The sequence below is a fragment of the Saccostrea echinata genome, unplaced genomic scaffold (assembly GCF_033153115.1).
Source record: "Saccostrea echinata isolate AGI-Se365-2 ecotype Australia unplaced genomic scaffold, CSIRO_AGI_Sech_v1 ptg000023l, whole genome shotgun sequence".
Taxonomy (NCBI): Eukaryota; Metazoa; Mollusca; class Bivalvia; order Ostreida; family Ostreidae; genus Saccostrea; species Saccostrea echinata.
Window position 1 is genome coordinate 15520572 of NW_026889772.1, and position 121896 is coordinate 15642467.

General features: G+C 32.3%; 7 protein-coding genes and 1 long non-coding RNA gene across 9 annotated transcripts; 6 read left to right on the forward strand and 2 right to left on the reverse strand.

Annotated features, from left to right (window-relative positions):
* The first annotated feature begins 2382 nt into the window (after positions 1-2382).
* Positions 2383-121404, forward strand: LOC133191255 (protein ILRUN-like). The gene is made up of 6 exons (XM_061327010.1): positions 2383-2392; positions 113871-114043; positions 116988-117148; positions 117267-117464; positions 119146-119513; positions 120066-121404. Exons 2-6 carry the CDS (start codon positions 113886-113888, stop codon positions 120123-120125), a joined length of 945 nt encoding a protein of 314 aa, XP_061182994.1. The 5' UTR covers positions 2383-2392; positions 113871-113885; the 3' UTR covers positions 120126-121404.
* On the forward strand, positions 50109-54722 carry LOC133191535 (probable peptidyl-tRNA hydrolase 2). The gene is made up of 6 exons (XM_061327281.1): positions 50109-50205; positions 51257-51479; positions 52740-52832; positions 53046-53257; positions 53648-53762; positions 53939-54722. Exons 2-6 carry the CDS (start codon positions 51387-51389, stop codon positions 54023-54025), a joined length of 600 nt encoding a protein of 199 aa, XP_061183265.1. The 5' UTR covers positions 50109-50205; positions 51257-51386; the 3' UTR covers positions 54026-54722.
* On the forward strand, positions 57486-61788 carry LOC133191536 (DNA damage-induced apoptosis suppressor protein-like). Of its 2 annotated transcripts, XM_061327282.1 has the most exons (4): positions 57492-57541; positions 57900-58017; positions 58724-58885; positions 60032-61788. In XM_061327282.1, exons 2-4 carry the CDS (start codon positions 57902-57904, stop codon positions 61422-61424), a joined length of 1671 nt encoding a protein of 556 aa, XP_061183266.1. In that variant the 5' UTR covers positions 57492-57541; positions 57900-57901; the 3' UTR covers positions 61425-61788. The 2 variants fall into 2 exon arrangements, with proteins under 2 accessions (XP_061183267.1, XP_061183266.1); XM_061327283.1 differs by lacking the exon at positions 57900-58017 and having other exon boundaries at positions 57486-57541.
* On the forward strand, positions 62469-65428 carry LOC133191537 (uncharacterized). The gene is made up of 3 exons (XM_061327284.1): positions 62469-62672; positions 64727-64778; positions 64879-65428. The coding sequence occupies exons 1-3, from the start codon at positions 62629-62631 to the stop codon at positions 65191-65193; spliced, it is 411 nt and encodes a 136-aa protein (XP_061183268.1). The 5' UTR covers positions 62469-62628; the 3' UTR covers positions 65194-65428.
* On the reverse strand, positions 68157-75745 carry LOC133191257 (transmembrane protein 263-like). The gene is made up of 4 exons (XM_061327012.1): positions 75669-75745; positions 75434-75556; positions 71571-71703; positions 68157-70397 (listed from the first exon to the last, which is right to left on the reverse strand). Exons 2-4 carry the CDS (start codon positions 75473-75475, stop codon positions 70204-70206), a joined length of 369 nt encoding a protein of 122 aa, XP_061182996.1. The 5' UTR covers positions 75476-75556; positions 75669-75745; the 3' UTR covers positions 68157-70203.
* Positions 80313-86707, forward strand: LOC133191538 (adenosine deaminase AGSA-like). Its single transcript, XM_061327285.1, has 9 exons — positions 80313-80684; positions 83165-83314; positions 83422-83488; positions 83915-84125; positions 84425-84555; positions 85081-85286; positions 85525-85682; positions 85853-86055; positions 86247-86707. The coding sequence occupies exons 1-9, from the start codon at positions 80324-80326 to the stop codon at positions 86377-86379; spliced, it is 1620 nt and encodes a 539-aa protein (XP_061183269.1). The 5' UTR covers positions 80313-80323; the 3' UTR covers positions 86380-86707.
* LOC133191252 (adenosine deaminase AGSA-like) lies at positions 91148-100624 on the forward strand. The gene is made up of 9 exons (XM_061327007.1): positions 91148-91560; positions 93904-94053; positions 97202-97268; positions 97680-97890; positions 98198-98328; positions 99000-99205; positions 99444-99601; positions 99770-99972; positions 100163-100624. Exons 1-9 carry the CDS (start codon positions 91200-91202, stop codon positions 100293-100295), a joined length of 1620 nt encoding a protein of 539 aa, XP_061182991.1. The 5' UTR covers positions 91148-91199; the 3' UTR covers positions 100296-100624.
* LOC133191253 (uncharacterized) lies at positions 94087-97006 on the reverse strand. Its single transcript, XR_009721669.1, has 3 exons — positions 96638-97006; positions 95588-95719; positions 94087-94265 (listed from the first exon to the last, which is right to left on the reverse strand). It is a non-coding gene; the product is annotated as an uncharacterized LOC133191253 (long non-coding RNA).
* Positions 121405-121896: the final 492 nt, after the last annotated feature.

Consider the following 121896-nt stretch of genomic DNA (forward strand, 5'->3'; position numbering starts at 1 on the left):
AAGCAAACAAAATGGTAAGGGTGGTACGGGTTAGTCGACATTCGTGATTTTATATTTGAGGACATGCATTCATTTTAAATCCTTTGTTTACTGTCAGCCTAACATTGTGCAAACTTTTGCCAAAGACAAAAGATGCATAATGCATTTAGAACAATTGTGTGAAATTAGGAAATTTGCACAACATTAGGCTTGTAGTAAAAATATTTTTAAAATGTATGAAAAGTTTGATGTGTTTCCTATAGCAAACGAGAGATCTTTACCTATGAGACCTATATTGAACCCACGTGTGGAATAAATTATTTTAAATAGTCACGTGAGTTCTACCCAAGTAAACATTCCTCAAAGTTGCTCATTGTAAACACAGCCACGTTTTATATCGTTCGGCAAAGCCGCCGCTTTAGAGATGATTATATGCATTTACTTTTATGAAAGAACGGGGGGATTAAGAGAGATTTATAGTGTCAATATACATAAAAATATCAAACATTTCTAACATTCATAAGATACAAAAAAAATTGTAGAGTTATAACTGAATACAATAAATTACATGCATGTGCATATATTTGATATCAATTTAACTCATTAAAACTTCAAAGCTTGTTTCCAGTGGGGTTCTTAAAAATACAAATAAAAAAAATAAATAATGAAATATGTGGAGAAAACGAACAGTATTCGAGCTCAAAAGTCCATTTAACATTACAAAATAGGAGCAGGGCAAACACGGACCTCTTAGACATCAGACGTGGGATCAAGTGCCATGGAGGAGTGAGCATCCCCTGCCGACCAGTCACACCCGCCGCGTGCTCTTTGTCATGATCGGGAAATAACGGAAAAATCCGTCGACAATTCAGTGTGTAAATAATGGCCTAACAATTACTATGAAAAACGTCAGTCAGCATTTGACTTAATGATAGATTGTATTTGCTGACAAGGTCATTGTATCGACCATAGAACTTACGAAATGATGACTTTAAACGAGACTGTTGATATCCTTGTTTCATCAACTTGTTTGTCAATAACTTACCTTGTTTTAGAAATTGTTCGTACGTAGAGCATGCTCTTGCATCAACTGACTCTCGAATCAACTGATGAGAGATATAAGCCCCGTATGCAGCTGATAAGGGTATATTGCTGCACAGGTAAGGGAAGTTGAGGATTGAAAAGTTAAAGTCATCACGTTTATCATAAAGCCTTGTTGTTAGATTACCATTAACGTATATTTCTAATAAAATATCCAAATTTGAAACAGTTGTATCAGACTCTGTGGTATCTTTTATCTCAAGCACACAGGGATATATCGTGTAGACATAAGAATGGAAATAGCCATTGTTAATTGACAATACGTCGTCGATATATCTAAATGTCGAGTTGAAGGCCAAAGCAAGTGTTTTCTCATAAAAGATTTTGAACAAATTCTGCTTCATATAAATACAAAAATAGGTCTGCTAATAACGGGGTGCAATTGGTACCCATGGGAATTCCAATAGATTGTTAGAAGACCTGATCTCCAAAAACCACATAGATATTGTCAATCAGAAACTCGAGTATCTTTTTAATGTCAACTTCAAAGTACTTATGTGTACAATCCCATTGTTTTTAACAAAGTAATTTTGCAATTGACCAATGACAAGGTAAGTAAAATTGCGAGTTCCATTTTTATTGAAAAAGCAGCTGTCAACGATGTCAGAAAGTCTGGACTTAAATTTATCGTGGGGAATAGTTGTATATATAGTTGAAAAGTCGTACGTTTTTATGTTGTTTATTTTGGTAAATTTTTTTTATTTCAAATGTTCCAAAAGTTCCTAGGAATTTTTTAGTATCCACATCTGATTTACACTACTTCTCGAATATATTGTTGCACAGTACTCTTGAAGTTTCTCCATCACTACTGATAGTATATTATCTTAATCCACAATTATTTCAAGTTAATTATTACAACACTAAATGAAAATGATTTGCACAAACATTTTGACATTAATCGATCTAAAAAAAAAAAAAAAAAAAAAAACACAAACAATACAAATATGTGAACAGACCGCTGGGAATTCCAAGGGTGGGATCAGCTGCCTGGGGGGGGGGGGGGAGAAAACATCCCTTGTCGACTGGTCACACCCGCCATGAGCCTTATGCAATTATCAGGTAGACGGAATATTACGTAGTCACTTAGTATAAAAACAAAGGCCTAACAATATTGACTGAGGCGAATAATAAGCCATATTCACCATCGAAAGAGTCCATAACTGTTTTATTATATAGTCCGGATTTAAATTGATAAGACATTGAAGGTTGCATGAAGACACTTTATTCATTAACGAATTTCTATAAGTCATAAGTCTCAATGTCTTATTCGTTAAATTCAGACTATGTAATAGAACAATTATTGACTCTTTTGGTGGTGGACATGGTTTTTATTTACCAGAAAATATCAATATTGATATTGAATTGAAATAAAGTGCAAGATATTTGAATGATATTAAATGCACTTAAAATATTCTTCAAATTATATTATATTTTCATCGCTATTTTTGTTATAATTATATATTTTAAAAAGTAAAATTCCTGGTAAAATGACCTATCTTCTGTTGTCTTTTCCTGTTTTTACCCAGCTCAACTTTGTGTTTTCGGCATTTATTATGTACCCAACTGTTTGTCACTCAGTTTTACTGTTGAATTCATGCAATTACGTGACGGTGTGATCCGACGTTCCGGATCACCACACTGTGGTTTTCTAAATCCATATCACCCATCTCTGAAACTGATTACGTAGTACACAGATAAATGACGTTTTTATTCTCGGGCATCAAAAAGTTCCTTGACAAAATAGTTTGTTTAATGGATAAAAGTAATGAAATTGATCCAAAAAGTTTCCTTTCATTATATTTTGCTAGTTGCAAAGGGCTATATAATAAATTTATCATTATAACAGTTACTTGATCCGAAGAGTCGTATCACGTCTCGTTGACAGACGCGGATCATCAGATCAAACTCGCGTCTCGTTTGATCTGATGATCTGCGCCTGTCAACTTGGCGTGATACGGCTCTTCGGATCAAGATACTATTATAATAATATATATATAGAACAATGCAAAACAGTAGAGTCAATAGTACATTCAAGATCCATATAAAATAAGCTGAATTTGAATAAATGGAGATAACGAACAGTATTCAAGCTCAAAAGTCCATTAAACAATACAAAATAGGAGCAGAGCAAACACGGACCTCTAAACATCAGAGGTGGGATCAGGTGCCATGGAGGAGTGAGCATCCCCTGCCGACCGGTCACACCCGCCGTGTGCTCTTTGTCATGATCGGGAAATAACGGAAAAATCCGTCGACAATTCAGTGTGTAAATAATGGCCTAACAATTAGCATGAAAAACGTCAGTCAGCATTTGACTCAATGATAAATTGTATTTGCTGACAAGGTCATTGTATCGACCATAGAACTTACGAAATGATGACTTTAAACGAGACAGCTGATATTCTTGTTTCATCAACTTGTTTTAGAAATTGTTCATACGTAGAGCATGCTCTTGCGTATCGAATCAACTGAGAGATATATACCCCGTATGCCGGTGATGAAGGTATATTGCTGCATAAGTAAGGGAAGTTGACGATAGAAAAGTTAAAGTCATCACGTTTATCATAAAGCTTGGTTGTTAGATTACCATTAACGTCTTTTTCAAGTAAAATATCCAAATATGAAACAGATGTGTCAGACTCTGTGGTATCTTTTATCTCAAGCTCACCAGGATATATCGTGTAGACATAAGAATGGAATTAGCCATTGTTAATTGACAATACATTGTCGATATATCTAAATGTCGAGTTGAAGGCCACAGCAAGTGTTTTCTTCTTTTCACGTACATGATTTTGGACAAATTCTGCTTCATATGAATACAAAAAAGGTCTGCTAATAACGGGGTGCAATTGGTACCCATGGGAATTCCAATAGATTGTTGGAAGACCTGGTCTCCAAAAACAACATAGATATTGCCAATCAGAAACTCAAGCATCTCTTTAATGTCAACTTCAGAGTACTTGTGTGTACAATCAGAATGTTTTTTAACAAAATAATTTTGCAAACGACCAATGACAAGGTAAGTATATTTACGAGTTCCATTTTTATTGAAAAAGCAGCTGTCAATTATATCAAAAAGCCTGAACTTTAATTTATCGTGGGGAATGGTTGTGTATAAAGTAGAAAAGTCATACGTTTTTAAGCTTTTGATTTTGGTAAAATCTTGCGATTTCAAATTGTTCAAAAGTTCCTTGGAATTTTTAAGTATCCACATCTGATTTACACCACTTCTCGAATATATTGTTGCACAGTACTCTTGAAGTTTCTCCTTCACCACTTTTAATATCTTAGTGAGGAGTAAAAAAGAGGCTTGGTTGAACATTTACTTGAACCCGCTATGTATCTTTGTTTGTAAGGAATTTTATGAAGTTTCGGAATCCAATATAAATATGGTAATTCAAATTCATTTTGGTTGTTTGGAATATTCAAAATATTCAAAACAGACATATGACTTTGAAGAATTTCTTCCTTAGAAAGGGAACTACGAGTATAAGTTGGATTACCACTTGTAGAATTAAATCCAAGTTCCTCTAAAATAAATTTAATATAATGAGACTTACAAACAAAGACAATGTTGTTACCTGCTTTGTCAGCAGGGACCAGTACGTACTGATCATGTAATCTATCTAATTCTTTTTTCACTTCTGGATTATTGAATACAGAAGGATAGATGGTTCTCATATTGCCCCTCAATCTTTTAATGCGTGATTTTAACATACATCTGATACATTTAATCCATTCTGACAAAGTGTCAAGGTCTTCTTTTTCATGTCTGGCCCATCGCCTGGCGTAGTCCTCTACAGAATCCATAATATTTATGAAATTCCGACGCCATTTGAAGGATCGGGGTTCCCTAAATTTAGGACCTTTTAAAATTAGTGATCTAAGGTCCTCATTATTAACTATATTAACGTCACCAGTAATAACGTGTCCAGCAGGACTATAGTTATAGGGCGAAGAAGAACATGAACACGATGGAGGATTATGTTTCAGATATTCGATATCCAGGCCCTGTAAAGTTTTCTTGTAATTAAAAAGTTTGGAAGCAATAGTCGATGTATATTTGTAGGAAATACAAGGTGTAGTCTTTAACTTGAAATATGGTGGAATACAAGACTGGACTCTTTTGTGATTAAGAATATTACTTATATTAACCGCGTCAATTCCTTTGTTGGCATATTGAAGTTTAAGGGAAAAACGGATTGTTTTAGCTGCATTTTCTTCAGTAAAATCTTCGGTATAAAAAGCCTATGATTTGCAATATCCATAATCACAGATCCGAACCTATATTCTGGTGTCGAGGAATCAAAAAATGGACTTTCCTTGACCTTTTCAAGAAGACTACTTAAAAGTTTCAAAGGGACAGAGTAAAGTTTGGTGCGAATATGATGTAGACCTAACTGTTGATTTACGTAAGGTAGTAATGAATCAAAAGAGACATCGTGTATTAAAGGTTTATTGTAAGACCGATGCCCATGACTACGCTTACGTCTCTGTGTATGGTTAAAAAGTCCCATCACATTTACATTGCTACACTGTGGACTGGAAAGATTTCCAACACTATCGACATTGTCATTACATCCATAGGGAAAGGCTGTCCCTAGCTTTCTAATCCAAAATTCTTCTCGTTGTCTACTCAATGATGGACTGTTTGTGTGGTGGTAAATCTTTTCTAGAATTCTAACTTTCATGGACAAAATTGAATGATCAGGTAAATTAAAATGTTTGTATAAAAGTTGCTGACCCCCGTTATTTATCTGAAATCTATGACCTGATGTTCTTTTATTGAGTGATCCCTTAGTTTCACCAACATAAACAAGTCCACAAAGATAACATTCTATTCCGTAGACAACATTAGAAGATTTGCAGTTCAGATTTTCCCAAGTTTTGGTACAGAAGCTCTGTCCAGTAAGATTACTGGTGAAAGAAGTGTTAGTTATCAAAATGTCACAGGTTTTACAGTTTTTCGCAGAACATTTTGAAATAGAAGACATGGGATCGGAAAAGGAGTCTTCGAATATATCTCTAATAGAAACTTTACATTCTTTCAATTTTTTGTATGAACTATTGGTTTTATACCAAAACTGGGAATCTGAAGACTGTACATAAGACGTATGTTTAATATCCCTGAGGATAATCCAAGGGGCACCGAATGAATTCCTCGAGTCAGTGTCCCTTATAGACTCAAAAGAGTGACGCCTTTTTATACTGGGCGACGCGTCTGCCAGTATCATTTCGTTATTCTGTGTACTCATGAATGAATAGGTACCGAACGACAAGTATCCTCGGGGACAGACTGTCCACCAGCAGAGATACATGTTACATTTAGAGCAGGCGCTGCATGGAAGTTAGAACTCGAATGACCATTTTCTACTTATTATGTCATTGTATTTAACACCAAATTATGGATTTAAAAGCGAAAATACTTGTAATTTTGTTTACATTAGCAGCTTGTAAAGACTGCTTATTTTTTCCAGTTATAAGAGAGTACTTATCAGGAGCGATGGATCTGACTGCCAGTATTTGACTTTATTTACATAGTTGATCACTGTAAGTGGAAATTACAAGACATTTTTAATTTAAGGGTTCTTTTTTGAAAGACATTAAAAGAGAAAGTAGTTAACAGTTTCCCGTTACTAGGAGTTTAAAAACTATGGTGGCATATTTCTGCCCCCTATATGCAAGATAAAGTATGATAACATGCAACATAATTATGTGAACATGCGACTTATTTATGTCAACATGCAAATAATTATGTTGACATGCAAGTCATTATTCTCTTTAGAGAATATAATTTTAATGTTGGTATAGGTAAACTTACTTTCTAACGCCATTATATGACATCATACTCGCAAGATGTAACATAATGATGTTGACTTACGACTTATTTATGTTAACATGCAAGATAATTATGTAGACATGCAACTTATTTATGTCAACATGCAAGATAATTATGTTAACATGCGAGTAAATTATGACAACATACGAGATATCGACGCTGTGGAATTGAAAGGTCGTATGTGGAATTTTCGTACTTTACAGGAGGCGATAAAAACTGTTTTTCAAAGAATATATAAAATGACTGTGGACATAAAGTTGAAGGGTGTTTTATTTTTGTTTTTAGGGTATCAGAAAACATATTTTTAATCCAATTAACACATGAAAATTATTAATACAAGCAGATTTTTTGCAGATACGACCTTTCAGTAATTATTATATCAGATATGAATTGTCGTAACTGCCACTTACGACGTTATAGCTGAAAGATTACGCAATAAAACAACTAGTTTTAGGTCGTAAGTGGCACTTCCGACGTTTCAAAATCTTGTGAAATTAGATGTTTATAGTTTAAAGTAGAGATACCCATGGGTAATTACTCTAAAACGTTACATTAGAAATGAAAATTTTGAGAAACCATTTGGGATTCCAATTTTATTTGGTTGAAACAAGTCGGAAACTATTAAATGTAAAGATATATTTATACCTTTAACATGCATTACACTGAAAGAAACTATATACCTAAAGAACATAAAAACAATCACTCTCCAAACTGAATATAATAGAAATGTACCAATTAAATCATTGTACTGTGGAATATTTATATTGTTAACTTATCCGTTTCGAATTTGGTTGTAAGAGAGCGTTGTCTCTGACTTAATATGAGAGACCAGGGTAAAGGGTTTGATACTTTCAATTAATGGTATGAGTGCACGTAAATCTTTTCATATGTTACTTTTCTCGAGAAAAATCAAACTGGGATCCGAGACCTTTTGAGGAACTTCGTCTCTTAGTCCATTGAAGTATATGTGTCACGTGTGATGGCTTTTTCGTGTTACAATGAAAGTATCTTGTTCCAGAATGCAGTCTCTTAATCAAATTTCTTTTTTAGCTTTTGAATATATTCATTGAAGGTAAAAATCAAAATTATAATGTTTTATTACCAAAAGCCATATTTTGGATGTTGTCTACCTAGAAGTCTTAATTACCACAATTAATCATCAGCACTATATATTTTGAAGCTTTTTGTGGCATTCCCTTTTGTCCCTTTCCATTTGCAAATATCCTCTCTTGAAATAATTACGAGGTGTATGATGCTGATTTGAAAGTTTGTTACAAAATACTGCATTCACTACAAAATGCAAATTTCTTTGTTGTCGGGCGCAGTAAATTTAAATAATACATGCATATAACTTCATCCATTCTTTTGTACTTAAAACAAGTTTCCCCACAGCCATGTTTTTTTTCAGTTTCGTTTCATTCAAAGCACTGAAAATACTTTGTATCATTATTATTTTTTAAAATTTAAAGTGAACAACCTCTTGCTGAAGTAGGCAACACTGACAAATATTTTTGCTGTTATCAGGATATTTTTATAAATCATAATGTGAAAATTTTACTTTTTATTTAGCTATGGACCTCCCTTTGTTCCGGTTGTGTTGCTACATCGTTTTCTTTCTCGTCTTTTTCTTAGTGGGACAATTTATAAATGCGTCAGAATATGCAGACCTGCTTTTCTGGACGATCAAAATCAAAGATGTTTTCTTTAGAGAATATATTGACATACAGCTCAAATTTAAACTTTGATTCATATGCCTTCTAACATAGATTGTACGGATTCTTAATGAATGTGTTCTTCGAGAAACAGTTTAATCTATCTTTCTTGGCAGTGCAATGATGTGACTATAGTTAAAGAAAAGAATAATTGGTGCAATTTGGCTGCTTTCCTCTATATGTCATTTTACTGGATTCAATATCCTTTTTTTGTGATGTCAAGGTCATAGAGCAACAGGTCTGTATGATCAGACGGTGTAGATACGGTTTCCTTTTTTGTTCGTTTTAAAGTTTGGTGAAATAAGCTTGCATCATTCAAATCTGGTTTAACATCAAAATGTTACTGCATATACTTACAATATATTGGAATCGACCTATTTTCAAAAATAACAGTATCATCATCATCTAGATTGAACAGTCTATCACCATTCATATAAGAAAGGATGTCTTCATTTTCAATTCTACCGTAAGTGATTTTATTCCCCACCGCCGAGTTCTACCTTTGAATAAACTTCATTCCAGACATCTTCAAATTGTATGTCTTCAATTGAAGAGCCACCATGCACATTTTCCAGTTCGTTTTGAATAGCAAATTTGATCAAATTGCATAACTCTGAATTTTCCTTTGCTTGTGTTACATCATTTTTATTTTTTCATTTTCCGTTGTTATCAATTTCTAGATGTTTTATTCCTGAAAGTTGAGTCCAAAAAAATGAAGAGGGATTTTTTCACTCTTTCTATATTCATATTGTAGTTTTTCTTTCCTTATTTAAAGGTGTTTTTCTTTAATGGAGATTTTTTTTTTCATTGTATTTTTTCCTTGAAAATTTTACGATATCATACTATTATCGTCTTTACAATTTTTTGCTGGCTGATAATTTTTTTTTCGGGTTAAGAAATGACAGTTATATCTGCATTGACTATTTTTGAAAATTAATACGGTCTTAACCGTTCAGCAAATGACATATTCACAGGTTGTAACTACTATAGAGTCATCACTTTATAGGACATCAGAGTTTATTTGTTCCAGTTGAAGTCTCTTATAATCTTTAAGTTATATTTTTTTTTTCATTTGGGTGCAGATATCGCAAAGAAATGTCAGCAAAAAAGGCTGTAAATACCGCATATCATTTTACTTTGAATATGATAAATTTTGCATATTTTTAAATACTGTAAATGTATTATTTGGCTGTTTGTTTTATTTAGTGATTTTGACAAACTGGAGCTCCTGCCAAATAAAGTACATTGGTAAATGTCTTTTTTGCACATTCAGATCTACAAACAATTTCTGTCAAGAATCCTACAGGCAGATATAATACATTTAAAATAAAAATTCCACATTGAGGCTGCATTGAGGCTGAAATATTTTAATATCAGATTCTTAAAAACAAATTCCTTTTGAAAAAATTATTTTTAATTAGTATATATTTCATATAAAAACCATCTGTTCATTTTTTTCTTTATTTTATGCATACAACCATCAGCAAATAATGTTTACAAATAGTACCGGAAGTTTAAATTAAAGGTCGGATCTGCCACATACGACCATTCAGATTCAATCGCAGAGTAACTGATAATGTCGTATGTGCCACTTACAACCTTTCATATCTAAGGGTTGTAGATACGACAAAATAATAATTTGTGTTACCATGGTAACTATACGGAATCTAACCATGAACTTTTTATAGAAGATGTATTTTACTGTTCACATATTGAAGATCTAAAAATCTTAATAAGGTCGTAAGTGGCACTTACGACCTTACAATTCCACAGCGTCGATATGTATGTTGACATGCAACTTATTATCTTGCATGTTGACATCAATATCTTGCATGTTAAAGAATAACTCGCATGTTGACATAAATAAGTCACATGTTGACATAAATAAGTCACATGTTAACATACATAAGTTGCATGTTAACATAAATAAGTTGCATGTTAATATACATTGTAAATAAGTTGCATGTTAACATAATTATCTTGCATGTTGACATAAATAAGTCGCATGTCTACATAATTATTTTGCATGTTTACATAAATAAATCGCATGTTGACATAAATATCTTGCATGTTGACATAAATAAGTCACATGTCAACATAATTCTGTTATATCTTGCTTGTATGATGTCATATACCGGATTTAGTAAGTATGTTTACCAACATTAAAATTAGGTTCTCTAAAACGATTGGTAACCTGCATGTCAACATAATTATTATGCATGTAGACATAATTATCTTGCATGCTGACATACTTTTCTCGCATGTTTAGATAATTTATCTTGTATTTAAGGGGCAGAAATATGCCACCATAAAAAAAAACAATGTCTTTTGAGGTAAGAATATGAGTAATGAGACCTACCAGCAATGAAATGAACGCCAAAAATAAAATGATATATGATTCTTTTAATAAACATTATTATATGAAGCAAAAGTTGTTTTATCAATATAGGTTTCCTTCTTCCTGCCTATTTTCATCCTTTTCCCTTTATTTATTTCACTGAAAAATCGTAAGACCACTTTAAAAATAAACACATTGAAATCAATATAAAGAGCAAAGTAAGCATCTACACATTTAAAAGAAAGATGGTTAAATTCATGAAATCTTTAGAAATATGCAGTGCTCTTTTGTGCAATTTTTCATGGTTTTACCATATACGAGGGGTGATCAAAAAGTTTGCGAACTAATTGAATTACTTTGTTAAAAGAAATAATATGAGGTTTCAGTGTTCATTATTTTTTAAAGTAGTCCTCTCCGATCTTAATGCATATCTGCCGTTGCTTTGCCCATGCGCGAATCACGTGATCCTGGCGGTCACGAGACATGCTTCGTAGCGGTCTGTTCACAGAAGCAAAGAGATTTTTCCGAGTCTTGTATTTCTTACCATGCAAGTAATTTTTTATAACAAGAACAGTCCATCTGTCAAAAACGGCTTAATCTCGGCAACAGGATGGGTGGATAAGGATATCCCTTCCCAAAATTAGCATGGTGACCATCACAACCCGAGTCATCTGTCTCGGGGGCGTCGTTTATCCAGTGTGGAAAAAGTATGGGCGCCTTCTTTTTTCATATCTCATATGTTTAAATTCTAAAGTGAAAACGATATTTTGGGGATTTAATAATTATATTATTGCCTAGATATTCAACTATTTTTCTACTGTAACTTGGCGATCTTTCAAAACAAATTGCTCAACTAAGGACACATCTTGTTAACGGCTTGCCTTCGCTGGGCAACAGAACAAACATCATTTTTAACCATCTCCCAGCCTTCATTAAAACATTCAATCCAATTAATGATTGAACTTCTGGTAAGTCTTTTGTCTTCATAAACCTTGAACAAATTATCATATTCTACTGCAAAGGCTTTTCCGAGATATACGTTAAACTTTACAGTCGTTCGTTGCTCGAGTACGACTGAGTCAACCATTTTTTGTCACAAGTGACCTACATACTGACGTCATTTTCACATTGTGACGTCACAAACACGGAACAAAACATTATTTAACATATGCTATTTATAGAACATTTGTATGACTATACGTGTGCCAAATTTCATTCTGATCTGAATTGGGTTTTTTTAAATATAGAGATAGTTTGTGAACTTTTTGATCACCCCTCGTACATGCTCTTTATACGCAAGTCTCAAGCAGTCTAGTTGAAATTCTAATTTCTTCAAATCATAAATATACCAGTCTTTTTTAAAAATATGTTCAGAAAGAACAGGAACTAATCATATTGGTTTGCAAACATCTAAGGAAATGTTGGTTGACGATCAAAGTTTTACAAGGGAATATGTAGAAGATTAGAACAAATCTTCGCAGTACAGTTAAGGTGCACAATGGAAATATCGGCATTTTTTGTGATTAAAAAGATATTCTTAATCAGGATGGCGATTCTTTTCAGTACTTTATTGATTTCCGACAAATGTAATTATGGTTAATAACTACATATTGAAGACGATAAGATTTTATATTTAGACCTGTCACGTGATGCGGCAGTCACTTGATATAACACATATACTGGCAATATTGAGGTCACCTATAAATTTCACTAGTGCAAGGGCATAATCAAGTTAAAATTCTAAATTTAGAGTATAAATATTTTCAACACATATCGAAGTTTCTGAAAAGTGCTGCGATCCTCTATAGATTCTGCTATTTCATTGTTAAAATCATATTTTTTTTTTTTTTTTTTTTTTTTTATTGCCCCAGCGATATATAAGATTCGATGGATGGCGCCAAGGTTGGGGAGCCCTGGACTCACCAAACTTACAAGCATGAAATATAGCCAATAGTAATGATGACAGTCACATGGCACTATAGTAAATAAACTACTACATATAATGTACTACTAATATAAACACTGTATATTTTAATATTCAACCAGGACAATTTTTCATTGGAAAAAAAAAATATGTAAACAAATCCTTTCACACCCCATGCATCCAATATGTGTATGTATTTACCAGAAAAGTTATCAAAATAATGAATAACATAATGGTTTTAAACAAGTACAATTTTAACCAACATTAGAAAACAGTGAAGAAAAAAGACCCCATCTCTTTTCAAATAAAGCCAATTCATTATTCTTTTTATATATAAAGAAGATGGGTGAACAAGGCGGGCGAAGTGCCTATAGTGCGACAAACATGAAGTGAAAAATAAAATCTCAATTATATAAAAATTTTCTTTGGTATTTCATCTAACATTAAAGTATGTTTTATGCTAAATCTCTACAATTTACAAAAATCTCACATAGACTGAAATTATTTGCCTACGAAATAGCATACACACACTTAAGAGGACAAAAAGGATCATTTTCTCACACTTTAACAAAATTTTTCGATATGAGTGGGTCTTCGCTCCATTTTTTTGAAAGTTGATCCTAAAAGTTTGCATAAAAATATACATTTTTGGTTTACAAAAACATGGAGCAAAGACCCACTATACCTTAAAAGTACACTTTTATGACAAAGCATTCGCATCTTTCCGAGAAATACTTGAAGTCCATTAAGTCAAGGGTCATATCACAAACATGATTTAAATGCCACTCTTCGTCAGGAGCTGCGTGGCGTAGTGGTTAGCGTGTTAGTCTCAAAACAATATGATACTCCGGATTTTTATTGTTAGGGGTTCGAATCCCACGAATACATTTTATTTTTTTTAATAAAAGAAATTTTTTTCCGAGATCTTTTTTCTCAGAAAAGTTTTGTTGATCATAATTTAATAAATTTCAATAATGAGAACTTTATTTTAAAGACTTAATTCATAAATTGAATATGATTTTATTAATATCGGAAGCTATAGGCATTCTGCACGCCTTGTTCACCCATCTTCTTTTTCAATTTTATAATAATGATTGATTTCCTTTTTTGCTCCTTCTATGGTTGGTAGTGACTTACAAATTCTTTTCTTATAAATATGCCTTTTTACTATACATATTAAAAGATTCAAAATAATATGATATTTACCTTCTCTACCAAATATAACATCTATTATGTTTATTTCAGTATTGTGCTCTGTTTTATAATTGATCCATTCTACTAGTTTACTCCATAATATATCAACATATAAACATTCCCAAAACAAGTGGGTTATAGACTCAGGATGCGTACCACAAAAAGTACACAGATCGGAATGCACGATTCCTAATTTATTTAAATAAACATTAGTACTCATAATTCTATGTACAATTCGATAATGAAACCATCTAAGTTGTACATCTTCAGTGATATTAAAAATCAGTTTATTATGGGTTTTCCACCACAACTGGTTTACATTCAAATCTAGTACATTTTCCCATTTACTTTCATATTTGGGTTTATCCCATTTAGATGAAATTAAAATGTCATAAAAATCTCTTGATCCCTTTTGACTCTTAAAAATTATTCGGAAGAAATTGGGATAATAAGGAGAATTATAAAAAGCATCCTTTTCAGTATAAATTAAATTCAATTTTCTGACACTTTGTAAGACACCGTGAAATAATGTAAAAGGGGTTGACAAATTATACACATCACAAAATTCTTCAAAACTCATAGGCTGGCCATCAGGAAGAAACAAATCTTTTATGTATTTTACACCTTTATCAGCCCAATGTTTATAGTATATAAAATTATTTGATATCTTAATATTGTCATTATACCAAAGAGGATCAAACATAGACAAACTGTCAGTCTCTATAATCATTCTTAATTCATATAGGGCATTAAAAACATCTTTCCAAAAATGGTTTGAAATTCTTTTGGAAATAACCCTTGTAAAACTATTACCAAAACAAGGAAGAAATTCCACTTCTGGAATTATACTATAAAACAGAGTCTTCCATGCAGACACATTAATATTGCTAAAAAGTCTGCGAATCCATGTAATTTTTAAACCCTTACAAAAATCTTTAACACTTATCATTCTTAAGCCACCGTTTTCATGACTCTGTATAATACAATTCTTTGCTACCTTAGGTGGTTTATTGCTCCAAATAAAATTGAAAAACATTTTTTCAAGATCTTGAATAAATTTAAGTGGAGGACTCGGCAAAGAAATTAACAGGTGGGTTATTTTTGGAAAAATGATTGACTTAACTACTGTGATTCTGCCGGCAGTTGTCAACAATCTTTTTGACCAAGAGCCAATTATTTTTTTTCATTTCAACAAGTTTAGATTGGAAATTGAGTTCGTTCATAGTATTAGGGTTCAAATCTACAGAATAGGTTATACCTAATACAGTAAATGGTTCCTGAGACCAATGAAGATTAAAATCTAAACAGATATCAACATTTTCTTGAGACAAGGAGCCTATTTTTATACAACGAGTTTTTTCATAGTTTGGTTAAAGACCAGAATATTTAGAAAACTGATCGACAAGTGATAGAGCACATGTAAGAGAGGATTTTGTACCATCTAAAAGGATGACTGTATCATCTGCATACTGCAATAGTCTATATTCATTTCTTTTAATAAAAATTCCTTTGATTCCAGGATTGTTTCTGATCATAATACCCATGATTTCAGCACAGAGTACAAATAAATAGGGCGAAATAGGGTCCCCCTGTCTACATCCTCTTCCGATATCAAAAAATTCTGAAAATAGGCCATGCTGAATTACACACAATTTTGCGTTTGAAAACAACAATCTAACCCAGCTTATGAACTTTTCGCCAAAACCAAAGTAATGTAGAACTTTAAAAATAAATCTCCATGAAACAGAGTCAAATGCCTTTTCAAAATCTATAAGAAGAACAAATCCTGGGATCTTTTCCTCATTACAATAATGAATAACATCGTAAAGTAGTCTAGAATTTTCACCAATGTATCTATTTTTAAGAAATCCCTTTTGATTTTCATGAATAAGTGTGGAGAGAACATTTTTAATTCTGTCGGCTAAAACACTGGACAGCAACTTATAAGTAACATTGAGAAGAGAGATAGGTCTCCAATTTTTCAAATATTCTCTTGGTTTATTTCCCTTTGGAATTACAGAAATTATGCCCTGAGTTTGAGTCATTGATAGACATCCTTTATTATAACTACAGGTAAATGAATTTATCAAAAATTTGCATAAATCAGACCAAAAAATTTTTAAAAACTCTGTAGTGAATCCGTCTGTTCCAGGAGTTTTGTTATTTTTCATATTTTTTAAAGAGTTTAAAATTTCAGACTGGGAGATATCATTATCTAAAAGAGATTTTGTATCATTGCTAAGTTTGGGAACTTCGCAATCCACTAGAACATTGTTTAGGTTAACATCAATTAGTGAATCATCTAGATTTCTATATAAAGATTGATAGAAGTATTTAAGGTTATCTAAAATTTCTTTCTGATTAACAATTGAATTTACGGAAGCCCGTTGAGGCCAGTTCAGAGAAAGAAATATTTTTTATTGCGTTTAAACGCAATAATTATTGCGTTCAAACGCAAAACATTGCGTTTAATCGCAATAATTATTGCGTTTAAACGCAAAAGATTGCGATTAATCGCAATGTATATTGCGTTTAAACGCAAAACACTTTGCGTTTAAACGCAAAAGATTGCGATTAAACGCAATCTTTTGCGTTTAAACGCAATACTTTTGCGATTAAACGCAATACTTTTTGCGTTTAAACGCAATAATATTTTTGCGTTTAAACGCAATATTTTTTGCGTTTAAGCGCAATAATTTTTGCGTTTAAACGCAATAATTTTTGCGATTAAACGCAATACTTTTCCGATTAAACGCAATAGTATTGCGATTAAACGCAATAGTATTGCGATTAAACGCAATAGTATTGCGATTAAACGCAATAATTTTGCGATTAAACGCAATAATCTTTGCGTTTAAACGCAATAATCCTTCCTTATAAGGATTTGTTTTGCATTTAAACACAATGATACTGTAGTTTCAAAATCAAACATGAATTAGTCAAAGCTTATAATTACATGTACTAGGACCCGACACTTCAACTTTGAGAAGATCCGATTTGTTCTGTGTCTTTTTGCAAAATTTTCCAGTTTTTGAAAATTGTAATAAAACAATGGCATCCTAACAACCTGAATGTCTTAAATGTATTAGAACCCAAAACTCTTAATGAAGTCTCTGATCAATTGCTTACGTGTATCACAACTTATAGAGAAAGTTTCAGTGGTATTCATAGCACTTGTCAATTTGATACATGTAGTACACAAATGTTTTCATTTGATTTTGATTTTGACCTCATATAAATCCATCATATATGTTCTTGTGTTTACTGTATGCAACCATAGGAAGGGTTATGAATGTACATTGAAGTCTAAATACTTCATCATGTTGTACGTAATTCCAACATTTCCTCAGTCCTTTCCAAAAATCCCTTTATACATGATTTAAACTTGTGACTGCAACGGAAATCCAGTTTTTTTAGCAGAACAACTGACGGAAACTTCATTTAAAATGTATAGAATAAGCTTAAGACATGTCTCGTTCTTAGGATTCCTTTGTTTTTACAATCCGACATTTTTTTCTCCTCTATAAATTCTTATTAGTGATTTACCTTTCAGAGAGTGTTTGCTCGGAGAAATCTGATTCTATAAAGACAACACACAATTTCCTAATAAGTAAAAAGAGAAAGAAATAAAAGATATAAGTATGCCTGGGTCCATTTTTCTCTGCAAGGTTTGATACAAATGACTGCCTTTAAACACAAAGATTATTGCCTTTGAACGCAAAGATTATTGCGTTTAAACGCAAAAAGTATTGCGTTTAAACGCAAAATTATTGCGTTTAAACGCAAAAATTATTGCGATTAAACGCAAAAGTATTGCGTTTAATCGCAAAAAGTATTGCGATTAAACGCAAAAATTATTGCGTTTAATCGCAAAAGTATTGCGTTTAAACGCAAAAGATTGCGTTTAATCGCAATCTTTTGCGATTAAACGCAAAGTGTTTTGCGTTTAAACGCAATATACATTGCGATTAAACGCAATCTTTTGCGTTTAAACGCAATGATTATTGCGATTAAACGCAATCTTTTGCGATTAAACGCAATAATTATTGCGTTTAAACGCAATAAAAAATATTTCTTTCTCTGAATTGGCCTCAACGGGCTTCCGTATGAATTACCTCTACTGTCAATGATTTTTGTTATATTTTTATTTACATAGTTTCTTTTTTCCAGAGCACAAAAATATTTTGTTGGTTTTTCACCGTCCTCGATCCATTTACTATGTGTTCGTATCAGTAGTCCTTCAAGCTCATATTTTCTGATATTTTCAAGTTCAACCTGAAGATCATTCAGTAAATTTCCATAAATTTGAAGATGGTGCATGTTAAACATCTCATGCATAAATTTAATTTGTTTTTGAAGAAGTTCTTTCTTTTTTTTTCTCTCACAGGATTTTTTACTGGAAAAATAAATTGCAAACTCTCTAATTTTCATTAAGATAATTTCTAATAATAAATTGTCATCAATTGCTGGTGATCTATATTCACCTACCAAGTATTCTACCTCAGTATCAGAAATAATTTGTTTGACCTTCTTAACAAAGTCAAGATCTTTCAACAGAGAATTATTAAAGCGCCAAAAACCTCTTCCTTTTGAAAAATTGTCAAATCTTAGTTGAAGTTCAATATCATTATTCATGTTAAAATCATATTTATATGACCGCATTCTGTATTTTTTGCTGGTCAACGGCATTAAATATAGATATAATTAATTCATTTTCTAAGATTTCATCAGGATCGCAGCACTTTTCAGATACCTTAATACTTCTAGAGTTTATATGTAAAAGCTTACTGTGATCCATTGAGTGTATGCCCTTGCACTAGATCGATTTATTAAGACCCTTACATAACCCTCCGATGTACTTGCATACAAATATACGGTAGTATCAATTAAATAGGAAATATACGGAATATATATAAATAAAATCATAAAGAAGACATCGCATCCAAGTTAATGGCCTCTTAAATATCTTTAAATAATATTTTATTTAATTATAGGATACATTTTTAGGTGTTAAAATATCTCTTGATCCGCCTCTCACTGCATACAAACTGCGTCAGGTTTTACGAAATGACGTCACATCGACAAGTGCATCGCGATCAGTGACTTGTTTATACCTTGCTATGTGGAATTTAACTCAAGACAAAACAGCATGTTATAGTAAGTTTAGATGTAGTTTGATGGTTTCCTATAGTTAAAAATAGCAAGTCATTTCATTTTCTAGTATTTTTAAGAATTGTTGGTTTTGTATGATGTCATAGTTAACTTTTCCCGTACAAATTAGGCTCCACCCCCTTTTTGTAGCCTTAACTGTGCTGCGTTAAAAATATTCTTCTCAAGAACAGTAGGGTCATGATTAGTTATAATGATATACAAGCACCCTCGGGCTATGCAGATTCATTCTTCTCCCATAATGTCGCACCTGAGGGTAAATTAATGCCACAATAGGCGTTCCAGATTTTATATGTAAATTGATAGATTCTTTCTGAAGAGTAGCAGGGCTGGAATTAATCATATTGTTATGTGCAAACATTCTTCCCGGGGTTAATCAGGAATAAAAATTTTGCATAATATACGTACAGGAAAAAAATAAACAATAAAATCACCTCCGTAGCAGCAAGATCACGTAAGACATGTTGATATTACAGCATCCTTAGTTTTTCATTTAATTGAAGTTCGATAATATCATGTCCCCTTGAGACTGGTAATATGAGGTCATAAATTTTCAGGGGAATAAAAAGAGAAATATATCTAGAAAGATCTTGGGAACAGGAAGACCAACATGCCTCAGGTGAGTGTTGTTGCCAATGGACCTTTTTGTTTCGCTTCTTGGTGGTAGAATCGAGGATTTCCGTTATATAATGGACTGGAGTTCATTTTAATTCATTATCAGCTTTTTAAAGCACTACTTGATCATCATACCAAAGATCCATGACAAATTCAAGACCCAGAAATACATTCTCATCTGTCTTCATATAAGTGCAACAAACCGCATATCTAAGTTCAACTTTCCATCTGATTGATTCATGAAAAAAAAACCTTCATATTTAAAACCATCCTTCAGTTTTAATCCATTTATTTAAATCTAATGAGAGAAGCAAATTATAAATTAATGATGAAGCTTAATTAATTATTCTTTATCTTTTGAAAACTGCACCTGTAATATTCGAAACAGAATTTTTTATATCTAAAAAGCTCCGCTTTAGGTTGATGGGTGATATAACTTAGTTTCAAATAGCTTTACAAGAATACACACGACTTTTTCTGTACTTTTTATATAAGGATATTTTTTCAGACATTTACTAAGTAAAATTTAACAATGTCAATCATTACAGAAAAAAAACATTATGTATGTCCGCCCAGAGCGGTAATAAACAATATCTTATTAAAAGAATGCTTAAAAGAGGGAGGGGATGAAAATTATTCTTTATCTTTTGAAAACTGCACCTGTAATATTCTAAACGTATTTTTTATATCTAAAAAGCTCCGCTTTAGGTTGATGGGTGATAAAACTTAGTTTCAAATAGCTTAATAAAAAAAATTATGCTCGATAAAATGACCTTGTAAGCAAATACATTCTCTCGTTAAGTCGAATTTAAACTGAATTTTTCATAAAACTGTTTGGCCATTATTTTCAAACTGAATTGTCTTCAGATGTTTTTTCGTTTTCCTGATCATTAAAAAGAGCATCAGCTGACAGGGGATGCTTACTTCACCATAACATCTTATCCCACCTCTGATGTTTTCAGGGGTCCGTGTTTGCTCTGCCCCCAATTTGTATTGTTCCAATGGACTTTAAACTTGATAAATGTTCATTATCTTAATATTTCTTCAATAACTTTCATAGTGCATGATTTAAATTTCATCCTTTAAAAAGTGCACTAAATTGTTCACAATCTATAATATCAAAATTGTCTCTAATTATTGTTCAAAAGAAAGAATGAAAACATGAAAAAAAAATCTCAAAATTTTTATTTTTATGGGAGAAGTTTTGTAGGCATCATTTTAGAATTTACATATTTTCAAAATGTCTTTTAATGAAAAAGGAGAGCAAAAGGAACAGTGATCGATCTCAAAAAATCTATAAACAATACAATTTTGTGAACAGGTCATAAAACACTGACCCCCGGAAATTCCACAGGTGGGATCAGGTGCCTAGAAGGAGTAAGTATCTCTTTTTGACCGGTTACACCCGCTTTAGCCTCATGTAGTGATCAGGTAAACAGAACATTTTTTAATCTAATTTATCACTTGATAAATGGAAGAGTCATCATTTACAAGGATTTCAACGACCCCATTTAAAGTTAGCTTTTTGCAAATTCTACGGTCAATATGATGACCTTGTTTGTAAATACAACCTATCGTTGGGTCGTATTTTGTCCGACACATTTCATACCATTTGTAAGGTAATCGCTTTAAATTTGAATACGTAGTACTTCGTCTATCTGATCAATACATAGAGCTCACGGTAGGTGTAACTGGTCGACAGGGGATACTTACTCCTAAATACCTGATACTACCTCTGGTACTTACAGGGTCTATGTTTTTGCCCTGTCCATGATTTGTTTTGTCCACTTTATTTTTGAGTTTGATAACTGTTCGTTCTCTTCACCTTTTACATTTCATAAATTTGAAAAAAGTATACATGTGTATATTCTAAATTTTAAGCTTTGGATATAATTTTCAGAGTGGAAAATTTATTTAAAATATTGGAAATGATAGATGTTAGATACAGCTTAAATTTTTGGGCTTGGCCGTAACTTCCTTTGTAAAAAGGGCCCCGGGTTTACCTTAGCCGATAAAAGTACAATAGAAACACAATGGAAAATTAAAAAAAAAAAAAAAAGCAAATAAACATTTTACCACGGGTAAAATGTCTCGAGAAATCTTTTACCATTTGAGTTAGTAATTTCAGGGGGATGAAGAGAAGAACCAAACAGAAATCCCTGTACACGCTAAAAAATCACCTGACGTTATACTAGTATTTGGGCACAACCAAAAGTTAGCTGAGGTTATTTTTTGTATGAAATGTGAAGATAATGAAAAGTAATTAAGCCTGTAGAATGATATATATGGTGAATTTTAGGGGGTGCACGCCCCTCTCCATAGGTTCCCACAGGCCAGGTAATTAAATTGATTTTAATGAATATCAATTCAATTCAATTCAATTTATTCTCTCAAAACCATGTAAATGGTACATGAGGTACATAAACATATAAAAACATATATACATATAATATAGTGGGTCAGACAAAAAACTTTGGATTATATCGCATTTTTCTCGCAATGAAATTTTAGAGTGGGATGGGGTTTTTTTTTCATGTTGAAATGTTCCTTCCTTTGCCTTCCCCGTTAAAAAATCTTTCTGGAATCCGACATTCATTTTTAGATTTATAAAATTGTTGCTTTCATAATTTTTTTAGTGATGCATATTTAATATAATTATCTATAATTAATGGCTATGAGCAGTTGACAGTAAAACAGTTGACTGTCTTATATGGAATTCTATAGATTAAAGGCAATTTTATACTATAACCACGACTCAAAAAAGTTTTGTTTAACACACTTAGCTGTGCTATAAATGATGTACAGTATATATTCCCGTAAATATGTTATATTAATTTGTTTTTCAGTTTTGTTTGCAATTAAAAAATATTCATATTCTTTATTAGCATCTCAACACTCAGCAAATATATTCATAATTAAAATTCATATTAAAAATTCAGTTATTTACATGTAAAAGATAACACACAATTAAGGAAAGTCCAAACCAAAACAAAATTCAAGGAAAATCCAACGGTTTCCCATATCATGTTATGAAATTATTTTTGAATTTTGTTACTTGTATTTTTGCGGGAAACCTGATATCTTTAGCTCACATTTTGTGTAAAATGGTAATTTTAATCATGTTTCCCAAATGGAAAGAAAAGTAGGGGAAATTTTGGAATTTAGACAATGTATAGATGCTGTAATGATTTTTAAGAATCAACAAAGCTATAATTTAAAATACACTAGTGAAAAGGATACAGAAACGAATGCTTTATTGACTGTGTATATTTGATTTATTGTGATGTTTTGCATATCGAAAGAAGATGGATAATATTAAAGGTTTGTTTAGAATATATAGACTATATTTCGATGGGCACAACGTATAACCATAATTTTTAAATCATTGGGTGAACACTTTTAATGTCTTTTTCAATTTGATATGTTTTATTTCTTACTTTATTTTGTCTGAACTAATTGAACATGTCTTTTTGATTTAAAAGTCAAACATGAAAATAAGAAGTAAATCTAACACTTTAGATTTAAACAATACTTTTTAAAAACTCCTCTAATGCTTTAAATATCATAACCTAAAAGTCACATGCAGTCTTCCTTTCATTGAGTAAATTATAGATCTTGCAGTTATTTTTATTACACTGCAATGCTGTCTGAAGAAAATAGCTTTATGCTTAAGAAATAGGTACTTAATTGGCATACGCCTTTATTGATAACATAAGGAACGGTTTATGAAAATTATTTCTCTTTTACGTGAAAAATAATATCAACCACTTATCACACCATCCCTATTACATACTCACCATAAACCTAAGCAAGGTTTAAATTTGCTGTGGAAAACAAGCGAAAGTAAAAAAGAATAAGGAAAAGGTTGTGTGAAGTTTGAAACTAATTATTACATACACTGTATTAGATGCATCATTATATATGTATAAAGATGGCGTGTTCTTTAAATAAATCATTGAAGAGGAAATAATCAATTACAAACTGCAGATAAAATTACCATCATGAAATTTCTTTCATATAGTTATAAATCAATCTGGATTAAATTTCAAGTCCAATAAAATAAGCATCAAAACTTGATTATTGACATTTACATGTAATTGTAAGTTTGTTGTGTACAAACTGCCATATCATCTATTGGTTAATAACATCAAAGCCATTTAATCAATCCAAAAAAAATGTTTTGATAAACTTTTTAAAGTATATGTTGTTGTTGTTTTCCATATTATAAGGCGAAAATTGCTTCCACGTTAGATTTCTGGGTTTAAAATGACACCTCGAGTCTTTAGCAGTTTGGAAAAGGAAATTCTTATATGTATATTTCTTGCACATAAAGTGATAAAGATTCAGCCCTTTAATGGATTTTTGTTTTTTCGACGATCTCAGAACCGAACTTATTTTAAACTTCAATGCACATAACTGAATTTACATGCATACAGCTGGGATTATGGATAATTTTTTTAACAACTAATTGGCAACATTTGTTCAAAGCTTAAGTCTTTTTAAAGACATGTAATACAATATGTAGAACAGCATAGAAATAAAAGTTTTATGCATTATGCATAGAATATAGAGAATGTTTTATCATAAATATGGGAAAAGGATATTTTATTGATTGTTTGCAAATTGGTAGACAATAATTTGGCTTGATATAGAACTTTAATAAACATACAACTGATTTTTTAATGTTATATTTTATGATCACTGATGATATGAACTTAGATAAAATAATTCCTAATTATACTTGCTCTTATAAAATTTCTTTTAACTAATTTAAAGTAAATAGAAAAATAAAAACTCGCATAATTTCTTTTTTAATGTCGAGTTTTCTCAATAAGTGAAAGCTTTCATATTTATATGAATTTGATTATGACAGGATTTCCTTTATCCTTTTATTTAAACCTTCGAATAAGAATTAGTCCTAAGTTAAAACTTTATTTTCTGTTACACATTGTTAACCAATTTTTCATCTAGTATATTATCTTTTGTACACTTGAATCTGAAAATGGGTCACTGTGTTCAAATTTTGCAGATTACTTTTGAAAAAAATAATTCTAACATTAAGGCTAGAACATAACTCAATGTGTTTTATAGATAAAAAAAGGTTTAGATAACTAACGGTGATCAATTTCAATAATCCTTTAAACAATACATTTCTAAAACAGGGCAAAAACGCGACCCAGAAATCACCAGAGGTGGGATCAGGTACCTATGGCCAGTATACATGCCCTGTCGATCGGTCACACTCTCTGTGTTGGTCTGGAAAACTTAATAATCTGTAAGGAAAATTAGAGTAAATGCAATGTCCTAATAACTTGTATGGAACATGTCATTTAGAATAATATCATTTATCTTTTAAACTTATAAAATATTGATGATTCTTTATGCTTTATGATTTAAATTTTTATATAATGTATTTTATCAAATTTGACTTTGGAATGAAATATTGCTGTGTAATTTTTTTTTTGTCAGTGATTAAGCAAAACATGATTTCATTCAATGTTCTTTTTTTTTATCATGTGAAATATTACCCACGGGACTGTTTTCCTTCTCAGATGTACTATAGTTAGTATTACAAGCCTGAAGATGATCAAAATACTTGATTATGTTAATCCTAAAGGTTAAATACAATGAACACAAGGCGTGTGTGACCGGTCAGTAAGGGATGATTACTCCTCATGGCACCTGATCCCACCTCTAATGTTTTTCAGAGGTCTGTGTTTGCTCTGCTCCCGATTTGTATTGTGTACTCGTAAATGGACTTTTGGGCTTGATTACTGTACGTTATCTCAATATTTCATACTTGAATTTCGGGCAAAGAAGTGGTTGTTTTTAATGAGTATTATTTCAAAATACTTATGATTATAATTGGTATAAATGTACAATGTACACACATATTTATGAGTTATTGACCGAATATCTTACGCGGTAAAGCGAACCGATCTTACAAGGTCCGATTCCGCGCAAAAACCAGGGTTTTAAAACAATTACATGATTTGCTTTCCAAACACAAAACTGAAGGACATGTAGGGGCAGATAAGTTTAGGTCAACAGCTGGGATAAGGTAAGACGACGTGCAGAAATTCGAAAATTGTTAATGTTGCTAAATGTACATTTGTTTGTACTGACTCTTACACCGCGACAACAGTTGTATATTCAATAGTCGAAATATATCGAGCCTTGGTGTAATAATTGATTTGTAGGATCATAATGTCTGATCAAACATTTACTAAAAATCTCTATTAAAGTTTTCTTTATCCTCAAACACCTTTCTTGCAACCAAAATTAAAATCATTACTGTGTAAAACAAAAAATCTGGTAAATCAAAATCTGAAAAACTTTTGAGGAAAAAATCTTCTCAAAAACTGAAGTTACACTTAAGAAAGGAGTTTCTATAGGTTCATAGGTTGGCATGGTAGACTTTCAACTAAGAGAAGATGCTTGTGGATGTGCTGAAAAAAATCTATCGATAGAAAAGGTTGAAGAAATGCAAACTTTAACTTCTATACGTGCAAGTCATAGACATACTTTTTAAATGTCTTTAAGGAGGAATGCCACACCAGAATTCTATTTAATAGATCTTTAAGACATCCATTTTAAACTATGGTTTCAGCATTAAAAGACCGATATTAGCTCTTTTATACGATTTTTTGGGCATTTTTTTTTTCAGCGAAAATGAAAAAAAATGTTTTATTTGCAAATAAAATGCTTTATGGTTTAAAATTGCTGTTAATAAATGCATAATATGAATGTCTAATAAAATACGTAAAGAAATGCTGGATATACATTTTAATTTTTTAGATAAATTATTTATGAAAATAAAACACATTATTTGTGAATATGTTTTTTAAATCTATGGATAAAATCTTCTTAAACTAGTCACAACTAGCGAGAACATGTTAGTCAATCATATTTTTAAAAGAAATTGAAATGAAATTGCGAAATTTTAGGGAAAATAATTATTTTAATATTTGGACCAATCCCGACCAAAGTTTAACTGATCCCGAACAAAATTAAAACAAAATATATAAAAAAATAATTTATTGCCTACTTTATGTATTCACCACTTAGAAATCTATTTGCATCTACTTGTAATATCAAATCCAATTCTTTTAAACGTTTTATTTTAACAATTTATCTGATAAGCACCCAGAATGTTCCTTGTTACGTGGCACAGACAACAATAGGCCACTACGCTTACTTGAGTCATCTTCGCTCTGCTGTTCTTTTTCTTTTTTAAATTTTTTTTAAATTCTTATCCCGAAATATGGCTGAAATATTGCCGACTCGGCGTAAAACAACAATAATCAATCAATTTTTATCCCCCCCCCCAAAAAAAAAAAATGACCACATATTGAAGCCCGACCTAAACCCCATGGAACATGGCATTTCTGTTCTTAAGAAGAAGATTTTTAAAGATTTATTTTTTCCCTTTTACATATGTATTAAGTAAAATTTGATAACAGATTTAACATCCACCCCCACCCCCACCATCATCCAAGAATCCATAATTTGATAAACAATACCTGAATCTACACAACTTTGGAATATTTTCATATAAATATGATTAAGTAAGGTCCTACTTCTTTTGATTTTTTTTAAAATTTCAATTTCAAAATTTGATCCCTAATATGAGTACAACCAACACCTTGGAGCATGATTTGAGCAAACTTGAAACTGCACTATATGAGAATGAAGCATATATTTTAGTTTGATTGATCTTGGCCGCGCTGTTTTGAGAGGACGATTTAAAAACTTTTCTCCTATATTTACCAAGTCAAACTTTGATCCTCTATTACCCTTCCCCCGGGGACATGATTTGAACAAAATTGAATCTAAGCTTTGTCAGAAAGCTTTTACCTAACTTTTTTGGCTAAGTAGTTATTGAAAAGATTTTTTTTTAAGTTAACCACACAATTTTTTTATTCCATGTTTATTCATGTGAAGAAAATTGAATCCCCTATACTCAAGAATGTTTTGGCAGGTTCGGATATTATTGGTTTAGTGCTTTTGTAAATGAAGTCAAAAATGCAAAAAGTTTACAGACGAACGGACGCAGGGCAAAATGTGATAAGAAAAGCAGCTAAAATGAGCTAAAATCTTGCTAGGTGTGCATTTGTAAGCTCGAGTGCTTGTATGACCTTTTAGTTGTGTGTTTTCTATCCTCCTTCTGAATATGAACTTATTGAGAACTTACAGTCTTTGTTTGTACAAGATGAAAGGATTTCTATATCATAATAATAATATTTTTACAGGATAAAAGATAATGTAAACACCAATCCACGCTGACTTCCAATGTTGCAAAAAAAATCTGCTGTTTAAATGTAATACATGTACGTATTTAAGATTGGTAAAAACAAATTTAAAAAGCATGTATTTGCATTCTTTGATGGAAAATAATCCATCAAAGCTTTCGTCTTATGTACACGTTCATTTCGAAATCACTTGTTGCACCTTTTTTATGATTCCGTTTCGCTGGTGATATATGTTTAGACAATAAAGGTTCAAATCTAACAAGGGGAAAACTATTAAAAGCTTCTTTGAAGATCAGCAGGACCATAATTGGCTGTGTTAAGCAAGCATTTTCAGAAAGTACAGATTCTAGTTTGTGGTAATTGTAGCCCCAAGGATATGGTGGGGCTACAATAGAGTTTGAAAGATTAGCATGGGGATATCAAGGAACAAATCTTTAAAAATTTTCTCATAATTTGCTCAAAAGACTTCTTCAACTACATATTTACGCATTTGTTGCGATAACACATGACGCGGTTGATCACCTGACGGTCAATTATAATTTTTTCAAGGTTGCGCATAAATCTCATCGGCGCAAGTGATTAAATCAATTATCACATACATATTGTTACATATAGAATTGTATCCTAGTGTACCTGAAAAGTGCGTCGGACAAACCATAATATTAGTAGCTAGTGTACAAAAAATTTCATAGGAATTTCAAATTACCACAACACATTTGAGATATTTTTCACTCATCATTGTAATTTATATCAAAGTGAAGCGATTGCACATCTATCCCAAGCTAGATTCCTTTACAGAACATTTTCCTCCGATATACTTTCATAAAGCATCTAATGGTAATCTTTATTAATCTCTTACATCCTTTTCCTATATACAAACATGATAACCTCTAAGGTCACTTGACGGTCTTAACAACATTCTGATTAAACACACAAGTACTCCGAAGCTGATATTAAAAATGCTTGGGTTTCTGATTGACAATATCTATGTAATTTTAGAGATCAGGTCTTCCAACATTCTGTCGGTATTCTCATGGGTACCAATACGTTCTATTTCCATTAGTGAACTCTTCAAAATTAGAGGCGCGTTTGGTCGTCTGACTGGGACAGCATGGCGTTGCTGATAATACAAAACATGCCAATCTCAATCCTATTTTAAATGTTAAATGTATTTGTCATTCCAGTTAAAGAATAGAAGAACTAAAGGACATATATGAGAGAGCGAGAACCCTAAATTTATCATCCATTAATAAAAATACGACATTTCCGAGGCATATGTATTGTATTTAGATGTACCATACGATAAATAGATACATACGATCAACAATAGATATAAATTGATATCGTTGTCATTCCTACTCTTGATGTATAAAAAGTCCACAACAATAAAATACTTCATTTGCATTTTCATAGGAATTGTTCATCGACATTCAACATATTGTTAACATGTTTATTTACGTCCCAGAAATCCCGCGAGATTTGTACATTTTCCAACTTTTTCACAAAAGAGCGCACTAAGAAAAACTCTTCCATTGTGGAAATAGAACGTATTGCGACCCTTTATAAGCAGACTTCATTTTATATTCATATAAAGCAGAATTTACTCAAAAACTTACACATGATAAGAAGAGACTTGCTGTGGCCTTAAACTCGACATTTAGATATATCGACGACGTATTATTTATCAACAATAGTTATTTCTATTCATATGTCGAGTTGATATTCATATACCAGTGAACCTGAAATAAAAGATACCACAGATTCTGAAACATTTGTTTCATATTTGGATATTTTACTAGAAAAAGACATTAATGGAAACCTAACAACAAAACTTTTGATAAACGGGATGACTTCAACTTTTCTATCGCCAACTTCCCTTGATACAGCAATATACCCTTATCACCTCCATATGGGGTTTATGTCTCCTGTTGATTCGATACGCAAGAACATGCTCCACGTACGAACAAATTCTAAAACGAGACAAGCTATAGACAAACAAGTTGATGAAACATGGATATTAACAGTCTCGATTAAAGTCATCATTTTCCCAGTTCTATGGTCGATACAAGGACCTTTTCAGCAAATACAATCTATCATTAAGTCGAATGCTGCTGACGTTTTTCATACCAATTGTTAGGCCACTATTTAAACACTGAATTGTCTATGGATTTTTCTGTTTGCCCGATCCTGACAATGAGCACACGGCAGGTGTGACCGGTCGACAGGGGATGCTTACTTCTCCATGGTACCTGATCCCACTTCTGATGTCTTTTAAGGGTACGTATTTGCTCTTCCCCCGATTTGTATTGCTTAAATGAACTTTTTAGCTTGAATTGTGTTCGTTATCTCCATATTTCTACCATTCAGTTTAAAATGACGTGTAAAGTTGGTGACATTTTTCCCGTCATAACAGCTCAAGTTTGCAGTGAATTGACATCATATTCCACTTTGAACGTCATATCTGCATAGGATGTGCAATGATATATTTCGGAAATTGTTAACCTATCCGCGTTTGTTCAAATCGTGGACTTTTGGGATAAGGTGGGGCCACAATAGGGATCAACGTCTCACATGGGAATATATATCAACGAGTCTTTAAAAATATTTTCTCAAGAACAGTAGGGTCATTATTACTCATGTAAATTCGCAAACATTCTCACGTAGTTCATATTCATTTTTATTCATATCATGACTCCGGGGAAAGAGTGTGGTCACAACAGGGATCAAAATTTTACATAGAAATTTATTAAGATTTGAGAATTTCTGTTATAAAGTTGACTGGAGCATCAATTTGTCCATTTCGTAGTATTATTACATTTTCAACAGTGAAATACTGTAATTTATTAGCTTATTTATATATTTAAAGCATGTTTTGTTCATTATACAGATTCATGAAAAAATCCCAAAGATTCAGAAATCCATTCTCATTTATCTTCATTAAAGTGCAACAAAGAGCATACTTTAGATTCGAAGGTCGAGTTCAGGGTTATCATTCAACTGATTTATAATTACAAATCTGTCCTATCATGATAAAAATAAAAACCCTTCAGCTAAATCTAATTATTCAAATTTATTAAAGGAAACAAATTACAAATGATAAGGCTTTATTAGTTATTCTGAACATATTTTGAACACTGCACCTGTAACATTCTGAATGATCTGTTTAAGGACATACGCAACGTACATGCACACGTACTCTACAGTGTACCTTTCCCACTCATAATTTTCCAATATATTTTTAGTTTAAAATCATAGTAGCATCAGCATATACATTATCAGGAGTTGAGAACAGATATCAAATGATGAAAATCCTTGTGTTTTTTATTTAAAGAAAATTAATCAAAATAAAGTTTTTGCTGGTATATTTCCTCAAAATTTGATTCAGGGGAGGTGTACAGCATTACTAGGCATCATAAAATCACACAGAGGTCTTTCAATTATTGGAACTCTTAAACTGTACAAGCAATAAGAAATTTAAGCTCATAACTACGTTGCGTATGTTCTAAAGTTGATAAGTGGCATGAAAACTAGTTTCAGTTTTGCAAGATAAAGACTTTAACTGTATTCTATTAATCTAATACTTTTCTGACATTGACTATGTCGCTATTCCGAACGTTCTTTTTTCAGGTGCTTCGCTTCTGGGGATATCTTGAACTCTTCAGGTTCAATTCAAACTCACAGGGATTGGGGGGGGGGGGGGGGGATTGAGATTAGTTTTGTACGTTTGCATTAGTTATCCAAGAATTTTCTGTTTATTAAATGAACGTTGATTTGGGGTGTTATTTTTTAAACATATTTCATTATATAAATACATAAGACAGAGATCATTGAAATATAAGCTTTCTATTTACGTTGATTCAGAGAGATTATAGAATGAAACTAATAAATTTGTTTAAAAAAAAAAAAAGAAAGAATATTGAAAATTATAAAATCCAAAAAAAATTTAAAGAACGAGTGCACTTATGGGCCTCGGTAAAATGTGAAAAAATGAAGAATCAAATTAAGCATAATTTTTCATCTCAGATAATTAATTGATATCTAAACCATAAGATTCAACAAATTTTATCGCTAAAATTCATGAATATACAAAGAGCAAAGCCATACAATGTGGTAGGGGTCAGCCAACATTCGTGATTTTCTATAGTAAATTGAGGACGGTCATTCATTTCAAAGCTTTTGTTTGCTGTCAGCCTAACGTTGTGCAAACTTGTGCGAATGACAAAAAACGCATTATACATTTATAAAACTTGTGTGAAAGTAGGAAATTTGTACAAGATTAGGCTTGTACTTGAAAAATAAAAAATGTATGAAAAGTTCAATGTTTTTCCTATAGCAAGCGAGAGCTATTTACCTGTATGACCTATGTTGAACCCACCCGTGGAATAAATTATTTAAAATACCGGTAGTCACGTGAGTTCTACCCAGGTAAACATTCCTCAAAGGTGCTCACTGTCAAAGATAGCCACGTTTTGTATCATTATATCGAAGTCGTGCCGCATAGAGAAGTTTGTATGTATTTGGTTTTAGGAACACGGGAGGGTTAGGAGAGTTTAGTGTCGTTAAAATGTCATCATACATAAAAGCGTCAAACATTTTTAATATTCATGCAAGACAATGATGCCGGTATTGAAAGCCACCTAAATAAACTTTTTTCATTTAAAAATTTAAAGGAACTAATGTTAATACTTATTGTATTATTTCAAATGCAAGCGTGCAAATTTCTTAGTTTGATCACTATGGCTGCAGGCATCTACAACTTCATTCGATTTTTTTTTCTCAGGTAAAATAGCGCAAGAAGTATCATTTGGCAAACGCGCCCGTCAATGATCCACCATCAGACTGTTCAAGCGCCCGATTTAAATGTCTCCTCCCCTTGATTTAAATAAACGAAACTCAAAATAGGTTCGGTACGACTTTTCCGGATTTGGGGTATCTATAGGCATTTAAAAATCTTCATTTGTTTCAAATCCGTGCTGATTTAGGTGATGTTTTAACGTGATTTTAATTAGAAATATCCACTTGTGTTTAACTATTACCAAAAGAGAACAATTTGGTAATATATTCTAAAGGAATATGGCAATGAAAAGGGCCCATTTAGCATTGCTTAAGTGCACTTGTCCTTTAAATTTAATCTTTTATGTAATAAGGCATTTCTTATTAAACTACATGTCGAGGAAAACCGCTAAGAATTGAATTTTTGTAAATGGTAAGAGAACAATTCCAATATTTCTTAGTGGTTTCTACTGAAATTAATGAATGTCTTATAGCAACAAGAAATATTTAAAAATGTCCTTTGTTCAAAATTTTTCAGTGACCTAAGGAGCAGGGGCTCGTTTCTCAAAAAGTCGTAGATTTGGGCCTAAGTTAGTCCGACTAAGTAAGTTACGCCAAAATTTAGACGGGCCTAAATCGCGTTTCAGAAAGCGGCGTAAGACTAGGCCTAAGACTAAGACCTCTCCGCTAAGTACTAAGCATGCGCAGATCGTATTTTATTTGGTTTAGAGACTACAATTTAATGTGGCGGATCAAATTAATATCAAACTTAAACTTAATTGCAGAAGTAAGGAACGAAAAGCATGAGCGCGCGTGTATGTTTTCTCTCTTCACCATCTTTCAAACAGATATATTACGCAAACTTATCTGTATTTTCAAGGTCAAAGCATTAAAATTAAATAAATATTTTTGTATGCTCAGATAAATTTTAAAAAATCTATATAGGTACAACTTGAAAAACATAAACGTGCATGTACTCGATTGGGATATTTCGATATACAATCGTACATTAAAACCCAAACGATGTACATACATGTAGCATTTGTATTTGCAAAAAATTGGAATACATTAAGCACGAAGAATTTTACTGAAGTAATTTTCCTTTGAAAATAGGCCATATTGTCTTTTCACTTATGTTTTACATTAAAATAAATACACATAAGGCAGTGGTAAAGGCCTGGAACAGGTTCGTAGCAACGGTTTCAAAATTGAGGGGGACACCACCACCCCCAAAAATCTGAAAAGCCAAAAATAAAACTAAACTACCAAAATGTGGGGGATGCGGGGGGGGGGGGGGGGGGGGGAACTTCCCAAATTAATTTTAATGTGTCCAAAAAAAACTTCATTAACTGTCCAAGTCAAAAACCTAATCAACTGTCCAAGTCATGGAATTTGCCAAGTCAAACAGCTATAATCAACTGTCCAAATCATGGAATTATGAAATTTGCCAGTGCTCGACCTTACAGCGACAAAAAGTGTGCAGGGGGGGGGGGGGGTGGAATGCGGGGGGCTACCAGCATCTGAAGGAAAATTTAATATAGCAAAATACTATATACCACATTTCCATTAGCACACGCATTCTCAATTAAGGTTTGCAAAATCTTCATTAGTATTAATAAATTTCTTGTAATCCATATTACAGGCAAGCAATCTAGTATTTTTTTTATAAATTTCTTTCATTATATATATATCCAGTCGGGATCAGATTTATTTAGATCGGGAAAGGTATAAATTTCAAAATCACCATCTTTTTTCTTTTAAATCTCGTAATTCCGTTTCAGTTTCTATTAAGAATATGATCATATAATATTTCTTTTATAGATGCTGAATGTTTCTTGAAGATTTTATCTAAATTTAAAGATATAAACAAGTCATGATTTTCATATTCATAAGTACTTGTGGATAAGCAAAATTTCTTCTTCTTGATATGTTTTATGAGTATAATGCAATAAATGACAGCAAATTTGAAACTCTGTTTCTCATTTTCAATAAAAACATTTTTAACACCTTATTGACCGCTTTCTTTTCAAATGCATGTAATATAAAGCGTTTATCTGATACATCGATCAAAAGACACTCTCAAACAAAATTCGTCCGAGAAAAGTACGATAGATTGTAAATTAATTAAAAACAAATACCTATTTTAAAAAAAATACATAGATCCATCTGCACATCTTAAACGCCGTGACAGTTAATACTTTGAAATAGAAAAAAAAACAGTATTACGGACAAGATAATTAATTATACTAGAACATTTTACAAATTCATATTTTTCTATTCTATAAATTTTATATTTAACTAAAGGGGAAATTAAGGTAAAAGGTGCATTAACTTAATAGATGGCATAATTACCGAATATTTCTTATTATCGAAAATATATTAAAGGTATATTTACGGAAGCGCATTCGTGCCACTTGGACACTTTTTTATTTTTCATTTTCCACACTTTAATCTGTAAATTTTACACTTTAATCTGTAAAATTTACACTTAAATCTGTAAATTTTACACATTAATCTGTAAATTTTACACTTTAATCTGTAAATTTTACACATTAAAGTGTAAAATTTACACTTTAATCTGTAAATTTTACACATTAAAGTGTAAAATTTACACTTTAATCTGTATAATTTAACTTTTATCTGTTTAATTAACATAATCAATTTGGCAAGTTCATACATCTTAAGTAACACGCTATAAAGCCAACAGACCATGACTCCTGCATGATAAAATTTAATTTTGATTTCTTATTAACATGATAAATGTGGAAAATAATTACTTATCAATTATTATATAAATTATACGTATATAAAACAAATAATAAGCAATCTAGTAAGACTGATATAAGTGAAGACTTTCATAGAATATTTGAAAGAATTATGAATTCAGTGGAAGTGAAGAACTAATCAAACACATATCAATCAATGATTTTGATTATCATATCATTATACGCAAATCATTTGATGCACTCATATATATCAATCTGAACTGCCAATGAAAAGACATAAATATTCGAGATATATATTTTTAACTGTTCGTCGCTCTTTACTACAGTACTAAATAAATATACTGGATTGAAAGCAGATTCCCGATATTTTGCTGGGGGAAAATTAAGAGGCCCATGAACAAATCGCCAATCCTTACTTATCATATATACATGTATAAACTTTTATACAAACACTTGTGAACATCTCAGTTTTATACTAATGTCATAGGTTTAACACCATGCAACGACCGTTCGATTATTACAGATTACAGTATAACTTTTTCAGATAAAAGTGTAAAATTTACAGATTAAAGTGTAAAATTTACACTTTCAAGTGTAAATTTTACAGATTAAAGAGTAAAATTTATACTTTAATGTGTAAATTTTATACATTAAAGTGTATAATTTACACATTAAAGTGTAAATTTTACAGATCAAAGTGTAAAATTTACAGATTTAAGTGTAAATTTTTCAGATTAAAGTGTACATTTTACAGATTAAAGTATAAATTTTACACATCAAAGTGTAAAATTTACACATTAATGTGTAAATTTTACAGATTAAAGTGTAAAATTTACGGATTAATGTGTAAAATTTACACTTTAATGTGTAAAATTTACAGATTAAAGTGTAAAATTTATACTTTAATGTGCAAATTTTACACATTAAAGTGTATAATTTACACATCAAAGTGCAAATTTTACAGATCAAAGTGTAAAATTTACAGATTAAAGTGTAAATTTTTCAGATTAAAGTGTAAATTTTACACATTAAAGTGTAAATTTTACACATTAAAGTGTAGAAATTAAAAAATAAAAAGTGTCAAAATGGCACTAATACGCTTCCGTATATATTGTTTGAGAAGTTTTTTTTTCAAAAACGATATCCATTTCAAAAATTAAAAATTATAAGGAACCCACTGTGTTTGGACAGATGGGGAAGTGGGTAGGTAATTGAGTAACCAAAATATTCAGCAAACTTTGACAGTACAAGATAACAAATACTGAAAGTGTAGGTCAGCCTAAATTACAACTAAATTTTTAACAGACAACACCATTACTGAAAAAGCGGGAGGTTTGCAGCCTCCCCCCCCCCCCCCAACTACGCATGTCTGCTTTTTTTTTAACGCGGATACTTCTTAATATCTTACCCAGTTTCACAATTCAGAATTCTTACTTACAAATTTCTAGCTCATCAAACCTTTATAGGCAAAAAAAAGTTTGCATCCTCGCTCGATTTTTACTACCTTTCTTTTTACCTACATAATAATTGTACATTTCACGATTTTTCGCATATCATATATGTACATAAATAGGTACATGTATTATATCGTATACGTACAAAATAGTTATTCTTTTATCTCTTTATTATCAAAACACTTGCCACTTTTTTCAAGTTGTGTACAGACTAAGAACTTACGCCTACTCATGAGCAGGAGTAGATTTAAGCTTAACTTTAGTCTCGACTAAGTCTGCGCCTTTTTGTGAAACGCTACTTAGTCCGATTTTTGGGTTTAGTCACTGACTTAGTCCGGACTAAGCTTACGCCTGGTCGTAGACCTTTTTGAGAAACGAGCCCCAGAGGTAGATCCACAGACTGTTGTTGTGTTTTTGTCGTCGTCGTCACCGTTGGTTGGTTATTGTTGTTGTTGATGTTAATGGTGTTATTATTGTTGGGTTGTTTGGTTGGTAAGTTGTTGTAGTTTGTTGTTGTTTTGGTGGTTTGGTTTGGTTTTGTTCTGTTTTTTGTTTTTTGGTTTTTTTTTTTTTTTGGTTTTCTTTTTGTTGTTGTTTTTTTTTTTTTTTTTGTTTTGTTTTGTTTTTTTTTTTTTTTTTTGTTTGTTTTGTTTTGTTTTGTTTTTTATTTGATAGGGTTTGTTTTTATGGAATTCCATATACGACAGCCAACTGCTCACTGCTTACTGCCAACTGCTCACTGCTTACTGCCAACTGCCACACATATTTGAATAAATTTCCATATTTATATTGATATTATGTGAATTTTTATAAAATCAGGCGCGGATCCAGGAATTTTTTCCAGGATGGGTCCTGCTCAGTAAAAAAAAAATACAACCCAGAAATTTCCTTACAAGAAAAAGAAACACGTAAGCTCCTTTCCAAAAAGTGAAAAAACCTATTTATAAAAATATATGGGTGGTGGGGGGGGGGGTGACTTCTTATGCTTCCTATCTTCACATCTATGACTTTTCATACCAATTTAACACGGATCCGCGTTTTCTAGGGGGTCCAAGGTCACTTTTAGTTGGTTTAGTATATACATTAAATAACTCTACAAATTCCAGGGGGGGGGGGTCCGGACCCCACTGCCCCCCCCCCCTCCCCCTCTAGATCCGCGCATGTAAAACATAACTTATTTGGAAAAACAAAGAGATTAAGTATTTAATTACAGAAAAATTTTCACCATAGAAATTAACGGATAAATGGAAATTGATTTTCAAAACATCTTCCCCCGCGAAACAACAAATCCTTTTTTTCAGTTTTTATGAATTGAAAACGTCATTTAACAAATTCATTCCAAAGGTTTTGTTGTCTCGGGGAGGGGGGGCGGTCACGTGTTTAAAGATTAAAAACAGGAAAATAGTAATTACCAATTTCAAATGAGATAACAAATAAAAAATGTTCTTTATCACTTTATCAATCTCATATGTTGAATTTTACATAAGTTAAACATACGGTGAGATTTAAGAGTCATTTATCCATTTCCATGAGTACTTGAAAATCTGGTAATGTTTACGTTTTCAGCCTGATTTCAATTGATAAAATTTTCTACCCCTTATGAAAGGAGTTGTAAATAAGAGTAATTAACTTTTTGTCACTGGTTTTTAAAATTAGTACTAATAATAATACAAAAAATATTTTGGTAGCTTTTTTGACGCGGGAAAAGGGGGAAAGGGGGGGGGGGGGGGGTCACATACGACAAAAGAACAAACTTGAGTAACATTTGTTGGTATATGTATTTGTACTAGAAATATTACTGAAAATTATAATGACATAACTTTTGCCTAGTGTAAAATATCTAGCAATATCTTTCGGTGTTTCTTAGGAAAAGTACCTCTATTTGGGAATTTTTATATGTGTCTTATGTAAATCGGTTTGATTGCTAATGTTTGATCTGTAAAAACATTCGTGGTGGTGATGATGGGGGGGGGGGGGAGGAGGAGGCGTACCCACTAAATTTCCAACATATACTATACAGTAGTGCTCCCTCAATAAAGACGCCTGTGACTTATTTTATTCCTTGTCAAGGGAATTATGTTGGGTTGCCCCCCCCCCCCCCCCGCACTGAAATTGCTTTTCCTTGCCTGAGATCAACTGTTTTTACATAGAGTAAAACGCCTTTATGATTTTTATATTAGTATTTCTGGTATAAATGCATATACCAACAAATATTACTCAAGATCCTACTAAAAGTTTGCCCCTCCCCCCCCTCCCCATTCATTTTTTTCTGACGTATATAAGCCTTTAATATCAACACCCCCCCCCCCCCCCGTAAAAAAATCTATTGAATTATTTGCCTGCAAGGAAATATGGGAATTAAATGTTTTGTATTTAAGATGAAAACTCTTTCCTCCTATATTATTCCTTCCTTGCCTTCACTGTTAAAAAATACCTGAATCCGCCAATTTTTGTAATTAATATCATTGTAATCTACCACAGAGTTTATTCAATTAAGCATGCGTATTAAAGATATTAAAGATAACAAAACAGGCAATATCATCTATGAGCAGTGGCAGTTGTCAGTAAGCAGTGAGCAGTTTGGCAGTAAGCAGTGAGCAGTTGTCAGTAAGCAGTTGGCTCTCGTATATGGAATTCCGTAGTTTTTTGTTAGTTTTATTTTATTTTATTTTGTTCTGGGTTTTTTTTTTTAAATGAATTTTATTTTCACACTTTTTTTTGTAATGTACTTAATCTTTAATGATTGTTTATACGTACTCTACTTTGGGTTCGTTGTCATGTTTATTCACTCAAAGACTGCTTGAGAAAACAGATATGATGAAGCATATTGCACAACACACGGATTCATTAAATTTTCATTTGAATACTTCTTTTACGTCAAAGCATATAAATTAATATAAAGTGTCATAAATTACAAACTTGAGGCACATATATAAAATGTAAACGTTAAAACCTGATCTTTATTTTTAAATTTAACACCTCACAGCTTTAATCGATTTTGGTGAATGATTTTGTAATCATGTATCTGACAGGAACCTGATTTGTAAAAGAATTAAGAGTTAATTTTACGCCTAACATGTATATTATATTTCTTTGAATTAATATTAGATTTATTTGGTCAGTGTTCGCAAATAAAAATGAAGAAAATTTGAGAATCGATTTCCTACATTGAAAATTAAAGCCGAAAATCAATTTTAAATCATTTTTTTAAATCAATCACTCACTTAAATGAGCAAAAATGACGTAAAACTCTTTTTAAAAAAAATTAAATATGATTATTTGGTCGGTTTGGCAAATTTTGATTTTCTTCCAGACGAGCATTTCTTCAATTGTCATTATTTCCTTATGTTGTATTATTCAATGACATTAATTATCGTTTAAAAAACAAACAATATTTACATAATCTATTGTTTGAATTTCAAATTTCCTGTTTCATAAATCATGAATTTTAATTAATATTTATTCCAAATAACTCGCCCTATTATAGCAAATATATAAAAACTCCGTATAGAGTCTATAAATGAAGCTTAGGTGACAGTTTATATGATTTCCAAGCAGGCAATCATTTACTTTTTGCTATGTAAACGAACCATCTGTTTAATTATTTCTTAGTAAAAACCAAAACATTTATTATTTTTTTTATCTAAAACAAATTGACAGGGATCTCAAACACTGGATGCTATAAACTAAAATTGATTGATTGATTGTATGTTGTTTTACGTCCTATTCGAGAATTTTTCACTCATATAGAGACGTCACCATATACCGGTGAAGGGCTTCAAATTTTGACCTTTACTCGGCACTTAGGGCCATTGTGCAGTGAGGGATCTTTATCGTGCCAACGCCTGTCGTGACACGGGGCCTCGGTTTTTAAGGTCTCATCCGAAGGACCCGCAACTTTCACTTCAAAGTGTCGAACGCATGGCGAAGGAACAGTTGCTACCCATTTTTTTATTGACTTAGGTCAGTCGCGTCCGAGATTCGAACTCACGACCTCCCGATCAGGGAGCGAGCGCTCTACCGACTGAGCTACCGAGAACGGTCTTACTAAAATTAATATACGGAATTTCAAGCAGTACCCGCTTTATACACTATATTAGAAGCCATGTTTTTTCTGCATAAGTCCTGTTGTATTATTTTAATGCATAAGTGTAAAAATCTTAACATATTCACAAAGTAAAAAAATAATGTATTTATTTTATTAAAATCTCCTACAATACAATGAACTGTTTTGCATGTAGAAAGAAACTTTTTTTTTTTCATTTATTTATACCACTGCTGAGAATAATTCACATGATTTAGTGCCTTTGAACGCATTCTCTCGTGTTAAATGGAATAAAGCCACAAAAAGAAGACATTTATACTGTATTTTTGATTATCTAGTTTTGACGTGTCAGTAGAGACATAGAACTGTTGACTATATGAAATTATTAATGACCCATAATGCTGTAGGAGCTAAATTTACACTGTACAACACCTTAAATCTGTAGTAAGTCATATTATAAATACATCTGTACATGAATTCATTTCAAATTTTGATATTTTCAACGGCCAAGTAATCCTTAGAACTCTTTTTAAAAGATCAAATACACATGAATGCAAGATAAACTCTAGCCATATATGAAATAAAGATGTTTTCTGTGATTTTTGATCATTCATCTGACAAGAATCTATGAAGGATATGAAAAATTAACATTTTCACGTTTTGACGTCTTAAATGCAGATTTCACTTTTGAAAAATTGTAAATTTTTTTTAATGTGAAATGAATATTGGGTTTAGCTAGTTATAGTGTAATGAAATCACATTAAAAGAAATTTGAGGTAGATTTCCAACATGAACAATTGAAGCCAAACGCCATTTTCAAACCAATCAATTGCTCAGATGAACAAAAATGACGGAAAACTCCCTTTATTTATACTAATGTTTGGGTGATTAGTAAATGTTTCTATTTCCGCCCAGACAGGCATATTTTCAAGTGCCCTATTTTTTAAAGTTGTGTTACTTATGTCATAAATTATTTAAACTAAACGTTTGATAAACAAAAGTAAATTAACATAATGCTAATTTATTGAATTTAAAAAAAAAATCTTGTTCGTTACAGTATTTCATCGGAAATTATTCAAATTAACTTGCCTTATTATATCAAATAATTAAGATTTCACAAGTAGTATACAAGTGGCACTTAGTTGACCATTAAAATGTCCTCAAAACAATGTTTGGTTTGGTTTTGCTATGTAAAAGAATAAACTGATTATTTGATAATTAAAATAAAACCGTAACATTTCCTTTCTTTATAGCTCATTAACTTGAATTGCATAATTCAAAAACACAAAATTGGTTGTAAACTTAAAGATGAAAATCCACATAGTACGAACAATATATAAGGTACTAATTTTTTTGTAAGTCTTGATCTATTGTGAAAAAAATAGTTATAATATATTCACCAGGTAAAAATTATGCATCTATTTTGTTTCCTTATTGTTTTTTTTTTTTTTTACTTATTTATTTATTTAAAAGGAACCGAAAAATCACAAATAAACAAAATAAATGCTGAGAAAGAATATAATTCCCTTGCTTTATCGCTTATGGAAGTATTCTCTTTATCTGAATTTTTAAAAAAAAACTGTTACACAAAATAACTTGCTCTGTATGATTTTGACGTGTCTCTAGAGAAATAACTGTAAACTGTTGACGATATGAAACATTTAAAGTGTGGTTTATGAAGCAGTTAGCATAACAAGCATTTCTTTCGTATAACTCTTGGCAAATAGATTTATAAAGAGCTAGGTTCACTTCATGCTTAAAATGGCCCTGTAGCTATACCAATTCATTGACTAACATTCTATGTTCCATTTCAAACATCGAGATAAAGAAGAGACTTAGTGCTTTCAATTCCTATTAAAAATTTTCTCCAGAAAGTTCAGGTTTTGGAAAACAGGCTTTATAAAATTTCAATGTTTGTGAATTTTATGGAAAACAGCTATATTTGAGTACTTTCAGAGAAGAAAAATAATATGAGCGCACTTATTGATCTAAAAAATAAATCATGTTTTATAATCCTCAGAAACAGTTCTATCATTTTATAATTGCATATTTTAGATCAGAGGTTGTGCTCTATATAAAATATCGAAAAGTAGCTTCAAAGATTGGCCATTTTTGTAGATTTTTTCAGGATATGATGAAAATGACGCAATTCATGACGTCATAATGCATCCACTAGCCAGAATATCACGTCATTTTTGATAGATACACAATCACCAATGGTCTAAATGATAATTAATGCATTGTCAACTTAATCTAAGCAGTTTCACTTTTTCAGAAATTCACAGGGCCAAAAAAGGCCCTAAGTGAACCTTGTTCTTTAAAAGAATAAATATGGTTTTTAACAAAACTTATTGTTTCAGCCAATAACATGTAAATCTACTGCATATAAATGCTTAAACTTAATTTAATTTCACAAGTAAAGCTCTAATGTTTTCAAGGAAATATGTACGTATATTCCTATGAAACTCTTTAAACTTTTATTGAGGTTCAACTGATACACAGGGGTAATAATTTTAAAAAAAAAAAGAAAAAAGAAACAGGAACAGCAAATGAGGATGCTTGAGAATCAATAATAATAATAAAAGTAACTTTTTGGGGGCTGTTTGTAGCCACACTGCATGATCTGAACTTACACAATATGTTTCACTGTATGATTCTGTTACCTTAATTCTTCATGGAGCTATCTACTTCACTTCAGACTTTTGCAAGTGTAACGGTATCATCATTCGTTGTTATTGTGTGGATATGTAGTCCAGCTTTACTTAGTTCTATTCTTATGGATGCATAATTATCTGGTTTAATCGCTATTCATCGAGTAAATAGTGATCACTGAAACAAAACAATTATAAGAATATCTGAAAAAGTTTACTTTTTATAATTATTTAGGACTCCGATGTTTTATTGCGTTTCAACAATCTGTTAAGTATTCCAAGCATCTAGAAAATCTATTAGAAAACATAATGTAGATATTATTAATCTAAAGACACATTTTAGAAAATATAAATATAAATGTAATGGATTCATACTTTTTCTCTGAAATGTAATTTATATCTGCCCAACATTTTCAGCCATCTTGTTCCTTTCGAGGTTTCTCTTATTTTTCTGCGATGTCGGAAAGTCTGTAATGCTGATTTCTTGTAACATTTTGCACTTATTTCCCCGTTTTAACAAAAAGTACCTTTCAAATGATATGCATTTAGCTATGGAAATACTGCTTTGTGTTTTGTTGTTGATTTTTTTTATTAATTCCAACTTTGCAATACATGTATTTTTTCTTGCCAATTAAGCCACTTCTATGTGTACAGCTTATTTCTTGTAACATATTACACTCATTTCCCTGTTTTGGAGACAATTAATGCTGCCTGATCATTTAAATAATATAAATGTTAATATCTGTATTTATCTATAGAAATACTGCGAATACGTATGTGCTTTATTGAGTCCAATTTTGACATTGCAATATTTTTTCTTGTCAATTTAGCCACTTTAATGTGTACATATTACAGAATAAGGACATTGAAAATGGCTTCTTTTTGTTATATATGAAATGGTTCAAAAAATTCTAACAATAATGTTTTAGTTCATCTTTGATTTTTAGTTTTAGTTTATCTCTGATTGGCTTTAAAAAAGAGGCTATTTGTCCTTCCTTTGTTCAAATAATTGGAAGTTCAATTGTGTGTCGAGTGATATAATACTCGTGAGTGTTATAATACTTTCCCCTTAGAAGCAGTTCAACAATGTAATGATTAGCTGTGATTAAGTACTTTGTATGTAAAAGGAAATACACAAACAAACATAAAATCTTTTCAAATTATTTGATTATCATCATTTTAAAAATCATTAAAAAAAAATAAATAACCCGATTACTTGGCAATTATGATTCACATGAATAAATTTATTTTAAAGATAAAAATAAATTACCTACGTATACATACCGGTATATTAATTTTCTTCTGGTATACTGGTATGGCAACAACATCTCCCCAAAAAAGTAACTGGAGGAAAACTTGCTATAGAAAGATTATGTCCACCTCTATTTTAATTAATTTCTTTAAATGATCTGTATATATTTTGTGCGATTTACCTATTCTTCATTAGTCTTGGGTCCATGTTCATCAAATGACAAATTGCACTTTAGCTGTTTTTCCTTTCTCTTTTGCTTGCATTTTAATGAAATTCCACCCAAAAGTTTTTGTCGGTCATATTATCTTTTTTCGCTCTATACATGGTATAAAACGTTTTTAAAAAATATGTTAATTTTATCAGTACTATTGGATTGAGAGCAAACTTTGTAGACGCTGATAATTTCTTTTTCAAAATCTTTCTTCTTATAATTTTGTCTGATTTTAGTAAAGCTTTTACGCAGTCTACACAAATTCTCTACATTATTTTTTTTTATTTCAACGAACAATGTCAGCCACTGTTACTACAATGAAATATGAAGATAACGAACAGTATTCAATCTCGAAAGTCCAATGAAACAATACAAATTTGGAGCAGAGCAAACACGGACCTCAAAATTTAGAGGTGGGATCAGGTGCCATGGAGGAGTGAGCATGCCCTGCCTATCGGTCACACCCGCCGTGTGCTCCTTGAAATACAAATAGAGGTAGAGCAGCTCTTCCAAGAGTTTTTGTTTGACAATAAAACTTCGTATATAAGTTCACTTTATTAAGATACATAATTCAATTTTTCAGGTTTTGGTTTTGGTTTTAACAAATAGTGCTGCCACGGTAACTAAAAATTCTGTTTTTCATATTGAAGTTTTCATCTAATTTCAATCAACTTCGTACAAAAGAAGACTGGTTTACAAACACCTTGACTATCGTTTTCCATATTAGATGAAGATTGTTGCCATATTCTGTAAACTTGCATCAAAGTGTTTTGTGATAAAATCAAAATTTTGAACGAATAACCGATGATTAGAATTACATTGTATTTGTCCTGACTTAGTATACTAATGCACCACGTTTTACTGAAATCAGACTACTACTGTAAAACGTGTAGCATTTTGAAAAAGTTAATTATCACACATATTTCTATCAATATTTTTGCTTACCACTGTAACATTGTTCATCAAAATTTTAATGTGTACCAGGGTGATGTTTAAAGTGTTTCAAGTTTTATTGAAATTAGAACAATCTGCTGAAAGAAAAGCATATTCTGGGGGAAATGATAATTCTGTAAATGTAAAACTTAAAGTGTTTTAAGTCTAGGTGCTACTTTTCTTCCTTTCATATAGACCTTGAGGTTTTCTTTATTCATTATGCACTGGACAAGAAATGGCCTGGGCATAAAGTGTTCTTCATTTTCTTCCGTCATTCTGTCATTCCATCATAGTTTTCCGGACTTTTTTTTGTGCTGTTGATAATGAGCTAATTTTGGGTTCGGGTATGCCTATTTATGCATGAATTTATATAGGTCAAGTTCGAGGTTGATGGCTAAAAATCATTTTTTTTAAGAATATGTATAGGGCCTATTGCCCTACTACTAAATAGAAAATACCTGAATGAAGATACATCAGCAGGAGTTACTGCCCTTAGCAACATTCTTTAAGGATTAAATAATTGATTAAAAAAGGAAAATATTTAATGTTTTAACTCTTTTACTTTACAATATTTTTCATTACACCCACTGAAAAACATTCTTTTGAAAGATATTTTTCTATTGGGTATGATTTTAAATTAATAACAGTTTTTGCTAAAACCTATGACATCACAGGAGGGTGGAATTTCCTTAATTTGATTTATACTCTCCGTGTGAATAGTACGGAAGCGTATTAGTGCCATTTTGACTCTTTTTATTTTTTAATTTCTACACTTTAATCTGTAAAATTTATACATTAATGTGTAAAATTTACACTTTAATGGGTAAAATTTACTCTTTAATCTGTAAATTTTACACTTTAATATGTAAAATTTACACTTAAATCCGTAAATTTTACAGATTAAAGTGTAAAATTGACACATTAATCTGTAAAAATTACACTTAAGTGTATAAAATTTACACTTTAATCTGTTTAATTTAACATTAATCTGTAAATTTTACACTTTCATCTGTAAATTTTACACTTTAATCTATAAAATTTACTCTTTAATGTGCAAAATTTACACTGTAATGGGTAAAATGTACACATTATTCTGTAAATTTTACACTTTCATCTGTAAATTTTTCACATTAAATTGTGTATATTTTACACATTAATCTGTAAAATTTACACTTTAATCTGTAAATTTTATACTTTATTCTGTAAAATTTACATTTTAATCTGTAAAATTTACACACCATATTGGAACACACTATACTGGATATGCAGCGTTTGGCCATAAGACAGTGGCAGGGCAGTTGGTATATATGGTGTCAGCAAGTTATTATTTCTGTTGGTTAAAAATACATGCACTTGTTTCATACAGTACTCTAGATTTCTATTGTCAGTCCACGGTTTCAAAAGTAGGGGGGCTTCCCCAAAAAATCTGACGAGCAAAAAAAAAAAAACTAAACTGACCAAAAAGTTGGGGGGGGGGGGCGACTTTCCAAAATAATCTGATAAGCAAAAAACTGTCCAAATCCTCGAATTTGCCAATGCCCCACCTTACAGCAACAAAAAGGGGGGGGGGGGGTAGTTTCTAAAGGATAATTTACAATAGCAAAATACCATACTCAGAAGAAGTGGGGGACCTGATTATTGTATAGTAGTAAACTAGCATGCTATGAAACAAGCGACTTTGAAAAGTACTTTTACTAGATTTAGGAATGTAAAAATGTCTTCTATGGGTATACACGACATTTAAACCATAGACACCATACGACTATTGCAGTAAAAGTATGATAGCCCGGGAACGGCACTAAGTGACTTCTAGGCGACATGTTGGACTTTTTTTTCTTGATATCGTTTCAGAGACAGGGTCAACATCGCTGTTGCAACCTCTCTGATAACCTTATATCAACACACAAAAGGTGTGCAATCGGCTTCGGGCAATTAGTTTTCGCGCAAGAGGGTGTTGTCTTGAAATAAAGACATCGGCAAATTCGACTGCAGAAGGAAAGACGAAAATTTAGAATTACTCGTGTCGATGAGGCAAGTGTATTTGCAAATGAAAATACTGAGTTGTGCGTTAGCAATTTTGTCTTTTTTTTTTCTTTTTTTTTTTTTTTTTTTTTTTTTTTTTTTTTGTTTTGTTTTGTTTTGTTTTGTTTTGTTTTTGTTTTTTGTTTTTTGTCTATTGTACATATTCTTGGGGGCATATCAGGTAAAAATTGTATCGTAGAACTATATGTGCACAAAGAAATGAAAGGAATTCCTTTGACCTGGTAGCATTGTTCGAGTTTCATCTGCGATTCAACAGTGTTTATCAAGAGAAACAACTTAGATAATACAACAAAACCAAATTTTATGCCGAGTTAAAATTAATTATGTTCGATTTTCACATTTACGTCAAGATCGTCAAAAGGAGGGGTGTATCGGGTTGCATATCGGGTCCCCCCCCCCTTTTTTTTTAAATTTGAATTTTTTTCTGGAACAAAAAAGATTTAGTATTCATTATTCATCTGTTAAAAGTAAAATACTGGCTAGATTTCATTTACTTAATTGTCGGGAAAAACTGACTTCCAAATACCAGAATTGATCCACCAGAATGGTATCTGGTTTGGTAAACAAAAATCCGGGCTAAGGAAACAAAGTACCCCATCCATCCCCCACACTACCCTCTCCAGACACCTGGTGACGGCTCTGTACGTAATGTACAGAATATATATTTTTTTTTAAACTGAGAACGCGCGAAATGGAAACGTTGTCCCAATAAATCTTGTATCTGAATGCTTTATAATTCAATTCAATTCGTTTATTGACCAATTAAGGGCCCTCATGGGGCAAAAAGAAAGTACATTGTTAAAATGTATATAATGATTATGATCATACACACGAAATACAATATACATATACATAAGAGGGAAAGAATTGCTTGATTGGTAGAAAAGACATACTGTACAAGTAGGGGAATGCCCAAAATATTTTATATGAACGTAAGACTTGTTTTATAGGTATATATACAGTACATCATATGTATATGCATACATTACTAAACCATATACTTGAAAGTATCATACTTTTACATAATTAATAATAATAATAATAATAATAAAAAAGTTACATTCCTAAAATTTATGGTAATGTTTATATGATCTAGTTTCCATCGCCGATGGCCAAATACCTCAGTCAAGAATACATTACCTGTGTAGAACTCAGGACCTTGCTCAGGTTTGTCGCATGTGTCCTTTTTCACATTCGGAAGTGACAACATTGAAGTAAAAGACCTGGGTTGACCCAGGGATATATAATTGTTATTTACAAATGTATGTCTCTGGACGACCCACAGGCACCTGATACATGTATTAATTTTATTAATAAGTATTAAATAAAGCCCTTAAAAATCCCACCTTATATTTAACTAAAGAGTGAGATTTAATAAAACGTTCTATGATATCCATAGGCACTTGGTTTGAGGATGGTGTATTTTGTGTATTGTGTGTTTTTCTAGGTGTGTCTGAATACACTCATTAAAATAAAAATTAAAAATAGCTGAATTAACACGTTTAAAAAACATCATATAACTATATATAAAAAGAGTTCTGATTTTATATACAGTTATATGATTTTTTTAAACGTGCTAATTTCAGCGATTTTTTATTTTAATTTTAATGAGTTATTCATAAACACCTATAAAAAACACAAAATACACCATCCTGAAACCAAGCGGCCGATGGTTCTATCTAGTGGCAAGATATCGAATCTGTAGAGTGAATTGGGGGAGGGTGAATTATGATCTAATCCATCCTGTTTTCTCTTCTGAAGTTGTTACTTAGAATTCGTCATTTATGCCTACATGTCCCGTTATCAATCGGACGAGAGAGATGCCAAAAACAATTTTTTTTTCTTCTTTTTTTCCTTTAAAAATATGTCGGGATCAAGATTCTTAATATTTTTCTTCATTAAAACATGGTAGATTTCCGGTGGGAAATTGTGATGACTGATTCAGACTGAAGAGTGAAGTGAAGTTGTGTCTTAGAAAATGATGCAGAGTTAAAGTAAGTATTTCTCGTGTATGTTCATATACAATGCACTGTAGATGCACCTTTATGAGGATGATATACAGGTGAAGAAACATTACATTTAAGGACCAAATCAAACTTTGATGGAGAAGTCTGTATCAGTTTTATGCTCTACAGCTGTTCAAAACCTCTAAAACAGAGAAAAATGAGCAGACTTCAAAACCTTATTAATCATAATGTCATAAATAAGATATGACTTAAGGAAATTGACGTAATTAAAAATTGTGAAAGAAGAAAGTGTATTTTACTTCGATACTTTGAATTTGATTGGAAAACAGAGAGCACACAGGTCTGCTCAGAACTATAATCAAATAATCAGCTGATAATGGGCCAGTATATTTAAACTCTGTCGGATTTCTTTCGCTAGCAAACTAGACCTTATATCCTATAAAAGTTTTAAATGTTATGTTCAATTTTTTTCTTTGCAACTTCTTTATGTGCATTAAACAGGGCCAGTACAATCAGTACATTTAGCTACATAGGTTGATTTACCTACCATAGCTTTATTTAGCTACTTGAAGTAGCTCTATGAAGCTATTTCAATGCAAGTTTTCACAATTTTGCTTTTTATTTGAAATAGACAAAAAAATCACAAGTATGTTACTACCTATATTAATATTGGTGAATTTTAAAAAAGCAACTCAGAGAAAAGATAGTTAAAAGTTTTATTTTATCTACACAGGTGTTGAACATTTTTGGTCTGACAGAAAATGGTTTGGTCCTATAAAAACCATTGAACAATAGAACCAAATGTCCTGTGTGGGCAAAAAAAAAAAACCTGTGTTCACTGGGGGCAGGAATATGCCTTTAGCCTATAGTTCTTTTATATTGCTTTTACTTTGTATGGAAAGCTGAATGAATTAGAAACCAAAGTCTGTGCAGATTCGTCAACCTATAAAATACCCTAACCCATGACACAGGTTATAAAGTTCACATTTAAAAGTGTAATAAAGTTAACACACAATTGTCTGTTTCACATGTGTACTTGTAAATCTTTTGAAACATTGATCACATGGACTTTTTGTAGCTTGATAAGTATAAATTGTCAGCCAAGAAGAGCCAGCAGTTGCACCTTAACTGTATATAGAAATCATTACTTACTGTCCAGTAATCTGTATTGTAAAGAGGCCTCTGACCAAGATAAACTTCAAAGAAACATGGACACGGGCTCAGATGGAGCATTTCAGCCAAAAGAGGATATCCTTAATATCCTCACCTCCCTAGGATTTTCTCGGAATGCTTCTATCAAGGTAAAAAAAAAAATGCACATGCTCTAATACATTGAAAAAAAAAGAATTCAACATTTTTTTTTTTTTTAGATAAAGGAATGCAGACAGATTTTTAACTGGAAGTACTAATAGCACACCTATCAAGACTCACGTTTGCATGCTTACACACATTTATTGTATGTTGTTATTGGGAATGGGTACGGAGAAAGGGTTGCTTACTGTAATTGAACCTAAAGATATATCTGTAAATATATCACATTTATTTTTTTAAATTCAGGGCTATTAACTTTGAAGTGTCTTACAACAAGTGCCACAAAACTTTTTTAGCACTAGCCAAGCTGGGCAATTGTTCAAGCACAATAAGATTTGACTAGTTCATACTAGTCTAATGATTTTTTTAAAAATGTAAATTTCTGACCACTTTTTTCTAGAGTAACTACAGCTATTAGGCTAGTGCAGTAAGAGCCTCAGTTAACATCACTATTTTCCTTATAGAAAGGTATATACCTTGGCACCGAGTCTTAATTAGTACAATGTATATTGCCATGAACCTCTAACATTCCAGAAAAGGCTAGTGCTGATCTTCTTTCCAGTAGGTCAATCATATATTCACATGTGTTTAGTCCTCAGAGTTGTTATTTTAGCTGATGAAGATGAAGAATTTGAACTTCATATACTAAATTTGTGGGTAATGGAGACTCAGCCTCTTAATTAGTACATTTTCAGTGATATTTAGGACTTCCACTAGGTGTTGAGTCAGGACACATTACTTCAACGTGTAAAACATGACATGTATTTTGCATCAGAGCATTTTCTTTATCATTTAAAGTTTGGTAATTATCAAAGAATGTGAATGTAATTGATGCATGGAAGGTCTCCTTCATCAAGAGACAAGTATACTTATGTGATCTCTGATCTCAGTGTTCATCAGAAATATGCAATAGTAAAGCTACATGTTTTGGCGAAAATTACCGATCCTGTAGTCCTATGCTGGCAGAATTCTTTGTTAAACAGCATTTTTTTCCTGTCATATTGTAACAGAGACATGTTATGTCTCCGCTTGGGATTGAACCTGGTACCTCTAGCATGCCAATCTAGTGCTCTACCAATTGAGCTAAAAGGTTAACCCCCTAGCCCAAGCTAGTAAGAAGCCATATATCTAACACTACCACAATATGTCATGTGGTACTACAATAACTGATATCTTATAAACTAAAAAAATCATGTTTTCATGCTGTCTAGCTTAACAATAAACATGAGTTTGTTTGCACTTTACTACAGGCCCTTTATTACACTGGGAACAGTAATGCGGATTTGGCTGCAGCGTGGGTCATAGAAAACCAACATCGGAGCGACATTGATTCACCTCTAAATGTAAGAAATTAATATTGAATTAAGTATTATAATTTAATTAATCAATCATCACAATAGAAACAACAAAGATTAATGATCTTTATTATCCAGTTTGCATGTACTGTCATTTTGGCAAAAAAAAAAATTCACAGCCTACCAGATATGTGATTCAATAGTTATTTGAAAATATATCTGTATTAGAGGATGTTTTATAGAGGAATGAAATTTTAACAGGAGGATGAATCAGATGACCATGGAGATGAAGCAGGATATTTACCAGAAGGAGTGGACTTCTATAAAATGGTTTTTGTGGTCAACTCAGAACTGGACATGGGAGTTGGTAAAACAGCTGCTCAGGTTGCTCATGCTGCTCTCGGTTTACATCGTACCCTACTTGATGATCCACAGAAGTATGGGCAGATGTTGATGAGTTGGGAACAATTTGGGTCAGTAAATGTATTTCCAATCACATCATGCGCTAGTTTGAATTTCTGTATCCACTTGTATAAATCATTCAATGTATTCTTATTTTTATTTATTTATTTATTTTTCTTTTTTGGCATGTCTATGAGTCATAACTAAAATTAGTAAATATTAGAGTTAAATTGTCATAATAATGTCAACTACTTTTTTTTATTTATTTATTTGTAATGTTAAAATGTGTAAATTTTAACTTGTTATAATTGTGCCTTTGTGAAAGATTCTTGATTTTGTCTTTTGTTGTGATTTCTAAGGAAACAAGGATCTTTAAAAAATGAGTAGATAATTTTTTTACATAAAGATAGGTTTTGTTAATATGATTTAGAAACTGAAACCATTTCTTCACCTCTGTTTAGAGAAACTAAAATTGTAACTAAGGGAGACAACACAGCACAGTTAATGAGTCTTGCAGAAAAAGCTTCAAATCTAGATCTGCCACATTATATTGTCCACGATGCAGGTAAAACACAGGTAGGAAAGATCACTGTGTCTAAAATCAAAATATTTGTGTCACCCAGAGGACAGGGATTAATGTATCAGAATAACCAGTGTTAAAGCTGTTAAAGTTTCTGTATTTGTTACAAAAAGACAATGTTTAGAATAGCTGTCCTTTTTTAAAATAAGTGTATACAATTTTATATTTACAGATTCCTTCAGGATCTACCACTGTTTTAGCAATAATGGGTAACCTTGAAGTTGTGGACTCAATTACAGGTTCCCTAAAACTTCTTTAATGACGAAAGGGACATATTATACATGTATAATTTAAATTGAAGCTTCAATGCATGAAAGTACTGGGAATTTCTGCTTGAACAGACTTTTTATATATTTGCTGCCATTTTTTTTGTCATGTTATGCCATAGGCTATCAGTTAATTTAATTATCATTCCTATTAAAGATTCATTGATGTACAGTACAATTTGGCATTCTCAAAAATGTATTTGTCCTTACAGTGTAATTTGTCTTTAAAAGATAGCACATTTTTTATTAAACCATGTCATATAGTGAAATGCTTTACAAAACCAATGCTTTAGGAACATTTCAGTTTGATATTTATATACCTGCATTTATGTAACACCTGAACATTCTTAGAGTATAGAGACTCAAATTCTTAAATTTAACATGTACATTGTAGATTTCAGAGGCCTCACTTGAAGTAATTTCATTGAACCATTTGTTCCTTGGTTGAGTAATTACTCTTTGAAAGCTATTTCTGAATCCCTATAACTATAGCTGATTTTTTCCTGCACAGTTCTGCTTTTACATTTGTGAACATTGTATAAGTGCAGTTGATCTCTTTTGTTGCTATATGTGATATTTATTTTTAGTAAATTCTTGTACATACAGATGTGTACATGTTTTACTGACAACAATAAAGCATTAAAATGTTGCTTATTGTGTAATCATGGTGATTAAAAGCTATGGATTGAATTTACTTTTATTTTCTTTAAGGAAGCTCTTGACACTGCACACTGAAGAGTTCTAATTCCATGGTAGATTTATGCAGTTAAAGTGATCTAACCTTTGAATTTTTAGCTCTTCTGAGCTAAAGACTCAAAGAGCTAATGCTATGGCCATTTGTTAGGTGTGTGTAAACTTTTTAGAATATAGGCCATATTTCAAGAATCCCTTGGCCAATTTTTGTCAAATTTGTCACAGGGCTCTTGTTTATACTAAAACTAGGGACGTGACCCTTAAACGGGGGAGATAATTAGGAAAATAAAAACAAATGTACTGGTTGCTAATAAATCTTCTTCTCAAGAACCACTCGGAAAATTATCATTAAACTTACACACAAGGATGAGGATATGTTTTAAATTACAAAGTGTTCAAGGCCTTACCCTGAGGCAAAGGGCATGGTCTCAAGGTAACTTCAAATTGACCAAAAATTATGTTTTGTTAAAACTTTGATATTTTTCTTACTATAAGGACTAGGATCATCAAATCTTATCGGTTGATGCATCTTAGGATCTCATATCAAATGGGCATGTTGAAGCCTATGGTCATAAAAACTTGTCAGTCAATGCATTATGGGGCCTTAAAGTGTGTCACTAAGAAGTAGGTCACTGTGACCAACTTTTTTTTAATTTTATGGCTAAATTTTTTTCAAGACATTTAAGGTCATTATTTCAAATACTGAGAAGTTTAGAATCACCAGAACTTGTATGTTGATGCATCTTGGGGCCTCCAAACATTTTCATCAAAAGGTAGGTCACAGTAACCTTCTTTCTGAATTTTGCAGGCTTTCATTTTTAGCTCACCTGAGCTGAAAGCTCAAGTGAGCTTTTCTGATTACCCGTTGTCCATCGTCCCTCTGTCCGTCCGTCTGTAAACTTCTCACATTTTCAACTCAAGAACCACTGGGCCAATTTTAACCAAACTTAGTACAAAGCATCCTTGGGTGAAGGGGAGTTTAAATTGTTAAAATGAAGGGCCAAGCTTCCTTCAAAGGGGAGATAATCAAGAAAAGACAAAAATTGGGTAGGGTCATTAAAAATCTTCTCAAGAACCACTGGGCCAGAAAAGCTGAAACTTATGTGGAAGCATCCTGGGGTAGTGCAGATTCTAAATTGTTAGAATCATGACCCCTAGGAGTAGGGCTGGACCACAATAGGGAATCCAATTTTCACATTGAAATATGTAGTAAAAATCTTTAAAAATCTTCTCAAGAACCACTGGGCCAGAAAAGCTGAAACTTAAGCAGAAGCATCCTGGGGTAGTGTAGATTCTAATTGTTCAAATCATGACCCCTGGGGGTATTACGGGGGGGGGGGGGGGGGGAATCGGGTGAAAATAGCAAGGCCAAAGTTACTCAGGTGAGCGTTGTGGCCCATGGGCCTCGTGTTTTAATTGTTTCAGAGGCATATTTTAGACACTTTACGCCTATTACACATGTATCATCAAACTTGTCAGTTGATGCATCCAAAGGCTTCAAAGTATGCCAACCAAAAATGGGTCACAGTGACCTACTTCGGAATTTTATGGCTATATTTAAATACATGTATTCAGATACTAATAGGCATAGAATCATCAAACTTTGTCAGTTGATGCATCATGGATCTTCAGAGTATGTCAACTGAAAAGTAGGTCACTGTGGCCTACTTTTGAAATTTTATAGCTATATTCAAATATTTCAGATATTAATTGGCTAAGAATCTTCAAACTTTGTCAGTTGATGCATCTTGGGTCATTGAAGTATGTCAACTGGAAAGTATTTCATGGTGACCTACTTTTGAAATTTTATAGCTACATGTATATTTAAATATTTCAGATACCAATTGGCATAGAATTATCAAACTTGCAACTTAAGTGTGAAAAATGTGCACATGTGAACGGGGCTTAAAAGGACAAATGACCCTCTGCTCTAAATATCACAATTTTTTTTTAAACTTCCCAACATTGATTTTCATCAAGAGCTATACTATCAGATTCAAATGAAAAATAGTATATGCTTAATTTTCCAGAAATGATTTTTATGTCAGGCCATAATATGATGAAATTTTTACACAGAGAGTAGGAAGAGTAATAATTTATTATCACAACATAAAATTAAAAATATGAGGTGTACATGCATTACTATGAAAATAATATTTAGTATTATACCTATTAAATTCATAGAAAGCATCATAAAGCGCTGCTTTCCAAGTCAGATATCACAATATTGTATGTGCTTGTACAGTTGTAAGAGAATACGTCCATTAGCAAGAGTTATCTTTCTTATAAATAGTTTTCAATGGGAAAAAATGTAATAGTTATAAAAAAAAAGGGGGGGGGGGTCTGCATATGGTACTTGATACATTAAAGCATTTCTTTAAAAATGGTCGATAAAAAAATTAGAACTTAGTACTCAATGTGTAAAGGTTTTAAAACTGGTAATTTCAACTTTTAAGTTGGTTTTTCCAACTTTAAAATTGGTATTTCCAACTTTAAAGTTGGCTTTTGGCTTTTCCAACTCAGTCTCCCCGAAGTATACTCTCTTTAGAGAAGTTGACAGGCTCTCGCCTACATCTATATGATGTGGATATAGGCGAAAGCCTTTCAACTTTTCTAAAGAGAATACCCGAAGTATAAAACCTCAAACTTTTGTCCAGTCAATGGAATAGAAGCGCTCGGTTGAACTGTCGGAGCCTCAAAATCCGGAAACATGGGAGTTCTCCTGGACGGTTCTCGCATTAACCATTCGGTAAGTGATTCCGGTGCACACCTTATTGATGGCATAAAATTTAATCTGATAAATTGGTCAGTTTAAGGTAATTATTAATTTAAACTGCATATGAATTTGAGATTTAATTTTTTTTCTTGCTAAAAATGTCTATTGTTTAAGTAGCTCCAAATTATAATTAATTTGGAGGAGAAAAATGGAAAAGGTCCATATCTGATATCATCATCTGGATTCGGCTAATTCGGCGTACCTTTCAATTTTTACGAAATTTGAAGTCTTGAGATTAAAGAAAACATATATTAAAATTATTGAAATCATGCATTAAGTTTATATCCTCATTACATCCCCAATAAAATAATTTAAGCCTGGAAGAGAAAACACGTCACTATAAATGTGAGTATTCAGATTCATGTACCTCTGCTTTAATTTTATGTCATTTCATATAGGTATGTCAAATGCCTTTCATTTGGTGCTGGTCACTGTACTTGATGTTAATGACTCACAGTTTTTGTATCCAAGTTGTGAGAAGTGTTACTCCAAACTGACTGAAGATGGAAACTTAAGGTATGTCCAGTTCTTATTCAGTGCTAGTTTTGGAAGACAGATATCATAAAATAGTCAAAACAAATTCTAATCTGTTGATGATGTGACCATTAGAGCGAGGTCAGATACTTTTCAGTTTTCATTACTTAGATCGGACTCGTCAAACCGCATGTGACATTTGCTACGTATAGACTCTGACGTCATATGACATCGTATGTACATGTATGTTGCAATAGCCTACCAAAACGAAGTGTGAACAGTGCTAATTTAAACAAGAATGTTTATTCTTCTATCTGTCTGCTATATATCCATTATATCAAAGGTGATTTTATTTTTTGTTGAATTTTATTGCTACTGCGAGAACGTAGTTTCTGACGAGATGCAATTCACTAAGCATTATGGGACCACAGGTAACTGTGGAAAAAAATTCATTTGGATCAGTGTGCAAAGTCCGAATTTTCTCTTCGCCCAGGCGTTGCTGTAAGAACTCGCAGTGATGAGCGGCACTTTGCATTTCAGCAAAGCCTTTGTTTATCTGCGATATCATATTTGTTGGGAAAAAATAAGATGTACCAAGGGAGAAAACTTTTATAGGTTTAACTACACAATGTGAAGTAATATAATAGTAATATATATTTATTTAATGTACAGTGTATTAAGACTCATAAATAATTTTGTACTCTTCATTGACTTAATTCAGTTAAAATTATTCATGAAATTGTTACAGGTGGCTTTGTTTGAAATGTGGCTCAGAATGTATGGAAGAAAAGCTGATCTGGAGGTTTCGTCTCTCTCTCAGAGTTAGTGATGTGTCAACTGTCTGCAATGTATGTGTTTTTGGAGCATCTCTGAACCAGTTCTTTGGAGACAATGCATTCAAATTTCACAGGTAAACTTTATAGGGATATTAAGTAGAAATTGGTAGAAAATGTCTTCTTTAAGTAATAGTTATTGTATATTTATTATGGTGTATCCTGATTTATTTGGACGAAGGGTGGTGACGAGTGCGTAGCACGAGTCTCCGCCCCTTCGTCTAAATTAATCAGGATACACCATAATAAATATTCAAAAACTTTCTTGTATCATGGCCAATCAAAACATCAATAATTGTCATGTCACAAATTTTCAAGCATGATTTTTAATTACACCAATAAAAAATATAGTTTTTGTCAGGTGACCACATGGATATTCTCTCCTTCCCGTCAGTATTTTTTAATTCGCACATTTAATGTGTGTGTTCATGAGAAAGGACGTCGGATTGCAGCTTTCCAACTTAATATAAAAACGGATTGTTAATGAAATTCATAAGAAAACCTTTGGATATCAATGATGAAGAAGGGAAATTCAGGTGTTAATCAAAAATCAAGAAAAAAGATACCCGTTGATCATTTGACATATTCGAGAGCTGTGGCATGAATGCTGTGTCAGGGTCAATAACTCTTCATCTATGAGTGCAGTCAGCTGAGATTTATTCTATTTAAGCAAAGAACACAGCAAAGATGGTATATCCTGCTAAAACACTCTATTACAATAGGTGTGATATTTTAAGATATGTATTTTTGGAATTCATGTCAAGAACTTGATTTCTAGTTGCGGTGGATTGAATACCGGTATTTGCAGAGTTCCGTAAAAGCATTCCGTATTTTGGGATACATGTGCACTGTAATTTATGTGAAAGACCTTTATTTCATTGGCAGAAATTTTGTCTTTGTATATAACAAAGCCCATGTAATTCTGTAATTCAGATTCAATATACATGTACATGTAATTTAAATGCTGAAATCGCCTTGGTGTTCAATAATTTATTTACACGGCACAGTTTTTGCTGGCTCCGCCCATTGGTGTATCTCCAGTTATTGTACACTTTACTTCAAAGGAAAAACACCACAGCCATGGTACAATTAAGTTTAGCAGAAGTACCATAATTAAAAGTGAAAAAGAACATGTGTGTTATGTATAATTTCTGCTTTTCAGATAAGACTTGTGTCAACATTCAATTAAATGTTCATCTTGATTACTTCTGAAATATTTTCAGAAACTTTAAGAAATTATCAACTGAGCAGAGCAATGCAGAAGAAATTGTGCTTGGGGCAGTGCAGGAGGTTTTTGTTGGCAATTCATTTTATCTTGGGATGAGGTGTGGATTACACAGAGGTGGAAGACCTATTACTTTGTCAGACATTGTGAAATATTCTAATTATGAAAGCCAAGCCTATACACAAGACACTGACAATTCAGGATTATCACTAGTGGCGAATCAGATTGTTCCTGTTGTGGGTAAATCTAAAACAGATGTCTCCTCCATAGTTAGGGCTTTTATAAAAGCACCAGACAGAAACATAATAAATAGCACTGCCACATCTATAGAGAAAACAACCCCTTATAGATATTTTTCAGTTGTACCAGAGAAATTCAAGCAAGAAGAGAGTGTAGGGTCCTCAACACTCACCCAACCTACTCTCTGTTTCAGCTGTGATTCAGGAGACCAAAAGAGCTGTGAAGATTCCAAATTCACAAGTCAAGGATCAAATCTGACAAATGGGTCAGTACTAGTTCAACATCAGTCAGTTAATGATGACATTGTTCCAAAGTTTACAAGTAATGGTATTAGACAATTGGAAGAAGAGAATAACCCATGCTTACATCTGAAGGAATCTAACAGCCAGCAATTGAACAGTGAACAAGTTAAACCATCAACAACTAATTACTTAGATTCCTTTAGTTATAAAGAAAATATCTGTATTTCAAAGAGAAATGATAAGAGTAGATCAGAATGTGTTTTATCTTCAGAATCAATGGTAGATGCTTCCTGTGATTTATTTGACTCCACGTCACCACTTGACATAAGGTCAAAGAGCTCTCCCCTTATAAGCCCATTTTCTGTGTGCAAGAAATCTGCAAAAAGCGGTACAATAGAGCATTCAAGGCTGGGTTTTCCTTTGAAAGAGAACAGTATTCAAAAGAAATGCCTTCAGTTTCAGAAGCATGAAGTACAAAATGAGAGTGTCCTTTCTCAAGAAATGTTTACCCCTAGTCCAATTTACAGAGTTGAGTCTGCCAGAAAACTTCTAAGCAGTGTAAAACATTCGAGTCTGAAAAGAATTTCTTCATCAAAGTACTTAAGTTTGCTCAGGAAAAAACCATTAAATGTATCATCACTTTGCTTTGACCTGTCAAAAGATACTGGCAAAGAAGTTCATTTGTTTTCAGAGGCATCTAAAGAAACTGAATCACCTTTGCTATTCTCTGAAAGTAGCAGTAACATTTCACTTGCTTCACCAGACTTTGGTTATAAAGACAATTTCAGAATTTGCCCTGGATTTTTGTCACCTGATATATTTCAATCCACCCCTGATGATGGTAGTCACAGCTCCATAAAATCCACCATTTTATCTCCATGTCTAGTGAAACAGCTGTTCAAAGAATAAACTTTCAGGAATTTTACCTATTGAAAAGAATCTTGGATTATTGGATTATTTTCAGATTCATTCTGTATACAATGTTAAACAACAGTAAAGGTCAGAAGCCAAGGCTTGTATTTTAGACAAGGGGCTTGAAAACCATCCCCTTTTGTAACAGTTTAAGATTGCAATTCAACAATTATATTTTCTACAGAATGTGCTTAAATGTACATTGTCATTGCTTTTCATGTTGATGAAACTATGGAAGCAAGTTTTAATATTTTATACCTTTTTCTTGAAGAATTTTTTTATGTTTATTTGTTTGTAGTCGAATGTTTCAAATGATTTATGAATATTCCTTGCTTTACAGTAAAATAATTTATTATTTATACATGCATTGTTTATTTAATGGTGTAGTTAATACAGAAATATTTTTGGAGTGACTGTCTATTTCATTAAACCAAAGAGGAGGGGAAATAGCCTTAAACATTTTTAACGTTCTTAATTGGGTCTCACCATTATACTCGAAATTTCAAAATTCGACATCAAATTTACACAATAACAAAATTATATTTATAAAAGCAAGCAAAAATAAACATTTCATTAAATGAGAGTAACCGACCAAATCTCCATATGACCAAATAAGATTTTAAGAATGGATTTGTCACAAGAAGAAATGGCACTTTGGGGGGAAAAAAGACAAGAGAAAACAATGCACACTATTAATTACGGAAAGGAAAATCCCTACTAAACATCGCAGGGGTGTTCCAGGAGGTCTCCAAAGACTACCACCCCATGTCACCGACGATCCACGAACGGATAGGTCATTCTCAGTTATTATCTTATGTATGATCCACAGATACCCCTCGACGGTTTCAACTTTCAGAAAAAGATCTTGAACACTGCTGATTGGTTCGAGAATAAAGTTATGTAATTTTAAAACCTAAATATTGATTAAACGAGTTAATTTTGTTTAAATATATATCTGTATATTCTTTCCCAGTTGTAATCATGTATAATTCATTTGTCTAGATTAACAATAGGCCATTTAGATGATTAGAGTGCATGATATATATGCTTCGGTCTTTTTAAATCCCTCCAGGTGTAAGCTACCGATACACGCAATCCTAGTTACCGTCTGCTCGTGTCACGCGGGATTCCTGGCAGACACTGGTTGTCTTTGGTAATAGTTCCAGAGTCTGGGAATTGAAATTTTGAGGGAACTTTGAATATGGCGCAGGAATTATTACCCGAGGAGAAAAGCAAGATTGTTGAGTAAGATTTCTTCTTTAAATTATCAATATTTTTTGAGACTTGGCTTATCGTAAGAACATTTACTTTCGTCTTATCGTTGGCTTAGAAGATAAAATTTCTGTGAAACCGATTGCAATATATGACAAAAACATTGATCACTACTTCATTACCATTTTGTTGTTTTAATTCTTTATCAGGGGAAGCATTTTAATTTTTTTTAACCAAATATTGTCGAATAAGTGATTTATTAAATGTTTATACCAATTTATATAGTTATAATGGGCAACAACACCCTACCCAACCCAACCCACCCCGCCATGTTCCTGAAATAATGATAATAGCTGAGAAGGTTTTGGATCTCATTGAAAATCATGTAATTACAGAGGACAAGATATATATCAATGCATTTCTAAAGTTTCTTTAATAGATTCCTATTTGTCCGTCGTCGTCATAAAGTTAATATGTTGAGAAACGCTTTGTGATCCCTTTGAGTAACTCGGAAATTATTTTTATTGATCTAGAGAAATAATGCATTATGCATGGCCTGTGCATTTCTGTTTACCTTTTGAAATACTTCTTTTTAAGCCCAAGCATTATAAGTTAGAATTAAAGCTTTTTATTAATCAGATATGTAGTAAAAAGTTCACGCATGTTGTTCTACCTAATTGAATAGGTTAGATAAAGACTAACCATGTATAATTTATCATGTATATTGTTTAAAACACCAGGGTAGTATTAACAGTAAAACGTCTTACACACTCTTAATCTTATTTCCTCTCCTGTAGTGCTCATATCCCTAGCCAAAAACTATTTAATGTTCTTTTCATAAATGACTTTACTAGTGTTTACCTTTTTGATTGGCATGTTGAATGAAATCTAAGATTGGCGATTAAGACTGTGTCGAGTTCCATGGGGTAGAAATCATCAATAGGCGCTTTAATAAAACATATCAAGTTTAGCTCATAGCATTACAACTATAGGTTTGTTATTATTTTGACATATAAGTAGTTTTAAAAGGTGGCAAAAAATATTCTCGTTATACATCAAGTATAACCAATTTGGTGGGGGGGGGGGGGGGGGGCATTTCCAAAGATCTAAGTAAACGAGAGAAACATTAGCGTAAGGACATACGCAATGTAGTTTGAACTTTATTGGCTTTTCTCTGCATGGAGTTGAAGAGTTCCTACATGTATACATAAAGCAACTGTGTGCTACATTTTTATGTCTATATATGCTGTTGACCAGGTCTAAAACAAGTTTGGATAAACAAAACATCTTGAATATATGCTTAGTAATTTTTGTGTATTTTCTTTCAATTATACAAGAATTTTCATCAGTTGATATCTTTTCAAAACCCCTGGTAATGCATGCATATTTTTGGTCTCCGAAAATCTGATGGCGTTTTAATCTAAAGAAAATATCTTGAAAATTATTGGTAGGTAAGGTACGTTGCGTATGTCCTTAAAAACAGAGACAAAACACGAGACTAATCCAGGGCCGTCACCAAGTTCCGGGAAAGGGGTGCGAAGGAAAGTCACTTCCTCTGAACCAGAATTTTTTCATAAATGGGGCACAGTTTTAGTGGGTTCTTGCCATTCTTTTAAATATTAAATAATCAAAATGTAGCAGCATTACTTTTAACAGGTAAATATTAAATCTGTCTTTAAAATAATATTTTTTGAGTATTCGTTTTATTTTTAAAGGGTGCGAACGCAACCAACCTCCAATCCCCACCCCCGTCGGCCTTGTATTCACCTTGTCAATCAGAAATGCAAAAGTTTCAATTAATATACAACGTGTATACACTACATGTTTAAGAACTTTGTCAATTTGTCATCTTATTTGCCCCCTCCCTTTTTTGTGCAAGCCTTATTCTGCCTACCTCCTTTGTGGGGTCCATTTTTTTCATTCAATTCTTAGTTTATGTGGCCCTCATTTGAAAAGTGGATCATGATCTTAGTTGAATATCACATCTGAAATACGATGTATAAATGTGTATTTTTATCAATATCTGTAGTACAGTTCAAAGATATGCAAAACAAAAATATAATTTTCAAATTAACTCTTAATTTCAGAGAGCTGAAACCAGCCGTACAAGATTACAGTCACCAGGACAGTTTATTCGGGGTAATTAGAACTTACAAATCAAAACACACCTGCAAATATGAGTTATTGAATTACTGAGTATTCAACTTGCTGTATGACATTATTTTTCTGTCAAATCTAGAATGCGTTCTCATCAAAGGCCTACTTTATTGTTCACCCAGAATGGCTATCAGAAAATGTTGATCCACCCAAATCTCAGCCACTGCCAAGAAAACCGTGGCCCTGGGAGCAACCCAAATATCGACAGAACGTCCAGCGATATGTCAACGGAGAGATGACCCCTGATACCTCAACAAATGGCCAGAATTCACCTGCTCCAGAATTCGATATTCCAGAACCGGGCTATTCATTTACCCAACCACTGAAAGGTGACTACGAATCAGAAATATTGGACAGAAAACCTGAGCTGGATTTAAGTACGAAACGTTTGTTTTAATTATTCAGTAACAAAAAGTTATCCACCACGAATGTCTGACTAAAATGAATGGTGATCGATCAAGGACTCCATGGCAAACTCATATATTACTTAGCAAGGCTCACGAACAGACCAACATATACAAATGCTGCTATGCTAGATGTTAGGTACCGCTTCCAGTATTATATAAATGTATGACAGTTATGTGTGCAATGAATAATTTATTTTCACGTTAGTAAACTATCATATTGATACATGTATGTGTCCATTCTTTAGATAATGCATCGTATATCTATGAAATATTAAGATAATGAACAGTGATCGTTTTCAAATCAAGCCCATTTAAGGAAGCTTTAAACACTTACAATTTTTTTTTTGGACTTTGATAAAATTATGTCATATTTATAAAGGGTGTACATAGGGAGTTTATCTAGTTCATTTTCAACATAAGGTACCTATGCTATATTTACCCCATGTACGAAGCCAGTGAAGCCTTAGTGAACAGAAATTAGTGCTACTTACTTACATTGGGAAAATGTATGCAAATAAGTTATTTAATTACTTTATCTTTGTCTTATATAATGTTAAGAATACATTCATCGAGTACAAATTGCGTCCTTCACTGTATATATCTACATCTAAAGGCAGATCACTTAACTGCAGTATCATGAACTACACCATGGACTTAGCAAACTTCAGTAAGCAGTTTAATTAAAAGCAGAGCTACCACGGTCCTCTGAAAAAAAGAGTTGCATGGGACCAGGTGCCCCGGAGCATGTCGGAGGAGTAAGCATCTCCTAGCTGTCGACCGATGACACCCGCCATGTGCCCTTGTCATTATTGGATAAACAGGAAAATCCGTAGACAATTCAATGTGAAAATAATGGCCTAATAATTTGTATGAAAGACGTCAATCAACACTCAACCTAACCGACGGATCGTATTTCCAAACTAGATCGCATCAACCATAGAAGTGTTGACTTTAAATGAGATTGTTAATATCTTTGTATCAAATTATTTGTCAATAGCCTACCTAATTTTAGAAATTGTTCGTACGTAGAACATGCTCTTGTGTATTGAATCAAATGGGATCGAGACATGAGCTCCATTTAAGTAGGTGATATTGCTACATAAATACGGGGAATTAAATTGACGATAGAAAAGTGTAAGTCATCACGTTTATCATATAGTTTAGTTATTAATTTGTCATCATAGTCTTTCTCTAGTAAAATATCCAAATATGAAATAGATGTTTTAGAGTCTGTAGTCGTCGATATATCTAAATGTCAAATTGAAGGTCCCAACAAGAGACTTCTTTTCATGTAGAAGTTTTTGAATAAATGTTGCTTCTTAAGAATACAAAAACAAGTCTGCTAATAATGGGACACAATTAGTACCCATGGGAATTCCAAAAGATTGTTGGAAGACCTGTTATGCAAAAACTACATATTGTCAATGACCTTTTTAAGGACCTTCTATATACACTGATGAAAAATGTTTTTTGGACTTTGAGAAAATTACATAGTGTAAAGGGGGGTATTCTGAACTTAACTCACTCATTTTTTAATATAGGTAGCGTGCTTTTTTTATCCGGGAAAAATCTCCAAAGACAATGGAGTAATGATAAAGAAAAATTGCTTTTGCTTACTCAAGTGGAGAAAATACATGCAATTAAAGTTTTCAACTATTCTATTTTGGTCTAATAAATGGTTTAGAATACTTGGATTTATTTTAAATCATGTCACACAGTAAGGTCTACAATTTATTCCTTGTTATGTCAAATGGTGGGTCAGTCTAACTACACAAAGGTAACCTGAAATTATGGTGCAGTGTAGAGAGGGTCCTTAATATCAACCTTGTGTGTAGAATCAGAATATTTTCAACGAAATATCTGAAGATGACCAATAACAAAGTAGGTATACATGTATTTTATTGTAGAAGCAGTTGTCTATGATGTCAAAAAAAGTCTGGTCTTTAATTTGTCATGAGAATGGTTGTATGAGATGTTGATAAGTTATATGTTTTGATGCTATTGATTTTGGTAAAATTTTGTTTTCAAAATTTTCTATAAGTTCCTTGGAGTTAAGTATCCACATTTGAATAACACCACTTGTCAAATATGTTGTTGTACAGTACATCTGAAGTTTGTCCTTCACTGCTGACATTTTTGTAAGGAGTAAAGAAAGAGATTTGGTAGAACATTTATTAGAACCTGCTATGTGTCGGTCTTTGTGAGGATTTTTAATGAAGTTGAGGAATCCAGTATACATTTGGTGATTCAGAATAATTATAATAAGCATAGAGTATATAAAAAAATCTTAAATTCATATTTGGATATTTTACTAGAAAAAGACGTTAATGGTAATCTAACAACCAAGCTTTATAATAAATGTGATGACTTTAACAGCAATACCTTCATCACCTGCATATGGGTTTATATCTCTCAGCTGATTCGATACACAAGAGCATGCTCTACGTATGAACAATTTCTAAAACGAGGTAATTTCATTCTACGTATTTATTTGAAAGCATGACCCAATTCACTGCTGGCAGGATGAACTGACACGGGTCAGTGTTGTAAAGGTTGCTTGTCTCAGTTTCAGCATAAAATTTTTCATCTGTGACAACAAACAAGTTTCATTTTTCAACACAGTTACCAAACTCTTCACAAATATTTCTTTACATATATTTCTTTGAAGCAATTTATGCTGCAATTTTTTTGTCAGAATTTTTTTTTTGTAAAACTGTTTACAATTTGGATGGCAAAAAAAAAATTATTATTTATATAATCCTATATATCCCGTAGTTCGAAATTCTTTCTTCTGATAAAGTCTGTCTTACTTACCATAAAGGTTTAATTGAATTTCATGCAGAATTATCATAAAAGCACATTTTTCCAGCAAAATAAAATGCTCAGAAATACAGCTCACATTGCTTTTAAAAGCACCAAAATAATATGAAATAAAATCTCAAGGAAGACTGGATATGAACATGAACAGTTTTTTATTTTTTCAATGTTGTCATGCACTGATGTTACAGTGATAAAAATCTATTATGCAATTTAAACAAGTTGAATGCCCTTTATTAAAATGGCATTGGTCGTTCAAACTATTGACACCCCCTTCCCCAAATAACCACACCCATCAACTTCGAATTTGTTTTCTTGTCATTCAATGCCCAAAAAAAAATGGTGTATTGACATTCTGATATCTTGGACAGAAACATAAAATTATTTCAAAAATCACCCATAATAAAAAATTATGTATAGCAAGGAACATTAGGTATTATTACAGAATGCCTTCTGTAAATTTGATTGTCTTTATCAATACTTACATTAGAGCATATTAGATAACAAAAACAAAAACAACATTGCATTCATACCCCAAAAAACATAATCTTACAACCTTGATAAATGGACACGTTTCTAAATTTTAATCAAAAATTTTTAAAAATTTTTAGAAAAAGCATGAAAAAACTTCCAGCGAATGAAATATTTTTTTTTTCAAAATAATTTGGCTATCATACCTGAGACATTAAACATCAGGGATGTCTGATTATATCTGGACAGACTTTTAAAAATAACATTAATTTTAAAGGTTTATATAATTAAATACCATAAAATAATCTTTTTGGGGGGTACAAAATGGTAAACAAAGAAAATAGGCAAATTTGGTGTAGGAAATGCTTATAGCAAATCAAATTCAATTTGTGAAGTAAGTATTTAGAGCAAAGTTCCTCTTATTGAAAGGTATGTAATTATGATAAAACTTTTCAACAATAAAAAAAAAAATTGTGGTTTTCTTGGGGTTGGAACCCAAGCCATAAAAATCCCAAGTACAAAACTTTTCGTAAGAGTGTACAGACAAACTAACCACTTACAAAAACTCACATTCAGAGGTGGCATTTTAAATCTCATTAGTGTTATGATACCTGAATAACTTGACTTCAAATATTTCTTGGGAAGATGCAACTGTTGCATCATACATGAATTTCTTTTTTTAGGTACATTGGGTCATTGCTCCATGTTTTTGTTATAAACCAAAAAAAAAAATGTTTTTACACATACTTTGAAAAGAGTGAAATTTTTTATAGTACGAAAAAATGATTATTTTGCTCTCTTTGTTATGTACATTATATTTCAATCATACACATATAATTTCAATACTTGTGAGATTATTGCCAATTCTGGAGATTTTATATAAAGTACAGTGTAGCTTCACTATTCCAGATTCCAATAATCCGAACACTTCAACTTCTGGGAAAATTTTGTAAGGAACAATTTACATTCAAATATACAAATTATGTTTCAGTAATCAACACATTTCATTGATTCGGAAAATTTGCTCTGGAACACAAGCCTCCACATTAATGAGGTGCAACTGTATAAATTAATGTTAATTGAAATATCAAGGAAAATTTTGTAAAATTGAGATATTTAATTTTTATTTGTTGAACAAAAGGCATTTTTCTCAGCTTATTTGCCCATTTTCTTAAAGTCTCTCATGTCATGACAATTCAGGTAAAAGAAAATTGATAAGGTGACAAGCATGAATAGATTTTCAACACTTATCATTGTAACGTTTAAACAATTTAATATGACTAGAATATGAATTTACTAAAATACTCCCTATCAATCATTTATGGAAAGAAAATGGCACATTTTACAAATAAATACATACATGTATATGGTTATTGTACTAAACAGAAAAAACCCAGCAACCATTGATTTATGTGCATCAAAATACAAAACACAAAAAGTTGACTACTGCAAATAACTTTATGTTAAAAAAAAAAAAGAATTAAACTATGCTTGCCAGCAAACATATTTTGCAGTATCTTGAAAAAAAAATTACAATTTACACCTTCAGGTGTGTAAGAGTTTACAAAATATCATTTTTGGGTTTACTTATGGCACTTGATACAAAAATACTGGTCATACTTCTTTAATAAATAGCTAGTAACAAACATCAGATAAAAACAGTTAAGTACATATATGTTGTTAAATCTCAATCTTTTGTTTTCGATCTCCATTTATTCTTTCTTGTCCTTGCGTCGAAGTGTTGAAACTGATGGTACTTTGACATGACTGACTACAGAAGACCCGACATCGTAGGTTTTTCCTGCAACCCATTTCACACTACCTACCCCATATCCTACAGCCCCCGTGGCTGTGTTATACAGACCAGAAGACATCTTCCATAATAAGCCACTCTTTGATCCCTGATCTGAAATTTCAAGTTTTGAAGTACATGGGATTTTTAAATATTAACTTCTTTAATTTATATTATAACCCTTTGCTCTGTAAACTAAAATTTTCAGCATTTTTGATGACTGTTTATGAACAAGAGATGTTTTTGAAACACTTATCCCCCCCCCCCCCCCCCCAAATAATTGGAATTTTTCAAAGTCCAAGGAGAATAATTCTGTGAAAAATTGCTCGATCGTACCCAAAACCAGAACTTGACCTACATATTTTTATGATTAATCTGTATACAAAATTTCATTTCAGTATGTGCAACCTCTGTGAAGAAAATTAACGGAAACTGCAAATAATTGGAATTTTCCTAAGTACAAGGGACATAACTCTGTCAAAAATTGCTTGATCATATCCAAAACAGAACTTGACCTAGATATTCTTATGATAAATCTGTATACAAATTTTGTTTCAGTATGTGCAACCTCAGCAAAGAAATTGAACAGAAACTTGGTGGACCGACAGACAGACAGCAGCAAAGCAATATGGCCTCCCTTCTTTGCAGGGGGCATAAAAATATATCAAAATTAGAAATATGTCCATAGGACATGAATGCCCCACCCAGGGTTCATTAGTAATGCAACATGAAAATTTGTTCAAGTGTATGAAGTTTGATGAAAATATCTTTGAAACTGAGCTAAACATAAATTTGAGAAAGGTGAGATCAAAGACACAAGAAAAGGTAAAGAATGTTGATGCAATTGAATAGCTCTCATCAATATATATAAGTATATAATTAAAAGATCGATAAAAATATCATGAATAGTTCGTTTGAAATTGAGCTAAATACAAATTTGAAGTCAAGGTCAAAGAAAAGTTCAAGTCAGATGTGCTGATGCAGTTGAAAGCTTTCACCAATATGTATCACCATATTTTTTTATGCCATTAAATTTTCACTAATTCTTAAATATCTTCCCTTGAAAGAGGGTGTGGCATTTGAACAAACTTGAATCCCTTTCATCCAAGAATGCTGTGTGCAAAGTTTGGTTGAAACTGGCCTAGTGGTTCTGGAGAAGGTGATATTGTAAAATATTTACAACAACCACAACAATAATTACTACAGACAACAGACGGATTTTGATCAGAAGAGCTCACTTGAGCTCAAGTGAGCTAAATATTGTAGTAATTTCTGCATGTTACTGACCTGGGACTTCGTCTGTCTTTTTATCACACTGGGTTTGTACAGTTTCACTTTCCTTGATGTCATCAGCCTTCACAGTTTCTCCCCCTGAGTCAGGATCCTCCTCCGTTATAACACCTGACTGTGGCACAGGACTCTATACAGAATTGTATATTAATTACTTACCACTGCATATCAAAACAATGTATGTGCTTGTTATTTTCAGGCTTTTCACTTTTACTTTCAGATGATTTTTCTTCAATATATCTGGCCAAATTAACAATGAATATTTAGTTACGACATAGTTGTTGTACAATTAATAATACAATGAAACTTCTCAACATTTCCACCCACTGAAAACCAGCATCCTGTCAAGACCAGCATCTTTTTTTCAACCACATGTAAAGGGAATGTCTGGTCAGAATTCTAATTTCTGTATATAAAACCTCACCTCTCATATAAAAAGAAAAGCACCATCTCAACACTGATCTGTTGATATAAGCAGTTAAATTTGATATTGACTGCTAAATTGGAGCAGTATGGAGAAATCCTCATCATGGTCAATGATGACATAGTGGAGGCACATCAAATATCAGATATATTCAATCAATACTTTTACGGTTCCAGAGTAATAAGTTCAATTCCTTGCATTAAACATAAGCTTTCGGCCAGGTATATTTTTTATCATTAAAACCATGTATCTTAGATACATTTTATCTTTAAAACATAGGTAATCAAAGATTACGAAGCTCACCTCGACGAAGGCTATCTATAAGTAAGGCAAATCTCACATCATATTTTTTATAGTTAGTGTTCATCCCAAGATCAATATCCATACAAGTTTGGTTTAAGAAGGACTTATAGATACTTGGAAATAGACCTGCTCAAAAAAACTTCTAACCTGTTTACTAATCAAGAAAATTTTGGACAGTTCCAACATCCAAAGCAAGTCTGGAAGTTTTCATCCTTAGATGTACCATCCAAGCTGTTTAATCATAACATGCCATAATATTATATAGCTACTCCAAAAACATTACTCTGGTCACCCATCTGGAAAATGTAGGTCAGATTCAGAATCCAAAACAAGTATGAAAGTGTCCATCCTAAGATACATCATCCATGCTAATTTGATTAAAATATGGCTAAAATTCACTCATCTGGAAAATCTAGGTCAGATTCAGCATCCGAAGCAAGTGTGGTAGTGTCCATCCCTAGATGCATCATCCATGCAAGTTTGGTCCAGGTAGGGCTTATAGTTACTTGGGAATAGACCTGCTCCAAATATAGGTCAGATCCAGCATCCGAAGCAAGTGTGGTAGTGTCCATCCCTAGATGCATCATCCATGCAAGTTTGGTTCAGGTAGGGCTTATAGTTACTTGGGAATAGACCTGCTCCAAATATAGGTCAGATCCAGCATCCGAAGCAAGTGTGGTAGTGTCCATCTCTAGATGCATCATCCATGCAACTTTGGTTCAGGTAGGGCTTATAGTTACTTGGGAATGGACTTACTCCAAAAACTTTAACCTGGTCTATCATCTGGAAAATCTAGGTCAGATCCAGCATCTGAAGCAAGTGTGGTAGTGTCCATCCCTAGATGCATCATCCATGTAAGTTTGGTTCAGGTAGGGCTTATAGTTACTTGGGAATGGACCTGCTCCAAAAACTTTAACCTGGTCACTCATCTGGAAAATCTAGGTCAGATCCAGCATCTGAAGCAAGTGTGGTAGTGTCCATCCCTAGATGCATCATCCATGCAACTTTGGTTCAGGTAAGGCTTATAGTTCCTTGGGAATGGACCTGCTCCAAAAACTTTAACCTGGTCACTCATCTGGAAAATCTAGGTCAGATCCAGCATCTGAAGCAAGTGTGGTAGTGTCCATCCCTAGATGCATCATCCATGCAAGTTTGGTTCAGGAAGGGCTTATAGTTACTTGGGAATGGACCTGCTCCAAAAATTTTAACCTGGTCACTCATCTGGTAAATCTAGGTCAGATCCAGCATCTGAAGCAAGTGTGGTAGTGTCCATCCCTAGATGCATCATCCATGCAAGTTTGGTTCAGGCAGGGCTTATAGTTACTTGGGAATGGACCTGCTCCAAAAACTTTAACCTGGTCACTCATCTGGAAAATCTAGTTCAGATCCAGCATCTGAAGCAAGTGTGGTTGTGTCCATCCCTAGATGCATCATCCATGCAAGTTTGGTTCAGGTAGGGCTTATAGTTACTTGGGAATGGACCTGCTCCAAAAACTTTAACCTGGTCACTCATCTGGAAAATCTAGGTCAGATCCAGCATCTGAAGCAAGTGTGGTAGTGTCCATCCCTAGATGCATCATCCATGCAAGTTTGGTTCAGGTAGGGCTTATAGTTACTTGGGAATGGACCTGCTCCAAAAACTTTAACCTGGTCACTCATCTGGAAAATCTAGGTCAGATCCAGCATCTGAAGCAAGTGTGGTTGTGTCCATCCCTAGATGCATCATCCATGTAAGTTTGGTTCAGGTAGGGCTTGTTGTTACTTGGGAATGGACCTGCTCCAAAAACTTTAACCTGGTCACTCATCTGGAAAATCTAGGTCAGATCCAGCATCCGAAGCAAGTGTGGTAGTGTCCATCCCTAGATGCATCATCCATGCAAGTTTGGTCCAGGTAGGGCTTGTAGTTACTTGGGAATGGACTTGCTCCTAAAACTTTAACCTGGGACGCCGACGCCAACGCCGGGGTATAGCATAAGCTCATCTCGACTTCGTCGAGGTGAGCTAAAAGTTGGAATTAAAATCAAGTGAAAAATACAAACTTTTCAAATTTCACCAATTTTGGAAAGATATAAGTGCATGTCATAATTAATTTCTTCTTTTATTTTCCTCAATTCTATTCAGATTCACAATGAAAATGCAAGCACTTAATTGGCACATTTCCACTACTTGATTCTAACATGATAGTGTTTACACTTAAAGCCAATGTGCCTGAAGACATCATGAAAGAAGGGATTGTGGGAAATATTTAGCAAGCAGGATAACCAATTGGCACCCCTCAGCTGATTCGTACTTCATTGATGGAGGCGACGGAGTCATCCGAGGTTTGTCGAAAGGCACGATAACTTTATCTCTCAGTGTGGCAGCCTCTAGCAGTCTAACTGTGTTTAATTACTTCATGTATATATAATTAAGTAAAAACAAAGGACAGTATCAGGTAAAATTTATCAATGACCATCAAATGAATGAAACATCAAAAAGTTACTGCAAAATCAATAATTTTCATTGAGGGGTTAATTTTCATAGTTTTCACGGTATGAAGAGGCCCCCAAATTCATGTCCACCATGAAATGAAAAATGTCATATACATAACTACTCAACAATTCTTCATCAGCGAAATCAAATCCCCACAAACCCCTAGTTGTTCCTCAAACCACAGAAATTTGGCCCCAAGAAAATATGTGATTTTACAGTATTCTAGAAATATTTGATATCTATGCATCTTACAAGGAGTTGTGTCCCTTGTCACTATTTATTTATTGTGTAAAAGTATGAATTACCGGTATTTCCCTAAATCTTAACTCCCAATTTAACAAACTTGAATACCCCCTCCACCAAAGCTTACAACTTTTTTTCAAGTTTGGTTGAAATTAACTTATTAAGTTGGTTAATTAAAGAACATTTTGAAAAGTTAACAGAAAAAGGACTTTAATGGAAGTAGAAAGATGACGGACAAATATTAATCGAACTTTAAGCTCACTTGAGCTTTTCTCCAAGGTGAGCTAAAAAGCACCTGTAGATGTATTGAGTCTAACGGTAAACACTGGTAAAAGGGAGTGCGTACTTTAACAAAGTTTTTGAAGATGATATGAAGGTAGCCTAATTCATATATTCATGCAATTTCATAACCACTTACCTTGAATACACATTGTTGAATGGTCTGGATTAATGCAGACATCTTTATGCATCAGACCCTCTCGCAACTCAACAGATGAAGCGCCAAAACGTCAACAATGGATGCTGAGTAAAATGCGTCTCTCTAAAAGCATCGGATTAAAATGTTTCCGCAGTTGATAAAATATCATTAATCGTTTAAAATATTTAGAGAAATAATGCAAATTCCATGAAATTAAAACTTCAGTTTAACCCACCTCAGACGCGGGACAGGGAAAGACTTGTTAGAAACTCCTTTCACGGGACAGAACTTTTTGCATCCATTAGCCTTACCTGCCACGTTGTTTACTCAGCTGAAAAGTAGGCCAGTGTTATGAAAGAAAGGTTTTCATTGGATGATTCACTATCCAACAAGTCGTTGAGTAAAAGATGCAGTTCGCAGGGGGGGGTGGGGGGGGGGGGGGGTAAGGGGGTCACACTGGTCGTATCTCATGTGTTTGTGTGTGTGGGGGGGGGGGGGGGAGGGGGGGTTAAGTTCATAGGGTACTCTCAGGATACGCTCAGATGGATCCGTTAGATATAATACATAAAGTTATTTGGCCTGAAATATTTTCATTCCTTCCATGCTGTTATAAAAAGTCAATTAATTTACATTCTTATTTTTAATTTCTATTTATTTAATTCCCTTTATTTCAATATACATTTATTTTTCCTTAAACTATATAAATTATCACTGAAACATATGAGGTGTTGTTTTGGCATTGTCAAGATCATTTTTTATATCAAAACCAAGATTATATATTTTTGTGATATTGTGTTCTAAAACATTATTTCTGACCTCCAAAAGAATTTTTGAATCTTCGGGAAAAAAAAGGATTTTCAGCGGAGAAGAATACGCATGAATTTTTGATATGATCACGAATTCGGAAAGAAAAATGTCGATTATTTTCTTTTATGAACATAAAAATACTACATGTATATGGAATTTCATATGCGACGGTCAATTATAACTCTGCCAACTGCTTACTACCACTGCCAACTGCTTATACTGCCAACTGCTCACTGTCACTGCTTATAGATGGTATTACTCAGGTTTTACATGCATGCTTTGAAATGGAACATTACTACTGTGAAAAAAGGCATATCCATGAATGTTAATATTGGGAAGAAGAAGGAAAACAGATGCAAAAGACCGAAGTCCAATATTTCCTGACAGATGAAGTACCTCAAAAATTATTTTGAATGGGAAAGGGGCCTTATTCAGTAATATAACGATAGCTAAAAATGGGGAGTCTCTAAATGCAGGTTCTTATCTACAAGTAGTGAAAGCTTTTCATTAGGCGAATTGGGGGGGGGGGGGGGAATAGGATTTTGGGTACTATCACAGTGTTAAATTCATTGTTTCAGAAAAAACTTGTTTGTCGTAAGTAAAATGTCATTATGAAACTTTTAGCATTTTATTTTCCAATACTATGTAAAACATTACAAGGTATCCCAGGTAGCACAAAACATTTTCAAAACATTTTACTGCAGTTATAAAAAGGTTTTTTCAAAACATTTCAGAGTAAACATTTTTAAAATGTTTTAAAAACATTTTTCTTTCCCATTGTAACATTTTAAAAACATTTTAAAAATGTTTTCAAAATGGTTAAGGTAAAATCTTTAAGGAACATTTCTATAGAATGTTTTTGAAACGTTTTAAAAATGATTCGAAAGGTATGTTTTGTTTGCATATATTAAACAGTTTCACATTACGTTATAAAAATGTTTTTAAAACATAATATAAACATTCCTCTTCTATATATCTGTAACATTGTAATGTCACTTTTCTAAAACATTTTGAAGGAACGTCGTCAAAATGTTTTTAAAACATTCTACATACTGCTTATAGTATAATATTTAAATGTTTTCAGGTGTTGGTCGTGAAAATGTTTTTAAAACATTTATCAAAACGTTTTCTCCTCCTACAGCTGAAACATTTTATTTATGATTTATGCAACATTTTATAGAAACATTTTCAAAATGTTTTTAAAACATTTATATCATTTTCAATATTAATGCATTTATTTATTTTCAAAGTATGTTGTAAAAATGTTTTTAGAACATTGACTTTAACGTTTATTCTTCTAAAGACTATAACATTTTATTTAGCATTAATGCAACATTTTGTAATGTAATTTTCAAAATGTTTTGAAAATATTCACGACTAACCCAATTGTCTGAGAAAAAAAATGCATAGAATATCCAGAGAAGATTGGGATTAAATGAATAATTGCTTTTAAAAATTTTCCGAAGACATTAATATTACTGCAACTCGATCACTTGCGTATCCCGGTATTTTCTTTCTTTTTTTCAATAATACATTTTTTTTAAAAGTCTTATTGAGTTCACAGACTTGTAATCAATACAAAGTTCATTGAATAAATTTAAGATACTTTAATTTTAAAAAGAAAACAAAATAATAAACAAACTGTTTACAATAATTAACACAGCCTGATTTATGACGGTCTCGCCTGTTTGCATCATATTTCTTAAACTCCAAGGCAGCAGATTAGGAGTGGCTTCACTGGTCAGTTTCAGGTCAAGATAACCTTGTTATGCAATTCTCCTTCTGGACAGCGCGTTATAGAGAATAGTGGTTTGCAGCTTATCTAGGCCAAAATTTGAATTCTGGTAAACAGGATGTGCGCGTTTTCTTGTCGCTGATTTTCAAACAAGATTTTTGCATCATATAAGCCTGGAGAATGAGCGCCGGATTATTAACATCTGCATTGTGAGTATGCTTTAATCAGAGATTTCAAAAGATAATTTTTAAAAATAACCTTTATGTTACATTGTATTTTTGTATGCATATGTGTAGCAAAGACAAAGCTATTATGTATTTGAATTAAATACTTTAGGCAACAACAAGTATACCTCCTTATCTTATGTTGATCATAATTCTAAATATCTTATTATTGAAACATTAAATCATATTGCAGTTAGATGACCGTTCCAGCAACAGACTTGAATTCCATTCAAATTGCCACATTTGAAAGAACCGCCTCTAGCTGACAAGACAAAGGCAATTTTTTGTACGTAAATATCATTGCTCTTCAATAATATTATTGTGTTATAGTTATGAAGAAGCAACAATTCTAATTCTTTTCATAATGCAAATGGGAAAAGTTCTTATGATTTTATGATTTAATTAAAAAATGTTCTTGTATATTTTCATCATTTAAAGATCTGAAGTAAATGACTTAAACACTGTTGTCTCCATGTTTACAGGTTCTGCTTTACTGAAAAGATCGAGCGACTTGTTCAATTCCTTCTTGTGAAGTTTATGTGTGCGCTTCCATTTATATAATAGCTAGATCCACCGCTCTGTGGAACCTACACATATACATGTAGATACATGCATTTTGCGGGATCGTAATTGATAACAGTGATCTAGGCCTGGTTATTCTTTTTATGGGAAGGATTTGTGTGATTCTGTTATTTTTAAATTCAGTGAATGGATTTTTTTCTTTAAAAATACCTGTTGGGTTAAAACAATATAACTCAGAACTTGTACTGGAAATGGAACTAAAATGTGTTTTGCATATTGCATAAGGGTTTGTATTAAAATTGGTAAAAAAAAATGAATTCATTCAGTTGTGATTTATTCTTTGAGAGTTATAATTAAGATGAAATGTATTAAAAGCGCTCTTAAAATCATACAAAATGATGTTCTCATGTCATTATTGAAAATGTCTATTGACATTTCAGGAAAGAGATGTCATTGCGACATTTGGGTAAAATGTTTTAAAAACGTTTTAAAAACCATACAAAATCACGTGAATAAAACATTTGCAAAAATGTTCTTGTAACATTTTCGGAAAATGTTCTGATAACATTTGCTGAAACATTTGGGTAAAATGTTTTAAAAACGTTTAAAAAACCATACAAAATCACGTGATTAAAACATTTTTGGAAAATGTTTTTGTAACATTTTAGGAAAATGTCCTGATAACATTTGCTGAAACATTTGGGTAAAATGTTTTAAAAACGTTTAAAAAACCATACAAAATCACGTGATTAAAACATTTTTGGAAAATGTTTTTGTAACATTTTAGGAAAATGTTCTGATAACATTTGCTGAAACATTTGGGTAAAATGTTTTAAAAACGTTTAAAAAACCATACAAAATCACGTGATTAAAACATTTTTGGAAAATGTTTTTGTAACATTTTGAAAATGTTTTAAAAACATTTTTAAAATGTTTTTGTGCTAGCTGGGATTGTACTCTTTAAAAAAAAAGTTCCTAGGCAACATCCAGACACGTAGGAAGTAACATCAGTGCCGGGGGGGGGGGCAAAACCCAACAGAAATCCCTTGACAAGTAATTGAAAAAAATCACAGACGTCAATTATATTGAGGAACCTCAACAGTGAAGGAATGAAGAAAAATGTAATCTATGATTTCAGTGAATGTAACAAAAATTTTATTCTCTACGTATAAAATGTATATGTTGGATTTTAATATATTTTTTTAAATATCTCCTCTCTCTCATTCTCATATAAAGGGCGGCTAAGTCAATATAATTAATTTTTGTATATTAAATTGAATTTTGGATACTACATAAGAAGTACATGTTCTTTACTGAAATCGCATACTTGTGGAGACTTAAGTAAAAAAAAATCCTTCCTATTTAAAAGAGAAAGAAAGCAAAAATATTCTTAAAATCATTTCTTTACATACTGTATGTGAGTGCTTGCATATCATTCTATAAGAAAGCACTTTTAGTTGAACTTTAACTGCGGCTTTATTTCATCTGTTCGATTTAGTTTCTGTTATTATACAGCACGGGTCAAAGGTAAAAATGTTAGGTCAATAGGTAATTTCCTGTGTAAACAACGACAGCTAGCTGTAGCGTAGTTTCATTTCAGCAATGGATACACGGATTTCATGTGTACTCATACTGTTTAGTTATGGATGTTGTTCTCATCTTTACTTGACTGATGAGTACGAATTTAAGACTGTATTCCGTGGTGTCCGAGACAGAAATGGATACATTAAAGCTCGCAATGAAGTGATATTGGCTGAATCTAACATGAGAATTGGCCGTGATGTTGTTTTAGACAAGACAGAACAGAGAGTTAACGACATACTGATGAAATACAAAGAATTAGAAATAAACAAATCAAGAACTCTGAATGGAGCACCATTCCCCCCGAGCATTGATTTTCTGGTCAGTAAACCAATGGTGGAGAAAAGCCAAGTGTTTCAGATAATAAAATTGATGCCTAAAGGTACGTTAATTTTCTTTGTTCTGCAGCATCATAGAGATTTGATATACCAGTCTAAATAATATAATATTACCACAATATTTCTCACCATCATCGGAGAATATTCGAGTCAACAGACTTATGACTGAAGATCGAAATCGATTGAGGCCAGTCACAGATTCCACTAATTGTTGCTTGCATGTTACTGATATATATGTAGTGATCTATCCACTCATTATATTTCATTGGAATTGATTAAATCGTTGAATTATCTGAATTCATAGTACATGTAGAAATCTTTTTTACTCTCAGTATAACATGCTTGAGATAATTTTACCGACACGTAATAGAAATCCTGCATGGCCTTGTTAAGCATTAATTTCCTGTATTCTATGGTTTTCTTATGCTTTAAAGGACAATTTTCATGTATTCCTTTGGATTTAAAGGACAATTTTGCTTCCTGTCCAAGAGCAAGGTCTGCTGCACAGATATTTTATTACAATGCACATATAACTCGTTTTAATTTCAAAAAAATTGTGTGTGTTTTAGTTTCCAAAAAATATATATATTTTGTTTTTGATAGTATGACCCGACTTTTCACTCTGAGGCCCATCGTCATAAACTTTAAAAACTGAAATATATTAGCACTTTTCACATTCACACCATGCAAACACACATAAATTGACACACTGTTTAAATTTGTTTCCTCATCATTCCAGCATGAAAATAGGGACCTTTTTCCCTATTTATTTTATATTGAATTAGTGCTTTGGCTGCAATATATTACTCATATTTGTAGTTTATGAACATATGATCTTTTCTAGAAATTAAAACTTATGTAAATATTGTTTAATATCTTATGCCGATGAATAAGTATATAAAACTATGTCTATTGCATAAAAATTATTCTATCCCCCTTTTTTGGAAGAGGGCAGGGGGTATACGTTTACCGGGAACAAGTTCTTCAATGCAAATGGTTAACAATTATCAATAAAACACATTAATTATAAATATTGTATGATATGTGATCTTTTAAAAAAATCACAAAATACGTGAAAGACCTTTTTGAACTCCAGGACACTGTAATTTATGTCTTTCAACATTGCATCTTTTTATAACATGAATAATTTTACACCACCCGTAATTGTACTGAATTAATTCAATTAGAAATACAACAGTCTTTGGTCAGTAATTTGTACATATTTAGTCAATTCTAGATTTGAGATTCGGCTGGCGTAAATGTACAATGACCCTTATTTTTATCGCAATTTCAATGACATAACGCTTCTCGATGTGAGTAATAGTATCATGAGAACTTTACATGTGTTTGATATTATAAATGTCATGTGCTTGAATTCTAAATATCAAAGGTCATTATATAATAGTGTATATATGATAAGGGAACTGAAAAAGTTAACGAGTTTCAACTTCACTGTCATTTAAATAAAATGAAGTGAAATGTGCTCATCCTGACATAACACTGCGAATCGTAGTTGCAATAATGTAGCCCTCTCCAATTTTTTTTAATCTTATATTTTCTGGAGAGGGCTCCTCTCCCCCCCCCCCCCCCCCCCCAAAAAAAAAAGGGAGAGGGCTACATTATTGCAGCTATGCGAATCGTTGTCATATTACTATGATACGTACTGTAAGAGGGTAACTACAATGATTAAATTCACTGAATTTTTCACACCAACATGCACTTTAATTACCCGATTTATTGGAAGTATCAGTCATGGTTTCCACTTCTGTCTCAGTTCTCATTTGTTAAGGACCATAAATACGTCTTAAGTCAGGGGCTACTCGACTACACATTAAGAAGAGTTGAAAACATTCCAAGCCCAAATTTTATATTTTTAAAAAATTTCACATTCTCCAAGACACGTTTTGTGTGGAGTATGTATCTACTTGCAGAGGTATACATATTCTATTTACATCAACAGGGCAAGGTATTTACCCGGTAGCTCTTCAAAGTTTGTCGCTTTTAAAACACTGGTTTTAATTTCAAAGTATCTAGTCCTGGGAAACAGATTCAATCCAGCAATTTTTCGGACATAAATATCTTTTTTAAGCACTAGCATTTAAAAAACATAATTAATAACATTTCATTTCAATACTAAAGATGGCAAAATTTTCACGACACCTTATTTTTGCGAGAAAACAATTTGGAATTAATAAGCAAGAAAAAAAAATTTCTTAATATTGTTTTTTGATCATAATCCTTTATCAGATTATTATACGTCAGAATGGAATTTTGGCAAGCAGACAGTCTTGCGTAAACTAATTACGCAAATATAAAGTTCTCGCATATATAAAAGATATTTACAGTATTTTTTTTTCAGCACAAAAATACTTAGAATTACGTTATTTTCTAATCTATTCCTATATATCAAATTATGAGACTATTTTATATTTGATTTTTTTCTGTTTCTAATGTCAGCGCCGTGGAACTTTGGGTTTTTTTTTTTTTCAGAATAAGACTGTAAGACAATTTGTTTTGGTTTCAGGAGCAGCACTTCATCTTCATGATTGTTCTATGGTGGACTTGAACTGGCTGGTCAAGAATGCAACCTATCGAGAGAACTGTTATATGTGTGTTAACGTCAATTACACCGTGTACTTCAAGTTTTTTGGTGGTACACCGCCTAGTAACCCAGGTCTGTAGTTGTCAAACTTGCTCTCTCGATGAATTGTAAACCACAACTACCAGCTGCTTCTAACAGTTGGAATTGTTGTTAAAATCTCTTTCTTTCAATATTTGTAGGTTGTCCTTGGAAATCTGTAAAGACTGAGCGTGCAAAGGCACGCAATGTAGACGAATTTGATCGAATGTAAGTGTACTAAAGTATTTTTTTTTTTTTTAATTCATTACAGGTAGTGTTTTTTCTTCACAGTACTCAACACAATTCCATGTGCATATATAAAAATCAGAAACAGCCATAGTTACAGTGTTGTGCACAAAAGACAACAAAAAACGGGTTCCGTCCTGTGCCTTTTTATCTTTAGCAAACATTTCATTTCCTTATTACAGTTCGTGTATTTTTTGCTTTATTATAAGAAATAGGGTTGACATTTCTTATCAATGCCAGTGTACCTCTTTGTCGGCAAAACCCTGTATGAGTAAAATACAGCAATGTTCTGCAATAACTATTTGAAATTTTATCAAAGTTCTATGCATCAATGTATGAAGTATAAATGAATGAAACACTGATATGTTGCACTACATTATATGCCTTCTACATTTGTTTGATTTTTAGGCTCTATATGAACATGTCGTTAATTACGCCTGATCCTAGGAAAGCCTATCCGACCATTGATGTTGTATGGGACCGATTTTCACAGACCCTGGACCAAGCTAATGGCCTCATCAACTATGCACCAGTGTTTGCTGACTATTTCTACGAAGCCCTGAATGAATTTAATTTAGACAATGTCCAGTATCTTGAATTCAGAGGACTTTTTCCAGAGGTTTTTTTTTAAAGATTTAACTCTTTTGCTGTTTGATTTTATATCTCTATCTCATAGGACCTTCCTACGTACATGTGTATCTTCAATTTAATTAAATTCTGCTTTTACATCAGATGTTCAAGGAATATTTTTATGTATGTATATCAAAACACAAGCACTAGCTTTGTTGAATTAGTTGAACACGTGTGGAACTGGATCCCGTAGGTTTATGTTGTTGTTGTTTTTTTTTTTATTCAACTATTTTTTAATTATTACAGCTTATTTTGTAAAAGTTAAAAAATTACATGTATTATATATAGGTATATGAGCTCGATGGCTCGACTAAGGATAGGAATTGGGTAGTGAAGACTTACAACGACCTGTTTGAAAAATTCACAGCTGATCATAAACACGAATTCAGTGGTGGAAAAATGATATATTCCGGAATAAGGTAGGAAAAAGGAATTTGAATTTCAAGTAAAGTATTAAGTAAATTTTACTCTATTTTCTGCGTGACTTTGAAATTCAGAAATCTCTCTTAGACCGTTGTTAGGTTATGGCACTGGTTCTCTTAAAATTTCTAAATATACACTGTACATTGTAAAGACATATAAATTTGTAAAGAAAATTGTACAATGTATTCATTACTCACTTGAATATTGAATTGCAAGGGGCAGGTTGTGTTCAAAGAAATTTAAACAAACCAGAAATAATGTTAGGTAAGGTATATTGTATTGATTTTCTACAACCTCTCGTTTCTTATTTTTGCATTCGGGGAACTATAATAACACACAAACTCATCACTTACAAACGTTGATATAGTTTAGACAATCTTAAAAGTGTCACTGCGTATTGATTACTAGCATGCACTCTGCAACTAGTTACTAAAAAAAAACGATTTGAACTTTGAAAAAATTCAATACGCAATAGTGAGCATAGCACCACGTAGGTTAACGGTAATGTCTTTCTCTTACAGGGTAGTACCAGAAATCGATATTTTAAATCAGGTTAAAGAGGCCATACATTATCGGCAGCTGTACCCAGATCACTTTGCCGGCTATGATTTGGTTGGACAAGAAGATCCTGGTGTTCCACTCGTTAAATATTTAGACGCTCTTCTCTACCCATCAGAACAAACCCCACCAGTCGATCTTCCATATTTCTTCCATGCTGGCGAAACAGGTACTCATCCCTGCTAACTTTAGCGTTTCCAAAAAATAGACTAACAGGCATAGTATACATGTGTAGGCTATGTAAGGAGCTACCTGTTTACTGTGTAAATGTATACTTTGTATTGCAGTTATCTGTTTTTCAATATTCGACACATTCATATGGTGTTTAGGTAGAGTTGTCATTGTTTTTTTTTTTTCGTGGAAATAATAACACAAAATAACTGCTTTACACCAAAAATTACTTAAAGATTGGGAAGGAACCCCGACAGACAATAACCTGATTGACGCCGTGCTTCTCAACACAAGCAGGATTGGACATGGCTATGCAATTGTCAAGCATCCACAAGTTATGAAGATGGTGAAGGAACGAAATATTGCTGTAGAAGTTAACCCCATCTCAAACCAGGTATCAGTGAAGATGCCTCTCTTAATTTAAAAATTCACTCTTTATTCTACAATTCTGTCAGTAAAAAAAAAATTGTCATATGTAGTGCCCCGACACGATGATCAAAAATATTGTAAATATTTCAACATTGACTCTATTTACTTTGTAAATATCGGAGATTTTCTTTCCAGGTGCTATTATTATTAAGCGACCTCAGAAATCACCCAGCAGCAGAACTGGTGGCCCAGGATTTTCCAGTCGTCATCAGTGCTGACGACCCGGCAGTTTGGGGCGCACAAGGCTTGTCCTATGATTTCTACATGGCATTCATGGCACTCTCTGGCGAAACTACAGACTTAAGACTTCTGAAAAAGTTGGCAATAAACTCTATACAGTAAGTTTTCTTCTATTTACAAAGTATAAAGCAAGTTATGGGATTAACCTGATATACATGTACAGTATTACCGTTACCAGAAATTGTTTGATAATATTGAAAACCCTATAAATGTAACAAATAAATTACTCTCATTAAAATCTGTAATAATGTACTGAGAAAGTTATAAATGTATTCTGTTTCTGCTACAGATATAGTGCTATGACCCCAATTGAGAAAAGTAAGGCTTTGAATTTGTGGCGACAAAAATGGGATGCCTTCATACAACGAATGTTGCATCAGGTAAACCAGTCAGGGAGCTTCCCATTAAATCCTTTTGGTTAAATTATTTTTAGGTCACATTGAGCGAGACATTTGATATGTATATATTGTTTGTCTCCATCTATTTAATGATTTGTTTTAAAAGTTTTACAATGTTAATTAGAATATTTTTATAGTATTTGTTGTGAGTGAATTAAATGGATAGTCTTCCTATGAATTCAAAATCACAAGTATTATTGTATGAGTTGTATCAGCCATACTTATCAATTGTGATGTACAAAATGGGATTTTTGCCTCAAAAATCATGCAGTACATGTATTCTAAAACAGAAAAAGACCGAAGAATTTTATGTGTACCAATTTCATAATAGACATTTTATTTTTGATACTGACACCACTAAAGATATATATATATATATATATATATATATATATATATATATATATATATATATATATATATATATATATATATTTCAGCAAAAGCAAAATTCGTAAGAATGCTTATACAATTCATAATTTTATACCTTCAGTATTTTTATGATGTTGTTACAGTATTCAGTTTCTGTATAATGTATGTTGGTTTTTTTCACTATATACTAGTATATATATTGACAGTGTTGTGATTTTCACAACATATAATGGAGTTCTTTTCCATTTTAATTTATACATATATGTTGTGCTGGTTCTTTTAATTCAAAATCCATTAATTTATATGTCTAATCTGTATTTTAATGTTTCTTAATTTGGATAATTATGTTTGTTTTTGTGTTATGTGTATGACAGTTTTATGATGTTATTGTGTATTGTTAGTTATATTTATTGGTGTTTTACATGATGAGGCCGGTATTCTTTTCTAGTACTGTCATCAATTTTGTTTATTATGACACTGTGAAGCATATTCATAACAATATGATGTTTTTCTCCTGTTTTATAGAGAACTGAATCTGGTTTTGCTGAATTAATTCACTGTTGGTAAAATGAATAATTTGGTGTATATAACTTATATATGACAAGGAATAATATATATATATATATATATATATATATATATATATATATATATATATATATATATATATTTTGCTTGTCAAGGAATTTTGCTTGGTAGTGCCCACCCAAAATGAAAGTGTTTGGTAGTGTCCCCCACCCAACTTAAAAATCGCTTCCAATGCGGGTCTGGTTGATATTCATTTAGATTTTTTTTCTCTTAAGTTTTGAAACAAACATTTAGATAAAAGCAACAAGGTGAAACCATTGATTTCTTTGTTGAGGATTACAGTACTAGTATCTCAGTAGGAGAGATTGAATTGTATTTAATTTTTTTCAAGGATCTTTTATCATCACAACTTATCACGGCTTTATCTAATCAGATACAAAAGGTATTTTTGTATTATGTAAGGACATGCATTCCAAAATTTATTTTTTACACTTATAGAACTGTGAATTTTTAGTGATTTTTGAGTAGTCTTTTATCCAATTTCATTTATTTCATTTTAGTTTTCTTTAAATCACATTTTCAATGGTTTTGTTCTATATATCATTTCTCATTTTCTATAATTAATACAATGTATATTTTTTCTGTATAGGGGAAAAATTGAGGTTTTTAAAAAACTTTTTTTTCTAATGATAATATATATGTATATGTGTTTCTCTCTCTCTCTCTCTCTCTCTCTCTCTCTCTCTCTCATATAGATATATATATAGAGAGAGAGAGAGAGACGTTATGCTATTATAACTGCCTAGTTAAAATGACTGGATTGCTTCTGCTTCACAACTGTTGATGTCATTGTTAAATCTAGCCACTAAAAACATTTTTACTAGTTTTTGTGAGTCCATCTTCACTCTGTAGTAGTTTATTAAGTTTGTGTAATATTACTAGTACTTCTATTACCTACATCTACATAAGACATATTGAGAATTATTAATAAATGTGGTTGTCGGAATCATCTTTATTTCTTTTCTAAAATTTTTATGTGAAAATAACTTTGTTTAATTTTTCACTTATTATTTCTTGTGTTTAATACAAGTGGCAATTTGTACTTTGATGCAACTTTTTACATGCCTGTAATTAACATAAAATTCATCTACAATTTAAATCATCAGGTGTATTTTCTATTTATATGATTGAAATCAAAATATGTAAATAACACCGAATAATTGAAAATGTATGGGTCTGACTGTAAAGACTTGTATATGTAATAAGATATGTACATGTGATGGTCTGAGGATTTAGAATCTTACCTGCAAACACATTTGTTTCCTTTCAACATGATGCCCTATACATATACTACAAACTACTGTTAAGTCATGTTCTAAAGTTTAAATTTACCGGGTGAGAGTAAATGAATTGTTCTAAATTTTGTATTTACTCCCACCCAGTAAATTCAAACTTTAGAAAATGACAATTAAAAGCTTCTTTTTCATTTTAGCAATATTGCCCTTATTTTTAAAATGTTGGATGCTCACAATTTCTCTTTTTAAAATTTATCATAAAAGAAACCTTTAGCAGACTTGATCAGAAATGTGATTTTCTTTTTTTTTTGGGGGGGGGGGGGGGGGGGGGTAATACTTTTCTTTCAGGTGGTAGGAGATCGATTTGCCTTATAGTTATATCTACATATATATGAAAAATTAACTGTGCATTTCACGTTTTGACAGTGAAAAAGATGCATTATTTGGGGTGTTTGATCATCTTGATTTCAGTTATGGTCATATGGTGGTGTTAATTTTAGTAGTACATGTAGTTCTGTGAAAATGAAAAAAATATAGCATGTCAAACGTTGCAATATTCGATCTTTGTCATTTGTATTGAATAATTTTCCATTTGTATTCGAAGATTTTCTATTTGCATTCTATAATTTTTCATTTGCATTGTAAAATTTTTATTTGTATTCTAGAATTTTTCATTTGTATTGTATAACTTTTTATTTGTATAATAGGAACAGATGCTACTTATTTTTTTCGAACTCACGACCTTATTTGTATTGTATAATTTTTATTTGTATTGTATAATTTTCAATTTGTTTTGTATAATTTTCCATTTGTATTGTATAATTTTTCATTTTTATTGTATGATTTTCCTTTTACGAGTAAAACACACAAATGCACCATGACGTCATTTGACGTTTTACAATGAAATCGTTCAAGAGCTCAGTGTACAACAAACTGGTTCTTTTGATATATCATGTATATGGAACAGATTTATTTTTTAAAAAATGAATTATTTGTAAAGAAGAGTTAATGTACGACACGTTTTGAGCCATAAACTTGTAATAGAAGGATTTTTCCATGGCTTTGGGAGATACATTATATACATGTAGTAATAGTCTTTGGCCCAACGCCCCGATTGCGTACACCCATTTTATCAGAAATCCCTGTCGAATTCTGTGTCAGTCCTACATGTAGTAGGAATAATTAATCAGATAATTAAATATTATCCTTACCATCTTCCTAATCTTCAAATTTATTATTAAAAGTGAAAAAAAAATATCTTTTTTCTAGTACTTGGTGTACTTTGAAAGGAAAAGTGCATTTTTATTAAAGCGACAGTATAAATAACGCAGTTAGCCTTCTCTCTATGACTAAAAGATGAAAAAACTGTCACAATGAAAAAAGTATATCAAAAGTACTATGTAATACGTCGTAAACGTAGCCAAACAAACAGCTGATTTTAATCAGATTGCTATATTTATAGAAATAACTTCTGAATAAACACCAGGAAACTCGGGTTTCTTTGTTCGTGTTAAATTCATTTTTTCAGTCATCACAAATCTATATCAAACTGGATAAAATGGAAAACTTGGGATAAACTAACAAATTCTCCCTCGTTGCCTAATCCTTTACAGATTAGCCAGGATTACAAACATGTGTATTGAGGAAGCTGAAAAGTTTAATCTATTGCTACGAAAAAATTTAAACGGGGCAAGTATGTAAAATATTTGCCAGAACATCTCGCAAAATACATGTAGCAAAATGCGCTATTGGATACAAAAACCACCATTTTACTATTTTTTAAAAGCTATGGAGAAATGTTAATGAAAGTACAATCAGAAGTATTCGGAAACTATGCCTACGCTCTATTATTTTGGTAAAACTTGTGTTTTTCATTATCAACGGAAAATATTTTTACCCTCCCCCCCCCCTCCTTTCCTTTTTACAGCGATTATGAATTAATTTTTTACAAATTTATACCCAAGCTCTTGTTATTTCACGGGGGGTGGGGGGGGGGGGGAGTATATGTTTAAAGATAAATTTGCGTGAGTTAAACATATGGAAAAAATGAAGGATCATTTGTCCATGTCCATGAGTATTTTAAAATCTGAATACTATTATAAAATCTGGTGAATGTATCATTGTTAAAAATGATTATTTTTGTTTTGTTGCAATTTACTTCTAGACACCACTTATTACAGTATTTATTCAATAGATTTAGTTTGTTCTGCAAATCAATTTGGTTGTCAGATATTAAAGCAAGGTCATCAGCATACAGAAGAGCTGAGATTTTCTTTCCTGATAAAGAAACATTATTGGTACATGAGTTATCTTCTTCAAGTAGGGTAGAAAGATCATTTAGGAATATTTTGAATATATATATATATATATATATATATATATATATATATATATATATATATATATATATATATATATATATATTGAATTTGGATACTTCATAGGCATTTGATAAGAAGGACATGTACTTTACTGAATTCGCATACTTGTGGAGAGTAAAAAAAATCCTTCCCTATTTCATCTGTTCGATTTAGTTTCTTTTCACTCGGTTCTTTTATTATACAGCACGGGTCAAAGGTTAAAATTTTAGGTCAATACGTAATTTCCTGTGTAAACAACGACAGCTGTAGTTGTAGTTTCATTTCAGCTATGGATACACGAATTTCATGTGTACTCATACTGTTTAGTTATGGATGTTGTTCTCGTCTTCACCTGACTAATGAGTACGAATTTAAGACTGTATTTCGTGGTGTCCGAGACAGAAATGGATACATTAAAGCTCGGAATGAAGTGATATTGGCTGAATCTAACATGAGAATTGGCCATGATATTGTTTTAGACAAGACAGAACAGAGAGTTAACGACATACTGATGAAATACAAAGAATTAGAAATAAACAAATCAAGAACTATGAATGGAGCACCCTTCCCTCCGAGCATTGATTTTCTGGTCAGTAAACCAATGGTGGAGAAAAGCCAAGTGTTTCAGATCATAAAATTGATGCCCAAAGGTACGTTAATTTTCTTTGTTCTGCAGCATCATAGAGATTTGATGTACCAGTCTAAATAATATAATATTACCACAATATTTCTCACCATCATCGGAGAATATTCGTGTCAACAGACTTGTGAAGAAATCGATTGAGGCCAGTCACAGATTCCGCTAATTGTTGCTTGCATGTTACTGATACATAATTATGTAGTGAGCTATCCACTCGTTATATTTCATTGGAATTGATTTAATCGTTGAATTATCTGAATTCATTTTACATGTAGAAATCTTTTTTACTCAGTATAACATGCATGAGATAATTTTACCGACACGTAATTTTCCTGTATACCTTATGATTTCCTTATGATTTAAAGGACAATTTTGCTTCCTGTGCAAGAGCAAGGTCTGCTGCACAGATATTTTATTACAATGCACATATAACTCATTTTAATTTAATATATATAATGTGCATGATATATGACACGACTTTTCATTCTGAGGCCATAAATTTTAAAACTAAAATATATTAGCACTTTTCACATTCACACCATGCAAACAAACATAAATTGACAAACTCTTTAGAGTTTGTTTCCTCGATCATTCCAGCTTAAAAATAAGGCTTTTTTCCCTATTCAAGTGATATTTGTACTTTAAGAACATATAATCTTTTCTGGAAATTAAAACTTAAGTAAATATTGTTTAGTGTCTTATGCCGGATGAATAAGTATATAAAAAAAATGCATATTGCATACAAATTAACCTATAGCCCCCTTGTCGGGGGGAGGGGGTTATACGGTTTACGGTGGGACAAGTTCTTCAATGCAAATTGTTAACAATTATCAATAAAATACATTAATTATAAATATTGTATATGTGATCTCTAATTAGCGAATTTTACAAAATACATGAAAGACCTCTTTTTTATTCGTCAGAACACTGTAATTTTTATCTTTCAACACTGCATTTTTTAATTTGTAACATGAAATTTTTTACACTACCCGTGATTGTACTGAATTAATTCAATTAGAAATACAACAGTTTCTGATCAGTTATCTGTGCATATTTAGTCAATTCTAGACCTGAGATTCGGCTGGCATAAATGTACAATGACCCTTATTTTTATCGCAATTTCAATGACATAACCTTCCTCGATGTGAGTAATAGTGCCATGAGAAGTCTGCATGTGTTTGATATTAAATGTCATGTGCTTGAATTCTAAATATCAAAGGTCATTATATAACAGTGTATATCTGATAAGGGAACTAAAAAAATTAACGAGTTTCAACATCACTGTCATTTAAATAAAATGAAGTGAAATGTGCTCATCCTGACACAACACTGCGAATCATTGTCGTATTACTATGATACTGTAAGAGGGTAACTATAGTGATTAAATTCACTGGATTTTTCACACAAAGATGCACTTTACACGAGTTATAACAAGTATCAATCATGGTCTCCACTTCTGTCTCATTCTCCAAAGTTTTCAGTAAAGGACCATCAATACCTCTGAAGTCAGGGGCTACTCGACTACACATTTAGAGGAATGGAAAATAATCCAGGTCATCATTTTATATTTTTAAAAATTTCACATTCTCCAGGACTCTTCTTGTCTGGAGTGCATATCTACATGTAGAGGTATACATATTCTATTTACATCAACGGGGCAAGGTATTTAGCTCTTCAAAGTTTGTCGCTTTAAAAACACCATTGTGCAAATAAATTGTTAATTTCAAAGTAGGTAGTCCTGGGAAATAGATTCAATCCAGCATTTTTTTTTTTTTTTCCGGAAATAAATATTTTTAAGCACTAGCATTTGAATAAACATTCCCTCCCAATAACATTTCATTCAGTACTATAGATCGCAAAATTTTCGCGACACCTTATTTTTTGGTATTATTAAGCGAGACAAAATTTTTGCAAATATTGTTTTTTGATCATAATCCTTTATCAGATTATTATACGCCAGAATGGAATTTTGGCAAGCAGACGGTCTTGCGTAAACTAAATACGCAAAAAATAAAGTTCTCGCATATAAACAGATATTAACAGTTTTTTTTTCAGCACAAAAATACTTAGAATTACGTTATTTTCTAATCTATTCCTATATATCAAATCATGAGACTATTTTATATTTGATTTTTTTCTGTTTCTAATGTCAGCGCCGTATTTTTGTCCAGTAAAATTTATATAAATATTATTTGTCATGGAATTCACCCATTTTTATGATAAAATGATTCTTCAAAAAAGTTAATATATATATTTGGTATTTGGTATATATTTGGTAATAAAAGAAAAGGAGTGGAACTTTGGTGGGTTTTTCCCAGAATAAGACTTTAAGACCATTTGTTTTTGGTTTCAGGAGCGGCGCTTCATCTTCATGATTGTTCTATGGTGGACCTGAACTGGCTGGTCAAGAATGCAACCTATCGAGAGAACTGTTATATGTGTGTTAACGTCAATTACACCGTGTACTTCAAGTTTTTTGGTGGTACACCGCCTAGTAACCCAGGTTTGTAGTGGTCAAACTTGGGTACAGCCCACTAATTGTTTTCCCATAGGCGGCAATGTTAACGTTTCTTCACATAGCAATGTCCCTAATTTTCGTTCAGCATTGAGTGACCCCTCAAATCAAAGCACATCAAGTTGTCTTTCCTTGGTTAAAATCTCGAGGTGGCATGTCAGATTCGTTTTCCGGCAAAATGCGTCTGTCTGCGTTAACCTCTGAAAATGAAAGTGAAAGTAGGGGAATTCAAGACTTCTCACTGGTGTTATAATACATAAAATAATTCTGCTGATCTTCTTGATAAATTACATCTGCCAAGCTTTTTTGCAAGGGAACATACTCTTTATCAACAAGTATGAGGCTCAGTTTAATACATTATCACAGTTTTTTAAATTCAGGTCTGCAAATTAAGGAACTTGTAACTTTTTCTGCACTACTTTCTTCTCCTACCGATTCTAAAAATAATTAGAGGTATGTACCCAATATGAAAAAGTATTTTCTGGATTTTACAACATTTTACATTAAACGTCATACTACAGTCTACGTAGTGACATTATGCCAAATTTCAGGAAAATTCAATCATTAATAAAGATTTTACAGCATACACAGTTGTATATGCAAAATCCTTTTAAAATGCTTCCATCTAGCCACAACTGCACCCAAATTTGAAGTCATCGGTTAGCCTATTAATGTACTTATATCATTTTTATTCTCTTTCAGAACTTTAAATACATCAAGCAAAATCATAATCAAGCACTCATATGGGTCCATTTCTCTTATTTCAAAATATTAATGCATTTTTGCACAAAATTTTATCATCCCTCACCCTTGAATTCATTGTTTCTCCATGACTGACAAAAAAAATTAAGTTTACAAATACCCCGAAAGTAGTAAAACTAGAAAGTACTCATTATTTCCTGTCCATTGATGTATCATTCAGGAAAATTGGTGTAGGAATAAAAAAGTTATAAGCCTTTACATTCTTGTATACATTCATCTGTTTCAAAGCAATTTTTACGCCAATGCAAGTTCACTCATCTATGACGTCATAATGACATCATAATAATGGATTGCTTATTACACATGTAGTGTTACTTTTCCCGTACTTTTAATTAAAGATGAAATTAGAACTTAAATATTCATTATAACTTTAAAATAATAAAAATACTTACATGAGCAGATCAAATAAATAGTCTACAGAAAATGTTTTGTTTCCATGGTAACCATTTTGTAATTTGTAGGAAAATGAATTGCTCATTCTGACTGACAAATATTAAAGAAATTTCAACTCTTATATTTTTTAATCTTAATATTTTATCATACACAACACTATGAATGTAATTGTTTTGAAATTCTTTTCAAAATACATTAGCTGTAAAATATATAGCATACATGTACATACTAGTTTGATGGTCACTTTCATAGCTCAAATATTCATTTAAAATCTACATTTTCTAAGCTTTAATTACACCTCCCTCCCCCCCCCCCCCCACACACACACACACATACACACAAAGAAGCTTTAGAAAATTCAACTTACATATTAAAAGTACTGCGGCCATCATTTTACATGTGAAGACTCGAGATATGTTCAAATGAGTTTGTTTTTACTGACTGATAGTTTTAAACACCATCTGCATGAACCTCGAAGTTGTCCTGTATCACCATGAACCTAAAAAAAAATCAATTTAAAAAATGGTACAATAATTTATCAGCACCTAAAGCATTCACAGACAGACAACAAACACACACAATCCTACCACATTACTTTTATGCCCATAATTTGATATCAATTGAAAATTATGAATTTGCACTGATTAGTCTCAGCATTGTTAAATTACATGTAAATTAATAATACAGGTAAAAAGCATGTTTACTGACAATAATTATACATTAGACAAATACATGTAATGCATTTAATAAAAAAAAATGTATTGTGCATGTTCACGCACACACTGCTTTAAAACTTCTACACAACTGTAGCCTGACAGACTTCTTTGAAAGAATGCACATGTATGTCCTCGTTCATGTCATTCTATTTCATGAAAATAAATTTTTCATTTACAATTATTGTAATAAGGCATGGAAACCTTTTTTTTCTTTACATCTTTCATAAAATGACAAATGCATATCACCTACATACTGCAAGACTCTGCACTAGGTAGCACTAAGCAGTTTTGATAACTTACTTGCCACTATACTTTCACTTTGACCTTGAACTTCACTGAATACTGATTCCGACCTCATTTGTGAATTTTTGTGTATTGAAAATAAACAATAGTGGTGGATGTACTTTTAAAATAATTGTTCCTTTTCTAAATATCTATTAATGGCTCTGAATTAATAAATTGTATAAAATCGATACATTTAATTTACATGCTACATGTGTACACAATATGGGCGATATGTGCATAAGCTGTCTGTTCCGGGGGGGGGGGGGGGAGGGGGGGGGAGGAAGTAACAAATCGATTTGTTTCAAAATATGTATAAATAAATTAAAATTTGCTTCTTTCATAAATTTAAACAATTGGAAATGATAGTAAACACCGAGTTCAAAACAAAGTAAAGATCTATGAGAATTTTCTCTTACCAATAGGCTCAACATATTGGGTACAGCCCACTAATTGTTTTCCCATAGGCGGCAATGTTAACGTTTCTTCACATAGCAATGTCCCTAATTTTCGTTCAGCATTGAGTGACCCCTCAAATCAAAGCACATCAAGTTGTCTTTCCTTGGTTAAAATCTCGAGGTGGTATGTCAGATTCGTTTTCCGGCAAAATGCGTCTGTCTGCGTTAACCTCTGAAAATGAAAGTGAAAGTAGGGGAATTCAAGACTTCTCACTGGTGTTATAATACATAAAATAATTCTGCTGATCTTCTTGATAAATTACATCTGCCAAGCTTTTTTGCAAGGGAACATACTCTTTATCAACAAGTATGAGGCTCAGTTTAATACATTATCACAGTTTTTTAAATTCAGGTCTGCAAATTAAGGAACTTGTAACTTTTTCTGCACTACTTTCTTCTCCTACCGATTCTAAAAATAATTAGAGGTATGTACCCACTTGCTGTCTCGATGAATTGTAAACCATAACCATCAGCTGCTTCTAACAGTTGGATTTGTTGTTAAAATATCTCTTTCAATATTTGTAGGTTGTCCTTGGAAATCTGTAAAGACTGAGCGTGCAAAGGCACGCAGTGTAGAGAAATTTGATCGAATGTAAGTGTTCTAACGTTTTTGTAATAAATTATTACAACTAGTGTACTCAACACAATTGCATGTGCTTATAACTCGGAAACAGCCATAGCTACAATGTTGTGCACAAAAGGCGACAGATAAAGAAGGGTTCCGTCTCGTGCCTTTTTATCTTTAGCAAACATTTCATTTCCTTATTACAGTCCGTGTACTTCTTGCTTTATTATAAGAAATAGGGTTGACATTTCTTATCAGTGTTAGTGTACCTCTCTGTCAGCAAAACCCTGTATGAGTAAAATACAGCAATGCTCTGCAATAACTATTTGAAATTTTATCAAAGTTCTATGCATCAATGTATGAACTATAAATGAATACTAGTAAAACACTGATATGCTGCACTACATTATATGCCTTCTACGTTTGTTTGATTTTTAGGCTCTATATGAACATGTCGTTAATTACGCCTGATCCTAGGAAAGCCTATCCGACCATTGATGCTGTATGGGTCCGATTTTTACACACCCTGGACCAAGCTAATGGCCTCATCAACTATGCACCAGTGTTTGCTGACTATTTCTACGAAGCCCTGAATGAATTTAATTTAGACAATGTCCAGTATCTTGAATTCAGAGGACTTTTTCCAGAGGTTTTTTTTTAAGATTTAACTCTTTTGCTGTTTGATTTTATATCTCTATCTCATAGAACCTTCCTACGTACATGTGTATCTTCAATTTAATTAAATTCTGCTTTCACATCAAATGTTCAAGGAATATTTTTATGTATGTATATCAAAGCATATAGCGGACAAGCACTAGTTATGCTGAATTACTTGAACATGTGTGGAACTGGATCCCCTAGTTTTATGTTGTTGTTTCTTTTTAATTTAACTATTTTTTAATTATTACAGCTTATTTTGTAAAAGTTAAAAAAAAAATTACATGTATTATATATAGGTATATGAGCTCGATGGCTCGACTAAGGATAGGAATTGGGTAGTAAAGACTTACAACGACCTGTTTGAAAAATTCACAGCTGATCATAAACACGAGTTCAGTGGAGGAAAAATGATATATTCCGGAATAAGGTAGGAAAAAGGAATTAGAATTTCAAATAAAGTATTAAGTAAATTTTACTCTATTTTCTGCGTGACTTTGAAATTCAGAAATCTCTCTTAGACCGTTGTTAGGTTATGGTACTGGTTCTGTTAACATTTCTAAATATACACTGTACATTGTAAAGACATATAAATTTGTAAAGAAAATTGTACAATGTATTCATTACTCACTTGAATATTGAATTGCAAGGAGCAGGTTGTGTTCAAAGAAATTTAAACAAACCAGAAATGATGCTTGGTAAGGTATATTGTATTGATTTTCTACAACCTCTCGTTTCTTATTTTTGCATTCGGGGAACTATAATAAAACACAAACTCATCACTTACAAACGTTGATATAGTTTAGACAATCTTAAAAGTGTCACTGCATATTAATTACTAGCATGCATTCTGCAACTAGTTACTAAAAACAAAAACAAAAAAAACGATTTAAAATTTGAAAAAATTCAATACGCAATAGCGAGCATAGCACCACGTAGTCCGAAATATCTTACGTTTTCCTGTTTTCTTTTTTACGATTTGATGTTTTACGTGCCAGGTTTTCCTGGCACGTAAATATCAAATCGTAAAAAAACCAGGAAAACGTCAGATATTTCGGACTATGCACCACGTAGGTTAACGGTAATGTCTTTCTCTTACAGGGTAGTACCAGAAATCGATATTTTAAATCAGGTTAAAGAGGCCATACATTATCGGCAGCTGTACCCAGATCACTTTGCCGGCTATGATTTGGTTGGACAAGAAGATCCTGGTGTTCCACTCGTTAAATATCTAGACGCTCTTCTCTACCCATCAGAACAAACCCCACCAGTCGATCTTCCATATTTCTTCCATGCTGGCGAAACAGGTACTCATCCCTGCTAACTTTAGCGTTTCCAAAAAATAGACTAACAGGCATAGTATACATGTGTAGGCTATGTAAGGAGCTACCTGTTTACTGTGTAAATGTATACTTTGTATTGCAGTTATCTCAGTTTTTCAATATTCGACACATTCATATGGTGTTTAGGTAGAGTTGTCATTGTTTTTTTTTTCGTGGAAATAATAACACAAAATAACTGCTTTACACCAAAAATTACTTAAAGATTGGGAAGGAACCCCGACAGACAATAACCTGATTGACGCCGTGCTTCTCAACACAAGCAGGATTGGACATGGCTATGCAATGGTCAAGCATCCACAAGTTATGAAGATGGTGAAGGAACGAAATATTGCTGTAGAAGTTAACCCCATCTCGAACCAGGTATCAGTGAAGATACCTCTCTTAATTTAAAAATTCACTCTTTATTCTACGATTCTGTCAGTAAAAAAATAGTCATATGCAGTGTCCCGACACGATGATCAAAAATATTGTAAATATTGCTACATTGACTCTATTTACTTTATAAATATCCGAGATTTTTTTCTGCAGGTGCTTTTATTATTAAGCGACCTCAGAAATCACCCAGCAGCAGAACTGGTGGCCCAGGATTTTCCAGTCGTCATCAGTGCAGACGACCCGGCGGTTTGGGGCGCACGAGGCTTGTCCTATGATTTCTACATGGCATTCATGGCACTCTCTGGCGAAACTACAGACTTAAGACTTCTGAAAAAGTTGGCAATAAACTCTATACAGTAAGCTTTCTTCTATTTACAAAGTATAAAGCAAGTTATGGGATTAACCTGATATACTTGTACAGTATTACCGTTACCAGAAATTCTTGATAATATTGAAAACCCTATAAATGTAACAAATAAATTACTCTCATTAAAATCTGTAATAATGTACTGAGAAAGTTATAAATGTATTCTGTTTCTGCTACAGATATAGTGCTATGACCCCAGTTGAGAAAAGTAAGGCTTTGAATTTGTGGCGACAAAAATGGGATGCCTTCATACAACGAATGTTGCATCAGGTCAACCAGTCAGGGAGCTTCCCATCAAATCCTTTTGGTTAAATTATTTTTAGGTCACATTGAGCGAGACATTTGATATGTATTTATTGTTTGTCTCCATCTATTTAATGATTTGTTTTAAAAGTTTTACAATGTTAATTAGAGTATTTTTATAGTATTTGTTGTGAGTGAATTAAATGGATAGTCTTCCTATGAATTCAAAATCACAAGTATTATTGTATGAGTTGTATCAGCCATACTTATCAATTGTGATGTACAAAATGGGATTTTTGCCTCAAAATCATACAGTACATGTATTCTAAAACGGAAAAAAGACCAAAGAATTTTATGTGTACCAATTTCATAATAGAAATTTTATTTTTGATACTGACACACCACTCTATATATATATATATATATATATATATATATATACATGTTATATATATATATATATATATATATATATATATATATATATATATATATATATATATATATATATATATATATATACATGTTATATATATATATATATATATATATATATATATCAGCAAAATTCGTAAGAATGCTTATACAATTCATAATTTTATACCTTCAGTATTTTTATGATGTTGCTACAGTATTCAGTTTCAGTATAATGTATAATGTATGTTGGTTTTTTTCCCACTATATACTAGTATATATATTGACAGTGTTGTGATTTTCACAACATATAATGAAGTTCTTTTCCATTTTAATTTATACATATATGTTGTGCTGGTTCTTTTAATTCAAAATCCATTAATTTATATGTCTAATCTGTATTTTAATGTTTCTTAATTTGGATAATTATGTTTGTTTTTGTGTTATGTGTATGACATGATGTTATGATGTATGTATGTATGATGTATGTATGTATGTTTGATATGTTATTGTGTATTGTTAATTTTGCAATATTTATTGGTGTTTTACATGATGAGGCCGGTATTGTTTTCTAATACTGTCAACAATTTTGTTTATTATGACACTGTGAAGCATATTCATAACAATATGATGTTTTTCTCCTGTTTTATAGAGAACTGAATCTGGTTCTGCTGAATTAATTCACTGTTGGTAAAATGAATAATTTGGTGTATATAACATATGAACATATGAATATATATATATAAATTTTTTTTTTTTTTTTTTTTTTTTTTTTTTTTTTTTTTTTTTTTTTTTTGCTTGTCAAGGAATTTTGCTTGATAGTGTCCACCCAAAATGAAATTGTTTGGTAGTGTCCCCCAGGAATTTATTTTTTACACTTATAGAACTGTGAATTTTCAGTGATTTTTGAGTAGTCTTTTATCCAATTTCATTTATTTCATTTTAGTTTTCTTTAAATCACATTTTCAATGGTTTTGTTCTATATATCATTTCTCATTTTCTATAATTAATACAATGTATATTTTTTCTGTATAGGGGAAAAATTGAGGTTTTTAAAAAACTTTTTTTTCTAATGATAATATACATGTATATGTGTTTCTCTCTCTCTCTCTCTCTCTCTCTCTCTCTCTCTCTCTCATATAGATATATATATATATAGAGAGAGAGAGACGTTATGCTATTATAACTGCCTAGTTAAAATGACTGGATTGCTTCTGCTTCACAACTGTTGATGTCATTGTTAAATCTAGCCACTAAAAACATTTTTACTAGTTTTTGTGAGTCCATCTTCACTCTGTAGTAGTTTATTAAGTTTGTGTAATATTACTAGTACTTCTATTACCTACATCTACATAAGACATATTGAGAATTATTAATAAATGTGGTTGTCACAATCATCTTTATTTCTTTTCTAAAATTTTTATGTGAAAATAACTTTGTTTAATTTTTCACTTATTATTTCTTGTGTTTAATACAAGTGGCAATTTGTACTTTGATGCAACTTTTTACATGCCTGTAATTAACATAAAATTCATCTACAATTTAAATCATCAGGTGTATTTTCTATTTATATGATTGAAATCAAAATATGTAAATAACACCGAATAATTGAAAATGTATGGGTCTGACTGTAAAGACTTGTATATGTAATAAGATATGTACATGTGATGGTCTGAGGATTTAGAATCTTACCTGCAAACACATTTGTTTCCTTTCAACATGATGCCCTATACATATACTACAAACTACTGTTAAGTCATGTTCTAAAGTTTAAATTTACCGGGTGAGAGTAAATGAATTGTTCTAAATTTTGTATTTACTCCCACCCAGTAAATTCAAACTTTAGAAAATGACAATTAAAAGCTTCTTTTTCGTTTAAGCAATATTGCCCTTATTTTTAAAATGTTGGATGCTCACAATTTCTCTTTTTAAAATTTATCATAAAAGAAACCTTTAGCAGACTTGATCAGAAATGTGATTTTCTTTTTTTTTGGGGGGTGGGGTGTGTGTGTGGGGGGGGGGGGGGGGGGGTAATACTTTTCTTTCAGGTGGTAGGAGATCGATTTGCCTTATAGTTATATCTACATATATATGAAAAATTAACTGTGCATTTCACGTTTTGACAGTGAAAAAGATGCATTATTTGGGGTGTTTGATCATCTTGATTTTAGTTATGGTCATATGATGGTGTTAATTTTAGTAGTACATGTAGTTCTGTGAAAATGAAAAAAATATAGCATGTCAAACGTTGCAATATTCGATCTTTGTCATTTGTATTGAATAATTTTCCATTTGTATTCGAAGATTTTCTATTTGCATTCTATAATTTTTCATTTGCATTGTAAAATTTTTATTTGTATTCTAGAATTTTTCATTTGTATTGTATAACTTTTTATTTGTATTGTATAATTTTTATTTGTATTGTATAATTTTCAATTTGTTTTGTATAATTTTCCATTTGTATTGTATAATTTTTTCATTTTTATTGTATGATTTTCCTTTTGTATTGTATACTTTTCTATTTGTATTGTAAAATTATACAATACAAATGGAAATTTATAGAATACAAATGGAAAATTAAACAATTCTAGTGGAAAATTATAGAATACAAATAAAAATCATACAATACAAATGAAAAATTATACAATACAAAAGAAAAATAATACAATACAAATAAAAAATTATACAATACAAATGGAAAATTATGCAATACAAATTAAATATGATACAATACAAATGGGGAAATTACAGAATATAAATGGAAAATTATACAATACAAATGGAAAAGATCGAATATTGTAACGTTTGACATACCATAAAAATGACCTTGTTTTGACATATTATATAACTGTTTAATTTTCCTTTTGTATTGTATAATTTTCTATTTGTATTTTAAAATTATACAATACAAATGGAAATTTATAGAATACAAATGGAAAATTATATAATACAAATGGAAAATTAAGCAATACAAATGGAAAATTATAGAATACAAATAAAAATTATACAATACAAATGAAAAATTGTACAATATAAATGAAAAATTATACAATGCAAATTGAAAATTATACAATACAAATGAAAAATTATACAATGCAAAATTACCTTGTTTTGACATATTATATAATACATATCATTAATTGTGATTGGATGTATTTTATATGTATATCATATATTAATGTTCCGCATACTAATATATCAACATTTTGGAAAAGTAGAAATACTTCTACTTCTACTGGTAAGTGGCCTCCGTCAAAATGCTGACTATTTTGCCACTAGGTGTGCGCATGTTTTTTTAAAAAAAAAAATAAATAAATAATGTGAAAGTCTATTTACAGGTGAGTTTAAAAATAGACAATTAGGCTGGTGACTTATTGGCGGAGACGAGCCTTGAAGCAGTCAAGGCTCGGTGCCATCACAGTAGAGGTGGGTAAGACATTTCACTCCTTGATGGTACGTGGGTAGAATGACTCCTTCCTCACTGAAGTTCGGCATGGAGGTATTTGGAATGCCAGAGTATTGTTGTTTCTAGATGTTCTGTCTAGTGTTCTAAGTTTCTGGCTTGTGTCAATCTGAACTTTGTTGTTAACCAGTTTGTACATGACACTGAGGCTGGCTATCCTTTGCCTCTCTTCTAATGATGGCCACTCCAGCTGATCGAGCATTTCGGTCACAGACGAGGTGTTGTGATATCTGTTGTGTACATACCGAGCTGCTCTGCGCTGAATCATTTCAATTTTGTTAATATCTGACTTTTGATAAGGATTCCAGGCCGAACTGGCATACTCTACAGTTGGTCTTACTAATGATTTGTACACTTTCTCCTTGATGTTGCTATTACTTATATTGATATTTCTTATGAGAAAGCCGATGGTACTGTTTGCTTTAGCGGCGATGTTATTTATATGTTGAGTCCACTTCAAGTCTGACGAGATGGTAACGCCTAGATATTTTGCAGAAGGGATATGCTCTAATTGGTGGCCATGTAAGATATAGTTCTTCTTGATGACTCTACGATTCCTGGTGATGCTTAGCACGTTACATTTTTCTGGGTGGAACCTCATGAGCCATTTATTTTCCCAGACTGCTAGTTGGTTAAGGTCTTCCTGCAACTTCTCTGCATCTGCATCTGATGTGATGGTCATGTATACTACGGTATCATCAGCGAAGAGTCGTACAGTTGATAGAAGGCCCTCTGGCATGTCATTAATATAAAAAAGAAAGAGACTGGGTCCGAGGACCGAACCTTGGGGTACGCCTGAGTCTACTGACACCTCTTCAGATGATTCCCCCTCCACGACCACCCTTTGCCTGCGGTTGGTAAGGAAGCTTTTGATCCACTGATTGGTCTTTCCATTTATTCCATAATGGTTGAGTTTGTGAATTAGGAGACTATGGCTCACTTTATCAAATGCTTTGGAGAAGTCCATAATAAGGCAGTCTGTCTGTTTTCCCTTGTCTATATTGATAGTGATATCATCAATGAACTCTATAAGTTGGGTTTCGCATGAAAGACCACGACGGAACCCATGCTGGAATGGGTATATGATGTTGTTAAAATCGGCATGGTTCATGATGTGGCTAGTGACGATGTGCTCCATGATCTTGCTGGAGATGCATGTTAATGACACCGGCCTATAGTTCACTGCCTCATATTTCTTTCCTTTTTTGTATATGGGGCAGATGTTGGCTGATTTCCATACTGCTGGTATCTCTCCAGTTTGATAAGAATGATTAAAAATCACAGTAAGGATTGGGGCCACATCATCTGCTAGTTCTTTGAGAATCCTCGGTGTTATGTTATCTGGTCCTGGAGCTTTGGTTACATTCAGCCCCTTAAGTAGCTTGCGGACTCCGTTTACTGTTATGTTTAGGTCTTCAATCTCGAGATATTCACCCTTCATGTTGCATCGCTTAGAAAACTCCTCATCTGTGGTATCCACTTTTTCCGAGAAGGCTTCTTTAAACTGTTCATTTAAGATATTTGCCTAGTCTACTGAATCCTGGTGAAGAAGGCCGCCCTTTTTTAAAGGTGGTATGCTATTATATATAATACATGTAATAAAAAAAATCATTTAAAAATCATCAATATTTTGCAAAGAGAAATCGTACTGAATTAAATTAATTAATGTAAAGTGCAAACCGGGTCATGAACAAACGAACATTTCTCGATATATTATCATGTTTAATATATACTATATAACATATCCTGATATATTTTTTTATTGTATAAACAGCAATTTCCAACCTACATTGTTGGTCCCGAGTATGTTCTGTAAACTGCATTTCAGTACTATGAGAAGATCATACATAAAAACATATATTTTTCATCCTCCGCGTCAATAAACAATATTTCCTCATTTTTGTAACCCAAGATCTCCGATTGTCTCGAAAGACAGACAGCCAAGAGAGAGCGCTGAATTATTCGCATAATACGACCTCGATTGTGACGTCAATGCGTTTATGACGTTACAATCCTAGTTTTCCTAAACTACCCACAACAAGGAGGACGCCGAAAGGTACGCAACATTGGTCTGTTGAATTTTAGCGAAATCTTGTTAAACATTTTGAAATTTATCTGGCTATAAATATAATGAAAATGAAATATACGTGTATAATCAAAATGTAACAATTATATGCTAATTTCCAATGGATTATTCATGACTGTGGCTACATATGTACCTTCTCTATTTTAGAATTGTTGTATAGCGATGGAGAGTTATAAAGCATTGGATTATAAATTGAATCCCGGATATTTTAATATATCCTCTGATGACAGAGTGAAAATGGTAAGATAATTCATATTCGAAAAAATTAGTGTCGGTAATAATTTGTACCAATATCCCTTTGCTACCCCGATTTATACTTCAACTGATGTAATAATATTAATTTTTCAGATGGAATTTGTTCCACAAAGAAAGATTCTAAAAACTATTGAAAATATTCAACACATGAATGAAAAAAATGCTGCTGTTAATGTAAGTGTTCATTTAAATTTAAAATACGCATAAAAATTTATTCCATTTTATTACATTGTACATGTACTTTTGTAAAACCATTCTACAAACGTGATAGTTATTTCTTCAAATCGTCAATGATAATTTGATAATGTTCTCATGGAAATATTAAATTTACAATTTTATGTTAAAATATTGACATCAATAGTCCTGATTTGAAGGTATGAAGAAATATACAGCAATATAACGCACATGTACATTTTATTTGCATTGTAGGACTTTCTGCCGCGTTGGGCGTCCGAGAAACATTTTTCGTCTCTGTCGTCAAGAGGAAAGTTAACACATGTAACATTCGTCACTGTCCTTAGATATATTCACTGATAATGTAATAAAGTGTATGTCTAGCGTTTTGGGGAAAAAAATTGTCTGCCTTTTTAATTACAATATCGTGGCGATATCGTAACTGGTTAAGTGCTCTTCTCTCAAGTTGAGATAAATTATCAGAGCATTTTTTTATTTGAATTGAGGAAAGTTCAAGTTTGGTCTTATCGATGTAGGTTTCAAGTGCAACAATCATCTTAGGTGGTTCATATCCACTCTTTGTGTAGAAAGGATGAATCTCATCGTTATTAGTCTTGAAATTGAACTTACATCTCATTTTACGTGCAAGTTCATCAAAATCTTTGAGTAAGTCGTTTTTTTACTACAAGCACTGTTATCACACCGCCGAAACACTAATTTAGTGTCGGATCTAAGTCACGAACCCCGTTTTCACTTAGATCCGACACTAAATTAGTGTTTCGGCGGTGTGATAACAGTGCTAACAGATTTTGATTCACTCGATGTCAAATCGGACAATTTCTCTACTACTGTGTCCATTGCCTGTGATAATTTCACTGAAAAACTGGGAACACGACACCAACTGGCCTGTGCCCGAGAGGGAATTTATTTTTCAATGAAAAATAATACGTTGCCACCATTTATGAAATGGAATATCAGCTGCAATCCCAATCTTGGAGATAAGGACATTGACATTTTGTTCCAATCTCTTTGGAAGGAAAAGGCTGATTCTTTGAAGAAGGAATTTATGCAAGAATCCATCAAATTCTTGGAGGATAAAATTGAAGAAACTAATAATCAATTAAAAGAAATCAGACATGAGGCTCTCCAAAAAATCGGAACAGCCACTTCCACCTCAGGATTAGCCCGAAACGAGCTTAATACCCGTATGAATGCCAGCAAGGAAAAATTTGATAAGGAACTGTTGCAATTTTGCACAGCAATTAGAACCAAACCTTAACAGGCGGCTGGAAAAAACAAATCCACTACCGGTACCTCATATAGAGGAGGCAAAGGCAAAGGACATAAAGGGCGAAAATTTTCACCTTACTAAGTGACTTTAATGTCCATTTATAAAAACTTGAGTGTATCACTCATGCGCAACTGAACTGATTCGCTATACTAAAGTGACTCTGTTGTCCGATTATTATATGTGAGTGTATCACTCTTAACTCTAACGAACTTATCCCTATGGGAATTAGTCATTTCTTTAAAGTATCATTCGCTATTGATTACATACTGTGACAAATTATGTTCTGTGAATGATCAATGAATAAAAAATTCATTTCCTTTGGAATTTTGCTATCTTATTGATATGCCTTTTGGTAAGGAAATTGTATTTTTAATTTTCTAATTGGTTGGTTCAAACATGATTACGTCGGGATTGTTGAATAATTACGTACAGGATTTGTACGCATGCGCTAGCGGCATTTTTTACCACGTGCGAAGGTTTGCTCACATTTTCACATACACAGCCAACAGAATGGCACGTCGTTTCGATCGAAACATCAAAAGAAGAAAACGATCTATTAGGGCAATGAAATACAAAGCCCGCAAAAATAGAAAGTTCTACTCCAATGTTCTTTATGCAAGAGAACATGTATTCAATCTGACCAAAAACAAGTTAACAGATAGTGAATACTTATTGTTAGCAAAAGGGCTGAAATTCATCCCAACACCTTCGACAAAAGTCGCAAAAAACGACTTACTCAAAGATTTTGATGAACTTGCACGTAAAATGAGATGTAAGTTCAATTTCAAGACTAATAACGATGAGATTCATCCTTTCTACACAAAGAGTGGATATGAACCACCTAAGATGATTGTTGCACTTGAAACCTACATCGATAAGACCAAACTTGAACTTTCCTCAATTCAAATAAAAAAATGCTCTGATAATTTATCTCAACTTGAGAGAAGAGCACTTAACCAGTTACGATATCGCCACGATATTGTAATTAAAAAGGCAGACAAAAACAACATATGTGTTGTTATGAACAAACAAAATTATATTAAGGAGGGCGATCGCCAATTGAACACTAAATATTACGAAATAATTGACGATTTTGATTTATCAGTGCTCCAAAGGAATATTGAAAATAAAATCAATGAACTTAAGGCAAATGGGTATCTAGATAAAGTTACATATAGATTTTTAATGGATATTACGTATCCACGAATAGGTAGATTATACTTACTACCTAAACTTCACAAATAAGATCAGACGATGTTTGATCTTATCAAAGAACAGGGCCACTACAATCAAGAAATCATTTGCCCGGCACGACCTATTATCTCGCAATGCGGGTCGGCGACGGAACGAATCAGCCAATATGTTGATTACTTCCTAATACCAATAGTCAAAACACAATCCACTTACATCAGAGATAGCTCTGATTTCATAATAAAAATAGAAAAACTTAGACCTCAAGCAGAATGCGTAATGGTCAGTTATGATGTAACATCCCTGTATACAAATATGCAGTTCAACGAATTACTCACAGCTGTCAGTGAAGCATACTCTAAATTCAACAAAGGAGAATTTAAAATTCCTTCGCCACCTACAGAAGATCTTCTGTGGTTGTTACAAACAATATTAGAAAATAATGTCTTTGAATTTAATTCTAAGAAATATAAACAAATTATAGGCTGCGCAATGGGCTCAAAATGCAGTCCTGAAGTGTGCGATATTAGAATGTATGAAGTCACTTCGGAAATTCTAAACAAATTTCCATTTCAACATAATATTGTTTATCACGGTCGATATCGAGGTGATGGATTTATAATCTATCATGGGGAAATGGATGAAATTCGTCAATTTTTCCAAATAGCAAATCCACATCATCCTCTTTTAAAATTCACATATGAAATTTCTGACAAAGAAATGAACTTCCTTGACATCACCCTATTTAAGGGAGAAAGGTTTGAATTAGAAGGAATTCTTGATGTCAAAACTTTCATAAAACCTACAAATACTTTCCAGTATCTGGAACGCAATAGTGCACATAGCCCTTCTGTTTTCAAGGGAATCATTAAAGGCGAAATCATTCGTCATTTACGCAATACTAGCGATTCTAATATTTTTCACAATGCGATCGAGAAGTTCAAATTTTCTCCGTTGAAAAGAGGATATAATGAAAATGAGATTAACAGTTCAATGAACAATGTTCTAGAAAATTACAAAAGAGACCATTTAAATCAAAAAAAGAAAGTTAACAGTAATTCTGATATACCATTGGTCATGGTTACAAAATACAACCCAGCCATTAGCAATATCAAAAAGAAATTGCTAAAATACTGGCACACTCTATCAAGAGAGCCCGAACTCAAAGATATATTCAAAGACAAACCAATTATAGCATATAAAAAACACAGGAGTTTAGGAGATCTCCTAACAAGTTCAAAACTTTAATAAAAGTTAGTAAAGCCTCACTTACTGGTCAATTACAATGTAATCAACCATATCATTTACTGACATATCTCAGTCAGAGACAGTTAACAAATTATCGCTTTCTTGCATATTTATTTACACAAACAACTTTCAACTTCATCATATAAGTGGATTCCTGATGATGGCGGACTTATATAACTAATTATAATTAGTATAGAATATCTATTTATTGCTTGGCCTGTTATCAGACCGCCGAAACACTAAATTAGTGTCGGATCTAAGTGAAAACGGGGTTCGTGGCTTGATGGGAGTCACTTTTTTACTACGGATAGCTTCAGACAATTGTCGCAGGTAAACACAGATTTCAAACTTGTTTTTAATTTTCAAAAACGCAAAATTCTAAAGCTACAAATTAAAATAAGCCGAGTTTTCTTCCGTATAAGGCTTAATCATTTTTCGTTCAGCTCGGAGAAAGAATTCATCGAGTGACTTGTGTCTCTACGTGTTGGATTCTGAAGACCTTTATCTTCAGTACATCAAGGATCACTCTTTATGCAACATACACACAAAAAATATACAAATTATCACTCAGAAATAAGGAAAATCTAATTTCGATTTAAATCATCGAGAAAATTTCAGCGTGAAGATTTGATGTTTACAGGCCGTAGGAAGCAATTTCAGTTTGTTTTTTTTTGGGGGGGGGGGGGGGGGGGCACAGCTATACATTTTCAGTTGAGGGGCACTATCAACTACCAAAAATTCCTTGACAAGCAAAAAAAAACGAAAAAAAGGTCATCAGACGTTTTTATTGAGGGGGCACAAGCATATGATAGATATCTTTTCTATAGTAAACTATATAGGGGCAAAATTATTGGGCCCCTCCGTGCCCCCCCCCCGGTTCCTACGGCCATGGTTTATACATGTAATTTTCAGGATTTCTTTAAATAATTCACGCCTTCCCGAATTATAGAAATCGCTGATTTCCAGTCTAATGTTTTTTTAAAATCTTTATCTAGTCTGATGATTTAATCTTTAAAGTATAACTTTTTTTGTACAGAGTGAACACCCCGTCACAGATAGAGAACGCTTGACACACAATTCTTTTACATCTTCAGGAAGAGAACTCACAAAGGAAAATGCGGTACATACTAATACTACATGTAGAATTATTCGATATTTCTTAAGCATATATATATTAGCTGTGTATTATCATTGAGTTTATCTTTTTGTCCCTTGTAGGCTGTGCTCCCCAGAAGAAGACTTTCATTCGGGCAACGTGTGCTCAAGTTTCTGGGGATCAATTAAAGCATGGACATAAAAATGATACTGAAAACACGTCGAAGATATTGCATTTGATATTGGAATATTTATTGTGGTTAAATAGTTACTTTATGTTTTAAGCTATTCCTACCAGCTGTATGTTATATTTTTTTGACTAGTATCTGTTTTATGGATTTATTTTGAGATTAAATCCCTCCAATAATGGAGAATATATTGTGTAATGTTCTTTCTACATTTTCATCATTGACGCTCGTCGAAACTGATCGAAAAAAAACAAGCATTCTGAGAGTATTGCATAAGCAATACTAGTCCCCTACCGGCAAGTGTAATCTGGTTCCCGTAAAAATTGAAAAAGCCATAATTCAGACAAAAATTAATGAAGCGGGACGAAATGCAAATTTGATCTATAAGTAATCAAGGTAAAGCCACATACCAAAAATCAGCTCTATATCTACAAGCGTTTAGAAGAAAATTGCGGAAAACCCTTAAAAATTGAAAAAGCCGTAATTCCGTCAAAAATCAATGAAGCGGAACGAAATGCAAACTTGATCTGTAACTCATCAAGATACACTCACATACCAAAAATCAGCTCAATATCTGCAAGCGTTTAGGAAAAAAGTGCGGAAAACCAAGTGGGACAGACTGACAGACAGACAGAGGGACAGACAGACAGACGGACAGACAGACGGACGGACAGACTCAGAGGAAACCTATAGTCCCCTCCGGTTTCACCGGTAGGGGACTAATAATATAAATAAATGAAACAAATGACTCGTTGATAAGATTTTTTTGATAACTAATTTAACACAATATTAAATGTTTCAATAAGAAATAGTATTACCAAGTTCTCGTTGTATTTTAGATAACTTGGACGCGAACACCCCCCACCCCCCCACCCCCCTCCAAAATAGGATTTTCGAGTTTGGATTTTTTTTTTTTTTTTTTTTTTTTTGGTATGTCAATTTTTTTTAGGCAAGTTGTCCTTTTTGTCTGGCTGCCCCTGTCCCTTTCAAAAACGATACTATGTGTGTGTGAAATTAAGGTAGATTATAATAAAAAAGAATTTGCCATGACCCTGATTGAAGAATATTTGGACGAAGTCATCTAGGGACAAAAGGCCGGTGCATACAGGACGCTGTAAATCAGTTTTTAGTAGTCCTCGTGAAAATTTTCATTAGAGGGTGGACCCGAAATGTCGAGGTGATCAGAGGATCCAAGACCATCAATCTGATTAAAATCAGTTCTTTGTTGCGCTCCGAAATTCTGATAGTCGCTGTACATGCGCACTGACTATTATGAAGAATTCGGAGCATAACAAAGATCTTATTGCAAGTCCATAAACTGAGAGAAGACTTTTAGTCAAAATTTTCAAATCTGTATAACTATAAAAGTTTGTCATAAATTTGCAATAATAAAATTTTCATGTGTTTGGATTAGAATATTAAACAAACTTGTAACTTTTTAAAACAATGTTTGTTGAATAAATATCAAGATATTGAAAATCTGAAGTCTTATAGCTTGATCATCTCACCGTTTAAGGTATTCAATGTATAAAAGTGGGATATTTGTCATTTTCGGTAAATATTCAACTTAATTTACACATGCGATTCAACATATAATCTTTTTATACTCTTCTCCATAGATTATGTATCTCAGTGTTTATTCTACATGAGGCAGAATTGGATTTCTGTATATCCTTTAGCACAGACTCTTACTGCCTATTGTTGATGTATCAGACATATTTTTATTTGTTCTGATATATGTATATTGCATTAAAATAATAATGCACATGTCAACATATATCTACATATGAAACTTAAAAATACCACCAATGTACTAAATGGAAGAATTGCTCTTCATTATAATTATGTTGCATTTTGTCTGTTAATTTATCTGTTATGTTTATGCCCTTTGGGACCTGATTTGGTAATAAATCCTATTCAATTCTATATATAGGTCCCTGGTTATTATAACCTATAGAGCATCTATTTTGCGATATCTAAAAAAAAACTCTCTTAATAGAGTTTTCACGAATCATATATTGATCTTTGGAATATTTTTATATTTTCCTTGATTTGACTGTTTGTTAAAAAGATGTTTTTATCGGAAGTCATTCGAGCTACATATCCGGGAAAATTGGATCCGCTCATGTTTGGTGTGGGCATTTATGCACGCTTGAAAATTTCCAGCGTCATCCGATTCTAAATTCTACTTTCAAAACGACAAAAATAATGATGTCGTAGATTTCACTTTGACTTTCTTGTTGAAAATATTAAGATGGATGTTGATAATGAACTGGAGGGTAAACTGCTACAGCAGTTCAGCTCCATGGGGACAACTGACAAAGAAGTTTTGATCTCGGAATTTCAGAAGTTACTAGAACCAAACCAATTGAATCCAGCAGGATGTGCATTTTTTCTTGATATGAATAACTGGTGAGTGTCTGTTGGTCATTTTCATTTAAGGTTCCATAGAGTTTCTCTTTCAGGACATCTCAATTAGAAAAACAACACTTTTTTTTTACATTGTTCTACAAAATTTGCAATATTTAACAGGAGTGTTCAACCACTCATTGTCCTATAATTTCACTGTCCATTTCTTCTATAATACATAAGTCCTTTTAAAGAAAAGTAATACGTAGTAAAAACATCATAGAATAAATCAGAATAAGAAGAATTAGCCAAATTTCTTCAGTGCCTCGGAAGGTCAAACAGGCCCCGCTATTCAAAAAATGATGGGGGCCATTTTTTAAATATAAGGGGCAGAGAAAAAATACATTAGGTCCATTCAAAAATATTTCATGGTATAATGCTATGATAATGCATATATTTCAATAACAGAATTTAGGAAAATAAAAAAAAAGGTGATAGGAGTTGATAAATCATCGTATCTGACAATGACTTGTGGAAATGACTTTCTGTTCCAGAACTTAGTAAATCATTCATCATCTAACAGCAAGTATTTTGAAAATTATATTTTAACCAAAAGTTAAAACCAAAAGCCAATTCAGAGATTGAGGTACAGGCCAAGATAAGTAGATTTTGTTGATGTTGTATTTCATTGTAATGATTGTATTAAGGGTAATATTTTCCGTGTGCATGACTTCGCAAAGTTAAAATATTTGTGATGCTGTGCTCAGCCATCCAAAATGACTTGTTGATACTTACAAACCATGTGCAAGGAAAAGTTTCTGTTTATTTACCAGTGGAATGTTAATATGTTGAATGATGGTTCTGATTTTTTATATATGCTACATCACAGATTCCATCTAACTTTGATGAAGAATGAAGAGCGCATTTTTTTTGCAGTGCACCATTTACTGGCATAGTGTGCATTTGGCGCAGCCCCTTCTCAGGCCCAGTTTCTTTGCTAGACTTGCAATGACATACCAAACCTTCATGTATACATTTGTACATTTATATGTCAAGGCATAGTACACAGGTCTAGTACAATCAATAGCTTGAGAATGACTTTAAATTCTAGTGAGGCAAAAACCATAAATGCAGGCCCGGGGGGGTGGGGGGGGGGTGGGTTATAATACAGAATTTTTTTCAATTTTACCATTTTCCTTACTGAAGACTTCAGCATGCAGATGTGATGCTTCATATTGTATAAGTATTCTAAAGAGTTAATTTATATGTTTTCTCAAACTTTTTACACATTCAAAGGTGATTACATGTTTTATTTCACTTTGTTTTTATTTCTTTAAAACTTTAATGGCATTTGGACCTTGGGATATGTGAATTTTCTTCCGATCTTAATGATACTATAAATGTTAAACATAGATTTGCTTAAAAGTTAAATAAATTGCAGTTAATTTTGAATACAAAATATTTTCTGCAATGTATTTTTGATTATGGGAGGGGATGGTGGTGGTGAAAAATCTAGTGAAGCTGTTGCTTCCTTGCCACAATGGAAGCTATGCCCCTTGTAGAAATTGTACTGGACCTGGTACATTCAGAGACACAAAGAATGTTATAAAATTTATGAGACCATCTCTTATACATTCAGAAGAGTAGGACAATAAATTACTAGTTCTAATGACCATCTGAAAGAAAAAATCAACAATTTTTGTTGTGACGGAAAGGTTCATGACATGAATTGCCTGCTCTCACTCATACACTCTCCATTACATCTGGCTATGCCATTAGATTAGCTCCTGAATTTTTCTTGATGGGAACAATTTATACAATTCCTGATATCTACTTATTGGTACAATGTCTCATTAAAATCTGAAGGTAGAAGGAAGATATTCTGCTGCTGCAGAAAGACCAGAGTGAACAATGTAGTTTGAAGTGCACATATCAATGTAGTGTACAATAGGTGTATATAAAGTTGTTTACAGTCTGTTCTTGATAACCAGGAACATACCTTATGTATTGTCATCCTGTTAAATAGAACTTATGAGACTATCATGAGATCTACATAAATGAACAAATGTACCAGATATCATGCAGATCCTCAACTTATATAATTATTACATGCTTGAATATGTTGAAGATTCTTTTAGTGTCTGTACAGGGATAGACATTAACTTTCAGATTCACTTGCCCTTCGGGCAAGTGATCTCAAACTTTGACTTGTCCGAATGCAAAACTTGGTTGCCAAATTAGGATGGAACTTAAGACGAAAATTATTAATTACTGCAAACGTTATGAAAAGAAAAAATGTGACAAAATACGCTACTGTCAATTTGGCAAGTTGAGCTACCTGGTACCTGAAAAAATTTTGATCCTGCATTTGTACATAAATGTATACCGCTTGTAAATGTACTTGTAAATGTAACCTGTTAGCACACACTGGCATGCAGCAATAACCCTCAATTTCCTTTTTAAATATCATATTTTTTAAAATTATTTGCGGTAGGATCATTTTGTAATTCGTGATTTTCAACGATAACTGTGAAGCAACGCTTAAGGAAGATAGTTGCTACAAAACATACATCTTACCTTGATCAGGATACAACGTGTTACACTGTACTTGTATTCTGTGCTTGAATAATCTAATTTCCTAATAAGAAGTTAACAAAATTTTGTTAGACGTAGAGTGTATTTCCTACGAAAGAAAACAACAAACTCGATTTTTAAATGAACGGTATAATCCAGAAATGCTACCAAGGAATTTCAAATGCAAAACATTGTCAGTCAGGTGCGTGGCGGAAATCAAGTGTTCAATTTATTGTTTTATTTATAAATTAATGTAAACTAAATAAATATGTACATTTGTATCAGAAAAATTCACTTGCCCGATCGGACAAGTATGTCGACAATTTCACTTGCCCGAACTGAGAATTTACTTGTCCCGGGCAATCGGACAACCATTAATGTCGATCCCTGCTGTAATTGCATATGCATAATGAAGAGAAAAAATGCTTTGTAGGAATTTACAGGCAGCAATATGCTCATACTATGATTATGACCAACCAACAGTGCAACTGCAAGTTCCTTGTATGAAGTTTGTCAAAGATGTGACGATTGGAGAGGGAGAGGCTGTTCCTCCCAACACCACATTTACCAAAACATGGAGAATACAAAACTCAGGTGAGGATACCAGTCACACTTCACTGAAAATGAATAATATCAAGAGAATTTTTTCTGAATTTAGCAGTATACATGCATGCATTTAACACATTAAATGAATTCACACATTATAATGCAGGAGATGACCGATGGCCACCAGGCTGTAACCTACGGTACTGTACAGGTGACAATTTAAGTAACACAGATCGTGCTATTGTGGATGCTTTACTACCTGGTCAGGTAACAGATGTAAGTGTGGAAATGCACAGTCCCTCCAACACAGGTGTTTACCAGAGTCAGTGGAGGTTATCCACACCTACAGGAATGTTTTTTGGAGGTTTGTCCATTTTGTTGAAATGTGTGTTAGGCAAAAATGCTACATATATATAGTCCAGTTTCCTGTCTCAAGGAAAATTATAATAGATATGTTAGATTTTTTAAAAAAATTCCAAAGTATGTTTTTTAAATATCAAACTTGACTTTTCATAAAATCATTTGACAATCCTTACAAAGAATATATGTTCTGAATGTGATAGAAATGTGAAGCAACAATATAAAGGGGCTTGGACACTGATTTGAGATTACTATCTTCCAATATTTCCATTTCTATTTGTTTTCTCTGTGATAACTCTTTAAAAGTTCTTGATCACTCTACCGGAATGCAAATTTCGCCTAGCGAAAGGTCAGGAGTGAAGAAGGCTTAATATGCATGTAATTCTCGTGTGGCTGTCTTTGATCTGACTCTAAGGAGGCCTAATGTGCATTTAATTCTCATGCGGCTGTCTATGGTTTGACGTCAGTGACCGGGGATTATTGAAATTGACATGTGAGGCCTCGTGTAATTTATCTATTAGTCTACATTTTTAAAATCTAAATTTACAATTTTATTTCACAATAAAATGGAAATATAAGGAATCACTGTCTAGTTAGTAGAGTATGCCAGGGACATCAACGATAGTTGGAAACGTGGGATAATTTTCGCATAATGAGCTTCGCCCGTTATGCAAATTATTCCACATTTCCAACTATCGTTGATGCCCTGGCATACTCTACTAACTAGACAGTGATTCCTTATTAGTTAAATATATTCAGTATAATATCATGAACTATATGTTACCGGAGCATTTCTCACTGAAATAATATAAAAGTCTGTTTAGAATCTCCTTTTTTTTTTTTAACATATCCTGCCATGAACCATCTTGCATGAATGACAAATCTCGAGATACATGTATACCAAGTGCTTTTTTTAAATTGCTCAAGTGATATGTAGTTTTAGTTGTTTAAGGAACCATTTGTATCTAATGAATCCTACTGAACACTTTTTGATATGAGACCTGTCTCTCACTTAGAAAGATAAAAATCATTAAAGTGAGTCTCACATTCTAGGAATTATTTTAAGAACCCCTCAAACTCTGCCTAAATATGCATATTATATGAATAAAAATAAATAAGGATATAGTAAATATCTTTATTACATTTTCAACAGTGAAATACTGTGATTTATTCATTGAATAAAAGTGATATTCTCTCACAGTGTGAAAGGATACCAAAAGTGATATTCTCTCACAGTGTGAAAGGATATCAAAGTAAGTAAAATATAATTTCTGGCCTGTAATAAGATTGATATAGTAACTAAATCATCTTGACAGAGACTAAAACTGCCAATTTCTTCCCAAATATGTTGCTAAAATCCATGCTATGTAATGTTTTCAATCACACAACTTCTAAGCTATGACGTCTCAACCGCTCAACTATGACGTCAAGTCTATGACACTGTGTTAAGAAAAGACAGAGGCAAAGGGAAAATCAAAGAAAATGTAATAAACAGAAAATTCAATGTTTTGTAGATGAATATGGAATTTATTTCACTCGTGAGACAGGATTTTTTGATATTTTCACTCGTGCTTCGCACTCGTGAAAATATCAAAAAATCCTGTCCCACTCGTGAAATAAATTCCATATTCATCTACAAAACATTGAATATCCTCTATATATATAATTTTATTTCTCTATTACAGATGTGATATGGGTGATTATTCAGGTAGATATTGGAGGATTATTAGATATAACTCAGAAAATGTCTAAATTTGGGACGGACTCACAAGGGCATTCTAGTCATGCTCAGCCTTTACCAAATCCTTTTGCTTCCCCTGTGAAAAGTAACATTAGTGAAATCCCAAGACCAAGTTTTTCCCCACAGCACTTATCATTCCCAGGAAGTCCTGTCAGTAATATGTCTCCTAATTCTTCAATGACTGCCCAGTCAGGAAGCCCATTTGCTGCACAACTGAGCCCGGCTTCTAATACCATGGCAGGAAGTCCGTATTCTCAACAGATGACTTCTACAGTCACAAATAGTTTTTCTGCTGCATGCTCACTCTTTCAGGTAAGATTTTAGTTCAGAAGTTCATACAATATTGCAATTTTTCAACATAAAAAAAGGAACCATTATTCAGTTAATATTAAAAGTCTGTCTCTTTGGAGAAAGGAGGATTTGAATGAAAAATATTGAAATGTTTCTGATATATCTTCTTTGATACATGTAGTAACACACCTTGCATACAGACTAAAAATTTTTAGGAGCTTATTCATTTGTTTGATAATATTTTTTTTCCATCAAAGATTGTGACACAAAAACACCATTCATTGTATATTTCCTGTAAAGTGCTTGTGAATAGTAATCAGACATAAAATTTTGTTAGGACTAGGGCCATTTTTTTTCTATATTTAGTGAGGTTGAGAGGAAGGCCAAAGTCCAAAGATTTCTTACACAAACATTCACAATTCTATAAACATAGATTATTTTGAAATTCCCATGGTAAATCTCAAAGTATATTAATAGAGCCAGGAATTTTTGTTTTAGAAAAATCAACAGATATGAAATAATGTACAACACATATAACTGCTGTTTTTAGAATTTTTTAATTTATTTTTTCAGACACAACCAGATAAATCCTGTGATCTCCAAGACTCCACATCTGAATTAGACATATCTTAGCATTGATTAGAAGACTTTCTTACAAGTATAACAAACACTGACTCACACGGGAAATGGGACTCAATGACTACACCACAAAGACATAGAACTTATTTCCATCTTTGTTTTAAGGGAGCCGACTGGGGTTTTATTTGTGTGAGTGTGTGTATAAAAACTACCATAGAGAAACTATTTATTTATATACCATGTTAAGCCTACACTTACTTCAGTGTACATGCAAAGTTTCAGAAAAAATCTATCGGCTGAGTATTTTTTAGGAACCATCTCAAAATACAGTTACATTTACTATAGGATTGTATTGAGAAATGCTTTTTTTTGTATTTCAAAGCAAATTACAAAAATACTACAATAGACTTTTTTTCCTCAGATTTTAACATGTGATAAGTAATACTATACCAAGCATTATATATAAGAAATACCAAATTCCACAGTTTGGTTTCCAGAGGGGGCATCTCAAAGTGTCAAATTTACGAAATTTTCCTGTTTTTATGGAATACTTCAAAATATGACAGATATTAAGGATTTATACAGAAAATAACCAGAAATAATTGAGGTTTTCAAATCTCTTTGTTTAAAATTTGAAGAGCATCTATTTTACCGGTATACTTTTTCTTTTCTAATGCTTTTTGTGACCCCCTCTTTAATAACTTCAGTTTATCATACAATGTAACATCAAAGACACAAAAATGACGTCCATATACCTATCGGTTACAAAATCATCTTAAAAGTATATAAAGTAAGATTTTTTACTCCTGCTTCCTTAATTGTGTTAAATTTGATAAACTCTGTTAATATTAACATTTTTATTTAATACACTGGATGAAGTATTGAGTAATGGAAACCCCAGTCAGCCCCCCTTAACAGATTAAACTGTATTTTGTATTTATAGAAGTGATGATGATGATTTGTAAAGTGTGAACATATCAAGGATCGATTTTAAAAAGTTAATTTTCTCTTGTATCTGATAAAAATCTGTCTTGTTCAAACTTAAAGGAATTGAAAAACAAGGAAAAAGTAAGTTTGTACATTGCTAAACCTAGATGTTCAGTGTTTTATGCAATGTTCAGTTTTCAACCAGAGCTGACATAAGCTTTTAACCAAAATGAAGATGTTTTATTACAGTTTTACGTATCTTTGAGGATTCCGGCTTCTTGTATATCTACATTTCCCAGTACACAATATACATGTATGTGCATGCATGAAAATGATACTTTTGTTGGATTCTGACATAAAAATAAAAGCTTCTTGACTGAGAAGCATAAATGTGAACTAATAAACTGCCTTGTGTTGTTCAAAGCAAACATAACACCAAAATTGTAATTAAGCTTTATTGAACTTAAGGTCTTGCATTCAACAGGAGTTATCCCAATCCTGCTATGCCTAAACTGCCAAATATATGCTGCCAAATCGAAGGATTTATGAAATGATAAACAAAGGTTATCAAATATTACAAAGCTCACCTCAACAAATGTTGTCTTAGAGTTAAGGCAGAATCTTACACCAGGCCCCAGGATCATGAAATAGACTTAAGTCAAATTTTCTATTGCCTTTGAAATGTTTGATAATTATTGAATTAATCTCTAAATTTGCAAATAACAACACTTGTGAAGCAAAATTGAAAATTAGTTTAAGTTTGGTCTGCTTGACCTCTACAACATTTTAGCACAACATTAAAATTTTGACTTAAGCTTAAATTGTTTCATGATCCTGGGGTCAGGCCTCAGAAACATGAAACAGTTTTAGACTTGGGTCCGAATTGTACATTATCTTT

What these genes read in the sequence shown, in the direction of transcription:
- LOC133191257 (XM_061327012.1), bottom strand. Translation starts at nt 75,475, where the DNA reads ATGTCTGCATTAATCCAGACCATTCAACAATGTGTATTCAAG. An exon ending in TTCAACAATGTGTATTCAAG is followed by an intron (nt 71,704 to 75,433) that starts GTAAGTGGTTAT and finishes AATTCTGTATAG; the next exon opens with AGTCCTGTGCCACAGTCAGG. An exon ending in AAAGACAGACGAAGTCCCAG is followed by an intron (nt 70,398 to 71,570) that starts GTCAGTAACATG and finishes TTGAAATTTCAG; the next exon opens with ATCAGGGATCAAAGAGTGGC.
- LOC133191537 (XM_061327284.1), top strand. Translation starts at nt 62,629, where the DNA reads ATGGCGCAGGAATTATTACCCGAGGAGAAAAGCAAGATTGTTGA. An exon ending in GAGAAAAGCAAGATTGTTGA is followed by an intron (nt 62,673 to 64,726) that starts GTAAGATTTCTT and finishes TCTTAATTTCAG; the next exon opens with AGAGCTGAAACCAGCCGTAC. An exon ending in ACCAGGACAGTTTATTCGGG is followed by an intron (nt 64,779 to 64,878) that starts GTAATTAGAACT and finishes TGTCAAATCTAG; the next exon opens with AATGCGTTCTCATCAAAGGC.
- LOC133191538 (XM_061327285.1), top strand. Translation starts at nt 80,324, where the DNA reads ATGGATACACGGATTTCATGTGTACTCATACTGTTTAGTTATGGATGT. An exon ending in CTTCCATGCTGGCGAAACAG is followed by an intron (nt 85,287 to 85,524) that starts GTACTCATCCCT and finishes AATTACTTAAAG; the next exon opens with ATTGGGAAGGAACCCCGACA. An exon ending in TTAACCCCATCTCAAACCAG is followed by an intron (nt 85,683 to 85,852) that starts GTATCAGTGAAG and finishes TTTTCTTTCCAG; the next exon opens with GTGCTATTATTATTAAGCGA.
- LOC133191535 (XM_061327281.1), top strand. Translation starts at nt 51,387, where the DNA reads ATGGACACGGGCTCAGATGGAGCATTTCAGCCAAAAGAGGATATCCTT. An exon ending in ACATTGATTCACCTCTAAAT is followed by an intron (nt 52,833 to 53,045) that starts GTAAGAAATTAA and finishes AAATTTTAACAG; the next exon opens with GAGGATGAATCAGATGACCA. An exon ending in ACGATGCAGGTAAAACACAG is followed by an intron (nt 53,763 to 53,938) that starts GTAGGAAAGATC and finishes TTATATTTACAG; the next exon opens with ATTCCTTCAGGATCTACCAC.
- LOC133191536 (XM_061327282.1), top strand. Translation starts at nt 57,902, where the DNA reads ATGTCAAATGCCTTTCATTTGGTGCTGGTCACTGTACTTGATGTTAAT. An exon ending in ACTGAAGATGGAAACTTAAG is followed by an intron (nt 58,018 to 58,723) that starts GTATGTCCAGTT and finishes AAATTGTTACAG; the next exon opens with GTGGCTTTGTTTGAAATGTG. An exon ending in AATGCATTCAAATTTCACAG is followed by an intron (nt 58,886 to 60,031) that starts GTAAACTTTATA and finishes AAATATTTTCAG; the next exon opens with AAACTTTAAGAAATTATCAA.
- LOC133191252 (XM_061327007.1), top strand. Translation starts at nt 91,200, where the DNA reads ATGGATACACGAATTTCATGTGTACTCATACTGTTTAGTTATGGATGT. An exon ending in ATGATATATTCCGGAATAAG is followed by an intron (nt 98,329 to 98,999) that starts GTAGGAAAAAGG and finishes TTTCTCTTACAG; the next exon opens with GGTAGTACCAGAAATCGATA. An exon ending in TTGGCAATAAACTCTATACA is followed by an intron (nt 99,973 to 100,162) that starts GTAAGCTTTCTT and finishes TTTCTGCTACAG; the next exon opens with ATATAGTGCTATGACCCCAG.
- LOC133191255 (XM_061327010.1), top strand. Translation starts at nt 113,886, where the DNA reads ATGGATGTTGATAATGAACTGGAGGGTAAACTGCTACAGCAGTTCAGC. An exon ending in TTTCTTGATATGAATAACTG is followed by an intron (nt 114,044 to 116,987) that starts GTGAGTGTCTGT and finishes AATGCTTTGTAG; the next exon opens with GAATTTACAGGCAGCAATAT. An exon ending in TACAGGAATGTTTTTTGGAG is followed by an intron (nt 117,465 to 119,145) that starts GTTTGTCCATTT and finishes TCTCTATTACAG; the next exon opens with ATGTGATATGGGTGATTATT.